Here is a 143865-nt window from a genome sequence, read left to right as displayed (position 1 = left end):
CTCTTCAGCTTATTCAAGTCAGTGGTGACTTGAGTTAGATAACATAGAGTTTGATAAGAAATATATTGTTAATGGACCCCTCTCTACTTTCTATCTCTAAGTCGACTGTATGGATCAAGATTTTGGACCCTTGACCCACCAGTGTTTCTCAATTTCGCTACAGGGCTAGGAGGCTCCGTCAGGTACACCCAGAACATATACATTGTCATCACCACGGATCACGAAGGTTCTGGATGAAGAGTCAGCTTCTTTGCCTTGTATTCAAGGAACTTCCAAAATCTGGCCCCTACTTACCACTCCAGTGTACTACTTCTTTGTCTGAACTCTTGCTTTGATCAAAATGGCACTCCTTGTTTCGTGTAATCTGATATTCTTACTCCTCTAAATCACTCTCAGTCTCCTTTTAGGGCATCTCTTCCTCTATAAATATCAGTTTCTCAAAGGTTTTGAAGTTGGTGTTTTTCTGCCCTTATCAATGTATGCATGTTCTCATTTACCTGATGGGTTCAACTATAACCACTAAGTCTGCATGTCTGTCTTTGTCCAGGATCTGCTCATGAGTTGAAGTTGGTCAGTCATGTCTGACTCTTTACTACCCCATGGGCTGTAGCCTACCAGGTTTCTCTGTCCATGGGGTTTTCCAGGCAAGAGTACTGGAGTGGGTTGCCATTTCCTTCTCCAGGGGATCTTCCCAACCCAGGGATCGAACCAGAGTCTCCTGCATTGCTTTACCCTCAGCTGATGCTTTACCCTCTGAGCCACCAGGGAGGCCCTTCATAAATTCTAGACCCCTATAATCTCATTAGGGCTTCCCTGGTAGCTCAGACAGTAAAGCGTCTGCCTACAATGCAGGAGACCCGGGTTCAATCCTTGGGTCGGGAAGATCCCCTGGAGAAGGAAATGGCAACCCACTCCAGTATTCTTGCCTGGAAAATCCCATGGACTGAGGATCCTGGTAGGCTACAGTCCATGGGGTCACAAAGAGTCGGACACAACTGAGCGACTTCACTTCACTTCACTTCTTCATAATCTCATTAGATAGCTTGGCTATCTCAATGAACACCTCAAACTCAACATATCCAAAACCTAATTAACATTTCTCCACAAGCTTGATTCACCTTCTGTATTTCCTGCCTAAGAGAATAATTCCCTAGCTAAGATCAGCAATTCCCTCTCCATCTTCCCTAGCCTTACTTTTCACCCAAAATTGAAACTTTTATTGCTTCCCCCAACAAATGCCTTTTCCATCTCAGGAAACTGTATCATCATACATCCAATTGCTCAAGACCAGAACTCTTGAGACCTTCTTGGTAGTTCTCTTTCCATCATACTCACATTTAATTGATCAGTGAGCCTTATAAATCCTATCTCCAAAATAGTCCCAAACTATTGCTTCTTGTTGAATGAATCCAAAAGGAAGTCACTAGGTTCTCCAGATTTGACACTTTAACAGCATCATGGGCTAGTTCTTCCCTTCTTCCTCTTCATCACTCTCTCTTCTCTTTAGTTTAGGCACTGTTTATCCTTGTCTATCACAATCACCTCCTTACTAATCTGCCTATCTCCAGTCTGACATCCTTTATAGATAGAGCTGATCATTCCTGCAACATTTATGGAGTGACCAATGTGCTTGGGAAGCAGCTGTGGACAAGGTGAGTATGATGCATGCCCTATGGGGTTTACATTCTGGTGAGAAAGATGAACATCAAGCCCACACGTGTAGGTATATCAAGTGGTGGGAGACACTCCCAGGGGCTGAGAGTGTCAAACATGCACACCTAACTTAGCTTTAGGAGGCAGGCAAGTCTTTTCAGTGAAAAACAGTTTCAACTGAAAACTAAGGAGTGATGAGGCAGCAACCAGGTGAAGAGGAAGAAAGAAAGAGCAAGGGAAGTGTATCCATGAGAAAAACATCAGATGACAAATGTGTGATGAATTTCTTCCACATTGTTACCAGCTTGATCTCTTCTTCCTCAAAATGTTTTTTCTGATAAAAAGTTGTACACATTGATTATGAGATATTTGGAAAATACTGAAAGATTTAGAAAAGAAAATAATGTTTATTCACAATCTCACCATCCAAAGATGAGCAGTGATTACACTGCAGTGCATTTCCTTTCAGCTGTGTCTTTGCACATATGCATTTTCAGAATGATCTTACACTAAAAATCTCATCATATTATTTCCTGTCTTAGGAACAATCAGTGGCTCCTCACTGTCTAGAAGCTCAAGGGCCTAGCCCAATGCTTATAATAAATATTTGCTGAGTGGATGACTAAATGCATGAGTCAGTGAGTAAATAAAAATATGCCTATTCACGTCCACATTCTCTTCCTCTTTTTCATTACCTGTTTGATGAAGTCTTGTCTTGGGGTTTGAATCTATCCAAAACCTTCTTCAAAGGTCAAGCCTTATCTTTTTAAAAAAAATTTATCATTTTTATTGAGTTGTCGTTGATTACCTCTGTATTATATTAGAATATTATATTAGTTTCTAAAGTATTGGCTATATTCTCTGCATTGTATAATAATCCTTGTAGATTATTTATTTCATACATAGCAGTTTGTATCTGTTAATGACAAAGCTTGCCTGTAAGCACAGATGGTGTTGCTTCTCAGGTCCTTGTTGTTGTGTTGTTCACTTGTCGCTAAGCAGTGTCTGACTCTTTGTGACCCCATGGACTGAAACACACCAGGCCTCCCTGTCTCTCACTGTCTCCCAGAGTTTGCCCAAGTTCACATCCATTGAGTTGGTGATGCTATCCAACCATCTCATCCTCTGCCACCCTCTTCTCCTTTTGCCTTCAGTGTTTCCCAGCATCAGGGTCTTTTCCAATGAGTCGGCTGTTTGCATCAGGTGGCCAAAGTATTGGAGTATCTTAGGTCCTTAGCACAAGTTAACTGCTTTGATTTACCTTAGAAGCCTTCCATGGCAAAGTTGTTGGCAGCTCAGCATCATTCCACCCCTTCTATACTCCACCCTTATCTTAGGGGTTGGAAGCCCGAGAACCACACTCCCCAGCGTCCTTTACTTCCTCTGTTTCCTTTGGATTTCACCAAGGAGAGGCATTCCTCTGAGATCTGGCATGAGAAAGAGAGGCAGATGTGTTTTTAATTGCTTCTCTGACTGTGGAAGCACCTTTTTGCTTCCTATGTGAAAGCAGTGATGATTCCCCTGAAAATTTCCCAGTGGCTGAGTAGTACCCTTCCTGAAATTTTTCTCCCTTGGTACTGGAGGCCACTGGGATCATCAGTGGTGGTTTCCCAAGGTCCTATAAGCTCCTGATTTTCTAAAGGATGGAAGCAAAGGTGAGAGCTGGCCTTTACTCTTTTGCCCCTTCCCCTCACCTTCTGTGCTTGGGCTTCTGTTTTTCTGACCAAAGCCTCACTGAACTCCCCTGTGAGTCACAGTACAGTGTCCCTTTTTATTCTCCTAACCTGCTCACTGTGGGACCTGGCTTAGTTCCTCAATACATGCTGGCTACCACTGAGAATGACAGTAACACCCAATCCTTCATCATTGGATGCAAAACATCTTATCTAGTGGACACAGTTGCATTTGTTTAATGATTTAACTTTCTCCTTTATAGCAACTAATTGAGGGTGTGTGCACTTAAACATTGGAGAAGGAAATGGCAACCCACTCCAGTACTCTTGCCTGGGAAATTCCAAGGACAGAAGAGCCTGGTGGGCTGCAGTCCCTCGAGTCACAAAGAGTCAGACACGAGTGATTGGCCTGAGAAGCAGGGTTTTCAGCCCAGCTTTTTTTTTTTAAATTAATTAATTTTAATTGGAGGCTGATTACTTTACATTATTGTAGTGGTTTTTGCCATACATTGACATGAATCAGCCATGGGTGTACATGTGTTCCCTATCCTGAACCCCCCTCCCACCTCCCTCCCCATTCAGCACAGCTTTATGTCTTGGCAGGGCTAAGAATATTAAAGCCAGGGATACATTTCTTCCAGATTTCAGAAAAACATGCCAGCACGTACAGTATGGCCTTGGTGCCTGCGAGGGATGTCTTATCACTGAAGGAGAAGCAGCATCAGGAAGAGGGGCATTTAATCTGGATTTTTAGCAGACATTCTTTATTCCTGGTCAATGTGCCCTTTTCTTTAGTAATTAAGGCAGATGTATGTTTCATAGGCCACAAACAGGCTGTTTTAGTTAGTGTAAACTTCAAGTTAACTCATGTGTAAGCCAGAATGACTTCCCTATATCTCGGTATGTGACATTTTCTTTGATTAATGGGCATTACTGAAAAGAAATGAGGCCTGTCACTCACTATTCCCACCCCCACTCCTTGTGACCTTGGCATGAATGTCATCAAGCTCACCAGCCCTACTAACCCCAGCACAGCACTCGAGTTTCTTGGAGATGCGGCTGCAAACCGGCTCTGTCCAGAGTTCTGCCAGTGAGCCAGCATCTCTATGGTCAGGTTTGGTTTGGTCCTTCCGGGATTGCTTGCTTCTTGTTTAGTATTTCATTCATTGTGGAAAGCTAGCTTGAAAGCCAGTGGCATTCAACCCTAAATACTAGAAGAAAAGGCAAGGAGAGTAGTAATATAGTTGCTACCAGGCAGGGTTGGATAAACTTTAACAAGTGAACTAGAGTTGTGTTCTGTGCCACGCCACAGGGTGGAACAGAGGCGATAGGGTAACACTTAGACACCATATTTTGAGATTTTTATGAAAAAAGAAAAAAAAACAAACAAACCCACTAAGCAACTGAATGGCAGTGCAAAGGTGGCTGTCCCCTTGGCTTAGCTAGTGTTTATTGAGTGTTTACTGTATGCTAGGCACTATTCCCAATAAGTTACATCAATGATTCATTTACCCCACCCCTCCCACCCTCATTGTGAGAAGGTGCTAGGGATTTTCCAGGTGGTGCTAATGGTAAAAAACCCACCTGTCAATTCAGGTTAGACATAATAGATGCAGGTTTGATCCTGGGTTGGGAAGATCCCCTGGAGGAGGGCACCACAACCCACTCCAGTATTCTTGCCTGGAGAATCCCATGAACAGAGGAGCCTGGCGGGCTGCAGTTCATGGGGTTGCACAGAGTCGGACACCACCGAAGCGACTTACTAGGTAAGCGTGATGAAGTGCTACTGTGATTCCCATCTGAGAAGTCAAACAGCTGGGGCAGGAGAGAGGAAGTGCTTTGCCCAGGACCATTTAAGCAAGTGGAGTGTGAACCTGGGTAGTTTGATTAAAATAAGGGGACACAGCAAGCCCTCATCCTTTGGGATTTCTCCTGGTTTCATCTGAGTTAGCATGAATCTGGATGCCCAGAGAGAAGTGTTATTTTTAAAAATTACTTACTTATTTATTTTATTTTGGGTCGCACTGGGTCTTCATTGCTTCACCCGCTTTCTCTAGTTGCGGCGAGCTGGGGCTATTCTTGGTCGTGGTGCACAAGCTTCTCATTCTTGTGGCTTCTCTTGTTGGGGAGCACAGGTTCAAGGGTGTGGGCCTCAGTAGCTGTGGCAAATAGGCTTAGTTGCTCCGAGGCTTGTGGAATCTTCCTGGATCAGGGATCAGACCTGTGTCCTCTGCATTGACAGGCGGGTTCCTATCCACTGTACCCCCAGGGAAGTCTGAGAAGTGGTATTTTTAAAAGGAAGCTGGAAAGGGGGCTGTGTTTCCCATGACTGTCAGGATCTGAGAAGATGAACACTCAGGCCCCAACAGTCACATTTGTTCCTTGGACCTAGACTTTTGTCTTAAAATGTGAATGTGCCATCCGATCGATAATCAGCCATCAGCATCTCAGTGTGAATCTCCACACGACTTCACTTTATTTTTAAGATGCAAAGCTCAGAACAGATAGGTTGTACTGAAGGAAGAAGAGTGAGAAGGGGCTAGAGAAAGAGGGGGCAGGAGAGGGATTTATCAAGCTTGTGTTACAGGATGTTGGGTAGCAAAACTCCTTCATAAAAATGTTCAGTGTATCCTTGCAATTGGAGAAGCAACACCTTGAAGATCAAAATCAACACAAGGACGCCAGCTTTCAGTGCTTCTGTTCAGTGATATAAAAAATTATAAGGGCAGGAAAGAAGGACGTTAAATGATCATTATTTATTAATACATGATATGAATATTTACATAAAACCTGTAAAATCTATGGAAAAACTACTGGAATTAAGAGAGAATAAAAAAATATGAAGTACCTTAGAGTGAATCTAATAAAAGATCTATAAGATCACTATGGAGAAAATTGTAAAACTTTCTTAAGGAAGATCCAGATAAATGGTGAGAGGGCTTATCTCTGTAGACAGGAAAACTCAGGGTTGTGATTCTTTCAAAATTCCCTGTATTAGTTTGTTAAGGTTACTATAACAATACCATAGACTGGGTGGCTTAAACAACAGAAATTTTTTTTTTTTTATAGTTCTGGAGACTAGAACAGATCAAGTTGTCAACAGGCCTGGTTTCTTCTGAGACCTCTCTCCTGGGCTAGCAGACGGTCATTTTTTCTCTGTGTCTTCATATGGTCATGATGTCTGTGTCATAATCTCCTCTTCTTAGAAGGATACCAGTCACACTGGGTTAGGGTCTACCTATGACCTACCTATATTTAACTTTACCTCTTTAAAGAATCTATCTCCAAATACACATTGGAGGTACTGTGTGTAAACAATTGAACATATAAAATTTAAAAGGAAAATTTTCAGCTTATAACTTTCTTTAAATCAGTCTACAAATTGAAGACTACCCCAATCAAATCCCAGCAAGCCTTTTCATGGAACTTGACCTTCTGAATCTAAGTTTATATGAAACAACAAAGGCCTTATATAGACTTTTTTTTTTTTGAAGAGAAGAATGAGATGGTAGGGAATGCCTGATTGGATATTAAAACATAAAATTATAATAATTAAGGCAGAGAATATTGGTATAGGAATAAACAAATAAATCAAGGAAACAGAACAGAGAACTGAGAGGCAAACCCACAGATATAAGAGACCTTGATAAATTAGAGTTGACATAGCATATTAGAAGGGCTAATGTGGCCTATTAAATAAATGATTTTAAAACAACTAGGTATCTACATATAAAAAGAAAATAAAATTGGATTTTTTCTTTTACCCTGGGAAAAAAATAAATTCTGGGTATACTACTGATGTAAATCTAAATGTGTTAAGCAAAACTTTGATACCTTTATAGGAACATATAGGTGCCTATCTATTTACCTCAAGATAGGGAAATAGTTCTTAAATAAGTCATTAAACAACAAATCATAAAGGGAAAGGCTGATAAATTTGAATAAATTAAAATGAAAACCTTCTGCACATAAAAATACCAGGAAAAATAGTTAAAAGAGAAGCACAAATAAGAAGAAAATAGCATTAGTGCAATAATGCCAAGAATTAAGATCTAGGATAAATAAAGGACCACAAATCAATAAGAAAATACACAAAATCCAGGACAGTTCCCAGAAGCAGAAACAAACAACAACTGGAAAAAAAAAACACAGAAAAAAATACTCAACCTTAGTATTGATTAGGAAAATAATAAATAGATCCAGCAGACACTATTTCACTCATGCCAGGTTGCCCATAATGTAAAAAATTAAAGTAATTCTATTTCAAGAGTAGGAGAGTCATATACTCCTGGGTAGAATAGAAATAGGTATAACTATTCTAGAGAATAATTTAGCCATATTTACTAAAGTTGAAGACATGTGCTTCAGGGTCTAAAACTTTTTCCCATGTACAGAAGAGACCTGTAAAGATTATTAAGCATAGCATTATTTATAACTGCAAGTAATTGGAATTACCCTAATCATCTAATCATTAACAGCAAAATGGGTAGATTTTTGTTGTGTATTCATATAATGCAGGCAACAACAGAAATAAGTGGACCAGAGTAACATGTATCAACATTGTGGCAGATAGATCCTAGGCAGACTAGGTCCCAATAATCCCCAAGTACTGGTGTCCACATCTTTGTGTAGCCCCCTCCCCTGGAAGGCAGGCAGAACCTGTACCTTGATTCCAATCAAAGCACTATGGCAAAATCAACAAGAGAAATCTTATACATTATATGATTCCATTTTAGCAGACTAGAGCGAGAGATTTGCTGACCTTGTAAAGAAGCCAGCTGCTATAAGGTGACCTGCCTAGGGAGAGGGCCACATGGCAGGGAAGTGGATTCCTCTAAAAAATCCAGGGCTCTCAACCACATGAACTCAAGGAAAAGAATTATGCCAAAAACAGAATGAGCTTAGAAGCAGATTCTTCCCCAGTCAGGCCTTCAAATGAGAATGCAGCATAGTCAACACCTTAACTGCAACCTCATGAAACCCTGTTAACCCAGTTAAGCTATGTCTGGACTCTGAGTCCATAGAAACTATGAGATAATGAGTGCTGTTTTAAGCTATTACATTTGGGGTAGTTTGTTACACAGCAATAGAGAAATAATACAGAGAGTTCCCTGATGGTCCAGTGGTTAGGATTCAGTGCTTTCATTGCCATGGCCCAGGTTCAATCCCTGGTTGGGGAACTGAGATCCTACAAGATGTGTGGCACAGGAAAAATAAAAAATTAATACAAACATGGATAAAATCATAATAGATATAAAGCAAGTTTCAGAAAGAGACATACAATAGATATGATACCATTTGCATAAAGCTTAAAAGAACACAAACCAATTTTGTATACTGTTTTTAGGCTTACATATAGACATGTATAGTGAACGTATAAAGACAGGCACTGGAATAATTGTCTCAATTTCAGGAAGGTGTTTCTCTCTTGGAGATAGGGCAATATGATCAGAGAGGCACATGCAGACACTTTAACAGTGTTTATATAGCTTTATTTCATAAGCTGGGTAGAAGTTTAAGAGTGCTTACAATACTCTTCTGGAGAAAGGAATGGCAACCCACTTGCCTGGAAAATTCCATGGACAGAGGAACATAGCGGGCTACAGTCCATGGGGTTGCAAAGAGTCAGACACTACTGAGTGACTAACACACATAATACTCTATACCTTTCTGTATATCTGAAATATCCCATAATTCAAAACAAATTATCTTCAACTTTAGGCTCCAGTGGGGATGACTTATGTTGACAATGAATTTGGCCCACTTTCCCAAACCTGTAATTGGAAAGAGAGTGGGAGAAAGAAGAGCCTTATAGAGCCTGGCTGGGGATGGATATGGGACAACAGAGATGGAAGGAGATGGGAGGAGAGGTGGCCAGAGGGATAAGTCTACAGAGGTACCCTCAGTCACCAGGGAGCCACGCATAGACTCATCTCCCAGAGACCACAGATGGGCTCAAATGGGTGACCTCAGCAGTTCCACAGTAAGACCTTATCATTAGCTGTGGCTTTGCCCTTGCTTGCAATGGAATAGCTACCACACAGCAGCCTTGCTGTAAACCTACACTCTGAGAGAACAGCAATTAAAAAAAAAAATAAATGAAAATGCTGGCAATTAGACTATTAGGGAGAATCAAAGTTGTGTTAAAAATAAAAACAAAAACCATAAAACGAAAGTCTGAACAGCCTGGCCTTAGAAGGAAATTTTGACATAGGAGGCTATGACTCAGTTTGTAGAGCAACTGATTGAATTTTCCTATCATATTTCAGCAGTTAGTCATCTTCAGGGAGGGACAGTGGGGTCTTTCTCTTCTTTGATTTATAGTCATGAAGTTTGGGAGATATTACGATACCTTGCTTGTATAAAGGAATCTCCAAGCCCCTGGAGGACCAAGAGAGGAATTTCCAGTGGTGTGCTGGTAGCATTGAACACTTGATTCTCCAGAAAGAGAAAGGTCCTTGCTGATTTCCAGGCTATAAATATTCAGTGATTTTTAAGCTACCGATGTGACATCCCTGAGTGTGGATTTGGGAAGAGTTAGGAAGCTCTCAAATCCCGTATGTGCTGGTTTCAATATACAACTGAAATTTCCTTCCTATTAGGGTGGCGAGCATCCCTGGCTGGAGGAGGACTACTATCAAGGAGGAGTCTCCATATGTATAGCTTCTCCTGTCGCCTTCCCAATCCTAAGATGTTGAGATTTCATTATTCCACTTAGAATGTAAAAGCACTCCCTTTGTTGTTGTTTGGTTTCTCCTTCATGTCCGACTCTTTTGCATCCCCATGAACTATAGCCTGTTAGCATCCTCTGTCCATGGGATTTTCCCGAACCAGGGATTGAACACACGTCTCCTGCATTGGCAGGCAGGTTCTTTACCACAGAGCTACCAGGGAAGCCCACTTCTTTATAACCAACAGTTTTAGAGGCTAAGGATATATTAAATACATTAATACCAAAATTCTATTCCTTTTTCAGTAAAGCAGTAGAGATGAGCTGCCCTCCCTGAGGAAGCCAGGGACTCAGTGCTGGGATGAAGTTTAGCCTTTGTACATAATTTTTCCGTCATTGTTAGCCTAGAGAGTAGGTCTCCTTGTAGATCTCAAGGAAGCTCATATGAGGCTGAGTTTGGGAACTCCCCTTGGAGAATGTCAAGTCCCTGGGTCACTGTGCTCAGTTTTATAGTCCCCTTAAAGTTTTGCAGTTTAAGGGCATTTTCTGTAAAAAGTCATGAGGTCTGTGTTGGTTAGAATGATCTGAATACAAGTAACAAAGCACCCTGACCCAATTGCTTAAAACAATGAAGAAATATATTGTCTCAGATCAAGAGAAGTCCCAAGGTAGGAAAGCTCCCAGGTGGGCTCAGGGGCTCGAGAAATGTCATTAAAGACTCAGATTCCTCTCACAGTTCTGCTCTGTCATACTTTGTCCTGTTTAGCTCCCTCATAGTTATAAGATGGCTACCACATTCCAGGCAAGCAGGGCCACAGCTGCGGGAAGGAGAAGGACCCATTCTCTTCATACGCGAAAATTTTTTCAGAAGCCCCATTTGACAGAAGTGGATCAAATATTTTTTCCTAAGTCAACCTATTTCGTAGAGACTGAAAATCACTATGATTATCTTAGGATAAATCAGGATTTAACCATGAGTCACACAGGAGAGAGGAACAGACAAAATCATAGTCCCACTTTATAGGCAACTATCATCCCAAAGATTCTTTCACTGCTCCAAATGTAAGACTGTTGACTTTTACAGGTTAGTTTGGTCCTTCTGGCTGATTGGAGAGAGCCGCTTGAATCAGACCAATCAACTTGATCAGAAACAAATTATGCTATGTTTATGCAATTGATTAACCTTAAGTTTATCAAAAAGTATTTGTTAAGGACCCAGTGGGAACTGGCACTTGAAAGTCACAACTATTGAGCACTGGGCCCAGTGATGTGTGGATGTGGACAATTGGACTAAGAGCTTCTGATCAACTGACAGAATATATTAATTTCTTCCAGGTGAGCAGAGGTAAAACTAAAAAAATACATGACTATCATTTTTTAATACGGGTACCAAGATAATTTATTCAGGGAAAACCATCTTTCTAATAAATGGTGTCAAGACAACTAGATATCCACATGCAAAAGAATAAAGTTGGACCCTTACCTCCCAGCATATACTGAAGTTAACTCAAAATGGATCATTGACTTAGATATAAGAGCCTAAACTATAAAAAAAACTTAGATGAAAACTTGTAAATCTCATGATCTGAGATTAGTCAATGCTTTCTTATATATGATACCTAAAGCATCAGCAATGAAAGAAAAAAAGAATAAATTGACTTCATCAAAATTAAAAATTTTTGTGCTTCAAAGTACACTATCAAGAAAGTGAAAAGACAATCCAAAGAATAGAAGAAAATATTTGCAAATAATATATTTATTGAGGATCTAATGCTCAGAATATATAATGAACCCTTCCAATGCAACAATAAAAAAATGAATAATTCAATTTAAAGATGGGTGAAGGATTTGAATAGACATTTCTCCAAAGAAGATATACAAGTGGCCAATAAGCAGATTAAAAAATGCTCCACAGTATTAATTATTGATAAAATACAAATCAAAACCTCAAGATATTACTTCACCCACACTGAAAGTGAAAGTTGCTCAGTCATGTTTGACTCTGCAACCCCATTGATTATATAGTCCATGAAATTCTCCAGGCCAGAATACTGGAGTGGGTGGCCATTCCATTCTCCAGGTGATCTTCCCAGCCCAGGGATCAAACCCTGGTCTCCCACATTGCAGGCGGATTCTTTATCAGCTGAGCTACCAGGGAAGCCCAAGAATACTGGAGTGGGTAGCCTATCCCTTCTCCAGTGGATCTTCCCAACCCAGGAATAGAACCAGGGTCTCCTGCATTGCAGGTGGATTCTTTACCAGCTTAGCTACCAGGGAAGCCCCAAAGGGGACGCTGTGGCTTCATGGACTGGAAATTGAATCTGGGCCTCCCATGTGGCAGGTGAGAATTCTACCACTGAACCACTCATGCACCAGTCATCACACACACTAGGATGACTATAATTAAGAAAGATAAACAACAAACAAGTGTTGGACAGGATACGGAGAAATTGGAACTCATACACAGTAAAATGGTATAGGCACTTTGGAAATCATTTGACAGTTTCTCAAAAAGTTAAACATAATAAAGTTACCATATGGCCCAGAAATCAATTTCATACCTAGGTAAATACCAAGAGAAATGAAAACATATATCTTCATAAAAACTGGTGCACAAATGTTCATAGTAGTAATATTCATTATAGGCAAAATGTGGACATGACCCAAGTTTCCATCAATGGATGAATGGATAAACAAATTTGGTATATCCATGTGATGGAATATTATTTGGCCAGGAAAAGGAATGAAGTACTGATACATGCTATATCATAGATAAACTTTAAAAACACTATGGTAAGTGAAAGAAATCCATCACAAAGTTCATATATTGTATGATTTCATTTATTTTAAATGTCTATAACAGATGAAATCAGTGAGACTGCAGGTAGATTAGTGGTTGTCACAGGCTTGGGGAAGGAGAAATGAGAAGTGACTATTGGGGGTTTGTTTTTAGGTTGAAGAAAATGTTCTCAAGGTAAATACTGGTAATGATTACACAGTCTGATGAATATGTTAAGAACCACTGAATTGTATACTTTAAAAGAACAAATTCTATAGTATTTGAGTTACGTTAGAATAAGAATATTTATAGGACTACCTCAGGCCTTGGGGGGAGGGGCGTGAAATCAGACCAAAACATCAGTGGGCTAATAAATGTTTATTTTGAAAAATTTCTAAAATTCTTTTATTATTCTGAAATATATACATTCCATTTTATCTCCTTCTGCCTCTTTGGTCTAAATGAATTCTTGTGTAAACCAGTGGTTCTCAACCTTGGCTGCATATTTTGGAGTCACCATTGGAACTTTCAGAAAATATAATTCATTGGCCCAACCCATGGCCAATTAAATCAGAGTCTCTGGTTTCCCTCCCCAACACCCCTTGCATTTTATTTTATTAAAAACTCCCTGGTTATTCCCATGTGCTGTCAAGACAATTTAAACAGTAGACAAAGATCTGGGCAGAGCTGCTTCATATTTTGAGGTGGTTCTCTAGCTAATTCTTTCCCCTTCCTTGGGTTTATTGAGATACAATTAATATACATTAAAATGGATCCTTTTAAAGAATATGATTCAATGAATATTGACATTTTCATTACTGCCCCCCATGTCTTTGTTTCCCTTTGTAATCAGTCCTCTCCCCCATGTATTAGATGTATATATTAGAATACTATGCAGCATAGAAAGCAGGTCCTTGAAAGTACATTAAAAAATTGGGAAAAAATTGAATGTATAAAATTGAGCAAAAAGTATATAATGTAATCTTGTTTAATCTTTTTTATCCATGGGTGTAGATATGGACATTTCTTCATATATATATATATACATCTGAAGTGACTTAGCAGTAGCAGTAGAAAAAAAATCAGTTGTTATCTCTGGTTGTGAAAATTACAGTAATTAAATTACAGTTAATTTTCTTCTTTACATTTTTATGCATGTTCTAGTTAGTCTATAATTATGTTATGTTTAAAGTGAAAATAGTAATTATATCTACAAAACAGTGATCTATGGGCAAGGGATGCATGAAGAGCCTCATAAAGACCAAACTGCCATCCCCTTCAAGGTTCCAGGTTCCTTGCTAAGAGTCATACATGACTGAAGCGACTCAGCAGCAGCAGCAGCTACAAGTCTAGCCTTCTGACCCCACACATTTCAGGTCATCGGCTCATTACAAATGATATAGTGAAAAGAAATTAATAAGAAGATATTGACTTCTACTGAGATAGATATCACAGAATATTGACCCAAAGAAGAAAATATTGATGAAAGAAGAATCAAGGTCTCCTATTGCCTTGAAGGGAGTAATAAACCCTCCTGTTTGCTGAATGCCAGATTCTGTTTATTTTGCAAGCACATGTGCATTTAAAAATTAAAGATGCCATATCCCCATAAACACTATTAGAATTTGAAATCAGAGTCTACCACGAAGGGAATGGGTCCCTGTGGGTATAGAATAGATAAAAACTTAGAGCAGAGACACAGTGAGCAAGTGAGCTGAGACAAGATCTTGACAGTGGAGGTCTGTTCAGTTTGTGTTTTAATTCCTTTAGATTCAGCAGAATCTTAATTAAAGATACTAAGACATATCTTCCAACCAGCTCAAACCAGACCCAGATCAGCTAAAACCAGCTCCAGGTCTCCAAACTAGACACAAGTGATTTGGGTTCCACCAGAGCCAGCACATTGGTGTTCTGGGTTTTGGGTGATTTCTTAGGACAAATAAAATTGGATATGACTGCAGTTGGAATGCTTTTTCCTACATCTTTCTTAAATAAAAGAAGATGATATAATAACATGTTGGTTGAACATTTGAACAAGCAACGTTTTTTTTTTCCAGGTTGTTCTGGGATGGGTTACACTTATTTGGACAGAATAATGGGTTGAAATTAGTTTCAAGTTAAACTATTCCCCTAGTTTGGGTGTAGGCTCCATATGATTTTTCCATTGTTGCATAGCAAACCTCGCCAAAATACAGTGACTTAAAATAATGACTTATTTGCTCATAATTCTGTGGGTTGGAGCAGACTGGGAGATAATTCAGTTTGGAGTAGACTGGGGCCAGGATGGCTCACGTAGTATTGGCTGGGCTCATTCAAAGGTCTGCGGCTTCAGCGAGGCTGGCGAGGCCTCTTTTTCCTGTGTTCCTTCATCATTAGAAGGCATTTGTTTTCCAAAATGGTGAGAGTAGAAGCTTCACGGCCACTGGAGGCTCAAGCTCAGGTTCATAGTGACACTTAGCCTCAATCTTTCAGGCAAAGGAAATCACAAATGTAAGCCAGGCTCGGGTAGGGGGGACATCAATTCAGTCCTGTGCAGGGAGGAGTTGCAGAGAATCTATGGCCATGTAGGGACTTCCCTGGTGGTCCAGTGGCTAAGACTTTGCCTTTCAATGCAGGGGGTTTGGGTTTGATCCCTGGCCAGAGAACTAAGATCCCATATGCGTTGGGCCCCAAAATCAAAACATAAAATGGAAGCAATACTGTAACAACATCAATAAATATTCAGTTCAGTTCAGTCGCTCAGTCATGTCTGAGTGTGCCAACTCTTTGCGACCCCATGGACTACAACACGCCAGGCCTCCCAGTCTATCACCGACGCCCGGAGCTTACTCAAACTCATGTCCATTGAGCCAGGGATGCCATCCAACCATCTCATCCTCTGTTGTCCCCTTCTCCTCCTGCCTTCAATCTTCCCAGCATCAGGGTCTTTTCCAATGAGTCAGTTCTTCACATCTGGTGGCCAAAGTATTGGAGTTTCAGCTTCAACATCAGTCCTTCCAATGAATATTTAGGACTGATTTCCTTTAGGATTGATTGGTTTGATCTCCTTGAAATCCAAGGTACTCTCTAGAGTCTTCTCCAACACCACAGTTCAAAAGCATCAATTCCTTGGCGCTCAACTTGCTTTATAGTCCAACTCTCACATCCATACATGACTACTGGAAAAACTATAGCTTTGACTGGACAGACTTTTGTTGGCAAAGTAATGTCTCTGCTTTTTAATATGCTGTCTAGGTTGGTCATAGCTTTTCTTCCAAGGAGCAAGCACCTTTTAATTTCATGGCTGCAGTCACCATCTTCAGTGATTTTGGAGTCCAAAAAAAAAAAAAAATAAAGTCTCTCACTGTTTCCATTATTTCCCCATCTATTTGCCATGAAGTGATGGGACCAGTTGCCGTGATCTTAGTTTTCTGAATGTTGAACTTTAAGTCAACTTTTTCACTCTCCTCTTTCACTTTCATCAAGAGGCTCTTCAGCTCTTTCTTGCTTTCTGCCACAAAGGTGGTGTCATCTGCATATCTGAGGTTATTGATATTTCTCCCGGCAATCTTGATTCCAGCTTGTGCTTTATCCAGCCCAGCATTTCTCATGATGTACTCTGCATGTAAGTTAAATAAGCAGGGTGATGATATATATAACCTTGACATACTCCTTTCCCGATTTGGAACCTGTCTATTGTTCCATGTCCAGTTCTTTTTTTTTTTTAAATAAGCATTTTTTCTGCTTCGATTTTTATTTTATTTATTTATTTTTTTCATGTCCAGTTCTAATTGTTGCTTCTTGATCTGCATACAGATTTCTCAGGAAGCAGGTCAGGTGGTCTGGTATTCCCATCTCTTGAAGAATTTTCCATAGTTTGTTGTGATCCACAGAGTCAAAGGCTTTGGCCTAGTCAATAAAGCAGAAATGGATATTTTTCTGGAACTCTCGTGTTTTTTTGATGATCCAGCAGATGTTGGCAATTTGATCTATGGTTCCTCTGCCTTTCCTAAATCCAGCTTGAACACCTGGAAGTTCACGGTTCACGTACTGCTGAAGCCTGGCTTGGAGAATTTTTAGCACTACTTTGCTAGTGTGTGAGATGAGTGCACTTGTGCGGTAGTTTGAACATTCTTTGGTATTGCCCTTCTTTGGGAATGGAATGAAAACTGACCTTTTCCAGTCCTGTGTCGACTGCTGAGTTTTCCAAATTTGCTGGCACATTGAGTGCAGCACTTTCACAGCATCATCTCTTAGGATTTGAGAAACTCAACTGGAATTCTATCATCTCCACCAGCTTTGTTGAGAGTGATGTTTCCTAAGGCCCGCTTGACTTTGCATTCCAGGATGTCTGGCTCTAAGTGAGTGATCATACCATCGTGGCTATTGGGTCATGAAGATATTTTTTGTATAGTTCTTCTGTGTGTTCTTGACAAGTCTTCTTAATGTCTTCTGCTTCTGTTAGGTCCATACCATTTCTGTTCTTTATTGTGCCCATCTTTGCATGAAATATTTCCTTGGTATCTCTAATTTTCTTGAGAGATCTCTAGTCTTTCCCATTCTATTGTTTTCCTCTATTTCTTTGCAATGATCACTGAGGAAGGCTTTCTTATCTCTCTTTGCTATTCTTTGGAACTCTGCATTCAGATGGTATATATTTCCTTTTCTCCTTGCCTTTAGCATCTCTTCTTTTGTCAGCTATTTGTAAGGCCTCCTCAGACAATCATTTTGCCTTTTTGCATTTCTTTTTCTTGTGGATGGTCTTGATCACTGCCTCCTGTACAATGTCATGAACCTCTGTCCATAGTTCTTCAGGCACTCCGTCTATCAGATCTAGCCCACTGAATCTATTTGTCACTTCCTCTGTATAATCATAAGGAATTTGATTTAGGTCATACCTGAATGGTCTAGTGGTTTTCCCTACTTTCTTCAATTTAAGTCTGAATTTAGCAATAAGGAGTTCATGATCTGAGCCACAGTTCACTCCTGGTCTTGTATTTGCTGACTGTATAGAGCTTCTCCATCTTTGGCTGCAAAGAATATAATCAATCTGATTTTGGTATTGACTATCTGGTGATGTCCACGTATAGAGTCTTCTCTTGTGTTGTTGGAAGAGGGTGTTTGCTATGACCAGTGTGTTCTCTTGGCAAAACTCTATTAGCTTTTGCCCTGCTTCATTCTTTACTCCAAAGGCAAGTTTGCCTGTTACTCCAGGTGTCTCTTGACTTCCTACTTTTGCATTCTAGTCCTCTATAATGAAAAGGACATCGTTTTTGGGTGTTCATTCTAGAAGGTCTTGTAGGTCTTCATAGAAATGTTGTGTCAGCTTCTTCAGCATTACTGGTCAGGGCATAACTTGGATTACTGTGATATTGAATGGTTTGCCTTGGAAATGAACAGAGATCATTCTGTCATGTTTTGAGATTGCATCCAAATATGCATATCAGACTCTTTTGTTGACTGTGATGGTTACTTCATTTATTCTAAGGGATTCTTGCCCACAGTAGTAAATACAATGGTCATCTGAGTTAAATTCACCGATTCCAGTCCATTTTAGTTCACTGATTCTTAAAATGTCGATGTTCACTCTTGCCATTTTCTGTTTGACCACTTCCAGTTTGCCTTGATTCATGGACCTAACCTTCCAGGTTCTTATGCAATATTGTTCTTTATAGCATCAGAATTTTCTTCCATCACCAATCACATCCACAACTGGGTGTTGTTTTTGCTTTGAGTCTGTCTATTCTTTCTGGAGTTAGTTCTTCACTGATCTCCAGTAGCATACTGGGTACCTACTGACCTGGGGAGTTCATCCTTCAGTGTCCTATCTTTTTGCCATTTCATACAGTTCATGGGGTTCTCAAGGCAAGAATACTGAAATGATTTGCCATTCTCTTCTCCAGTGGACCACAGTTTGTCAGAACTCTCCACCATGACCTGTCTGTCTTGGGAGGCCCTACAAGGAATGGTTCATAATTTCATTGAGTTAGACAAGGCTGTGGTCCATAAATTTAAATATATGGTGTGAAGTGAAAGTCACTCAGTCACTTCTGACTCTTTGCGACTCCATGGTCTATACAGTCCATGGAATTTTCCAAGCCAAGGAGTGGGTAGCCTTTCCCTTCTCCAAGGGGTCTTCCCAACCCAGTGATTGAACATTGTAGGCGGATTCTTTACCAGCTGAACCAAAGCGAAGTCCCAATAGAGATTTTAAGATATTAAAAAAAAAAAAGAATTTAAAATCTGCAATGGAGTCCCAGTCTGAAGACCATGCAGTGCTGCTCAAGGAACAGAAAGCTTTGGAAACTGACTTATCTGTCTCTAAGTTATGAACTGTCCCTGGCTGTGATGATTTCTTCCTAGGGTTTTCTATACCTCTCTCTTTATGTTCTTAGTGGGATGTCAAGAAATCACTTTTCTGTCAAGAAATTAACAAAGCAATGTAGAATCCTGTGGAATGCTCTCAGTTCTAAGAAGTAAAATCCTGACTCAAGAAAGTGCTGAAATAGAAAACTTGCATGCTAAGTTGCATCTGGCTCTTTCCGACCCCACGGACTATAGCCTCCAGGCTCCTCTGTCCATGGGATTTTCCAGGCAAGAATACTGGAGTGGGTTGCCATTTCCTTCTCAGGGGATCTTCCAGACTCAGGGACTGAACCAGTGTCTCTTGCATCTCTTGCATTGACAGGTGGGTTCTTTACACACTGAACCACCCGGGAAGCCTAAAGAAAAACTTGAGGGGCAATTAATTCAGCAGCTTAGTAATGTCATTAAAAAACCCAGATTCCTGCCATCTTTCTGTTTGGCCATCCCTGATAGATTTTCTTTGTCTTTGTCTGAGACTCCTTACATTTGGTTGCAAGGTGTCTGACACAGTCTCAGGCTTTATATAAAGATGTGACAATGTGTGTCTCCTCTCTGGGTCATTTATTTATTTATTTTTAGTTAGGACCTTTCCTTGAAGTCCCATCAGTAGCCTCTCCTTACAACTCACTGATCCCTAAAGCATTGCGTGTTCTTGTCTGAATCAGTCAGTAGTAAGGACTGTGGGATTACCCTGGTTAGTTTAGATAAATCAGAACCCACCTCCTGGAGCATGGAATGGGCCTATACACCCCTGAGGCCCAAGATCAGGAGAAGGCTAGTGGCTGTTTAAGTAAAATTGGGATTCTCATGGGCAAGAGGAAGGGCAAGGCTGTTGGGGAGGCAGACAAAACAGTTCCTTCCACCACTCATTAGGCCTGAATAGGTTTGGGGAGTTTGCCTTGTCCTTGGGCATCTTGAGGAATATATCTGTCATGCTGGAAAATTTAAAGTAATGCATTATATACTTGGCAATACCATAGGTAGTGAGGGGAAAAGAAGAAAACTAAGTCTTTATTCTCCAGGAGCTTGTATTGAAATTAAGGAGCCTCCGCATAAACACATAGAGAAGTCAACCAGCATTATGGATCTTGACATGAGGGCTACTGAGAAGAAATCCTATAACTTGAGTGTGAACTAAAGTCACCTTTCTTAGAGAGTTAAATGAAATCAGCTCCAACCTCCATCTGACAACCTGTGGGAAACCCCACCCCTGTTCTCATGACTGATTCTGTCTATCCTATCATGGACAGGGTGAAAGTGCTTCTGGCTTGTGGTTAGGGTCTTAGACCTGGTTCTGGATCCTTGTTTCCTCTAAACTCCATTTCTCTATGTCTTACATCTTATGACAGTTTCCTTCTCTTTGTGCAGCGTTGATCCCATGTGGGACCTGACTCCTCTCCTTTGATTGTTTTTCCTCACTCTTCAGGCTAGTCAAAACTACACACACACACACACACACACACACACACACACACAGATATGCATATTGTTTTTTAGGTTCTTTTCCATTATAGGTTATTACAAGATTTTGAATACAGTTCCTGTGCTATGTAGTAGGTCCTTGTTATTTATCTATTTTATAAATAGTTGCATGTATCTGTTAATCACAAATTCCTAATTTATCCCTTCCCCCTCTCCCCTGAAGCTAACAGTTATTGAACTATCATTGTGTCCCTGGGATTAGTCAAAATTCTTTACATGTATCAACTCATTTAATCTTCACCATAATCACATTATTCTTTTTCAGAGATAAATAAGCAGAGGCAGGAAGAGGTTAAGTCAAAGTTCATCTGCCAGTAGCAGACGCAAGCTTCAGATACACTCAATCTGCCTCTGGACGCACCTTCACACTTCTGGGAGCAGCTCCTTGATCCCACATCTCTTCTGTCCTCTTCCTTCTCCTGCTGTCTCTCCAACAACATTTGATGACTACAGAGCTGAACTAAAACTTGTGGGCTCGTTCCATTGTGTTGTAGATCTGTGCTCCAGAATCCACCTCAAGCAGGGCAGGAGAGGGGTGGAGGGGAGGGCTGTGACCTACTGGAACAGCTGGTTCATAGAAAGGGTAAAGGCCTGGCCATCCGATGGCAAAAGGGGAAGGGTAGATGAAAGGGCACCCCTGTGCCTGCCTGGTGACAGGGGTCTTCTGTGCTGGTGAGTGGGAGGCCTCTGGGAAGGGCTAGGGCTCAGAATGGGCTGTGAAATGGACCCTCTGGGTCTGCTATTGCTCTCAGGCGTCCTCAGAAGCCCACCACTCCCAGCTGTGAGCTGATGGAGGGAGACACAGAGGCTCTGTCCCTGAGGTCTCCGCTCGCTGCTTTCTATGCTTGAGGTCTTTTCCCTGTTTTAAAAATGGTAGGCAATAAATCCCAGAGTGCCTGAAACAGCCAAAAAAGAGAGACTTGCTGAACACACTTTCAAACCCTGAGACCCCGCTCTTGGCCAGGAGACATGCAAACTCTTTTAATAACCTTATTCTGGACATACTTAAATGGAAACAGCCTCCAGTATTTTTAGCTGCTGTGTAACTGAAGTAAAAACAAAGGGGGGAAATTTCGAATATATTTTTTCCTTTCCTACTTAGAATAAGAAAGAGTTGTTCATTATCTCTTAACTGATTTTTTGCTGGAAGAGAGGGGAACACCCAAGAGTCCCTTCTGGCTCCTCCCCTGGCCTGGATGGGATTTAAACCCAGAGAGGACAGCTGAGGGAATTAGAGAACGAGGGATAGACAAGCACCAAGGTCTGCAGCCCCAGAGACCAGGCTTCCAGGTAGCAGAAGTATTGGAAGTGGTACCCAACAGCCTCCAAGGTAAGAGCACCAATCTCTGAAGATTCTACCTGTGGGGGGAGGATGGTTGGCCAGGTGCGAATGAACTCACGGGCTTCACTTCCCGATCCCAAATATCCAGGCAGAGTAATTAGTCTCCTGTTAACTCCATGAAGTGATATTTATTTCCAATTAGGAAATACTATTTCCTAATAATATTTCCCAGGACCTGAGTAACATGTCCCTAACCAATAGTATACTTGATTCCCCAACTGAGCTAAGCACAATCTTCTTACCTGGCCAGATGCAGTCTGTTGTAGGGAAATTTCCACGTGGAATAATAGATTTTTATATTAAATGTTTCTTTTAAGTCTAGCATGTTCTCATCTCTATTTTTTTGCTGGCTTTACAATGGCAAAGACTTCTCTGTTTTTGTTGTTTATCTGCTATATCTCACTTCAAAAAATTCTAAAATGGAGCTTTCATTTTAGTTGTGATCAGGAAACTATTATAACTTTTTTCTTTTCTGGATTTTGTATATTCCAATAAAGATGATGTTTGCGAATAAACTTGAAGAGCTTTGAAGTTTATTCAAATATTTAATTTGATCTGTTTTGATTCTTATTGTAAGAGGACAATGTCTTTTCTCAAAAGCTTCATGCTATTACCCTCATAATGCCACAAAGGAAACATTTTGAAACCATTCAAGGAATAATATGGTGGGTTAGTTTTTGGAGATGTTTTCATTTATGTATCTATTTATCTATTTTTATATTTGGGAGAGAGCTAGGAGAAGGAGAGAAAGAATGAGTGAGAACAATCACTCAAAAGCACAAAACTGAGTAGCCTATATAAGCATTAAGAAAAGAACAAGTCCTAACATAAAAATGAGAAACTGCCCAAATCTGGACATAGGTTAACCGCAGTGCCCAAAGTCCACTGGTTCTTGGAGAAGCTGAAATATTACTAAGGTATCGGGTGACACCTGCTCAGCCAAGACTATAGACTGGCGGCTGGCTGAGCACAGAGTCTACATGGAAAAAATCAGTGATTTTTGGCATTTGGGCATTTGTTGGAGACTCAGAATCAAGGTGAGAGTGTTGGGAGAAGGAACTTAGGAAGGAATGAAGAGTACTAGCATCAGTATTATTTTCCCAGGGAGGAGGGGAAAAACCACCTGACATTCTTTTATGCAATTCTGAATCCTACAATGTCCCCAAGTCTGTGGGCTGCAGTTGACTCCTGGAAGAGAGAAAATAGGACAGCATGACTTGAAATCATCTTGTGGCTTCTGGTTTCCATCCCAGTCCTCATCTGTGGTTTGAAATGAAGGGTAGACTGAGGTCTGTTCCCAAGACGATGCCAGAGGAAATCGTGCCCAGACCCAGTGGAAACTCGTGTCCACCCAGTGCTCATTCCAGAGCCTTGGCTCCTATAAGCTCTGGATACAGACATGAGATCATGGTTGAGGTTCTGTAGCAGTATCTGGAGCGGCCAGAATGCAAGCTGATGAAGCTGAGATCTCAGAGCTGAGATCTCAGGGGCTTTGCTGGGTTTCAGCACAGTAGACTCACTGTTAATGTCAACCAGCCACCATCTGAATATGTGCTGTTGGTCTCAAAGAGATCCAGTGAGTGTGGATGGAGCAGTGCAAGTCCTTGGGAATTAACAAGGAAAAGCCTCTCCTCTTTGATAGAAGCCTGGAGCTTTCAAGTTATTTCACTATGTGGAAAACCACATGCTAAACTAAAGAAAGGAATTGTAACTTTTTTATGATGTGCCTCTTTTCATTGTCATTCAGCTGCAAGTATAGTTTCTCATCAGACGCCCCTCAGGACCACAGGGAATAAGGTTAATTTTGTATAAGGTAATATTTAGTCATTCTGGAGCCTGGGTGTTTGGTTTGATGTGGTTTGAGGTCTCTGGATTTTTGCCCTTGTGCCCATTTTGTCTTCTCCTCATGCATGAGCCTGTGCATTCCCTTGAAAGCAAAATGAAGGACTTTTGTGTGTGTGTGTGTGTGTGTGTGACCTTCCTGGGGGATAAATAAATATCTTTGCTAGAGCTTCTAAACATTCTTAGTATAGAGGCTGGCACATAATCAGTGCTTAGAAAATGGTAGCCACTTTCTCATTACCCATGTGAGCCTTTGCAAGGTGGATTAAGATTCAGCTGATAGAGACTTCCCTGGTGGTCCAGAGTTTAAGAATCTGCCTTGTAACACACAGGACATAGGTTCAATCCCTGGTCAGGGAACTGAGATTCCACATGCCTTGGGGCAACTAAGTCTGTGTGCCACAACTACTGAGCCTATGCACCGCAGTGAAAGATTTATGATGCAATGGATATCTTGAGTTCCCTAAGACCTGATGCAATCAAATAAAAAAAATGTTAAAGAGAGATTCAGTTGATAGAACAAAACAATCACACGAGCAATCCAAGAAAAAGTGATTTAGTGCTGAGGCTGGGTCAGGAATGCCATCTTTTATCTTTTCCAGCCTATGGCACATGGGCAGACTTGATAGAGTTCTTTGTGAGAAGGGGTATTGCATGGCAGTGTGAGGTCTTCACAAGGATTTCTTGGCCACTCACTAGGTGTATTCCACTGAGCTAGCAGAGTGGTTGAACTGGGGGAACTGAGGTCTGAAATGTGACCATATTAAGCCTCACATAAAATCAATTTTTCATCCTCACTCACAACTTGTTGACTCATGTCCTATAGAGAATGCTTGTGCAGAGTTCAATGTCACAAAGACTAGAAATGAAAGTGCCCATATATACTTGGTTTGTCTAAAGAGTGACCCAGACAGAAACAGTATGACCTCGTGCATCATTTGTTGTTGTTGTTTAGTCACTAAGTCGTGTCTGACTCTTCCGCGACCCCATGGATCACAGCCCACCAGGCTCCTCTGTCCATGGGATTTCCCAGGCAAGAATATGTCTTGTCATTTCCTTCTCTAGGGGATCTTCCTGACCCAGGGAGTGAACCCACGTCTCCTGCTTTGGCAGGAGAATTCTTTATGATTGAGCCACCAGGGAAGGCCTTGTGTATCTTAGGTGTTTGCAACCTGCAGGAGAAAAAGATACAGAGGTGAAACTCCTTACGTAAGATTACCAGGCCAGGGTGAGTTGAGCCATGGCAAGTACTCAGTTGCATGAGAACTTGCTCTCCTAGACTGTGTTTGAGTTAAAAGACCCTGGAGTCACTCAGTGCAGACTGTAGATCACTGGTGAATATGCCAGGGGGAGTTTGGGGGAGGAGTAAATTTTCCAGGGAACATTTGTGACATGACCATATCCCTAGCTACCCACCTCCTTCACTTTCCTTCCTAGCTCAGTGATGTTCACCCTTTCATTTGGGGACAGAATATCTTTTAAAGTGATTCCACCCTGAAACCCAAGATAATACAGTTTTTCTAAAACCCAAAGCAGTGCTCTTATTTGCTGTGGTTAACTGTAAGGGCAAGATGAGGTAATAAGGGAACCAGAGAAAGCCCTAAATTTAAATAGATCCTTAATGGTAGCTAAGAAATTGGCTGTTACTCTCTTTGATGTAAGTAGTATATTTTATTCCTGCCCTTCTTTGGAGAAAATGAAGTGACATAAAGACCACCAGCCCTAGGACTGGAGAGGACCATCTGGGATCAGAGTCCATCCTTCTCCTCTGGCCAAAGACTTGGTTGGTAATTACCCCTACAGACAGATGTCTTGGTCTGCTCTGTGTTTCCTAGGAAGAGAGCTTTCCAGCCTCTCAAGATAACTGACCAGAATTTAACCTCTTTATGGGACAAACAATAATTTATCTTTCCAGGGGTTTATCCTTGGTACTGCTCAGAAAAAGTTTGTGTTTAACTGAGCACTCAGTATGCCTTGGGCTTCCTTTATTTTGGAGAATCCCTCTCTTAAACATTTCAGGAAGGCGGACATTTGGTCTCTTTTTCACATGTCGTAATCTTATTGGATTTTTTTTCCATTTGATGCAATAATTATAGCAGAGAAATGAAGAACATGGATATGGGGAGTGGACAGACCTGGTCTTGATTCCAGCTTGGGTTATATTCCATAGCTCAGATGGTAAAGAATCCACCTACAATGCAGAAGACCTGGGTTCAATTCCTGGGTTGGGAAGATCCCCTGGAGAAGGAAATGGCAACCCACTTCAGTCTTCTTGCCTGGGAAATCCCATGGACAGAGGAGCCTGGTGGGCTACAGTCCATGGCGTCGCTAAAGAGTCAGACATGACTGAGCAACTGTTACACTTGCTTCTTATTAGCTGTGTGTCCTTAGGCAACTTACTTAACCTCTCTGAGCACCTGTAACAAAGAATGACATCAATTGACTACCAGGATTTTGAGGATTAAATGAGGATGCTGTCTCATTATTAAGCGTGTGGCACAGTACCCATCATCTAATAAACACACAAGCAAAAACACACCAACAAAAACCAGTGGCTGTTCTTATTTACACAAAATATTACTTTGGCCAGGACTGTGCTGTAAGGCTGTGAGTACGGAGAGGTTTAACACAGTCATGGCCACTGTCATCCCTGAGCTTGCAGGGATGTCTGGGCTAGGAACTCACGTACAGATTGGGGAGCTCTCAGTGTTCAGTTGGAAATTAAAGCCACAGGGGTAGATGTGCCTGCCAAAAGAGAATGAAATAAAGCATAAATGTAGAGTCCAGTGACATCAGCTCAGCCTCAGGGCCGAACTAGGGGGACATCCATCCAGTTCATGGTCAGCAGGATACACCTCAAAGAGCCTTTCTCAGAACAGCAATAGGAGGCAGCATTTGTGCTGAGTTTTAATGCACACTGCTCCTATTTCTCCCCATCACCCACTGCCCCTCCTGAAGTAAGAATTAAATAAAGGTTCAGTCAATGAGGGGCTTCCCAGGTGGCACTAGTGGTAACAAACCTGCCCGCCAATGCAGGAGATGCAAGAGACTTGGGTTCGATCCTTGGGTTGGGAAAAATTTCCCCCGGAGCCACTCACTCCAGTATTCTTGCCTGGAGAATCCCCGTGGACAGAGGAGCCTGGTGGGCTACAGTCCATAGATTTGCAAAGAGTTGGACATGACTGAAGCGACTTAGCATGCGCTGCACGCACGTCAATCAATGAAACTGATTTTCCAGGACGCCTGGTTTCCTGTGCGTGTTTTCCCGGTGCTCCTATACCCTTTGCCAATATATTCCTATGGCAGTTACTCTTCTCTCCATGGAAAACTGTTCCTCAACAGGATAATCATCCCCATTCAGAAACTTGCCCTGCATTTTTCTGGGTGACGTGTACTGCCCTCCCTGTCTCCTCCCCATCCTCACAGAGCTCTGTCTGTGGTCACCGTTCATAAAAGAGTGGGTGAAGTCATCCCTTTCTTCCCCTAAGCCTCCTGCCACGTGTGGGAGAGAGAGCCAGAAGGCATCTCCTCCCACCCATTACCCTTGACAGAAGAGCTAGGTTGAGGACTCCCCTATTCTCATCATCTTTCAAGAAATACCCCTGCTAGGAAAATCTGACCTCAATGTGTGGCATCCAAGAGGCTGTAATTAGCAAGGACATCTTGCTACAACTCAGAGGGATGGGTGACAGTGAACACTCCTACAAGGGCTTCTGGGGTTTCTCCTATTCCAGGCTTCAAAGACAAACACCGTGAGACTGGCCTATGCCCAGTCCCGCTGTGGTTTATGACGAGTCCATGGATTGCTTTGCATTTGTTCAGAACTTCAGAAAACCATCTGCGCTCCATTTACATTTTGGAGAATAGCAAGCCATGGGCCGGGGGTGGGGGCGGGGCGTTGGATAACAGCAGTGGGCAGAGAGGTCTGAAGCCTGCCTTTTTAGCTCTGTTGTTGCCCGCGAAGCGGAGATTTGACAGTGGAAACTTGTGTGCAGCCCATACCTAGAAAGTGCTTTTTCAGATCCATCTGTGTGGTTAACTGGTGATGGCACAGTGCCCAGGAGTTAGTGGCTCAGTTAGTGGACACTGCACCTGGGTTCCAATCTATGATCTTGCAGTCTCCTTGCACAGTCAGGGGCACATTGCTTGTTGCCTGTGAGCCTCATCCTAGGGAAGTAAGCAGAGAATGTGTGTGTGACTGATCTATCATGCAACTGAACTTTGGAAGACAGTAACGGTGAAATATGGTCATTTTTATCCTACACTTACCTTCCAAGTCAGTCTACCGGTGCTCCTCACCTTCTCCATCTTCTGACAAAGCTCTCCAGCAGATTCCAGGGCTCTGCTGCTCACTTTGGGGGTTGGAAGAGAGCCCCTTTTGTCAAAGGCAGGTCCATTCCCATGTCAGAGTCTCGGTCTCCCACCCAGGCTGCATCTTTTCTTTTCACTAAGTTTAGGGTGATGTTGGAATCCAAAGATGAGTGAAAGGGTCGGGGCGGGGGGGATGGTTGGCCTGGTAAGTTGCTTTCCTTCTTGCATCTCCCCCTCTCCAGCTGGCACATTGCTCACTGAGGCAGGGTGGGGGGTCAGAAGAGAAGGGAAAAGGCATTTCGTTAAGCAAGGGCTGTTATAGTTCCCTCTGGTTATCAGACGCCTTGTTAAGGCAGCTTCTCCCAGAGCTGGTTCCATCTGCCCCCTCTTTTCTTTAGACCATCCCCATTCTACCCTCTGAGCACCTCCTCTGGTAGTTCGCCCCCTGGAGTGAGCTGGGGCAGGGTGCATCTCAACTCTGGCCCCCGCTGCATCCTTTTTTGTGGCATGAACTTCACCTATGGAAGGACTTACATACCTTATCTCTCCAAACTCTGGGGTGCAAGCCCTCCAACTGTGGCTTCCCTCCAGTGTCTGCTATGCAGCATGTTCCAGGCAAACTCCCATCTCTGAATTCCCCAGGCAAGGGGCAGGCACTGTATTCACCTCTTATTCACCCCAAATTCCCCATCCCCAGAAACCCTCCAGAACAGCTTTCTCTAAAATGTGTGGGGACTTATTAACCAACTGTCTAAATCAGTTGATGACAAGAATTGTCTTACTGACCATTCCATTACCTCTGCAAGCTGTTGGGTCCAGTTCCTGGAATGTAGTAAGTGCTCAGAAGAGGTGTGCTATTACTATTATTAATAATACATGCTTTGGATAATATTAATAGAAAGCCAAGATGGAGTGAGTGTAGCAAAGTGTTAACATGTGAGAGCTTATGGTGAATGATGTTGGATTCATGATCTCTGAAGAAGATTTAGCTTCGGGACCAGGGACCAGGTTTGCTCACTCAAGAGCTTTTGTATAGCAGAGTTTTATTAAAGTATAAAAGGGGCGGAGAAAGCTGACATAGACCTCAGAAGGGGGATGGAGAGTGCCCCACTTGCGAGTCTTAGCAAGTGAGCTATATACTTTTTAATTGGTTATTACAATAAATCAAAAGCATGTCTCAAGGTTGTAAAGGTCTTACTAGACCCACTCCCACAATAGACATTTTAAGATGACAGGATTTGCCAGAAGGTTCTCAAGAAGGAGACACATGTCCTCAAGTAGGATACATTGTTATATACAGAATTTAAGGAAAAACATATCCTTGGGCAAGATGAGTTGTTTTGTTGTGCAATCATCAGTTCTGCGCTTAAAGAAAAACAGTTTGTCCTTTTCTCCTCTTTGAGAACTCCAGACGCCTTTCTCCTCCTTGGGGACCCCCGGACTTCTTATCAGCCTGCCTAGGAATTGGCTGTCTCAGTAGGGTCACGAAGAGTCAGACACAGCTGACGTGACTGAGCTTGCACACATGTGCCTGGCATGGTGCTGAGTGCCTTCCACACATAACGCAGTCAAACAGCCACTGCTATTCCCACTTGACAACTGAGGAGGCTAAAGCTCAGTTGGTGATGGACAGGGAAGCCTGGCATGCTGCAGTCCATAGGGTCGCAAAGAGTCAGATGTGACTGAGCGACTGAACTGAACTGAACTCGCAGGGATAGACACCTAGGACCTGCCCCATTTGTCTTTTCAGTACATAGGAGCTGCCTCACACAGAGAGGGAGACCCTGAGCTTGCCTGGGACACAGCCAGGGAAAGGACTAGGCTTCCTGACTTCTCCAGTCTCTAGTACAAATGCCTGTGAGTCTCGAGTTGGTCACAAGAGCCCATTGTCAGGAGGCAGCTCTGCAGACTGGTTTCTGGATGACAACTTGACTGAGAGATATACTGGTTGGTGACAGTACCTGCAAGTCAACGTGAGGTGCAAACCAGGTCCCTGGCATCCGCCCTAACTCAGCTTGTTAGTGATCAAGAATGTGCTATCCCAGATGGGGGCCAGGGGCCCCAGGAGAGATGGGGTCCTCCTGAGCACAGATGGTGCCAGAAGTCTGCACCGTCTGTGGGCGGCAGAGGTGGTGGAACATAACAGCTAGCTCTGGTCCAGGTGGCCTGACTTACTAACCACCTGAGCACCAGAGGAGTTGGAGGCTGACTGAAACCCTCAGCATGCGGGGCTCTGTGCTCCTGTCTTGGGGGTGGTCCCCGAGAGGACTTGGCTTTGGGTCCTGACCTTAAAAGGCTTATGGTCTTGTGTGGACACAAGTTGCATCCAAGAGTAATTACAAGACAAGAATCACTGCTAAGAGATGCTCAGAGGGACCCATATACTGCTCTGAATGCTCAGCAGAAGGAGAGCTAATTTCCAGCTGAGGTGAGAGAGGGGGTGTGAGAGAAGACTTTGTGGAGAAGTTATTTTTGATTAGAAATTCTGCTCTTTTGCTCGTTTGTGGGCAGAGATGGTGAGTGGGACACTGGCCTGGGGGGCTGAGAACAGGTTCTGCCCTTTCTGGCAGTGGTACCCAGGTCAACACACTCTATCCCATGAGCCTCTGCCTCCTCATCTTCATGAGGCAGCATGATGTCATGGTATCAGAACAGACCCTGGTGTCAGATTTCTCGGGTTCACATTCTGCCACTCTCAGCCATGTGTGCCTGTGGGCAAGTCATTTGAGGTAGATATGCCTCAGTTTCCCTATCTCTAAAATGGGGATAACCACATATTCCATGAAGAGTTGTTGTGATGATTGAATCATAGTAAATGTAGAATGTTTAGAACAGTGCCTGGCACACAACTTGTGCTCCATGTACAGCTACAATTGTTAGTATTGTCAGGATGGATTAGGGCGAGCAAAGCTTGGCACAAAGTATGCCCTGACTACAAGAAGTCGTTCTTGCTATTATTAAAGTGCAGGTGAAATACAGAATTAGAAATGAAGAGGAGGGCCTCCCAGGGAGTAGGAACAGTGTCAGCAAAGCAGGATACAGGAATGTGCAATGTGTGAAGAAGGAACAACAGCAACAAAAAATCTAGTTTGAGCCCTCAGGAGATAGAGGAGGAAATCTTTCTGCGGGTTTCTCAGCTTCCTGTGAACCCTTAGAAACCATTAAAAAAAAGCCAATTTCCATCAGCAGATATCCCTGGCTTTCTTTTGCATGTTCTTCTGAATGCAGGCTTCCAGGAGCATCGGTTCCCCGTCTCCCCAAGGATGGGTCTCCAGGGGAGGTTCTGCTTCCCCCTGGGGCTCCTGTTGGGCTCTGCGCTCTTGGTGGCCTCGGCCCCAGCCACTCTCGAGTCTTCTGGATGCAGCGAGAAGGAGCAACAGGTCACTGTCAGCCACACCTACAAGATCGATGTGCCCAAGTCCGCCTTGGTCCAGGTGGAGGCTGACCCCCAGCCCCTTCGTGGTGATGGGACCTCGCTCCTGGCCCCAGAGGATATCGAAGAACAGAATATTGTCTTCAGGCACAACATTCGCCTGCAGACGCCACAGAAGGACTGTGAGCTGGCAGGCAGCGTGCGGGACCTCCTGGCCCGGGTGAAGAAGTTGGAGGAGGAGATGGAAGAGGTCAAGGAGCGGTGCAGCGCCCAGCGCTGCTGCCTGGGAGCAGCTGGTGAGCACACTACCTGGTATCCATTCAACAAACACTGAGTGAGCACCTTCAGGTGTTCTACCAGGCCCGTGAGCACCCTGCCTCTCACTCTGGGTTTTCTCTAAGGGGGATGTCATCACTGGTACTAGCTCTAGGGGTTATCTTCAAGCCTGAGCAGGGAGGGACCAGCAACTCTTAAAGTGAGCCTGGACTCTTGGGTCAGTGCTTTCAGAAGAGAATGCTTCTGGGCGCAGTTTTATCTGCGGATCCAATCTCTCCTTCGCTTTATAAGAGAAAGCGACAGGTTGGAGAGGAAAGAAGGTCGGTGGCTTGGAGCTAGACAGGATTGGGTACAAATATCAGTTCTGCCATTCTTTAGTGTGTGACTTTGGGCAAATTTCTTAGGTTTCCTCACTGTCCATTGAGGATAACTCTATCAGCTAATCTAAGTTCTGAGAACTAGAGATGATGTACAGAAGATTTTTGGCCCATTATTCAGCAGACTGTTAATTCTTTTGTTAGTAATGAAGTACTACGATTTGACTTTACAAATAGTGAGCACCTCCATCACCACATTTTTTTTTCCACATAAACTGCCCATTATTATTATCCAAAGAATAATAACCGGTGATACTTTGGCATACATTTTAATGCTAGAAGAAATTGCTACCATTAAGAGCGCCTCCTATAGGCCAGACGCAGAACTAGACACGGAGGACGCTGCGAGGGAATAAAATGGCAATTAAAGAGCATGAAACTGCCCCCGAGCAGCCTGAACGTCAAACATTTTTAGGAAGGAAAGAGGGTATTCTGCGAATCAGGAGCTGGGGCTGGTGAGCAGACCAGGAGGACTGGCCCGTCCTCCAACTGCCTCTTGCTGTCTGGGATTAGAGAAGGGAGCCTGGTTAACCCTTCTCCCATCTGTTATCCCCAAAATGAGACTGGGCTGTTTTATAGCTTCTGCAGGTCCACCTTTCAGGCTTCAACTTCAGCTCATTTCCTAAGGACTCAGACTTGCTAGGTCGAGCTCCTCCAATCAAGACAAATTCCCACCCAGCCTAACTCTCTCCTCCCACCCCAGGAGCTCTGCCCCTTAGTATAAGCTGGCCCACTGATACCCAGGTTGGAGCATTTAAGGCGCTTTCATAGAAAGGTACTAAATAATTAGCATCATTTACGGGGAGGTGGTGGGGGAACCAAGTGAAGTCACAGGAGCGCTTGGGATGGAAAGGGAAAGGTTAGGGTGGTCCCTGTGACTTTTCAGGCATGAAGTATAGATTTCGCAGGTTCGAGTCTGGCCCACGGTGGAAAGGGCAGGCTCCTAGTCTTCCCTATAGACCTACCCTCCTCTACAGAAGGAGTCTTGCAGAATCCTGAAATCGTCAGCTCTCAGGGTCCTCAGGGATGGAGAGTCCCCATTCACAAGCCCTCCAGCCTCCGCTGACTGTTCCCCTCCCTCTCGGGCAGGTCTGAGCCGCCACTGCAGCGGCCACGGGACCTTCTCCCTGGACACATGCAGCTGCCACTGCGAGCATGGCTGGGAGGGCGCCGACTGCGAGCGGCTCGCCTGCCCCGGCGCCTGCAGCGGCCACGGGCGCTGCGTGGACGGCAGCTGCGTGTGCGAGCCGCCCTACGTGGGCGCCGACTGCGCCTACCCCGCCTGCCCCGAGAACTGCAGCGGGCACGGCACATGCGTGCGCGGCGTCTGCCAGTGCCACGAGGACTTCATGTCGGAGGACTGCAGCGAGCGGCGCTGCCCCGGCGACTGCAGCGGCCACGGCTTCTGCGACACGGGCGAGTGTTACTGCGAGGAGGGCTTCACCGGCCTCGACTGCGCCCAGGGTGAGAGCGGAGATGCGCCTGGGCCCGCCTATCTCTGACCCAGCCCCCGTGGTCCAGGCACCCTTTAACCATCCGTGTACATTTTGTCCTAAGTAGGGCACCCCACCTTTATTTAGCCTACACCAGAATCCCCTGGAGAGCATGTGAAAATACAGATTCCTGGGTCCCTCTCAGAGGTTCTGATTCAGCAGGTCTGAGGTAGGGCCCTAAGAACTTGCATTTCTAACAAGTTCCAAGGTGATGCTGATACCACTGGTTTGAGGACCAATAGTCTTAGGTGATCTTGTGTGTGTGTGTGTGTGTGTGTGTGTGTGTAGGTGCTAGGGAATGAAGTCTTGTAGACCCTGCTCAGGCCCTGGCCCCGCTGAGGCTCTGTGCCTGGCTGGGGGAGGGTTGTGGTTCTAGCTGCCAATAACAAAAAGCTGAGATCCCTACAGCACAAGCTTTATTCAGTGGTGGAAGAAGTGCACAGATCAACTGGCCCAGCTAGCAAGAGAGATTTAATTTTAAAGAGTAAAAACAAAGGAAAGAGGAATAAGGTTAATGCTGGGGAGGTGTGTGCATTAGACTATTTGAGAAGGAGCAGTGCTTTTTCAAAGGAGTGGGGTGCCACTCTCTTTTCATCATTTTTTGACTCCTAATGTCCCAGTCAATGCTGCTGGTAGGCATGTCATTTAATATGCCACTATAGAAAATCAGGGTAGAATGAGACTCAGGGTCTGTTGGAGGTCAGATTCACCATCTTGGTCCCAGCTGGTTCTCTCTCTCTCTTTTTTTGTAGCTTGCTTTCTCATCTCTGGACCATGTAAAGATTAATGTTAACTTCTGTTAAAGGCATAGGTTGGACGGTTTTGAAGTGAGACTTGGAGCATCACTGGAGACACAGGGGTGGGGGGTCAATATTAACTCCTAACCAGATAATAACTTCTGGTGGGGGGGGGGTCCACCGTGGTGCCTTACACAGGCTGTATATCCTCCCCACCCACCATCATAGCATTAAGCAGTGGATTGGCCAAAAAGTTCACTCGGGTTTTTCCATCCACTGTGATTTGGCCAACCCAATACAAAGTAGGTGCTCAAGGAATACGTTTTGGCTCTGGATCCCCACCCCTGTTCCCTCACTGTCCCCACCCCCGTTCCTGTCCTCTGTGCAGTGGTTGCCCCCCAGGGACTGCAGCTGCTCAAGAGCACAGAGGATTCCCTGCTGGTCAGCTGGGAGCCCACCAGCCGGGTGGACCACTACCTCCTCAGCTACTACCCACTGGGGAAGGAGCTCTCCGTGAAGCAGGTCAGAGTGCCCAAGGAGCAGCACAGCTACGAGATCCTTGGTTTGCTGCCTGGAACCAAGTACATCGTGACCCTGCGCAACGTGAAGAAAGAGATTTCCAGTAGCCCACAGCATCTACTGGCCACCACAGGTGAGAAAGGAGCCAGGTTTCCCCAGAGAGGTCCTGCTCTATACATCTTCTTCCACTGTACCCACAAGTACCCTTCTAATCAGGCCATTGCTCTGGTTTGGGGTTTGAAAAACACAGCTGCTGCAATCCTAGGTTCTGAAGAAGTCTCCATTCTTATTCCCCTCTCTCTGCTCCTTGATTATTGGGTCCTCCAAGCCAGTGATGGAGCCTGCTGGATTGGGAATTACAGGGTCTTCTCTATTTCCTGAAATTGTTATTCATCAGTTGCTCAGTTGAGTCTGACTCTTTGTAGCCCCATGGACTGCAGCACACCAGGCTTCCCTGTCCTTCACCATCTCCCAGAGTTTGCTCAAATTCATGTCCATTGCATCAGTATGCCATCCAACTGTCTCATCCTCTGTCTTCCTCTTCTCCTGCCCTCAATCTTTCCCAGTGTCAGGGTCTTTTCCAGTGAGTCAGCTTTTCCTATCAGGTGGCCAGAGTATTGGAGCTTCAGTTTCAGCATCAGCCCTTCCAACAAATATTCAGGGTTGATTTGCTTTAGAATTGACTGACTTGATCTCCTTGCTGTCCAAGGGACTCTCAAGAGTCTTTTCTGGTTGCCCTGGCACCCATGTACAAGCAGCCATGGAGAGGACACCTGCATCCTCACGCCCTCACTGAGCCTCTGAACAAGGTCAAATTGGTATGACTGGGGGTCTGCTGAAGCCACCTGTATCAATTAGATTCATCTCAGCAGGAAAGAGAGGGAACAAACGGGGTAGCTTAGAAAGTTTAGTGAAGAGGTTATTTATAAAGGTATAGATAGGATTTGGATGATGAAATACTCAGGACTAGTGTCAGTGGGGATCCACCCCAGTCTGAAGGGGCAGGGGATGGAAGTTGGTACTGGGACCCTGAAAGAGCTTTAGGAGATGGCTGCCTGATGAAGTGCCTTTGGTAGAGGAATGCAGGCAGTCACTGTGTTCTCATCAGGAGGCAGTGAAGGAGAACAGTTGCCCAAACATTCTCTCCTGCCCTCTGGTCTTCTAGTCTCACTGGCTGCACATGACCAGAAATCAGAGGGACAGGGAACCCAGCTAATACATTTCATAGAGGTCATAATCTGGGATACAGAACAGGAAGACAGATGGATCTGGAGGGACAGAGTCTCTACGGCACCACAAATGCTACCAAGATGTTTGGAAGGACAAACATCACTGCTTATTCTTTAGAAATTATTCATTCCTATGAAAGTACCTGAGACAGCCTAGATCTTCAAGGGTTCAGAGAAAACTAGCTGTCTGAGTGATTCAAATTCATTCCTTTTCTCAACATACTTTATTGAACATTTATTTGAACATTGCCAGGCACTGTCCTGGGATTCCTTTGTGGGTCAACTGGTAAAGAATCTGCCTGCAATGTGGGAGACCTGGGTTTGATCCCTGGTTTGGGAAGATCCCCTGGAGAAGGGAAAGACTACCCACTCCAGTATTCTGGCCTGGAGAATTCCATGGAGTCTGGAGTCCACAGTCCATGGGGTTGCAAAGAGTCGGACATGACTGAGTGACTTTAAAAAAACAAAAAGTCACTATTCTAGGTGTGATAAAAATGAGCTGCCTCCATTTCCCCCTAAATTCTCAAGGAAAGGCCAGGGAGATCCAGGTAGATGGGCCTTGGGAATGCAGTGTCTTTGCAGAAATATCTGGCTGCCTGTTCATTTTAGTAGTAAGAATAGAAAAGGGTAGGAGTAGCTCAGTGCTTGAAAGAACGTGAAGGACTTATCCTCTTTGGGAGGACAGTTTGCCATTGTCAATGCCCTCTAGCCAAAGACCTCTCAAAGCACCCCTGTAGTTGAACAAGTTGGGTTTATTGATTGTTGCCTCTTGGGAGCTCACACAATGGGGGACCATGGGTGTCTCAGGAAGACAGTGTTTGAGGGGTCTGGTGTAGGATTTGGACTTATGTTAGGTGATCTGAGAGAAGGGTTAGGGAAGCAGGGATTTACTTTATTGCATACTGTCATGAACTGGGGATAATCCTGTGATTGTTATTTTAGTGAATCTTATCTAGAAAGAGGGCAGACTAGAGGGAGGCTAAAGCTGTCATTGGTTTAAAAAAAGGGAGGGGGAATAGTCTCTCATATTAGTCAGGAGGGAGGATGTTTAGTCATTTTTGTGATTTGGATGATGTTCGGTTCATGTTTTGCCTGTGTGTAGACATGATCTTGGAATGGTCTTGTTTCATCTTGATTTTTCTGCTGCTGCTGTCCTGTGAGATTGTATTTATTTATTTAGGCTGTTCCCGGTCTTGGTTGTGGCACTGAGGATCTTCGTTGTGGCATGCATGTGGGATCTAGTTTCCTGACAAGGGATGGAACCTAGGCCCCTGCATTGGGAGCACAGAGTCTTACCCACTGAGCCACAGGGAAGTCCCTGTGAAATTGTGTATGTTCAACGGGAGAACATCTCTCTCCTGTGAGAGTCAGGCTCTGCCTGCCACCCCCCACCCCCCAGTCCTGCTCCTTTTTCTCTTTTTGTTTTTGTCTGACTGCCCCTGTCTTCAGTCAGGACAGTGCCCACAGTCTCTCAATGAAGAGCAGAGACATCTGTTCTGAAAGTCTTAGCAACCACTCCTGGCTTCTTGCCCTGGGGACTTGTAAAATCCTGCAAAGAGGACTGCAAAGACTGCAAAGTCGTCTAATCCAATTCAAGTGAAACCCTTTCTGGTTTGTTCCTCCAGGAGACCTCAGCCTGAGAGACACTTATCCCCATGCTCACCTTGCACTTTTTCATGAAGTTCCTGCTTTTTCACTTGTGAGCCATGTGGTGCCCCTTCTGTAACCCTCGAGTCATTTTCATTATTCACCTCTTGACTTGTTCCCTCAAGGAATTGCCATCTTTGAGGGAGGAACCTGGAGGCTCGCAGGTGAAAGGCAGAGCTTGGGAGGGAGCGCCTCAGGGAAAAGGCTCTGTGAAACTCTATATCCATAACAGAGAGATTCAGAAACATTCAGAGCCACAGGCCTTGAGAATTTGCCCCTTGACTGATGCACAAATTCTCTGTTCTGTGTCCTTGACAAAGGGCCAGTCAGCCTGGTGGGAACACCTTCAGAACCAAGGCGTGGGAGGTGAGGAAGAGGGCGAGGCTGAGAGTCTGGGGCTTGTCTTTCCTGTTCCAAACTTCAGGCCAGGCGACACTGGCCTGGGAGGCGGCCATTGGAATTCAAGCACTCCCAGAGACCCCAGACCCCTCTCTAACACCAGCACCCAGAAGTCCTTCCCACAGAGCCACACCAGCAATCCGTTCCTTGGTAACAGGCATCATATTTTCATTTTCTTCTGAGTGGATGGGTGAACATTTAGCCATTAATACTTCGTGTGGCAGTGGTATGGTTTAGTTGCTCAGTCAGGTCCAACTCTTGCAACCCCATGGACTGTAACTTGCTTAGCTCCTCTGTCCATGGAACTTCCCAGGCGAGAATACTGGAGTGGCTGTCCAGTTCCTTCTCCAGGGGGTCTTCCCGACTCAGGGATTGAACTCCAGTCTCCTGTGTTGCATTGGAGAAGGAAATGGCCATCCACTCCAGTACTCTTGCCTGGAAAATCCCATGGACAGAGGAGCTTGATGGGCTACAGTCCATGGGGTTTCAAAGAGTTGGACACAACTTAATGACTGAACTCCTGAATTGCAGGCAGATTCTTTACCGACTCAGCCAATAGAGCATGAAGAAGTATGCACAGTAACTTTCTTCCTTCACAGGATCAAGAGTTAGAGCAGCTGAGGATATCAGGTATCAGGTATCTGAGGATATCAGGTATCAGGTAAAATTTGGTAGAAAGTGCAGGAAGAATCCTTCAAAGAACCAAGTTAAAATTCTGCTACTTTACACTTTTGCCTAGGGGTAAATCTTATAAGAGAATTTGACAGAAGAGGAAGCAACTGTAATTTGGGAGACTGAGGAAGGAGCAGGTTGTATCACCAGTGTTGCATTTCAGAAAATTTGAAATATATTTCCCAAACTCTCAATGGAGGGGCCTTGAGAGTCTTGTGACGGGGCTGCGTCTCTGAAGAGCTAAAGGGTGAATGTTCGGTTCAGAGCAGTGTGACTTGCCCCCAAAGCCCCCCTCGTCTTCACCACTTTCTCTTGCCCTCCCTGACCCCTGCACTAGATCTTGCTGTGCCTGGCACTGCCTGGGTGACGGATGAGACGGAGAACTCCCTTGACGTGGAGTGGGAGAACCCCCCGACTGAGGTAGACTTCTACAAGCTGCAGTATGGCCCCCTGGCAGGGCACGAGGTGGCCGAGGTCACCGTGCCCAAGAGCGGTGACCCCAAGAGCCACTACGACATCACAGGTGAGAGCCAGCACTGGGGATGCGAGATGCTCGGTGTGGATGCTGAGGTGGGGACTCTGTGAGCCGTGGGGACCAGCAGCCGCAGCTCTCAGCTGTGCGCAGAGGCTTCTGAGGCCTTGAGAATCACCTGAACCCTGACTCTGAGCTCACAGAGGTCAGCCCACTCTGAGGGGCCTGAAGACTCTGCTCCAGCATCCCAGGGCTGACTCCAGGATCTCGAAGCACCTGGGTAGCAGATTATACCTCTGAAATGTTCTTCCAAGTCAGCTAACCTTCTGGAAGCCTCTGCGTCTCAGAGGGGATTTGATGGCAGACAGGCTTTCTTTTTGGAAGAACTGAGTGTGTGTATATGTGTGTGTGTGTATGTGACATGGGAGAGAGAGAGGCATTGAGGAATTGGTTGAAGTTGGTTTGTTCAAGGCCATAATGTGGATGTGGAAGGAGTTGAGCTAGGTGGCCAGGAGTGGGGCATTCCTCATCCCAGGTGACTGAGCAAACACTGGAAGACTGGAAATCAGATGACTGCAAACACAATGGGGCCATGCAGGGCTGGGTAGTGTTTTGTGGCACCTGATGCTTGCACAGTTTTCAGGACCTCTTTAAGAAAAGTAACACATAAGCATCAATGCCCAAGCACATGGCCTTGGAAGGGGCTGGTGCAAGTGAGGGGCCCTGAGGCTTACCAGCTCCTTGGTACGTCCTCCTCTGGGGCTTTGTCCTGCCCTCCACCCTCTGATTTCTGTCTTTAGTGGTCATCTTGGGGTTCTCAATGTTTTGTGGAGTGTGCCTCATACATGCTACCATTTGCCTGCATTTTGTCACCAAAGTCTGAAGTTTTGTGCCACGAGGAACAAGCATTCAGGTGGCTGCTACAGAGAAACCACAAAAGTTAAGAACAAAAAAGAAACAGAAAAGGCCAAGTAAAGTGAAGGCGAAAAAGAAAATAAAGAGGAACAAGTTAAGTGAATTATTACAATGGGAAGGAAAGAAACGTTTGAGGGAAAATGATTGTCGGAGCAGAAAAACTTTGGGGCTATAAATACAATTGGGAAATATGTGCTTAATGGCCCAAGGAAGAAACCAGAGCCTCATCAGATTCATCTCGTCCATTCTGGCCCGTAAGCTCCTCAGTGATGCCTCATGTTCCACGGGTCCTGCAGCTCTTCAGCTGTCTTAGGTAGAATGTAGTCTTGAGGGGAGACCCACAGCCCCGCCCCTCGCCCTTCCGAATCCCCAGAAGAGCAGTGCTGGGGCTCCAGGGTCCAGAGCCCCTACGCAACCCAGCATTGACTACTTGTTTCCAGGTCTGCAGCCGGGGACGGAATATAAGATCACAGTCATCCCCATGAGGGGAGACCTCGAGGGCAAGCCTATTCTTCTGAATGGCAGGACAGGTAAGAACCACTGGAGGCATAGTGAATGCATCCCTTGCTTGCATTCTGCTATATTCTTGGCTGATTCCTCTTTGGATAAAAGCTCTATACTGCTGTGCATAGAGACAGCCAGTCTCTCTGTGTACTGACAACTCTGGGGGAGGGGTGCGGGGCAGGAGAGGTGAAGCAAACTTCTATCTCACATTTTTCTTGCTGTTGAAAATCTCCAACCTGGATCTTGGAGTCAAGGGGATAGGCTGTTTCCAACACCTTTCTGCTTATTTTAATAACTTCAATCACTGGGTTCTTTCCAAGGCATTTATTATCTTGGACTTAGGCACACAGCTCGACAGTACCCAAGACAGGTGATTGATAACTTTTTTCTTGTCATTTCGGTGTTTTTTCATGACAAACACACTCAGGGAGTTTGCTTTAAAATGTCAAGAGATATTAAAGACTTTCACAGGGGAGTAGTACTAGATTTAGCATCTGTGGATTAAGAAAATATATGACAAATGTTGCTATGAATCAGTAATATTTGACAGTAAGTTTGTAATTTATTAATCAGAAAAGAATTTGAAATCATGGTAGTTTTATATGCAAGATGTCCTATGTAATTCTTAGTTTTTAGACATTGCTTGAGCCCGTATTGAATTGTGAGCCACTCTGTGCTCCTGCCAAGTCACGTTGGGAGGCTGTGAGCTTGATGCCGCTGAGTAAAGGCTAATCCTTGGAGCCAGCAAAGAAGGGATATTTGAATTTGGAGACTTTCTTGAAGAGTTTTATAGTTCTTTTCAATTCAGTCCTGGCAGCAGCTGGTTGGGGTGGTGAGAATAAGGGTGAGATGATGCAAGAATTGAATTCACTGTTTCAGCTGCCTAACAGATTGCATAGCTGGAATGTGAAAGAATTATATAGTTGGGCAATCATAAAGGATAAAATATACATTAGTGTTTTAACCATACAGTGTATACTGTGCAACCTGCATGAACAGTGGATTAGTGAATCACCGTCAGTGAGTTGGAAAATGGCAGGTCTTTGCTTGCTTTGAGAGGCGTTTTCTTTAGCTGTGAATTAATTGAGAGCTTACCATGCCCCAGGCATTGTACTTACTGCACTGCTCGTGAATTATCTCATTTAGTTCTGATCATAATTCTGTGTGGTAGGTCTTATTATTATTTCTAAGTCACATATGAGACAGCTGAGGCTTAGAAAAATTAAGCTCAAGATTTCCCAGCTTGGAAGTGACAGGGCTGGGACTGGAACCCAGCATGTCCACTTTGGTGGATGCAAAACTTAAAGGTTACCTACTTTTATTTCTCTGTTCATTGTGAAATTGAAAGTTTCTGTCATTCAGTTGTATCTTTTGTGATCCCATTGACTTTAGCCCACAAGGTTCCTCTCTCCATGGAGTTCTCCAGACAGGAATACTGGAGTGGGTTGTCTTTCCCTTCTCCAAGGGATCATCGTGACCCAGAGATCAAACCTGGGTCTCCGGCACTGCAGGCAGATTCTTTACCGTCAGAGCCACCAGGGAATTTCTGGTTAATTTTCATACTCTTTACTCCCTGACTAAAAAAATTCTGTGACTTCTCGTTGTCTTGGGTAAGATAGAGTCCTTTTATCTTGGCTTCTGTGGGCCCATCCAACCTGGGCCATTGTCATGCTCAGAATTTCCCACCAGGAAGCCTTCCTGCAACTGGAGTCTTCTGGGGTTCCCTAACACAGAAGGCTTCTCTATACCTCGTGGGTTTGTTCGTGTTGTTACCCCTGCCTGGAAAATTCTCCGCTGTTATCTCTAGCTGTCAATTAAGTCAGTTCAACAAGCATTAATTGCCAAGTATCACGGGTCCTAGAGACATGTTTCCTTTAGATACATAGATTATGAGCCCTGGTCCCCGCCCTTCAAGGGCTCACAGCAGTAACATCACACATCCCTCCAGGGTCAGCCCCTACACTGCTGACCACTGAGGCCTTCTCGGACCATGTTAAATGGCAACCATCTTTGCCCCTGCATTTCTAGAGCATTTAATTACAAATGGCCTTGAATTGCCAGTTAAACTTTCAAGTGTATTAGCCTAGCTAGAACATGAGCATTCAAGAGATATTTTTATTGCTTATTTTATTCTAAAAGCAGGATGGGATATTTTATTGGATTGCAAATACATTTGTATTATGTGCCTTATTAACATGACAAAAAAAAGACACAATAATCTCTAAGGTCTGGAAACACTCTCACACCTGGCTAGACTGTTAGTTAATGTAAGAGGGAGGGGAAGAATCTCTTTTCTCCAGATGTTGTGCATTCCATGAGATGGAAAAGCACACTGGAATATAAGAACAGCATATGCATGTGCAGGGTGGAACTGGCACAGTTTAAATGTTTTCCATTTAACGAATCACTCAGTGGAACTCATACCATGGAAGAGAAAGTGTCGACTGAAAATCTTACCCTGTTAACATGCTCAAAGTGCCCTGAAAAACACCTCTAAAAACCTCAGGACAGGGTCAGCCAGTGTCAGCCAGGCCAGTGTCTCCAGGGAGAAGTGTTCCCAAACTCCTCCATCAGACCCTCGCAGCTGCATCACTTCAGATGACCAGAGAGGCAGGCCCCTCACTGAGAGGTGGCGCTCCATCTGTAACATGGGAAGTTGGACTACATGAGTTTCAAATTCCTTCTCTTACTTTTTTATGTTTATGATTGTGTAATAACATCTGTAATTCATGCCTTTCCATAGTGAGTCTGAAACAGGATCACTTGCTTTTTCATAATCTCACGTGTTCCCAGGCACATTAGAACATACGGTGTAGCATATTCACTTGTTAGCAATTTTCTCAGAACTTTTCTCCTGAGACTATGCTATGAAATAAGTTTTGGCAACTGTTACTATCCCTTTCATTTGTTATTGCTTCCCAAACACAGTGCTTCATTTGAAATGGCCCAGCCCCTAGAACTTTCCTTCTTTAGCTCCTTTTTGTTTCAAGATGAGCTCCTGTATCATTCAGAACTCCTGTCTCTCACAGCCACCCCACACCTACACCCTGTAGCTGGAAAATAATGAGAATCTCTAGGCTTTGAGGCCCCACTGTGTTCTAGGTACTGAGGGGCTTCATGAACATTATCTTTGGTCCTTCTACTAACATTGCAAGCATTGTTATTCCCATTTTACAGATGAGAATGTTGAGGCCTACAAAGTTTAGGAGATTCAGAGTAAACTAGTGAATGACATTTGAGTTTAGGGTCGCTTTCCTGAAGCAAAGCTAGAGGAGGACAGCAGGAAGATGGATCGATCTCTGTGAACACATTCTCTACGTATGATATCTTTTGAATAATTTTATTGCCACAATGAACAGCAGTAGAGGAGACTTAAGAAAACATAGCTACTATAGTTCTATACTGAAGAGGTACTATACAGACCTCTTCAGTGAACTCACCTTCAGAACAGTAGCATAGGCCCTGTCCCCTGTCCCTGCCCTCAAGCCCATGTCCCCATAGATTTTAGGCCCTGACTGTGCCATTTTCCACTATGCCAGCTAGGTGACTCACACATGGCTGTTGTGAATGGAGAAGGCTGTCCCTAATCCCGCGCCCATGGGTTGGAATGTGGACCCGTGCTGTTGAGCGTGTCAGCATAGACCCAGGACAGCCGTAACCCTACCCAACTCTGTGGGGTAATCTTGTAATAAAGCAAAATAACCTGTCCTCACATGCCTAGACCTCCTTGTTAGCCTTTTCTGTTTCCCCAGTTTTGTAGATCTCTCTGAAATGGGGCTCACCTTTATTTGAGTGTGTGTGTGCTAAGTTGCTGCAGTCATGTCCGACTCTTTGCGACCCTGTGGACCATAGCCTTCCAAGCTCCTCTGTCCATGGGATTCTCCAGGCAAGAATACTGGAATGGGTTGCCATGCCCTCCTCCAGGGGATCTTCTCGACCTAAGAATCGAACCTGCATCTTTTATGTTTCTTGCACTGGCAGGCAGGTTCTTTACCATTGGCGCCACCTAATACATGCACTCAAAAGTGAATCTCTCCTATCAAGCCTCATAACTCTTGTCTTAGATGTCCCTCACCTCCCATGGCCCTGAGAAAGGTCCAACCAGGGCTGCTAGTGTCCAGCAAGTGGGAGATTGCAACCTGAGGAGGAAGCTGGGGCCAGGGCAGCAGGGCCCATCTCCCAGTTGAGCCGGGGCTGTGACTCATCTCGGATTTGGTCAGCTGTAGCAGGCTACTAAAAGGCTTTGTTCCATGGAAAAGACTGTTTATGATCCCCATACTCCTTCTTGGCAGAGAGGGAGGTCTTGGTGCTGTTAATCTGGCTCCCTCCAGTGATGTCATGCATTGTGGGGGGTCCTAGCACTGAGGCTTTCCTCCTACATCTGTATCTTGGCATCCAATTCCCATCCTGAAATTTATCAAGGAGAGGAGCAGCTCTTTAAGGAGCCTCTTAAACACTTAAGTTGTTGTTGCTGTTGTTAGGGAGTTGAGAGAAAGGGGAAGGGGAGTCCCAAGTTCCAGGCTGGCCTGGCCTCTCACTGACTTTATGAGTTTGGAGAAGTCACATGTCCTCTCTGAGTGAGGTCTCTGTAACCCTGAAATGCTATGATTCTATTTTGCCTCCTACCCTCTCACTCTTCATAACCGAGATGGCTTTTTTCTGGTTCATCTCTGTTCCTGGGGGTTCTGGGACTGTTGGGGGTGGAGGAGGAGTGTGTGTCAAAATCAGGCCTTGTGCCAGAAATCTGTGCTTCCCTGGATCGATTCCCATAATCGTTGGTGGTAGCTTAGCCCTGTTCACCCAAGTGGGACAGATGCAGTCTAACACATCTCTTTAGAACTGTCCTTAATCCACAGGCAGTGATGGAAAGACAATATTCAGTTTCATTTTCTTTCTTTTTTTAGAAGAAGACTTCCTTCATCTTTCTTTCCTGTTTTTTTTTGGACTTATCATAATTTTATTATCTGTAAAGGCAAGCCTGCCCTCATTACTGTTTATGTTAAAAAAAATTTTATCAGAGTATAGTTGCTTTACAATATTGTATTAGTTTCTGCTGTGTAGTAAAGTGAATCAGTTATACATATGCAAAATGGTACAGATGAACCTATTTGCAAAGCAGAAATAGAGACACAATTGTTGAGAACAAGTGTATGGACACCAAGCGGGGAAAGAGGAGGTGGGGTGAATTGGGAGATTGGGATTGACATATATAATGTACATACTATGTATAAAATAGTAAACTAGTGAGAACCTCCTTGATGCTCTGTGGTGATCTAGATAGGAAGGAAATCCAAAAATGATGGGATATATGTAAACATTCAGTTTCTTGTTTAAGGGTCATTCTCTTAATCTTTCTGACCTCTGCTTCCCAGATATTAGAGTACTGTAGTGGCTGCCACAGAGCTAAATTGTTGTGTAATCCCAGAGGTAGCCCCTTGTCTCATGCTCATTCCTTATGTGCTTTCTTTCTCTAAGAGGTGTGTTACATAAGCTCACTTTTTGCAAATAACCTGTAAAACTATAATATATTGAAAAAACGAGGCACCATTGCTTGACCACATACTATATGCCCGGTGCTTTTCATACATTACTCTATCAAACCTGGGTATGATAACATACAGCTTCCTCCATCCAGCCCTGTGGATATGATGGATCTTGACAGGGCTGCATATGCAGGCAGTTATCGCCCTACAAAGCCATGGGCCTCGGCTGAGGGTCCTGTAGCCATGGTGACAAGCACTGATCTGGGGCAGGAAGAGGTGGTGAGAGGCCTGGGGGTTGCACAGATGTGGGAGAGGATGGGGGCCAGGGACTTCAAGAGGCAGGAGTCTCTGGGTGTTCCCCATCCTCACTTTGCCAGTCAATGTGTCCCCACTCCCAGCTGAGCACTGATTTCCCCAAAGTGACATATCGCCATTGGAGGCTCTCTTCATTCCCTCCCTGGCATGTGCAGAATCATGATTTGCACAGAAAGGGGCAATGGGGTGAGGAGGGAGCCCTCTCCCTCGGGGTACACACTTTCTCCTGAGCATCCTTGTAGAGCCTGCTCGAGGTCTGGAGGCCCAGGATGAGGCCCTTCTGGTGTCTGAGTCCTGAATGCACTGCCCTGTCGTCCTAAGAGGCCCACTCTGCCAGTGGGTGTGAGGTACACCCAGCCCCTGTCTCCCAGAGGTGACAGTCTGGGACCATGTCCTCTTTCTAGTTGCCCCTCCAAGTTCCAGTCCACCAATGCTGCTGGATTTCAGGCCACAAGAAATTTTCAGATCATACTTTATTTTCTTTGCAACTGATTTTTATCATTTTAGTAGTGGGCTTCCCCGGTGGCTCAGATGGTAAAGAATCTGCCTGCAGTGTGGGAGACCCGGGTTCAATCCCTGGGTTGGAAAGATCTCCTGAAGAAGGGAATGGCAACTCCAGTATTTTTGCCTAGAGAATCCCATGGACAGAGGAGCCTGGTGGGCTATGGTCCATGGGGTTGTAAAGAGTTGGACACAACTGAACGACCAACAGTTTCACTTTTTTCGCATTCTTAGTAGTAGTCATAGTTCCATAAGAAGAAGCTGATGGGAGCCTTTATCTGGTGGTCCAGCCGTTAAGAATTGGTCTTGCAATGCCAGGGACATGGGTTCAATCCCTGGTGGGGGAGCTAAGACTTCACTTGCTGCGGAGCAGCTAAGCCTGCGTGTGCAACTACTGAGCCACAACTAGAGAGTCTGCCTGAAATTCCGCATAACATCGCGAAGGTCCTGTGTGCTACAACTAAGGCTGGATGCAGCTAAACAAGTAAATACTAAAAGAAGAAGAAGAAGAAGAGGCCAATGGTAGTGATATAAGGTGGAAATTTGTAGTCTTAGGTAGATGGGACTGGGTTCAAATCTTGACTCTGCCAGTTACCAGTTAATAAGTCCAAAAGCAAACCCTTGGTCCCATTCCTCTCCCTGGCCTCTTCTGGAGACTCTACCCTCCCTCATATCTCCCCATCTCTTGTGTTTCCTGCCTAGAGAAGTTCCTTTAGTACTTGTTGTAATATCAGTACCAAAGATCTCCCCATCTCTGTAAATGATGCCACTTTCTGCAAATTGCTCAAGACCCAAACCGACAAGTCATTATAGTCCACATCAAATTCCCGAGTGGACACTGGCAGCTCTGTCTTTGCAGTCTCCCCAGCCCTCTTTCATCTGCCACAGTTGTCCATGTTCCTGTCATCTCACACACAAACTGTTGTAGCGGCCTCCTAGGGGACTTCCGCTCTTGACCTGTGACAGTCTGTACTCTCTCCAGCAGCCAGAGGGGTCCTTTTATAACATGTCAGAGCATACCATTCTGTGAACCACACCCCTCTCTGCCAACCCCAGAAGCTTCTCATCTTATTCTGTGCAAAAGCCAAGTTGTTTCAATGACTTTCAAAGGCATCCCCTTGCCTCCTTGCCTCACTGGCCTCACCTTCAGCCACTCAACCCCCTCACCTACTCTGTCCTGATGCCCTGGCCTACTGCTGTTTCCCGAATACATGGAGCAGGGCCTTTGAACTTGCTGCTACCTTTGCCTGGAGTGAGGTCCCCCGGATTGTCCATGGCAAAATTCATCTCACTTTGCTCTTTGCTCAGATGTTACCTTCTCACTGGCCTTCCTTCTAAAATCCCAAGTATCTTTTTTCTCTCACTTTCTATTTCTTTTACCTTGCCCTGTTGGGCTTCCTAACACTATCCCTACTTGTTTATTGTCTGGCTCTTCCAAGAGAATGTAAGCTCCCTAGTAGAGGGTCTTTATTCTCTTCATTGCTTATATTAGTTTCCCAGGGATGCTATAACCAAGTATCAAAAATTGGGTGACTTAAAGCAGAAATTGAGTGTGGAAGTTGGCTGTGGAGGCTCTCAAGGTTGTGGAGGCTGGAAGTCTGAAATCGAGGTGTCAGCAGGGCCACATTCTCGCTGACAGCTCAAGGGGAGGATCCTTTCTTGTCCCTTCCAGCCTCTGGGGTTTGTTGGTAATCCTTGTGTTTTGTTTTGTTTTTTAACTTTTTTGTTTGTATTGGAGTATAGTCTATCAACAACATTGTGATAGTTTCAGGGGGACAGCAGAGGGACTGAGCCGTACACATCCATGTATCCATTCTCCCCCAAACTCTCCTCCCGTTCCGGCTGCCACATGACATTGAGCAGAGTTCCTTGTACTATACAGTAGGTCCTTGTTGGTTATCCATTTTAAATATAGCAGTTGTGTCCATGTCCATCCCAAACTCCCTAACTATCCATTCCCCCCAACCACCCCTCTGGCAACCATAAGTTTGCTTTCTAAGTCTGGGAATCTGTTTTTGTTTTGTAAATAAGTTCATCTGTATTGTAACTTTTAAAGATTCCATTATATAAGGAATATCATATGCTATTTCTCTTTCTCTGACTTGCTGAGAAGTCATTCTCTAGGTTCATCCATGTTGCTGCAAATGGCATTATTTTATTCTTTTTAATGGCTGAGTCGTGTTCCGTTGTGTGTGTGTATGTGGATACATATTAATATATATCTTCTTTACCCGTTCCTCTGTTGACGGACCTTTAGGCTGCTTCCATGTCTTGGCTGTCGTGAGCAGTGCTGCGATGAACACTGGGGTGCACGTTCACATGCCTGTCTCCTCCTTGAGTGTCTTCATCTTGTCTTCCATCTGTATGTGTCTGTGTCCAAATTTCCCCCTTTTATAAGGGTCGGTTCCACCACCCTAATGACCTCATTTTAACCCTATATCTCTAGCCCTCTAAATAAGGTCACATTTTGAGGTGCTGGGGTTTAGATTTATCTTTTTGGTCAGGTGACACAATTTAACTCATAACACTGCTGAGTCTCTGGCTCCAAGTAGACACTCAGTGATTGTTTATAGGAGTCAGGGTCTACCATTTACTCTCTATGTAGTTTGGGCAATTTATCTAATCTTTCTGAGTCTTGCATGTAATTAGTGATCTCAAAATGGTAACCATTATTAATTTTGCAAACTAGTACACGGAGAACCTGGTAAATGCCTTATGTTGTTACTATGAGGTCTGATAAAATCATGAATTAAAAGCACCTGGCACTTAATATGTGGTCAATAAATGGCAGCTGATTTATTACATAAAATATTCACTGTCTCTGGTGATAGAACATATTTCATTTCCTTGCACACAAAACACAGCCACTATGCTCAAGAAAAGTGCATTGTAGCTGATGTCAAAGAACAGAGCTATGTAAAGTTGTAAATTCTCTGCTGGAAAATCCTTGGCCAAGAGAATTAGAGCAGGATGAGGAAGAAGAAAAATGCTTAGATATCCTTTCTGTGTGTCTTCACCCAGAAGGATACCAATCTATATGTAAGGCAGGGTCTTGGGGCAAGCATCTTTATCAGTGACCTTGATGGGTGCACTCAGATGAATCACTTATTAAGTTTGCAAATGGTAAAAACCTCAAAAGGAAAGTAGGCATCTTGGATGAAAGACTAAATTACAAATGGAATCTGTAAGATGAAATATAATGGGGATAAATGGTGAGTCCAGGACATGTACGATATGAAAAAATTGGAAGATGTGGTTTAATGTGGAGGTCCTCAATGTTTGATGTACATCAGAATCACCTGTGCAGTTTTGCGTATCTGTGTTTTAAATAGAGATGTCAGAGTGTATCTCAGACCTTCTGAAGTAGACCCTCTGGTGGTGGTACTTAGTAGGTGTCCTTGGTTGACAAAGGTTGAAAACCCCTGGGGTAACTGGGACAAGTATGAAAAAAAAAACAGGAATTTTCTGAGGCTCTGGGCTGAGGCTGTTATTGAGGGTAAAGTGTGTGACATTTCATTCTGGGTTAGTCCTTCTAGAATATGAAGTCTACATGAAGAGGGATTTTTGACTGTCCTGTTAATTGGTGATTCCTGAGAGCCGTTACATTCCATGGTATGGAATGGATGCTCAGTGAATTGTTGAATGAATGAACTGAGTTCTGGGAATTTTTCTATGAAAAGGGAAAGACAAGAACATGTCTAGATGTAAATGCCAAGTCTAGAAACTAAGTGGGAAGTTGGTAATATAAGTTTATAATATGATATAATAGCTTTTAATTTACAAGTGCGTAAATTAGAGAGGTGAAACTGTTTTGATTAGGGGAGAAGTAGGAAGAGACCTGGAGAAGGCAATGGCACCCCACTCCAGTACTCTTGCCTGGAAAATCCCATGGACGGAGGAGCTTGGTAGGCTGCGATCCATGGGGTGGCTAAGAGTCGGACACGACTGAGCGACTTCACTTTCACTTTTCACTTTCCTGCATTGGAGAAGGAAATGGCAACCCACTCCAGTGTTCTTGCCTGGAGAATCCCAGGGACGGGGGAGCCTGGTGGGCTGCCGTCTGTGGGGTCGCACAGAGTTGGACATGACTGAAGTGACTTAGCAGCAGCAGCAGCAGCAGAAAGAAACCCGGCCTCCTTGGTGACTCAGATGGTAAAGAATCCACCTGAAATGCTAGAGACCCTGAGTTGGGAAGGTCCCCTGGAGGAGAGCGTGGCAACCCACTCCAGTATTCTTGCCTGGAGAATCCCCATGGACAGAGGAGCCTGGCAGGCTACAGTCTATGGGGTCTGCTGAATGGTCTCTGGGAAGAGGAATTAGATGTATTCTACATACCTACCAAGGATAGACATACTTGAAGGAATAGCCACTTCAGGTGGCCACACTTGGAAGAACTTTCTCTAATGTGTTCAGTGGTCTGAAAGTGGACGTCCATCAGGAAGACTTTTTTCAGCTTAGGGTTCAAGCAGAGGTCAGCTGTCCCCTGTCATAGATGATGGAGAGTCTTACACCCAGAAGAATGCAATCTTGAAACATTTGTGACCTTGACCAGCTAGAGGTCTTCTCTAATTTTTCTTTCTTGTGTTATGTTTTTGAAGAAATCGATAGTCCAACCAATGTGGTCACTGGCCGAGTGACAGAAGACACAGTGGCGGTCTCCTGGGACCCAGTCCGGGCGGTCATTGATGAGTACATGGTGCGCTACATCTCCGCTGACGGGGAGATGAAGGACACGGCGGTGCCCGGGGAGCAGAACAGCACTGTCCTGACAGGTCTGAAGCCAGGGGAGGCCTATGAAGTCTACGTGTGGGCTGAGAGGGGCAGCCAGGAGAGCAAGAAGGCGGACACCACGGCCCTCACAGGTAACAGGAGGGGGAGTCGTCTCTCATTCTTATTCTCTGCCATCTCTAAACAAGCAGACTTCCTCATGGCAGGGAGAAGATTGATTCTTGAATTAGGAGACCGAATCCCACCTAGCACCAGCTCTTTTGTTTGCAGGTGTGGGGCAGGGGGTTGCCAAAGCAATTTTAAATTGCATAATTATGAATTTCCCCCCACCTTTTAACCTCAAACAGAAGAGACCACCCTTTTAATTTGAATCAGAGGGTCATACTTACATGGGTTGAAATTCCACATGCAACTACCTTAGAGCAGAGGAATACTTTCTAATTTTCATTTTTTTTTGGATGTGAAAACTCAAAACATTTGGCTGACAGTGAATTTGAATGCTTATCGCAGCTTGCAGTGACTGCACGGGCACTGTGACTGTAATCTGGAGCTCTCTTTCAGACCATGAAAATGGTTTGCCTCCTGAGTCAACATTTACCAAATGTACCAGTTCTAGCTTTATGCTTTCAGAAACTGTAAGGGCTCCCTTACTCCATCTCGTCATTCGGCTCGGTTGGGGCCTTCAGGTGTCCTGAGGCTGCGTAGGAATGTATATCCCAGACATTCCTTCTGCTTAAACCCTCCTCTGGCTCTGACTTTGAATTCAGAGAAGCCTAATCCTGGAGTCCACTGTCGTCCCACACAGGTGACAGGAATCCTAGAAAAGTATTCACCTATTGATAAACTTCTGTTTTGGACAGTCTCTTAGTGTCAAGATGCTCAGAGAAGCTGATAATCAGTTAGGAATATGGTTTCAGAAGCTTGACCGTCCAAGTTTTAATCTCAGCTCTACCATTTATTAGCTGAGTGATTTGGGGCAAGTTATTTCACTTCCGTTCCTCAGATTCTTGTCTATTAAATGGGGCATGTGACCGTCTACATCACTGGGTTAGTGTGAGGATTACATGAATTAATCCATGTAAGTACCTGACATAGAGGTGGTGGTGGTTTAGTTGCTAAGTTGTGTCTGACTCTTTGGGACTGCACCAACTGTAGCCCTCCAGGCTCCTCTGTTCATGGTATTCTCCAGGCAAGAATAATGGAGTGGGTTGTCATTTCCTTCTCTAGGGGATCTTCCTGACCCAGGAATTGAACCCAGGTCTCCTGCATTGCAGGCAGATTCTTTACCAACTGAGCTACAGGGAAGCCCCTACCTGACATAGAGAATGCTACATAAATCATAGTCATGCTTATTTCTTGAAATGTGTCTTAGTCTGTTCAGGCTGCTATAGCAAAACACCATGGGCTGGTTGGCTTAAACAATAGAACCTTATTTCCTGTGGTTCTGGAGCCTGGAAATTCCCATGATCTGGGTGCCAGTTGATTCATTTATTGGTGAGGGCCCTCTTCTCAACTTACAGATGCTTCCTTCTTCTTTACATGCTGGAGACGGGAGATTCTGGTCTCTTTTTCTCAGAAAGACATTAATCCCACCGTGGGAGCCCCATCCTTATGATCTTGTCTAAAGCTCATTCCCTCCCAAGGGTCCCTCCTCCAAATACCATCAAATGAGGGGTTAGATCTTCGACATACACATTTTGAGAAGACAGAAACATTCAGTGCCCAGAAATGTTAGTCCGCATTTGACCTGGAAGCATTTCATGGTCCATAGCTTCCTGAGGCCATGTGGTTTTTGTCTCCTCCAGGGGAAGAAGCAGTTGGCAGTAAGGGTGGTGAGATCTAGATTTGTTTAAAGTTAGGGTCAGAAAACCTTCTGCAGAAGGCCAGATAGTAAATATTTTCAGCTTTGAGGACCACACAGTCTCTGGTGCAGCTACTCAACTCTGTCACTGAAATGAGAAAACAGCCATAGATAGTGTGAAAATGAACTGGCATGACTGTGTTCTAATAACACTTGATTTATGTAATTAGGCAGTGGGTCAGATTTTGCCACTGGACTGACTGTAATTACCAGATCCTGGGTTATATTACACCTGGCCTTCCATTTACCAGGATTTTGGGTGTTGTGAATAGAACATGTGGTTCAACCTTTTAAGAAAACATTTATTTATTGTTTATTTTTGACAGTGCTGGGTCTTCCTTGCTGTGCATGGGTTTTCTCTAGTTGTGGCGAGTGGGGCCAGTGGGGCTACTCTAGTTGTGATGCATGGGCTTCTCATTGAGGTGACCTCTCTGGTTGAGGAGCACAGGCTCTAGGCTCATGGGCTCAAGGAGTTGTGGTGCACAGGCTTCATTTCCTTGTAGCATGTGGGATCTTCCCAGAGCAAGGATTGAACCCATGTCCCCTGCATTGGCAGGTGGCTTAACCACTGGACCACCAGGCAAGTCCCTAGGTCAACCTTTTTAAGACAGTGAAAGTTGTAATAGAGAAGAGGTTTCCCTGCTCACAGGTGAGGGTGGTGTGAATAAGCACCACAGATTAGAGGCAACCACTGGTGTGGTACTGCTGGGGGTGTCAGGCACAGAGCCGGGCTCCGGGGGTACAAAGGTAAAAGACGTGGTTTGCGCTCATACGTTGTTCACAGTCCTCTGGGTAGAGAAGACAAGTGAAAAAGATAAAGTGCAGTGACTTATGTTGTGTTAACCCTGAAACTATGGGAATCTGAAAAAAGGTAGGGGTGGGAGGGGTCATGGCGGCCCTCAGGAGGATGTGCCGCCTGAAGAGTCTAGAAGGATGGGCGGCTGTTAGCAGTGGGAGCAGCTCATGCAGAGGAGGACAGGGAAGCCTGGAGTGCTGCAGTCCATGGGGTTGCAAAGAGCCAGACACGACTGAGCGACTGAGCAATATAGGCGTGGGAATATCTTAAAGGCTGGTTTTCTGTCTTAACATCAGCTTATCTTGGTAATGTTATCTTTAGTGGTGTTTATGGTGGGTAGGTCTGTGAGAGGGGTGGAGTGTGAAAAGATAAGGCTGGGACAGAGAAGCCAGCTCAGAATCCCGGGATAAATTGTCTGTCCTTTCATGTCAGCTGCTGGTACATTCTGAGCTTCTGTGCTCCTTCTGACATGTTCTCCCTTGTCTGCGTATCCCACCGAGCTGGCCTGGCCACACTGGCAAGTCATGGTGTGCAGGTCTGAAAGAAAGCTGTTGTCACAGAAAGCTCAGCCTTTCAAGGAGGTGGTTTTTGAAACAGGAGAGTAAGGGCATGCTAATCATTACACCCGATTCCTTAGATTTTTGACTTTTTAAGGGTTTATGTTTTGAGGAGAAAGTGATATTTCATACCTTAAGTGAAATTCGTAATAGCAAAGAGCTCATATTTAAGATTTACTATGCAATATCTCATTTACCATTCATCATAACACAGAGGTAGGTACTGATATTTCCTTCTTTGTAGAGATAAGGAGACCAAGACTTAAGTTGTACAGTTTGTTCTAAGTTGGCAACCAGGAAATAGTGGAACCCAGGTTTCAACTCAGTTTAACTGCATAGAAACTCAGACAAGTAGGACTATTTTTATCCACCTAGACATCAAATACATTCACTTTAAAAGTCTCCCAGTTCTCTGGCCTCAGACATAATGTTTTATATGGAAAGAACTGACAGCTTCTACTTATTAGATATTTTTCTTCCAAAAGAAAATATTAGATCTGATGCAAAGATTTATTGAAGTATAACTGCTTTGCAGTATAAGGAGTCAGGAACTAAAAGATAAATCCAGGGTAATGGAGAAATGTATATATGAAGACGAATTCTTTTTCTCCAAAGGCAACTTGTAGAGAAAAGTTTATAGATTTGAGGCTCAATATAGGCTTTGTCTGTAAACCTTACTTTTCATTAAATGCAAATGGCTCATTCTTGGAAATTTCAGACCATTTGCTTAATTAAACCCTTAAGTTATCCCAACTATTGGCATTTAACACACTCTAAAATTTGTTGAAGTCATCATTTTGGTTGTTTGTGTGCTGGCCTTTCACAAATTAGCAAGTTGGCAAATGGTACACTTTTTCATCTCTTAAAGAAATTGACAGCCCCCAGAACCTGGTGACTAATCAGGTGACGGAGAACACGGCCACTGTCTCCTGGGACCCGGTGCAGGCCGTCATCGACAGGTACCTGGTGCGCTACACCTCTGCTGACGGAGACACCGGGGAGGTTCCGGTGGGGAAGGAGCAGAGCAGCACCGTCCTGACGGGCCTGAGGCCAGGCGTGGAGTACACGGTCCACGTGTGGGCTGAGAAGGGGAACCGGGAGAGCAGGAAGGCTGACACCAAGGCCCCGACAGGTAATAAGAGAAAGATGGTCAATGGGGATTGAAGTTTGAGGGTGTGGATTTGGAAGTGCATGGTAGCAAAAGATGTGTCTCGAGTTGAGAGACTTTGCAAAGAAGAGACTGAAGGCTCAAAGAAGACAGTGAGTTCTAGTGGTGATCTCATCGTGCTGCCCTTCCTGACAGTGACAGCTACTCATGGAGCCACTCAACCGACTAGGAGACAGAAGGAAAGTTGTACAGTGGCTGTGTTTTTAGCAGACTCAGTCAAGATCCTCATAGGATCTGGTCATTGCAATGATTATGATAGCACTGCTAGAATGATTGCTTGGGAAGTAGTCCTTGATAAAATGGTAAATTAGATACCCGAAATCATGCCAGATACTTAATGGATTGTTTTGATTTGCCATGATGTTGCTAAGAAGACATTGTTCCTCCCACATTTTAGGGAGTTGGAAGCTAAGGAAGTATGTCAGGTTTATAATGAACAGTCCTTTGATGTGGAGAACCAGGGGTTACTTTCTCCCTTGACTCCCACCAGGGAATCCGGGATGGGAAAGCTATCGTCTTGTGCTAAGAGGGTTCTAGGAGATAAAAATCTCTGTGAAGGGGTGATGGGTATATCTTATGTTGCTTCAAGGCTTAGTCTTTCGCAAATGTTTTCTTAAAGAAATTGACAGCCCCCAGAACCTGGTGACGGAGCAGGTGACGGAGAACACGGCCACCGTCTCCTGGGACCCGGTGCAGGCCGTCATCGACAGGTACCTGGTGCGCTACACCTCTGCTGACGGAGACACCGGGGAGGTTCCGGTGGGGAAGGAGCAGAGCAGCACCGTCCTGACGGGCCTGAGGCCAGGCGTGGAGTACACGGTCCATGTGTGGGCCCAGAAGGGGGACCGGGAGAGCAGGAAGGCCGACACCAAGGCCCCTACAGGTAATGGAGCATGTGTCGTCACTGTCTCTGCTAAGCTCATGGTCTGTCTAGGTTGGTTTTCTTCTCTCACCTTAACAGAAAGAGAGGCTTAAGGATGAGCAGGCTGGTATCCTCGCATAGGGAATTGTGTACCCCTTTCTTCCATGGCGTGGCTTCTCTTAGAATGTGTAGCTTGTCCTGCTTGGTTAAAGACCAAAGTTTAGGCTTTCAACATTGACATTCCTGCTCATGATCCTTTGTTCTCTGTCTGTGAGCCTGCTTTGTTGTTAACAAAGCCTTGACATTGGTTTGTTGTTAACAAACCCAAAGCCTTCCCCTTCATAAGGAATAAATATAAAGAAAGCATAAGTAATGATCATGCTGAGGGATGGATTCATCCAAAACCAAATTTCTTCCTTCCTCGCCAGTTTAAAGCCTTTCCGTGGTGCTTATTTTTGTTTCTGCCCTTTGGATGAGCATTTTTGGCAGAAATGATGGTGTTTTATTAGTTCAAAATAAACAAATGTCTAGATCACTTTAAGCCCCCAATATGTTTCATTTTAGTAATTAAGATGTCTACATCCAAGTAATTGTACATACTTTATTGAAAGTTAAACCCATCAGCTTGGGCCATTTGTGGGCGGACTGCCTGCCACAGAAAGGGGCGTGCTTGGCTTCTCTTATATTTCTCCTCTATTCTTCAAGCACTGTTCTTCCAGAGTGCTAGCTAGACTTTCTGACCCATTAATGTTTAGTGTGTGGGAGTTAAGGGGTCAGCAGGGGGAGAGGTGAGAGATCTCACTTGACAGTAACAGTCACAGCTGGCTTGAGTCTGCCATGGTGCCCAACAAGGATTAAAACCAACTTTTCCTTCATGGAACACTTCCTTGGGCTCTTCAGAGACAGCTCGTCTGTCCTCTTCCCTCGGCTCTTTCCCTGGAGTGATCTGTGGGCACCTGTACCGCTCTTACTGGTCTCCCACTCCTCTTCCTCTGCCCATACATCTGGGGGTGCCCACCACTGCCCTTCTGATGGGGACTCTTCACGCCTCTGGGTGATTCCCTTTGATAGCTTCTATAGTAACCCTGGGTGGGCTATCCTTGCCTTGGTCCACATCTGGTCCATGTGGAACACACATGCACCCTTTGCCCACACAACCAGATATATGTTGTTGTTGTTTTTCTTTTTTTTCCCAATGCTGCAGTGTCTCCTTTCTCTGCAGCAAGGCAACCAGCCATTTTTTCACATCTCAGATATTCTATGCACAGGTCAGATACCAGCCCATGATGTTCCCCAAGCTTTGGTCATGTTTTCTCAACCTGGGCACTGTTGATAATTTTTTGTTGCAGGGGTCTGTCTTGTGCACTGTAGCATGTTTAGCAACATCACTGACCTCCACCCATTTGGGGCCAGGAGCCTCCCTATCCCATACTGAACTGAGACATTGCTGATCACCCCTGGTTGAGAACTTTTGCTCTAGAGTATACCTGTGCAGGTCAGTAAGGGATCCTACTGCAACTGCTTACTCGAGGCTTGGCCCTCACCCATGGGACTGTCCGTGTAACTCTTTTCGAAGAGATCCACTCTCTAAGTCCCACCTCTTTGTGCTCTCCAACCTCATTCATAGTCTGTAGTTGGTTGATCAATCAAAGGCCACAAAACTGTTGCACCCACCTTGGCTTTGGGCCCTCAGGTTGGAATGTAGATACTGATTTTCTTGGGGTCAAGCCTAAGCTGAGATAAGAGTGGTCCCACTTGAACATATGATTGTCAGTCTATGACAAGACCTTAGGGTAATGGCTTTTGCAATCAACTATTGGCATATCTCTAAAATATTGTGTTTGTTTCCACATTACTGCAATAAAGTGAACATCAGAATAAAGAAAGTCACATGAATTTTTTGCTTCCCAGTGCATATAAAAGTTACATTTATACTGCACTGTAATCTGTGAAATGTACAATAGCATAATGCCTCAAAAATATATATACTTTAATTAAAAATACTTTTTTGCTAAAAATGCTCATCATATGTGAGCCTTCAGCAAATTGTAGTGCCATTGAAGATCACTCATCACAGATCACCAAAACCAGTATAATAAGAATGAAAAAGTTTGAAATATTATGAGAATTACCAAAATGTGGCACAGAGACATAGAGTCAGCAAATGCTGTTGGCAAATGCAAAATGGTGCCAATAAACTTGCTATGTGCAGGATTGCCACAGACTTTCGATTTGTGAAAAGTGTAATATCTATGATGCACAATAAAGAGAAGCACAATAAAACTAGGTTTGCCTGTATTTGGAACAGAGAAGTGGTGTTGTTCTCTTGGTGAATACATTTTTGAATACATTATCTATGTGTAGTATGGAGGAATATAATCTTGTACATTCATAAAATATCAACAAACTGCTATCATTTAAAATAGCTTGTGGTAGAAATCTCTTGCATTCCTATACACTAACAATGAGAAAACAGAAAGAGAAATTAAGGAAACAATACCATTCACCATTGCAACAAAAAGAATAAAATATTTAGGAGTATATCTACCTAAAGAAACAAAAGACCTATACATAGAAAACTATAAAACACTGATGAAAGAAATCAAAGAGGACACAAACAAATGGAGAAATATACCGTGTTCATGGATTGGAAGAATCAATATTGTCAAAATGGCTATACTACCCAAAGCAATCTATAGATTCAATGCAATCCCCATCAAACTACCAACGGTATTTTTCACAGAACTAGAACAAATAGTTTCACAGTTTGTATGGAAATACAAAAAACCTCGAATAGCCAAAGTAACCTTAAGAAAGAAAAATGGAACTGGAGGAATCAATCTGCCTGACTTCAGACTATACTACAAAGCCACAGTCATCAAGACAGCATGGTACTGGCACAAAGACAGAAATATAGATCAATGGAACAGAATAGAAAGCCCAGAGATAAATCCATGAACCTATGGTCACCTTATCTTCAACAAAGGAGGCAAGGATATACAATGGAAAAAAGACAACCTCTTTAACAAGTGGTGCTGGGAAAACTGGTCAACCACCTGTAAAAGAATGAAACTGGAACACTTTCTAACACCATACACAAAAATAAACTCAAAATGGATTAAAGATTTAAATGTAAGACCAGAAACTATAAAACTCCTAGAGGAGAACATAGGCAAAACACTCTCCGACATAAATCACAGCAGGATCCTCTATGACCCACATCCCAGAATTTTAGAAACAAAAGCAAAAATAAACAAATGGGACCTAATGAAACTTAAAAGCTTTTGCACAACAAAGGAAACTATAAGCAAGGTGAAAAGACAGCCCTCAGATTGGGAGAAAATAATAGCAAACGAAGCAACAGACAAAGGATTAATCTCAAAAATATACAAGCAACTCCTCCAGCTCAACTCCAGAAAAATAAATGACCCAATCAAAAAATGGGCCAAAGAACTAAACAGACATTTCTCCAAGGAAGACATACAGATGGCAAAAAAACACATGAAAAGATGCTCAACATCACTCATTATCAGAGAAATGCAAATCAAAACTACAATGAGGTACCATTACACGCCAGTCAGGATGGCTGCTATCCAAAAGTCTACAAGCAATAAATGCTGGAGAGGGTGTGGAGAAAAGGGAACCCTCTTACACTGTTGGTGGGAATGCAAACTAGTACAGCCACTATGGAAAACAGTGTGTAGATTTCTTAAAAAGCTGGAAATAGAACTGCCATATGACCCAGCAATCCCACTTCTGGGCATACACACCAAGGAAACCAGATCTGAAAGAGACATGTGTACCCCAATGTTCATCGCAGCACTGTTTATAATAGCCAGGACATGGAAGCAACCCAGATGCCCATCAGCAGACGAATGGATGAGGAAGCTGTGGTACATATACACCATGGAATATTACTCAGCCATTAAAAAGAATTCATTTGAATCAGTTCTAATGAGATGGGTGAAACTGGAGCCCATTATACAGAGCGAAGTAAGCCAGAAAGATAAAGACCATTACAGTATACTAACACATATATATGGAATTTAGAAAGATGGTAACGATAACCTTATATGCAAAAACAGAAAAAGAGACTCAGATGTATAGAACAGACTTGTGGACTCTGTGGGAGAAGGCGAGGGTGGGATGTTTCAAGAGAACAGCATCGAAACATGTATATTATCTAGGGTGAAACAGATCACCAGCCCAGGTTGGATACATGCTCAGGCCTGGTGCACTGGGAAGACCCAGAGGGATTGGGTGGAGAGGGAGGTGGGAGGGGGGACCGGGATGGGGAATACATGTAAATCCATGGCTAATTCATTTCAATGTATGACAATAACCACTGCAATGTTGTAAAGTAATTAGCCTCCAACTAATAAAAATAAATGGAAAAAAAAATAAATAAATAAAATAACTTGTGGTCACTGGACATGCACTCTGTGCCAGAAACTGTTATAAAGGGCATGTTATTAGGTCCTATGATACCCAGCTCTACAGAATATGTACTCATGTTATCTCCCTGTGCCTTTTTTTCCCTGTAAACACTGATAACCATAATATATTCAAGGCCCCTTTCTACGTGACATTTGTTGGTCTTGGTTTTCAGAGCTACCCTGGAGAGATGTACAATAACTATTGAACACTCCCATGTTACAGATGCAGAGAAGTGAAGTGACTTGCCAAGGGTCACAAAGCAAGTTAATAATTTATGAGATTATATGCATGCATGGGCCAGTAGGGCTCAAAGGAACCTGAGTCCATCCTGAAGGCAAGATTTACAGATCAAGAAACTGAGGCCCAGCCAGAGACAGCTGGGTTGTCCAGGGCCAGAGCTCTCCTGACTTTGGGTCTACTGCTCATTCTGCCGTTCTGTGCTTCCTCCTTGAAAATCCTCAAGTCTGGATGTATGAAGAGATCTATGTCTGTGAAACAACTGAAAACTGTTATGAGATAGGAAAATTATGAGAATGGGAAACTATCCCACCCCAAGCAACTTGGCCCCAAGATCTCACTCTGTGAATGGTGTTTATTGATCAGCATCTTCCTTTCAGACATTGACAGCCCCAAAAACCTGGTGACCGAGCAGGTGACAGAGAACACGGCCACCGTCTCCTGGGACCCGGTGCAGGCCGTCATCGACAGGTACCTGGTGCGCTACACCTCTGCTGACGGAGACACCGGGGAGGTTCCGGTGGGAAAGGAGCAGAGCAGCACCGTCCTGACGGGCCTGAGGCCAGGCGTGGAGTACACGGTCCACGTGTGGGCCCAGAAGGGGGACCAGGAGAGCAGGAAGGCTGACACCAAGGCCCCGACAGGTAAGGGAGCATTCCTCTTAAGAAATGTAAGCCCTGAGATGCTAAAGTCAATGGCTGGTCAAGTTTTGTATCCCTAAACTGACAGTGGCAGAATTGATGTTTTCTGGAAGAGCAGGAGAGTAGACTTCTGCCAAACCACACACCATCCCTCACTTCCTTTTTACACATTACATCAAAATAAGGGGCTCACATTTGGCCTCATACTCTGATCTTGCAAAGATAAATGGTGATTGGTTTTATACATCCACTGTCCCTCCAACTGTGTATTTACTTTGTGATCAATCATTAAATATTCCTTCTTGAAAGGAAAGAAATAAGCCACATGTTAGGCTCTGTGAGGTAAATACTTTAGGAAAAAGACCAGTGCTGCAATCTCTTCAGGACAAGGAAGTCTTATTGCTTTCTTAGTGGATCAATTCTCTTTTGATTGCTGTGTACTCCATTCTGAGGATCCTAAGGTTGCACTTTTAAACAGTAACAGTTCATAATTTTTAAAGCTCTTTCACATCTCTGTTTCTCATTTTTTAAGTACAGACTTATTGAGTTATAATTTACATACTATAAAATCCACCTTTTTATAGTGTGTGTGATTCAGTGGTTTTTAGTATATGCAGAATTGTGCAGCCATCACCACTGTCTAATTCAGAATATTTTCATCACTCCTAAAACAAACCCCAGACATTAGCAGTTATTCCCCAGCACTGCTTCCTCCAGCCTTAGGCAACTATATACTTTCTGTCTGTAGAAATTTCCTTATTCTGTACATTTCATATAAATAGATTCATAGAATATGTGGCCTTTTCTGGCTGACTTCATTCACTAAGCATAATATTTTCAAGGTTCATCCATGTTATAGCTTGTGTCCATACATTTTATTGCCAAATAATATTTCATTATATGGATCTAATTCATTTTGTTTATCCATTTGTCAGCTGATGAGCATTTGGGTTGTTTCCACTTTGGGGCTATGGTGAATAATGATGCTGTGAGCATTTATGAATGAATTTTTGTGTGGGCATGTGTTGTCAATTCATTTGGCTGTATACCTGGGAGTGGAATTCCTGGGTCATATGGTAACTCTATGTTTAACTGTTTGAGGAGCTGCCAAATTGTTTCCAGAGCAGTGGCATTATTTTACATTCCTACCAGCAATGAGTGAGAATTATATTCTTCATTTCATTGGTACTCAGAGGAATTCATTGAGATGGGTAGAGCAGGAATCAATATCCCATTTTACAGTTGAGAAACCTCAAATACAGAGACATAAATGATTTTGACAAGTCACAAAGTTAGCTGATGATTCATGGAATATTCATGGAATATTATGGTACCTTAAAATCTATTTGGCAAGGCCCACATTTTACAAATGAGGGATGGAGACCCAGCCAGGGGTGGCAGAGTTGTGCAGGGCTGCTGCTGGCTGATGACTGAGCTGGACCTAGAGCTCAGGTCTGCTGGCTCCAGCCCATGGCCGCTCCTCATGGTCCTCTGCTCTGCCTCTTGGGCTGGGATTGGAATGGAGCTCTTCTGACTCTGGATCCAGTGCCCATTCTGCTATCCTGTGCCACCTCCTTGAGGATCCAAGAGTGGTGAGAAGACCTATGTCCATGAAACAACTAAAAATCCGCCCAGGAGACAGGAAAACCATAACAATGGAGACTGCCTCACCCCAAGGAACATGGTCTCACTCTCTGGTGCTTGCTAATAGTGTACTTTACCTTTTAGACATCGACAGCCCCCAAAACCTAGTGACCGAGCAGGTGACAGAGAACACGGCCACCATCTCCTGGGACCCGGTGCAGGCCGTCATCGACAGGTACCTGGTGCGCTACACCTCTGCTGATGGAGACACCAGAGAGGTTCCGGTGGGAAAGGAGCAGAGCAGCACTGTCCTGACGGGCCTGAGGCCAGGCGTGGAGTACACGGTCCATGTGTGGGCCCAGAAGGGTGACCGGGAGAGCAGGAAGGCCGACACCAAGGCCCCTACAGGTAACAGAGCACTGTTCTTTGGGAATGTAAGGCCTGTTATGCTAAGGCTATGCCTCATCTAGTTTTGGTTTCCTGAACTGAAAACTGGCAGAGCTGATGATTTATGGAAGAGCAGGGTGGTGTTCCATCATAATGTACTGCATATTCCATCTCTCATTTCCCTTTAACTGGTTTCTTTACAAGTCAGGGCCACTTGGCAGCCTCCAAGCTACAAGTCTGCCATGACTGATGGTCAGGTCCTGCTGGTGCTCCTTCTGAGTGTGTGAGTCTTCTGTTCAGTATTGAGGCTCTCCTGTTGAGTTTGTGATTGGAAACAGAAAATGAAAATCAAATGCCATGAATATTAACTGTAATGTGTTCAAAACTCAACTTCAAAAAGTAGACTTTACATCTACCAAAGTGAGTAGTTGTATGTGGTTTGCTTTACTATAATGACTCATTTGAGGATAAGGATAATTTCTATGTTATGCTCCGGCTTCCCTGTTGACTCAGTGGTAAAGAACCCACCTGCAATGCAGGAGCCACAGTTTCGACCCTTGGGTTGGGAAGACCCCCTGGAGAATGGCAAGGCAACCCACTCCAGTATTCTTGCCTGGAGGATCCCATGGACAGAGGAGCCTCGTGGGCTATTGTCCATGGGGTCGCAGAGTCAGATATGGCTGAAGTGACTTAGCACATGTACACATGTGCATGGGTTTATAGCTGGACTTTCTATAGTTGATTTACAATATTGTGTTATTTTCAGGTATAACTTCTAGGTTATATTCTCACCTTATTGTGAAAGACATGTATGATTATATTTCTGTACCGTGATTTAGCCAGCAAATCAGCATTACAAGTGAATCTATGATGTGCTAAAGCATATTAAAACTGGATTTTAATTTTGCCGATTCATTTAACAACATATATTGAGCATTTTCCATGGGTCCTGTTCCCTCTAGGCAGTGGGAACCCCATGGGGAGTAGAATATAGCCCGCTTCCTCTGGGGGCTTATATTTGCATCGAGCTGGTAGAATCATCTTATATGAACTAAGAGGTCTTTGTTGACATGATGCTAGAAACAAAATTTTTAGTTGCTTGTGAGCAGAGACCATGTCTTCTTCAACTGAACCCTGCAAACTGTCTAGTCCCAAGCCTTGTATATAGTGGGCATTTGACATATGCTTATTGAATGAATAAAGAAATTTGTCTTGCTAAACTCTTGGTAGAGGTAGCAGTATAGATGCTCAGGTTTCGGTCTACTGTGCTTTCTCCTTGGGGAGTCGAAGTCTTTATGGGGAGAGAAGATGTATATCCATGATGCAGTTAGAGCATGCAAGCTGGAAACCCCACAAAACATGAAAGGGTGTCACCCCAAGCAAGGTGGCTGTGATTTTCTGCGCTCTGTGACCTATTAATTATGCATATTGATTGTTATTTTCTTTTCAGACATTGACAGCCCCAAAAACCTGGTGACCGAGCAGGTGACGGAGAACACGGCCACCATCTCCTGGGACCCGGTGCAGGCTGTCATTGACAGGTACCTGGTGCGCTACACCTCTGCTGATGGAGACACCAGCGAGGTTCCAGTGGGGAAGGAGCAGAGCAGCACCGTCCTGACGGGCCTGAGGCCAGGCGTGGAGTACACGGTGCACGTGTGGGCCCAGAAGGGTGACCGGGAGAGCAGGAAGGCCGACACCAAGGCCCCGACAGGTAACGGGAGGGACAAGAAAAGCAAACTAGGGTTTTTCACTGTGGGCCGATCTACTGCTGCTGAATTAGGGCACTGCTGCTTTTGTGGCCCATGTCCTCAGGGACTGTAGATTATTTTAGGAGTTTACAGTTAAAAAAAAAAAGAAAAGAAGAAAAAAACAACAACAAACTCCATTCACCTAAAGAAAGAACAAAGCATAATAATGGGCAATTATTACTGAGCAATCCCATGAATGTCTTAAACTGTTTTCCAAAGCCTGTGTTTTTAATGACGATGCTTCTCAGCTATAGGAAATTATAGGGAATAATATAGAGCCAATATAAAATTCTTAAAACTACTGCATTAAAGTACTGTTTTGTAGCAAGCTATTTGATTTTATTTTTTACTTCATAGGTGATGTTTAGATTAAAGGAACTTTTGGCAGTTGAAGTTCAGTGTTCATTTCAACATGCAGCTAAATTTTAATGAACATTTTCTAAGTGCCAGGCCTGGGATATAACAGTGAACAAAATATATATGATTCCTACTGTCTTGAAGTTCAGTGGGAAAGACAGATAGTCAACAAGCAAATGCATTTATAACTATAAATTATAAGTTTTATGAAGGGGATGAACATGGTATAGGTGTAGAGAATAACAGCAGGGATGAAATGGGGGAGTAGTAGATAACACAGGAAGCTCAACCTGGTCCTCTGTGGCAACCTAGAGGGGTGGGATGGGATGGGCAGAGGAAGGGAGGTTCAAGAGGGAGGGAACATATGTATACCTATGGCTGATTCATGTTGATGTCCTGCAGAAACCAATGCAACATTGTGAAGCAATTATCGTCCAATTAAAAAATTTTAAAAAAGATGCCCATTGACAGAAACACCCAGGTAACAGTGACTTAAAGAAGAAAGAAGCTTATTTCTCTCTTGTGGAACAGTCAGAGTGCAAGGTGCCAAGGCTGATATGATAGCTCCATGGTTCAGGAAACCCAGGCTCCTTCCATATTGTTGCTCAGCCATTCCTAGGGAGTTTTCCCAGAAAAACCCAAATGAACTTCTTGGCCAACCCAATACATGGTCATTACCCATCCTCACTCCAGCCAGTGGAAAGGGGCATGGGAAAGGGAAGAGATGCCTGCACTGCACATGTTACTCCTCACATTCCCCCGGCTAGACCGAAGATACAGTGTCCCTCACCACAAGGGGAGCTGGGAAATGGAGTCTTTAGCTTGATGGCCATGTGTCCAGCTTACAGTTCTGTTATACTGTCCCATCCAGTACAGTGGCCACTAGCAACATGTGGCTATTTAATTTAATTAATTAACAGTAATTTAAAAATTACTTTCTCCTTGAAAGAAAAGCTATGACCAACCTAGACAGCATATTAAAAAGCAGAGACATTATTCCGCTGACAAAGGTCCATCTAGTCAAAGCTATGGTTTTTCCAGTAGTCATGTATGGATATGAGAGTTGGATCATAAAGAAAGCTGAGCACTGAAGAATTGATGCTTTTGAACTGTGGTGTTGGAGAAGACTCTTGAGAGTCCCCTGGACTGTGAAGAGATCAAACCAATCAATCCTAAAGGAAGTCAGTCCTGAATATTCATTGGAAGGACTGATGTTGAAGCTGAAACTTCAATACTTTGGCCACCTGATGTGAAGAATTGACTCATTGGAAAAGACCCTGATGCTGGGAAAGATTGAAGGCAGGAGGAAAAGGGGACGACAGAGGATGAGATGGTTGGATGGCATCACTGACTCGATGGACATGAGTTTGAGCAGGCTCTGGGAGTTGGTGATGGACAGGGAAGTCTGGTGTGCTGCAGTCCATGGGGTCACAAAGAGTTGGACACAACTGAGCAATTGAACTGAACTGAACTGAATTTAAAAATGATTTCCTCAGTTGCACTATCCACATTTCCAATAGTCAGTAGCCACATGTGACTAATGTATAGATTCTAGACTATTCCCATCATTGCAGAGAGATCTCTTGGGCAACGTGTTTGTAGAGGAAGGGCAGAAGCGGGGTTGGGGAAAACTAGCCATCTTGGGCAGAGGGAAGAACAAGTGTGTGGCCCTGATTTGGAATAGCATGAGATGGTTGAAGAACTTGAAAGGAAGCTGGTGTTGCTGGAGCATAGAGGTGGGGAGAGAAAGTGGCATGAGATGATGGGGGCAGGGGGAAAGGTCAGGTCATACAGGAACACACAGTACCTAAAAGAGGGGGCATGCTATTCTATCAGGAGAAGAATGGCATGAGGCAATATTCATTTTTAAAAGGTTATTCAGGCCACAGTCAGGAGAATAAATGGGAGAGATGACAGGAGTAGAAGGGAGAAGATTAGTCAAGTTGATAGGGAGAGATGGACAAGTATGATGGCAATAGGGATGAGAAAAGAGGGCATCAGGGCACATATTTTGGAGGCATCAGTGACAGTTTTTGTTGATGGATGAGTAGTGGAGCAGGAAGAAAGTGAGGAATCAAGTATGACATCTGTTTCTGACTTGGGTCATCTTCTGAGCGATAAACAGATCTGAGAAGGAACATTAAGACTTCTAAATGCTTACGCTTGAGGTACTCATGGGATTTCTTGCTTAACTAAGAGACTTATTTATTGATTCCACAAGTATTTATTGAGTGTTTAATACATGCTAGGTGCTGTGGTGGATATGCTCTTGTAGATACAAGTCAGGGACTCAGGATTGCTAGAAACACAGGGGCTCAGAATTGATAGGCACTGGGGATCTGTGAGCATCTGGCTGGTGTTTAAAGCTGTGGAGGGACTTCCCTGGTGGTCCAGGGTTGAGAATCCATCTTCCAATGCAGGGGATGCAGGTTCGATCCCCAGTCAGAGAATTGAGATTTCACATGCTGGGGGGCAGCTACTGAGCGCCTCAACTAGAAAGCCCACGTGCCACAACAAAGGGTCCTGCATGCTTCAATGAAGATCCCACAAGCTGTGGCTAAGACCTGACACAGCCCTAAGTAAATGATTAGAATATTAATAAAGCTGTGGACATGGCTGAGATCACCTGTAGACAGAGAGGAAGAGAGGGCCCCTCAGGTTCCCCTACGTTTTCAGGTTGCTGATGGAAATCAAAGAGGAGGAGGCAGTTAAGAGAAACCCAGTGGAGTGTATAGTCATGAAAGCCAAGGGCTGAGAGTGTCTTGAGACAGGGGCAGTGGCTCAGCTCTACCAAATGCCGCTCAAAGGTCAAGCAAGGTGAGGATGACAGGTGTCCCTTGAATTTGGCAAGATGAGGTTGTTGGTGACCTAGACCAGCAGTTATAGTGATGTGCTGTAGAAATGTGAAACTTCACTGAGCTGAGGAGTGAACAGGAGGTGGGATATACAGGCGGGTTTTCCCGAGAAGTCTGTCAGTTAAGGGGAGCAGAGGGATGGGAGAGCCTAGAGCTTGTTTGTCTGGTAAGGACGGGAGGCGGGGAGAGACTGAAGGTATAGGTGAGAAAGGGCAGATGAAAGGGAGCAAAGTCCTTGAGAAGGTGAAAGGGCTCACAATTCAGGAGGAAGAGGGTCTAGGTTTTTCGTCTAGTTTTTTTTTTGTTTGTTTGTTTCTTTGTTTGTTTATCTTTAGGCCATGCCACACAGCATGTGGGATCCCAGCTCCCTGACCAGGGATCGAACCCATGCCCCCTGAATTGGCAATACGGAGTCTCAACCACCAGGGGAGTCCCCAGAGTCCAAGTTTTAATGCAAGAAAACAGCAGGATCTTGGCCAAGTCTTTTCATTTCTCTAGATCTCCCTTCTCCTCTCCTTTTATGAAAGGGAAGAAGTTTCAAAGGTGTAACTTCTCAGCTCTAAAATTCTGTGAAATGAAATAGCTATATACCACGGAGACAGCAAAAGAGGTCCCTTCATCTGCCATTTGGGTCGCTTGTCTTATTGCTCAGGAGATTTTTATTTTTATTTTTATGGGAACTAGAAGGACAAAAAGTTTCCATGTCGATGCCCTTGGAGAAGATCAAATTCCTTTCAGTTTTAATATAACATTTTCCTAGTGGTTTGTTTCCCCTGGAAAAATGTTTTCAATGGAATTGTATTGTTAATAAAAGTATCATGAATGGTGATATGTTCCTTTGGCCCTAAAATTCAGCATTTCCTTTTTAAAAAGAAATTGACAGCCCCAAAAACCTGGTGACCGAGCAGGTGACGGAGAACACGGCCACCGTCTCCTGGGACCCGGTGCAGGCCGTCATCGACAGGTACCTGGTGCGCTACACCTCTGCTGACGGAGACACCGGGGAGGTTCCGGTGGGGAAGGAGCAGAGCAGCACCGTCCTGACGGGCCTGAGGCCAGGCATGGAGTATACGGTCCACGTGTGGGCCCAGAAGGGGGACCGGGAGAGCAGGAAGGCCGACACCAAGGCCCTGACAGGTACTGTGAGGGGTGGGGGACGTGGAGCCCTTCACACCTAACAGGAGATTGCCTTCCTCCACGTCTAGTCTGAGGAGAGGGGCAGGGAACGCAGTGTTGTCCCTGAGGGCATTCTTCAGAGTGCTTCCCTTTTCACCTTTCTGAGGTGACACGTTGACAGACAGGACGTGTCAGGAAGGACATGGTGTGAAGGAAGACCGTGTGACTCTTCAAGGTGGCTGTGTGGAAGGGAGCCTCCCTCACACCCCCTTCACCCAGCCCAGCTCCCAGGCTGTCCGTCCTGACCTGAGGACCTGGCTGGGCCTTAGCTCCAGTTTGGGGAAGAGGGAGGCAAGGAGCCTTTTCTGCTTACATCTCGACATTGGGGGCAGTGGTGGAGCATCTTCCTTCTCCCCCTGTCCCTCTTCAGTTGGCCAGTAAAGGGGCCTGGACTGCCTGTATTTTATGTGCGTGATGAGACCCCTGGTCTCACTGAGCATTGTGGAGATGAGGCCTCACAGGGACCTGACAGGATCACGCAGCCCACCCTGACGTCCTCGGGCCTTTTTAGACAGTCTGGGCAGAGCCTGGCCATCCCCTGTGTGGCCACAGTATTACCGTGTATGGCCACTGAAATGAGAGGTGCCTTGAATGTATTCATTGTTTTTATCAGTTACAGTTAATGGACATTTTTAATAAAAAAGTAATACATGCTTATAGTGAAAATTTTCAAACTAAACAAAGGTGTGTAGAAAGAAAAATTCTTTTCCACACCCAAGGCTCCCTGATACCCAGGACTTCTGTCTTGGGGTAGTCAGCATCTTCCTCCTTCCTTCTTCCCCTCCCTCCCTTCCTCCACCCCCCGTCTACCCCCCACCTCCAGTCTCCTTCCCTCTTCTTCTTTCCTCCATTCCTCTCTCTCTCTCTTTCTTCTTTATCTTCTCTTTGTTTCACTTTCCCCATTAAAAAAAAATTTTTTTTTTTGGCTGCGCTGTGCAGTGTGTGAGATCTTAGTTCCCTGACCAGGGATCGAACCTGCACCCCCTGTAGTGGAAGCTCAGAGTCTTAGCCACCGAATCACCAGAGAAGCCCCCTCCCCATTTTTAAAGACAAAAATATTTCATCTTTCTATTTCGTAGAAATGTAGAAATAACTAAGACAGACATCTCAGGTTCATAACCTGGGGATGGGTGGGCAGTCAAAGGGGTGGCAGAAGCCAGCTCAAGATATTTACATAGTTAAGGTTTTCCTTTGATTGTGAAACCAGGAAAATCAGTTTTTCTGCGTGATGGATGGAATAAAATCCAGACCAGATGTTATGCTTTAGAAAGCCACACCACACTGATATTACAGAAACTCAAAATTTGTCAAAACATCCTAATTCGAAACAACAGCTGCCTGATTTCTATTAAAATACTGCATTTCAGTTCTCTGCTGAAATGCTACTGGGTAGAAAATAACCTAGAGACATCTTTTTTGGAAACTTCTAAATTAAAGTCACCCTCTATGATGATTTTTCAAAATGGAAATTTCCATTCACATTTTGTTTGCTTTAAAAAAAAGTGAGCTGTCTGACCAATTACTGTGGTGTTGACTAGAATTTCTGCTGAGATGTAGTCTTCCTGGTCTACAGTGCATACACGCACCCACGCTTTCCCTCTGGTGTTTGAGTGGAGAAGCGCGTGGGAATGAGAAGACATCTCTGCTTTTCCTCCATCTCTTTTACCTTGTCTCCCTTTCTCTCCTCTTTTGTACAAGCATGTCCCCTGCTTCCCCATTTTGTACAGGGTATGCATCTAAGGCTGCACACGTAGTTACCTAAGACACAGAACTTTATATTTCAGTACCAACTTAATTTCTATTATAAGTTCCCGTTCTGTTTGTTAGTTGGATATCTCAGTAAATTTAGAGTCATGCTTCTTCCTCAGGGCTGTGTATAAAGTCTCAGGTGATTTTCCAAGGCCAGGCATGGTCTTGTATTTTGGTCATCCTTCTGGGCAGGTGTTTACTGAGTGTCCCTGGTTTCTGTATGCAGGGGCCTTTCAGATCTGTTTGCCTCTGCTACTCCCAAATTCAGAGTGCCATTTTTACCACATCATGTATATATATATGTACGCTGCATTGGGTCTTAGTCCTTCCTTGCCACTCTGGGAGCCCTGCCATCTCCAGGACTTTGCTGATCGAGGTTGCTCATACACACCACTCTCTGTGGCTTCCCTGGTAGCTCAGTCAGTAAAGAATCTGCCTGCAACGCAGGAGACCTGGGCTTGATCCCTGGGTCAGGAAGAGCCCCTGGAGAAGGAAATGGCAACCCACTCCAGTATTCTGGCCTGGAGAGTCCCATCCCATGGACGGAGGAGCCTGGCGGGCAACAGTTTATGGGGTCACAAGAGTCAGACGTGACTGAGTGACTAAACCACCACCACCTCTCTGCAGATCTGCTGGGGAAGTGGGAGCCCAGGCTCACTCCCTCTGAAACTCACCCCTTAACCCCCTTGTCCTCCGTGGGTTTAGACTTTTAGAAAAATATATCCTAAAGACCTTATGGCAAGGAAGAAGGGAGCCTGCTACTTACTTGATAGGAAGAAGAAAATGGGAATGTGTAGGGAGAGAATATAAGCGGAAATCTCAAAAATTACCTCTTCTCATTACCTTAGTAATAATTACTACTTGATGTTTTATATACAGACATTGACCCTCCCCAAAACCTTCGTCCTTCTGCTGTAACCCAGTCTGGTGGGGTATTGACCTGGACACCCCCCTCTGCCAACATCGATGGCTATATTCTGACCTACCAGTTCCCAGACGGCACCGTCAAGGTACTGGACATTCGTCTTTTCTCTTCTGCCCCAGCCTCCATGTACAGTAACTCCCTGGGGCCAGCCAGCTCAATAGCTGGTCCCATGGCAACCTGCTTATTAATGTGTTGATCCCTACTGATCACTTGCTGTATGCAAGGGAGAAAGCTAAACTTGGTCATTTGTGAGCAGTGTACATATGGTCTCATTTTATGGGACTAACTTTCGTGCCTGCTCCTTCCTAGCTGCCTGTCACGTATCCGCTGGCCACACATCTGTCCCGTGTTACATCCCCAATAAATGTCAGCTCCACAAGGACAGGGAATTTTTGTCTGCTTTGCCTCGCTTTGTGTGTAAAGTGCTTGGAACTTAGCACATGTTTGGTGTTCGATAAATATTTATTTAATGAATTTGATTAACCTTATTTCAAGAGTTATACCTCCTACCTGGAATTAGAAAGCCAGCATATCTTTGTTACTTGTCCCAGTGGAAAGTTGGTATTCTCTTTCCTTGAAAAGGAAGAAAAAAAGGGAGGAAGGAAAAAAGGAAGGACACCTTGATTTATTCATTATCTCAGTGGTAAAGCTGCCATTATAAGCATAGGGAGAAAGGTTATTGAAAACCCAGCTATCTCCCTGCCTCAGATATCAGTGGCCAGCTTCACTTTGCCCATTACTTTCTCAGCTTACTTTTGCTAGCCTGTTGCTGCCAATAGTGGCTGTTGTTGGTTGCCCAGCTTGTATCTGGAGGGCAGGAGACCTCATGCGTGCTCCCCTCGAGGGTGCTCCCCTGGTGGCAGTCGTAGGTGCTGGTGGTTCCCAGCTAGTGCTGGGAAGTGCTGAATCTCCATGGCACAGCCCTGAAGAGAAGCTGGAACCTACTGGCATTCTGGGTTACTACTGAGCCCTCAAAAAGACAAAACTCTACCCTCCCAAGGAGTTTCTGTCATTAGCACCAGGGAGTGCTGTTGACACCGAGGGTGCTGTGGGTGATAAGTGAATGTCTACTGTCTTCTTTGTTTGGTAGGAGGTGCAGCTTGGAAGAGGGGACCAGAGGTTTGAGTTGCAAGGCCTTGAGCAGGGTGTCACCCTCCCTATCTCCGTAGTTGCCTTTAAGGGTGACCGCCGGAGCAGGAGTGTATCTACCAACCTTTCCACAGGTAATGTGAGCTCATGCACTCTGAGCGAGAATGCAATGCAGGACAAGCATGGAAGAAACCAGAAAATGCGTCCAAGGAAAAGCGAGTGGCGACAGGGCTCTGGATTTCTCTAGACAAGGGGAAATGGAAATGGGGTTATGAATTCAGAAGAAATGCATCCCATGGTAAAGAGATGAATGAAGGGAGTGAAGTGGAGTATAGTCTGGTGGAGGGGAAGAGGGGGGTGTGGTCAGAGGAGGAAGTGATGTGAACTTGACCTTATCTGGTGGCACCAGTGGTAAATGCCAATGCAGGAGATGTAAGAGATGTGGGTTCAATCCCTGGGTTGGAAAGATCTCCTGGAGGAGGGCATGGCCAACCCACTCTAGTATTCTTGCCTGGGGAATCTCACAGACAGAGAAGCCTGGTGGCTTGTGGAGCATAGGGTCGCAAAGAGTTGAACACTGAAGCAATTCAGCGCACACTAGTACATTTGAGGGGGTTGATGTGAGCAAGCAGGGTGAGTGAGAAAAATAAGATGTGAGTGAAGAGTTGGAAGATGCACAGTAGTAGGAGTTTCCAAAATAATTTTCTAAACAAAGTGAAAGTGAAGTCGCTCAGTCGTGTCCATCTCTTTGAGACCCTGTGGACTATAGCCCACCAGGCTCCTCTGTCCATGTGATTCTCCAGGCAAGAATACTGGAGTGGGCTGCCATTTCCTTCTCCAGGGGCTCTTCCCGACCCAGGGATTGAACCCAGGTCTCCCGCAGCGCAGGCAGGCGCTTTAACCTCTGAGCCACCAGGGAAGCTGATCTTGAAATAGGGGACTAGCCCCACTCCCCTCCTCCCTTGCCTTTCTCCTAACAGTGCTGTCCTTCTGCTTGGTTCCCAGTTGGTGCGCGTTTCCCACACCCTTCGGACTGCAGTCAGGTTCAGCAGAACAGCAACGTCGCCAGTGGCCTCTACACCATCTACCTACACGGGGATGCCAGCCGGCCTCTGAGGGTGTACTGCGACATGGACACAGATGGAGGCGGCTGGACTGTGAGTCACACAGAGCCCTGGGCTCTGTCTTGCTTCTCAGCCCAGGGAGCTCTATTTCTTCTTCCTCCATGGGAGAGAGATGCTTTGGTGCCTTGCAGCTGTTTTCAGAGAGATCCCACCCCACTGTAAGAACAGAGCCCGAGGTACTTGATTCCTGGGATAGAGCAGGCTTGGTTAAATTCAGGCTGATGTTTGGGAAGGCTTGGGGGTTTATCACCATCTATTAACACTAATGGCCTCTTTACATGAGTTGCCTACATTTTTACTCTCTGCAAAGCACACTCATAAACATGACCTTCACATATAAGCTATAGAATGAGAGATTATTGCTCATACTTTATAAATGGGTAGATCGAAGCCCAGAAGGAGAAGTGCCCTGACCAAGTCACATGTCGTTCAGTTGGTCAGTCACGCCCAACTCTTTGTGACCCCATGGATTGCAGCATGCTAGGCTTCCCTGTCCTTCACCATCCTCTGGAGTTTGCTCAAACTCATGTCTACTGAGTCGGTCACATTAGTTAATAACAAAGTTGGGACCAGATTCTCAGACTGTAGCCTCCTGGGTCATTGGTTTTCCCAATAGGTCATCTCAGGTCATCCAAGATGGAAACACATGGCCTCTTTGGGGGCTCAGTCCTCTGAATTTTGGAGCCTGTTGTCCAAGCTCTGCATCCTGGCTCCACAGTACAGAAGCAGGGCTTTTGGAACTTTGATACGAAAGGCTAAACCCTGAAAGAGGGAAACTTGCAATGTTCTGATCATCTCACATCTGTGTGGAGGTTTTATTCTCTGTGGGCCATTAAACCGCATGGTACCTTCTTTGATTGCATCTGCAGATCCAATTATATGATGAGCTGCTTTTGAGACTTTCAATCTGATCTTCCCACCTCTCCTTACCCTCTTCTCCCTGTACCTGAACAGCGAGAGGCTCTCACTGCTCCAAACCAGCCTGCAGCCTTACCCGCTGTGCTTCCACCACTTGATGTGGGAAGGAGAAAGCATGATCTCATAGAGCTCAGACTGCATTCATTTACACATTCGCTCAGGGGCCTGAGGAACCAAAGACACTCGAGCAGCCACAGATGAAATGATATCATCTGATAAGCAGCAAAGAGGAAAAGTTATTATCCACACAGCTGCATCTGATGGCTGAAAGGCAGAAATGGATCAGATGGGGATATTCCTGATTGATTTGTAAAAATAATGGAACCGAGTGTCACATGGGAGGCCATCATCTGACCAGACTCTTGGGCTGCACCTGCGGCTTCTCGTCAGCACCACTGTACGTCTGTGCTTCTGTCCCTTTAGGCTTGAAGCCAGTTTCCTGCCTCTGTCCCTGTAGTTGCCCATTGGCAGGATGTCTGTACTGTCCTGTGTGGTTCTTTTTGTTGTTTGTTTGTTTTCGGGGGTGGATGGTGGCATGCTGCATGGCATATGGGATCTTAGTTCCCCAATAAGGGATGGAACCCATGCTTCTTGCTTTGGAAGTGCAGTATCTTGACCAATGGACCCCCAGGGAAGTCCCTGTTGGTGTGGCCTTTTTGAAAGCCAGCCTCACACAGGCAAAGAGATATGTGTGTAGGGCAATTTTTTGAAAGAGACCTGCTGCTAGTCTGTCTGCCTGGGAGTATCCATGATTCTTTTTCACTAATATTTATTGAGTGCCTACTATGTGTCAGGTAATGTTTTGTATACTTATGAACCAGCAGTGGGCCAAAGAGACAAAAATCCCTGACCTCAAGGAGCTTGCCTTTTATATCTTGCCCATGCAAGTGACCTTTGCCAGAACACAGAGGTCAGTTCCAGAAACAACTCTGGGTTCCCGCCAATGCCAGTGCCCCATCCCCTCCCAAATCTTGTTTTCTCACCCAGGTTCCTGAAGATACTACATGAACTGAGACCCTGTAGGGTTCTCCTTGAAGTCACTACACTCCAGAAAATACGTGGAGTCCTGCAAACTTCTCCACCAAATCTTTTACTAGTAATATCCATGTTTTGGGGGATTCAGAAGTCTTCTGTCACTGAAAGATGATTACCTTTATAAACTGAGCTTCTCAAATCCTTTAAAGGAAATTCTTTTCCACTCAGGCAGCAAGAACACAATTTGATTAACTTGGGTTAGCCAGAACTCTGCCCTGAGGTAACTGAGGCTACGGGTGGGAAGCTGGAATGGAGACTATTAAGGAACACTTAAGTGTCTCAAATATTTCCGTTTCTGTTTCCCATCTTGTAAGTCCTAAGAACTACATGAGGGGCTCTTTCCACAGGCATTTAAGTGAGACTTTAATTTTTTCCTCCTGATTTAGTCATTTAGGACCAAAAGTTCTAGAGTACAATGAAGCTCTGTTGTTAGAATCAGACAAAGATTTTTTTCTCCTTTGAGATTTATTTGGCAAGCAGTTTCTGTTATCCCAAATAGTTCATTATAAGGTATTTTCATCTCCTAGAAGGGCATGGACTAGATTCTCAGTGAGTCAATTAAGGCTGCCTGATCAAGATGTACAAATGATCCCCGTGGGTCAGTTCATTTGGAATCTGACATTATAAAATGCAAGCTAACACATTTACTGGGATATAATAATCACTTATTTTATCTGTATGAGCTGGGCTCTGGCCTTTATGATTTATCATGATTCATGACCATGCTGAAGCCTTGATTTAAGAGAATGACAAATAGGCTATTAACATCCTGATCTCATAGTTTAGAGAAGTGAGGCTAGTCAAGGTTAACTGACCTGCCCAAGGAGACAGCTAGTAAGTGTAGAACTGGGTCTAAATAGTGATGCAAAGAGCATCAGAACCTTTTTTTTTTTTTTCAATTTCCCTAGCCACACTGAAGCATTAGTAAAATAAACAAAGAAACAAACAAAAAAATGCTTTGGCACTACGTTCATTGATTGGCGATAGAGACCGAATGCTTTTGTAAATCCTCTGTCCTAGGAGGGTGGGATCAGATTTGAGCCTGACCTTACACGGGAACTAACTACATTGGTGGAAATAGAATTTGATGCAGTGTGTATGGAATCAAATGGTGATGCCCTAGGATTTCATTGCTCATGATCCAGGAGGAGTCTCAGGTGCCGTGATAGGAAACGAACAGACTCAGAATCTTAAGGCATGCTTTTTAAACAGTGGACTCCACATAACTGATGTTTTCAGGCTTCCTCAGGGAAAGATGAGGCAGTGTTTTATCTTTGCATCAGCCACCGAATAGTTGGCTGCGTGCCTCTTTGTTTTTTTACACTTTCTCATCTGTAAAATGGTATTGTATATTCTTGCCCTGGAGTCAGCCTTTAAAAGTGCTCAACGAGTCTACGGCCATACCACCCTGAACGCGCCCGATCTCGTCTAAAAGTGCTCAACGAGCACTTGTTACATAGATCAGTAAGTGAAAAAAGAAATCAAGGAAGCCAGGAAAGGAAGGTGATGTCTTTACAAGATGGACATGTAAGAAGAGGGGAAAGGGAACAACAGTGTTAGTGGGTGTTAGTGCCGTTGTTCACCGTGACCATCCCTAAGTTCTGCTCACAGTTCTCTACCCTTTCACACACCCTGTCTCACGAATCCTCCTAGCACCTCTAGGGGTAGACCCCTCCTTCCCGCTTCCAACCCTGTTGGACAACAAGTCGACTGATGCTCAGGAACAGAAATGACTGAGTCACCAACCCCTGCCAGGACCCCCACCCTTCATTCAGTGCCTCCCAGGCCAGCAGCCAGGGACTGATGCTTCAGGAGTTGGCGGTGAGCTCTGGGCACTGTTGTGGGCAACCCACTCTCTCCTCCCTCCCTGTCTCTTCCCAGAGGAAAATGTGTCAAGAATGCTCAAATATTAGGAGGTCTACCTCACCAAATTCCAGATGAAGTGGTTGACTTAAAGGCACGTGGTGTGAAGCACGGTGGAAAAGATGGGGATTGGATTTTGTGTTGGGGCGTCTGCTTTTGAAGGAGCACAAAGGACAGTAGGTGGAGAGGAAGATGCCACTCCATTCTTAGGGAGTTCCAGACTCATGTGTGGGGTTAGCTAGGATGGCGTCTAGCATGGCTGCCAAGGCCAGGAGGAATTAGAAGTGCAAAAGCATACATAGGTGTGTTTAGCCTTTAGCTGCTTTTTAGGTTTTCTTCATAGAAAAGAGGAGAAGGCAATGGCACCCCACTCCAGTACTCTTGCCTGGAAAATCCCATGGACGGAGGAGCCTGGTAGGCTGTAGTCCATGGGGTCGCGAAGAGTTGGACACGACTGAGTGACTTCACTTTCACTTTTCCCTTTCATGCATTGGAGAAGGAAATGGCAACCCACTCCAGTATTCTTGCCTGGAGAATCCCAGGGATGGGAGCCTGGTGGGCTGCGGTCTATGGGGTCACACAGAGTCGGACACGACTGAAGCGACTTAGCAACAGCAGCAGCATAGAAAAGAATCCAGTGATTCTGGCCAGAACTGCCTCCCTTCCTCAGATGGAGGGATTTTTGAAAAGAAAGCAGCCCATACTCTCATGAAACAGCCCCAAGCGTGTCTCCCTGTTGTCCCTTCTCAATCACTCTTGAGCTGGAACCAGTTGGTTTTCTGCCCTCATCACCCACTAGCACGGCCTTCGCTCAAGTCACCAGGGCTTCTGTGTCACCAGAGTCTGTGGGCAGTTTGGGCCTCACGTTCCCTGACTTCTCACCAGCACTTGACACCATCGGGCACACCTTTCTCTGGTGGCCTTTCTGATTCCACATTTTCCCAGTTGTCCTTCACATCACCAGCTGCTCCTCTTTCTCCTTCATGAACTCATCTTGCGGTGTGTGGCTCTTATATCTTGGGATCCACAAGGCTTGATTCTAGGCTGCTTGCTCCTTTCAGTTCCTGATTTGGTCTCATCCTTCCAATGGCTTCATCTCCCTCTCTGTGTCCTGATAGCTTTCCATGTTAGTTAGGATGGAATGGGCTAAGCTGTAGTAGCAAACTGACACCTAATTCCAATGATTTAACCCATAAAGGTTTTTTTCTCTCACGTGTGCAAAGTCACTACTAAGTGGTGACTCAGGGATTCAGACTGATTCCAGCTCGTGGTTCTGCTCTGTTGACATGTGGCCTTCACCATGGGACCTTGGTGGGAGAGAGTGGGGAGACCCCCACCCCACACCCTGTGCTCCCGCTTTCAGTCCTGTAGCCGGAACAAGTCACATGGTTCCAACTTAACTGCAAGAAAGGCTACAACAAAAAGTCTCTTTGTGTCCTGGAGAAGAGGAGAGTGAAATTGGACTTGGTGAGCGCCAGCACTATCTCAGACACAAGCTCACCTTCTAAGTCCAGCCAGGCCCCCTCCTGAGAGCTCTGGCCCTGACATTCAGCAGCTCCTGTGGCACCTTCATTCACCAGGATACCTCAGAAGCCACTCACACTCACCAGCTCCCCAAATGAGCGATGTTGCCCCCATGGAAACTGTCCTCTCTCAGAGCCCCTTTCTTAGCAATTGGCAGAGTGAATTGCCATTAGCACTGGGAGCCCAGAACTCGAAAGGCAGTCTTGATGTCCTCCTCTTTCCCAGTTCCACTTTGGTCCATCACCACCTCTGTCAGTTTCACCTTCTAGCCGCTTCTGTCCATCTTCAGGGCAGCCCCCAGCGTGCCATGCTGTTCTCTCTCATCAGCCATGTCTGACTACATGTGTCAGATAGAAATGCCCATCTCCCTCTTCAGGTCTTCCAGAGGCGGAACACTGGGCAACTGGATTTCTTCAAGCGCTGGCGGACCTACGTGGAAGGCTTCGGGGACCCCATGAAGGAGTTCTGGCTTGGTATGATCTTTGAGCATCCCTGAAGGCTGGGGTGTGGAGGGGAGATTTCTCCCTAAGAAGCTGATCAGGCAGCTTGAGGGAGCTCCTCGCATTCAGGAAGAGCTCCAGGTGATGGGGGCACTGAGGAAGCTGCCCACCAGGGTGTTGGTGGGGCTGGGTCACTGAGAAGGTTCTGGTGTGCGCTGGGTATGTGGGAGGGTGGGACTGTCGCACGTGGGCTTTATGCTGCATCTGAGCCCCACACAATCCACCTGCAGCATGAACTTCTCAGAAGCCACAGGAGGAGAACAGTTATTGATTGACTGGGATTCTGGGCTCTCATTGGGCGGTCACACAGGTTCCCTGGAATTCTGTGAGGAATGCCAGTCACTGTGGCATTGTTTTCTCCCTTTCCCTTCTGCTCTCTTCTGGAGCAGATGTTCGTGGAGAATGAAATAGCCAGAAGCATCAGTTGGGAAATGAAGAATTAGAAACTCATCACGTGGATATGCAGTATCTGATAGAGTTGATAAGTTTTGTGGTTTGCTTGGTTCAAAAATCCCATCAGTGACCTTGGAGTCAGTGGTTGATCTCCTCTCCCACTTGGTGAGATAAGTGGATAATAAATAGGACTGCTCCTGCTTGAGAGAGAAGGAATCAGTGGGGGCAGATTCATCCCATGATTACCCACCCCCACTCCCACTCCCTCCCAGAGGGCATGGTTTCCATGCTCAGAAGCATGACTGTGCCAAAGACATAATGGGTTGAGAAAACAAGCCTGCCATAAGAGATGGTATAGGGAAGACCCCCGCCCCCCACCCCATTATCACAGGAGGAAAAGGCCAAGACACATTTGGGGGACTGAAAGTCTCAGATGCAAACAGTGGGTGCTCACACACACAGGGTGATTGGTTACCAGAATTCCATTCCTTGTTCTTAGGACTTGACAAGCTACACAACCTCACCATGGGCACGCCCACCCGCTATGAGGTAAGAGTGGACTTACAGACTGCCAACGAATCTGCCTATGCCGTGTACGACTCCTTCCAGGTGGCCTCCAGCAAGGAGCGGTACAGGCTCACAGTCGGGAAATACAGAGGCACGGCAGGTAAGACAAAATGTGTCTTTCCTGCTGGGGTCTCCTGCCTGGTGCATCTTGAGGATGGGTCGGCCACCTGCCGTGGACCTGGGGGATGGAATATTGTTTCAGGAAGGTGAATTGTCCTCATTGAACAGTTGAGGCCCCGCTCCCTGTAGGGGGTAAAACAGAATCGTCAAAGCAATCTTAGACCATCATAAAATCAGAACTTCTGTATGTTACACACTGATCCCCCACCAGTAAAAACCTTCCTCTTCTACTGCCCCAGTTCAGGCTGTTGTACATTAGCTGATGAACCTACATTCCGAGAGATTTCACGGTGTCTGCTCACCTCTTATTCGGCTTCAGTAGTGTGGCTGCCACTCTTACACAGCGGTGCCTGTGTGTGTGTGTGTGTTATTTAAATTTATTGTGGTACTTGGCCATAAATAAGACAGAAGAATGGAAGTGCTGATTCATACAATAAGAAGAATCGGTCTCATTAACTCCACACAACTATGGCAACACAGAAATTAATAGTTCAGCTGAAAGGAGGGGAACGGTAGCCTCAATTAGCGTCTTACTGGATTTAAGCCAGTTGGTGGTGTGTTAAGTCTTGAAAGGAAAAGAACAAAATTAAGCAGCTGATGAAATACTGGAATTATGACACTGAGCATTTTCTTTAAGATGCAAGGCGTGGTTTTTGTTTTAATATTATACTTTAAACCTAAATTTATCATCTTTAAACCCTAGCAAGTCAGTCTAGTGTTTGACTTAGCGTGTTTTTGACTTTGTTGGGGCTATGTAGGAATGTGTTTGTGTGTGATAGTCGCTCAGTCGCTTCCAACTCTTTGGGACCCCAGTGACTGCATCACACCAGGCTTCCCTGTCCTTTACTACCTCCCAGAGTTTGCTCAAACTCATGTCTATTGAGTTGATGATGCCATCCAACCATCTCATCCTCTGTCGTCCCCTTCTCCTCCTGCCCTCAGTCTTTCCCAGCATCAGGGTCTTTTCCAATGAGTCGGCTGTTTGCATCAAGTGGCCAAAGCTTCAGCTTCAGCATCAGTCCTTCCAGTGAATATTCAGGGTTGATATAAAAAACGTGGAAGTCAGGCATAGAAAAAAGCCAGTTAAAATACAATTGGGAAACACAGATGGACATTTAGTGGTTTCTAAGGATATTAATCGAATGAGAGGGATTTCAAGACGCCCTTTTGTAGGAGTAAGTGCACTGGCTCCCACCCTCTTTCACCAACTGTAGCTGATCAGATTGCATTACAGCCAGAGGTGGAAAGGGTGTGCACACTGCAGTCTCTCTTAGACCTGTCAGTGAAAAACAAGAAAGACATGGAAGTTTTATTCCAGCCAACCCGAGGATTATAACCCGGGTGGCAGTCTTTCAGAAAATTCAGAGGACTGTCTCTCCTGTTAGAGGTCAGAGCACAGTTAGATAAGTGTTTGAGATAGAGGGTTATAAGTCCATCAAATGATGTATCATTGACAGTTTACACAGTCCAGATCGACACCACATACAAGGTATTGGATCACAGGTCATGATTCATGATGGCTCCTTGAGGGTATTAAGAGGGAGTATCATTTCCTAAAGAGGTCTGGTTAATACAGATGCATGGTACACACTAAAGGAGAAGGACAAGGTGCAAATGGGCCCTGTATCTTGCCAGAAAATATGAACTTTATTTCATCAGACCCCTTGGGCCTCCACCTGTTCTGTCTCAGCCCACATAGTTAAATATCTGGCCATCCCTTTTCTTCCCAATACCCTGTTCAGTCCTGACCACAGTGATCAGTCAGCCTTCCTTTCTCAGGCTGAAAAAGCCCAGTCTTCAGAGACTCCACTCATGGCACCTTCTACAGGTAAGATATGGGATTAGGCTGGTTCCCTCTGGTACTTGTGCCCACATCTCTCCCTGAAACCCACTGCCCTCGTGGGCCTTCTGCTGGGGACCTCACTCAAACCTGCCCTCCCAGGCTACCTAGTCCCCCTCCCTCTAGTATTCAAATGTCCCTTCTCTGAGGTCTATCCTAATCCAGTAAATGACCTGAAGCTAATGGGAAAATGAGTGAAAAGGGGTCAACATCTTTGTGAATTACTGTGATTCTCCTCCCGGGGACTGTATTTGCATTTTAACTGTGATTAGGGGCTAATTCCCATTCTAAGGTTGTGCAGGCCAACAAGTGCTGGTCAGTGGAGGATGTATTTTTTAATAGGAAGCCTTGGGAGACTTGGAATTCATGCAGCATTTAGGCAGCGGTCTAATCTTCCCCTGTGTACTATCATTCTTACTCTTAAATTCTGAATTATACTGGTGGGGTTAGTGGAGTTTGAGCTTTCCTTATATGTGCTGATTGGTCCCCAAGGAGGATTTTGAAATTTAGCAAGCTTCTGGCTGCTTATGTCCTAGATGATGAAGTACTGTTTAGAGGACATGGTATTCAGATAGAAAGCGAACATTTTGATATCTCCAGGCATGGGCCTGCTCTCTCCAGCTTTTAACCCTGTTGTCACTCTTTTTGGAACTAGAGATGTACAGCTCTGGTGGATAAGGGAGGTTTTAGACTCTTTTCCTACTCAGACTGTCCAGGCGGACCCTCAACTTTTGCTTCTACTGAAGTCAAATCAAGAAGCTGCAAAATAGAGACAGAGACACAGATGTGGAGAACAGATATATGGACACCAAAGCAGGGGGAAGATTGGACTGGGATGAACTGGGAGATTGGAATCCACATATTCACACTATTGATACTATGTATAAAATAGATAACTAAGGAGAGCCTGCTGTGGAGCTCAGGGAACCCTACTCAGATATATGTGTGTGCGGAGCCTATTCACTTTGCTATACAGGAGAAATTAACAACCTTATAAAGCAGCCGTGTGCTAAATCGGGCTTCCCAGGAGGCGCTAGTGGTAAAGAGCCTGCCTGCCAGTGCAGGAGACATAAGAGACACGGGTTTGATCCCTGGGTTGGGAAGATCCCCTGGAGAAGGAAATGGCAGCCCATTCCAGTATTCTTGCCTGGAGAATCCCATGGACAGAGGAGCCTGGCGGGCTACAGCCTACAGGGTCTCAAAGAGTTGACTTGACTGAAGCATATGTGTTGCTGATTCATTTTGCTGTGCAGTTGAAGCTAAAACAACATTGTAAAGCAGCTATACCCCAATAAAAATTAATTTAAAAAAAAGCCAGCACATTATTCCTCCTTAAAGGAAATTCCAGCAAGGTAATGCCAGGTCAATTGACTTTCTGATTCTTGGAGTGAGACAGGTAGGACATTGTGTGAGCTCTACCTTCAGGATGCTGCTGTTCATTAATTTGGAGATTATATTGAAAACATAAATAGGCAGATATTCAGGGTGGTGCAGAAGGATTTCTGTGGGCTAACTAGCCACTTGCAGCTGATTTCAGAGACTTAGAACTGCTCAAGAAGGGATGGTTCACCCCCTACAGACACTTAGAAATGTGACAAGCAACTCAACCAGCATTCAGTTGGCTGGGGCCAGGGCTGCCAAATACCCACAGTGAAAAATTGTTCCATCCCAAAGGCCAGTGCCTTCCTAGCTTTGAAGTGAATTTTTAAGTACTGGCACTTAAAGAAGGAAAAGATCATTGAACACATGAACAAAAGGGAAAGCTGGAGGTGACACAAATCACACTTTCATGGGCCCATTCTTGGTCTCAGAGTGGAAGAGGTTCAAGGTCCAGACACGTGATCCTGTGCCTCTGTGTTATTCATAGGGGATGTGATGTTAACAGCTTCTTCTGGCCTGAAATGGCTTAGCTGCCTGGCTCATCTTTCCTATCTCAGGAGGTACGAGAGGAGAAGAGCTGGTCCCAGAGTGATTTATATATATATATATATATATATATTTATATTTTAAATATTTTATTTTTATTTATTTTTGGCTGTACTGGATCTTCATTGCTGTGCATGGGCTTTCTCTAGTTGTAGCGTCTGGGGGCTACCCTTTAGTTGTGGTACACAGGCTTCTCACTGCGGTGGCTTCCCTCATTGTGGAGCACGGGCTCTCGGGCTTCAGGAGTTGCAGAGCATAGGTTCTGGATCATGGGCTCAGTAGTTGTGGCACACAGGCTTAGTTGCCCTGCAGCATGTGGGGGCTTTCCGGACCAAGGATCAAACCTGTGTCCCTTGCAATGGCAGGTGGATTCTTAACCACTCGACCCACTAGGGACCCCCTTCCCTCCCCCCAGGAGATATTTTGATGAGATGGATGCTGACCAGTTAGCAGCCCCACCTGGGCTTGGGTTCAGACCTCTTACAGGCTTGCCACTGACTCTCCCACCCAAGGCCGTTACACTAGAAGTGGGGCACTTGTCTCTCATCAATGTTTTCTCCTAAAACTTCCAGAGAGGGAGAGAGAGTATAACCACCATTGACTTTTCTGCCCTATTTTCCTTGAGGAGATAAGCTTAATACATCAGAACACTGTCTTGGCCAGGGCCGGATGACCAAAGAGAAGTTAGTTTTTGATTTATGAGAGCACTCGCTATCTACACTTGGAGCATTAGTGTGCCTTTGGTCTCTGAAGCCAGAAGGTAGATAATCCATCATGGATTGGAGGTGGGGGGAAGTCTCACACTCAGGCCACAACCTGCCTCACCTTTCTTTATCCCAGTGCCCAAGGTGAGATAGCCACAAGGAGATCTTTAAGAAACAGCCTCTGCACAGGTGCTTAGAAAACAGCTCTTGGAACTTACTTGCAAGTTAGGTAAACTGTGCTCATTAAAAGTGTTACTAAGGGAGCCATTATGTGGTATTTTGAACTGTAGGGAACTATCTGCAGAAAATCTAAGGAGATGAAGAAATGTCTGTGAATGAAGTGACAGTTTGCTCTTCTTTCATTGGAGAAAATTAATGGGGGAAGAGGTTTTGCTGTGTCTCGGAAAAGACTGTGATGAGGGGAAAGATTGACGGGAGGAAGAGAAGGGGACAATAGGATGAGATGGTTGGATGGCGTCACCGACTCAATGGACATGAGTTTGAGCAAGCTCCGGGAGATGGTGAAGGACAGGGAAGCCTGATGTGCTGCAGTCCATGTGGTCACAAAGTGATGGACATGACTGAGTGACTGGACAACAACAAAGGTGGACATGAGGGCTCCCCGGGTGGCCCACTGAATCCACCTACCAGAGCAAGAGACATGGGTTTGATCCCTGGGTTGGGAGGATCTCCTGGGAAAGGAAATGGCAGCCCATTCCAATACTCTTGCCTGGACAGAGGAGCCTGGCAGGCTACATATTGTCCATGGGGTTGCAAAAGAGTTGGACATGACTTAGCGACTAAAAAACAACAACAACAACAAGGTGGACATGAAAGGGCCACCATCTGAGCTCCCAAATGAGAAAGACAAACTGAGACCTTCCCTTTCCACCATGTTTTGTCAACTCTTTATGTATCTATCCCCAGCCACCCACAACTAAGGGCAAGGACCACTGTTTGCATTCCCAGAGCCTGGGCCATGGCAGGTATACCTGATGTTTCCTGAATGAATGAATGAGGTTGCAGGACAAAAGTTCTCAAGCTTCAGCTGGCATCTGAAGGGCTTGTCAAAGCACAGACTGCAGGGTACCACCCTGGAGTTTCTGGTTCTGTAGGACTGGGGTGGGCCTGAGAACATGCGTTTCTAACAAGTTCCCAGGTGATGCAGATGCTGCTGGCCCAGGGACCGAACTCTGAGAACCACTGTTGTAGATAGTCAGAGATAGCTCATTCTTGTTGGCATAATCAAAGCCTGCTGTTGAAATAAGCAAACCCCAGGTGAATTGGTGGCTCAGAAAAAACACCGGGCTTGGGGTCTGAGGTTGGAGCTTTGAGTCCTGGCTCTGCTGCCAGTGGACTGAGAGACTGTGGCAAGTCCCTAGAACAAACTCTGTGAGTTTCCTTCCTCATGGGACTAAGAGCTGCCTGACCCACCCCGCAGGCTTGTCAGGGGCATCAGATGAGAATGCACATGTGGAGGTGATCCGTAACTCGGAGATCAGATTACATGGAAGTATTGTTATCATAGGAACAGACTTGATTAATCTTGGGATTTATATGAGCCCTTATTGCCGTTTATGAGCTGAATTAAAAAAATAAACTTGTAAAAGGATGACAAATGAGATGGGGAAATAGTAGAACACAAGTCAAGTAATTAAGGCAGGTTTCTAGACAGTTTGTAATGAGCACTTAATTGTTCCTGTGTGCCCAGAAGGGCTCTAGAAGTTCAGGTGTGTGTGTTAAGAGGGCACATGGGAGGATTAAGAAGGAGACTCTTCCTCAGGAGTGAGATTGAGCTGGGCTTCGAGGAGTGGTGAGGACTTGGACTGATGAAGGGTAGAGAGAAGCAGGTAAGCAGAGGCATGGATGATGGACTCACCCCCCCTACACATTCAGCGCCTTTGGGGACAGACAGCAGGCTATGAGGTTGTACAGAAGATACAGACAAGGTGCAACCTGCAAAGCCAGGAGGAGTAATTCACTCCACTTGGGAGGAAGTAGATCTGAGATGATGAAAAAGGATACTTATTAAGCTTTGGAAGAACTGGGAAGCCTGTTGTGTTGACACAGGCCTGGAGAGGTGAGAAGAGCCCAGGGTGGCAGACGTGGGGGACAGGGGTGTATTGGAGTGATCTGCAGAAGGAAGGGCTGGATCATGGTGGGGGGGTGGGGGCAACAGGATTTTCAAAGGTGGCTCAGGAGTGCCCAGTCTGGACCAATGGGGGGATGCTGAAGCAGAGACAGTGGCGTGGGATGGGGGTCAGTTGTGTGAGGTTGGTCTAGTACTATGAGGAATGTTGAGGAGTTCAGTTTTGCATGTTTGGATGTTTTACTGTGAAGCCGCTAAGTGGAATGCTATTCAAGCTATTGGAAAAAGAGGCCTGAAGTTTGGGTGACAAGTGAGGAAAGAGAACCTCTTCATTCGTATTGTGTGCTCATCTTGGCGATTTTAAGAAAGGCGTTGACTCCTTGTGGCATAACCAACTGCACCCCTGGCATTTCCGTGCCCGGAGGTTTTCCTGCCGAGTCCACTCTCAGGCCAGAGGAGGATCCCACCCACCTCTGTCACCTCTGCCCACAGGGGACGCACTCACTTACCACAATGGATGGAAGTTTACAACCTTTGACCGAGACAACGACATCGCCCTCAGCAACTGTGCCCTGACGCATCACGGCGGCTGGTGGTACAAGAACTGCCACTTGGCCAACCCCAACGGCAGATACGGGGAGACCAAGCATAGTGAGGTGGGTGACAGGTGAACATCTTTTTTGTCCCAGTGAAAGTGTCAGTCGCTTAGTCTTGTCCGACTGTTTGCGACCCCCGGGGACTGTAGCCCACCAGGCTCCTCTGTCCATGAAATTCTCCAGGTAAGAACACTGGAGTGGGTTGCTATTTCCTTCTCCAGGGGATCTTCCTAACCCAGGGATCAAACCCACATCTCTTTTGTCTCCTGCATTGGCAGGCAGGTTCCTTACCACTAGCTCCACCCATATTCTGTTCCCGGAGTGACACCTTCCAGCTGGTGTGGCTGCCTCTCTCCTTCTGAGGCCAACAGTCAGGGCAGTAGGGCTCCTTCTCCAGGCTCCGTGGCCTTGAGGTCTAGGTCCTCTCTGCCCATCTGCGGCAGCCCGCCCCTCTCTGCATTCCCACCAGTGCTGCGGCCTTCCTCAGTGTAGGGAGGACTCAGGCCACCCACTGCTTAACAGGGATGGTATGCGTCACACATCATCCTACTTTACAAATTCACATGTGGACACTCTCTTTGTCAGCTTGAACTGCTGTAAGAGAATAATAGAGACAGGGTGGTTTAAACAGCAGGCATTCATTTCTCATGGTTCTAGGGGATGGAAAGTCCAGGTTCCCAGCAGATTCAGTTTCTGATGGGAGGTCTTTCTGGCTTGTGGATGGCCGCCTTTTCACCGTGTCCTCACTCAGTAGAGGCAGAACTCGCTCGCCCGCTCACTTGCAAGCTCTGGTCTGATCCTACCATGTGTGATGTCATCTAACCCTAATTACCTCCCGAAGCCTCCACTTGTGAATACCATCACATTGGTGGTTAGGGCTTCAATGTATACATTTTTTGGGTGTTGGGAGGGGACACAAACATTTTATCCATAACAGACACATCAGAATTCTATCCAGTTGTTCTTCCAGTTAAAAGTGAAAATTCTAAGTGTTAGTTGCTCGGTCATGTCTGACTCTTTGCGATCCCGGCTCCTCTGTCCATGGAATTCTCTGTGCAAGAATACTAGAGTGGGTAGCCATTCCCTTCGCCCAGGGGATCTTCCCGACCCAGGAGTCAAACTTGGATCTCCTGCATTGCAGGTGGATTCTTTACCATCTGAGTCACCAGGGAAGTCCTTCTTCCAGTTACACCAGAGCTGTTTTTCTCTGTCCTTTGATCACGGGGAACAGTTTTCTGCTTTAGGTAAGACCCATAGGGTCGCATAGAGTCAGAAATGACTGAAGTGACTTAGCATACACACACACCCTTGGATCCACTTCATCCTAGAGCCACCCATAGTCTGCTCAGAGCATTGTGCTAAACCAGTTTCTCCACTTCAGGAGTGTGAACACAGGCTCCTCACCCCTCCCTTGCTCTAAAACTTTCCTACCAGTGATTTCTTGAACTCTCATGCCCTGAGAACATCATCTTGACTCCTCGCCAGCTACTAGGCATCTCCTGCTTGCTCCCTCACAGCTTCTTGAATATTGCATCTTTGTTCCTATCTATGAATTTTTAATTCATTAATTCATCCCACTCTATGAAATTTCCCCTCCTTGGGTTTCTAATTTACTACCCTGGGTCTTGATCCCAGCCTTCAGGAAGCCACCTCTCCCCAGAACTCACCTTATATCAATATGACTGTAAATATTAATACATCTAAAGTCCAGGTATATTCTGATTCTGTTGGTCCTAACCAGGCAGTAGGGACTCCCCATCCTTACATGATTTTTCAAAGGGAAGAAGAAATTTGCACTCAGGGGAGCCAAGGAGGGTGGGCCCATGAATCCTGGAGGCTGCATGTGGACTGACTCAGGGAAGCTGTGATCAGACATCAGATATTTGAAATGAGCAGCCAACGTGCCCTAAACCATCCCCATATTTGCTAATAAAAGACATTCATCTGGTTAATGTGCTTTTCACAGTCTGCACAGCATTTAGCTTCTTGTTTATTATTTACCTCAGAAATTAAAATACATAAAATTGGTCACTTGGGCTCTTTATTGGCCAGGTTGCAAGGTTATTAAGTGAATTAAATATTATTGTGCTCACCAGTCAAAAGTCATAAAGCGAAATTTAGTTTTCAGCAGGCTATTCGTTACCCCAGAGCTAATATCTGTACAGTGTAAATTGAAAATGATTTTACACAATTGGCCAATTAATGTGTTTATTTTTGTCTTTAATTTTTTGTAAAGGAAAAGAGTGAGGCAGATCTCTGGGAATTTAATCACTGCTGACCAGGCTGACCCTGTGTTGTCTTTGCAGCTGCTCGGCTTCACCGCCGGCTGGGCTCACACCCCCATCCTCCAGCCCCAGGGGGCTTCCCAGTCCTCAGCCTGTCTAACCTCAGCTGCCCAACAGAAGGCACACTCCCAGATTCCGCTCTCGCTCCCTTTATAAGTACCCCAGTCTCCTTTTCTGTCCCTTGTGCCCAGAGATGTGGGCTTCACAGGGGGCACAGCGGTGAAGAACCCACCTGCCAATGCAGGAGGCTTGGGTTCGATCCCTGGGTCGGGAAGATCCCCTGGAGATGGAGATGGCAACCCACTCCAGTATCCTCGCCTGGAAACCCTGTGGACAGAGGAGCCTGGTGGACTGCAGTCCATGGGGTTGTGAAAGAGTTGGACACGACCGAGCGACTAAACAACTGCAAAGGAGGGAGGGAGTGGTTTCTCTGGTAGAGAAGCACTCTGTGGTGCCGTAGCCCACTCCACTCTCCCGAGGGCCTCTTCTTGATGTTGGCTTGCTTGTTTATTGGCTTATTTCTTTATTTAACATAGGGGGTGAACTGGGAGCCATGGAAGGGACATGAATTCTCCATTCCTTTTGTGGAGTTGAAGATCCGACCTCACGGCTACAGCGGGGAGCATGTTCTGGGCAGAAAGAAGCGAATGCTGGGAGAAAATTCGAGAACGTTCTGATGGCCCATTTGTGCACATATGGCACAAGAGGAGACCAGCCCAGGGTTGGGGCTGTGTAAGCGTGGGGTGGGGTGGGTAGTGATGACTGACTAATGGAGGTTTGAAGAAGGCTCATGGCCCCTGGCTTCTGAGATGGCTGGATAACCTGCAGGACAAAGCATGTCAGCCAGTTCTCAGCCATGCAGCTTACTTCCCTGTCACCTGCATTTTGCCCACGTATATCAGGGGCCTGAAAATCCGTACAGAAGTAGCTGCACAATGTGTATGGGAGAGACAGGACTGAAGCTGCAAGGTCTTCTGTTCTAGCTTCAGTAACAAATATATGGGGTTGGGGGAAAAAAAAGTGAAGAATCATCTAGTACTTCACTAATTGGAAATCTCAAAATTGGTGTGCGTGTATATATATATATACATATATATGTATACACACATAGTTCTACTAATACAAATCTTCTGTCTAAAAAGAAGTACCAAAGAAGGGTTTCTCTTTGATGACAAGGGGCTGATAGTAGCCTGAAACTTACCTTCCATTACCACTGGATTTTGGGGGGAAAAGGCATAAATCTTCCCCTTTTTAAAAAAAATTTTTGATGTTATTCAAGGGAACTAGAAGAGACAGAGAGAGTCGAATTTTGCTAAGTTCTGACCGGTATCTGGCATGCTGGAAACCCCAGCTTCCATATTACTGCTATTTTGAAGTGCTCCCTACCAGCCATCTGCATAATCACTTTTGTAGATCTGCATATGTTGTGAATAAATTCTCACTTATTTCAACCTTGAATAGTTTGACTCTCTTGGTAATTGGGTCCTCCCAAAGACTCTTCTTTGTCACTCCTTCATAACATCAAGTCCTCAGCCTCCTACCCTCTCCCCTACCGCCTATTCTGTTGGACCCCTGGGTTTTCTGAAAGTGCTCAGTACCAGATGCTTATTGTCTGAATGGACACTTAGCAAGGTCAGATACTTTTGTCTTATTTTCCTACCACTTTGGAAGGTTTTTCTGTAGCAAAGTCAGTAACCATTGAAAAAAGTCAAATTCCTATTCAAGAAAAAATAAATAAATAAACCACTGATTAAAAAAAATCTGCTGTGTGTTATTTTCCCCACATAAGTGCACTTGAATTCTAAATTTAACCTAAGTGCAAGCAAAGGTACAATTTGAGCGTTATAATGGAATTTGGTTGGCTGTGACCTCTTACTGTTGTGATGGTAAATAATGGTATTTGGAAGCAGGAGAAGTGAGTGAGTGAGGAGGAAGACAAATGCCCTACAAGCTGCAATCCTCCTTCAGGATTGGGAGTCCTTTATTACCTCGGGTTCTCCAGGTTTTAACCTCTGGCCAAACGCCAAGCCATCCTTTTGGAATAGTGTTTGTCAACCTTTAAAATTTTCAGCATCCCCTTGGCTCCGTTTACACATGCAGTGAGCAATAACCTGGTAACTGCTCAGTCTGATAAAGGGCAGTCTGGATGAAGTACCGTGTAGGTGTTGGGGCTGAGGGTTTAAAAACAAGCTTGCACCTTGTTCATTGATTCAAGGAGACTTTAAGGCTCTGCCTGCTTACCAGGCAGTGTGAGGTGAGCTCACAGAGGTGAGCGAGCCAGTTCTTGCCCTACTGGAGTGTGTGTGCTGTCATGCATTCATTCCTTCATTCATTCAACAAATACTGATTAAGCCCTACTACATGCTGGTCTACTGTAAGTCCTGCTACTCCAGAAGTGAACCAAATGCAAGATTCCTGTCCTTGTGCTGATATTCTGTTGGTGGAGGCTGATAATTAATAAACAACAGATATCCATACAATTCCCAGAAGTGATAAGTGCCATGAAAGAAAATTAAGGTAGGATCAAGAGATGGAGGTGGAGATTGGTGGCAGTACTGGGGGACTCCACAAGCCTCTGTGAGGAGCAGATATTTGTAGAAACTGACTAGATGTCTTTAGTCTTGATCCAGCTTCCTTAGGGCCAGTTCAGTTCAGTTGCTCAGTCCTGTCCGACTCTTTGCGACCCCATGAACCGTAGCATGCCAGGCCTCCCTGTCCATCACCAACTCCTGGAGTCCACCCAAACCCATGTCCTTTGAGTCAGTGATGCCATCCAACCATCTCATCCTCTGTCATCCGCTTCTCCTCCTGCTCTCAATCTTTCCCAGCATCAGGGTCTTTTCCAATGAGTCAGCTCTTTGCATCAGGTGGCCAAAGTAGTGGAGTTTCAGCTTCAAAATCAGTCCTTCCAATAAACACCCAGGACTGATCTCCTTTAGGATGGACTGCTTGGATCTCCTTGCAGTCCAAGGGACTCTCAAGAGTCTTCTCCAACATCATACCTTAGGGCCAGAGCAGGAGCTAATTTCCTTGTCAGTTTTAAAGGTCCCTTTGCACAGCCTATAAATTCCAAGGCCTCTCATCTCCTGTTTGCAGGTAGAGTCTCCACCTTGGTGACTCAGGACCCCTGTGCTCACCACAGTGGATGCAGCATTTTTGGAAAAGGAAAGACACCTCTGCAAATTGGATCAAACCCCAGGATGATTCAGAATGGGGGTGGAGTGCCTGGTGGGTGGTCTTCCCACATTGAATCAGGCTTCTCAGATGCTCCTGGGGAAGAGGACTGCTGGGCCCCTGCCCCTCTGACTTGGCAGCTCTGGGCTGGGGCTGCTGATGGAAGGGTGACTGTAGCTCTGGCAAAGGAGGCCACTCGCTGCTGGGCTATTTGCTCAGGAGGCGTCTGACATGGTAGCCAGAGAACTTGTGGGAAACTGGAGCTGTTTCTTGCATTCTTTCACCTGTAGGGTTCTTGCTGCCCTGAAAGGACAGGGCAGAGAAAACCTCAGTTGACTCCTCAAGGATTCCACTGGGGCAGAGAAGGAAGTTGGTGGGGGTAGGGGCAGGGAGCTCATTTTCAAAGATGTTTGTCTGATTGAGGAGAGCATTCCAGACCTAAACCTCTGTGCCTAACCTCATTTTAATGTGACTAACTCTGGGAGCTCCTGCTCTGGTAGCTGAATATAGGATAAGCCCCAGAATAGATTTCTGGGTAGATCTGCATTTTCGAGGGTCAGACACTTAGAGTCAGATTATGAGCCATCAGCGTTTTGAAGCTTCAGGGACGATTCTTACTGGTTAGGACAAATCAAATAATCCTAAAGAGAACCAACCCTAAATATTCATTGGAAGGACTGATGCTGATGCTGAAACTGTAATAGTTTGGCCACTTGATGCAAAGAGCTGACTCATTGGAAAAGACCCTGATGCTGGGCAAGATGGAAAGCAGGAGAAGGGGGTGACAGAGGATGAGATGGTTGGATGGCATCATCGACTCAGGGGACGTGAGTTTGAGCAAACTCCGGGAGATAGTGCAGGACAGGGAGCCTGGCATGCTGCAGTCCATGGGGTCACAAAGAGTAGGACACGACTGAGCAACTGAAGAACAGCAACAAACAAAAGCTGTCATAGAAGGGACAGGGGCATAGCCAGGCACCAGGGTAAAAGTGAGGACGGAGTATCACAAACAGTTGATAAAGTCTCTGAGCGGTTTCCTGTTCCATGGGAGATGCTAGCAAAGCCCTGAGTGATCAGCAGAACACAGCCTCTGCCCGCAGGGTGGTGGGGACGCATAGTGGGCACTGCAATGGAGAGAGTGCTGTGAGCAGAGCGGGGTGCCCCAGAAAGTGTTGCGGGTGTGGTGTCAGCATCGCGTCTGGAAGAACAAATCTGGATTCGCCAGGGACAGGTGAAAGGCTGGGGGCAGGCAGGGCACCTCAGGACGAGGTTACCTGATGGCAAAAATGAGATCGGACGGAATGTGGTGTGTTTCAGGGAGGAAGATGGTTTCTTGGTGGGGTGGGGAGCCATACTGGAGAGACGGGCAGGAACTCCTCTCAGCCATGTGAGCACGGTGGTCTCAGCTGGCACCGTGGTCCCAGCTGTCACTGATCATCAGAATCAGCTGGAGCTGTCACGTAAGCAGACCCTACTTCACCCCCAGAGATGCCGCTTCAATGGGTCTCAGCTGAGTCCTGCGCAGCTGTGCTTTCTAAACCTTCAGAGGCTTCTAACATGCAACTGGGGCTGAGAACCACAGCTAAGATGAAAAAGTTTGGGAGGGGCAGTGGAGAGCACTGAGGGTGCTTAAACCTTGGAGGGACACTTGTAGTGAGACTTGTATTTTGGAAGCATCAGTCTGGTGACAGCATAGAGAATGGAAGGAGGCGTGGAAGGAAGTAGAGATTCACAGACAGTGAAGGGTTATTGCAATAGGCGATGGGTATGGGCTTCCCAGGGGGCTCAGTGGTAAAAATCTGCCTGCAATGCAGGAGACATAAGAGATGCAGTTTCAATCCCTGGGTTGAGAAGATCCCCTGGAAAAGGGCATGGCAACCCACTCCAGTATTCTTGCCTGGAGAATCCCCATGGACAGAGGAGGCTGGTGGGTTATAGTTCATGGAGTCTCAAAGAGTTGGACATGACTGAAGCGACTAAGCGCGCAGGCACTGACTTCCTTGGCCTGAGGCAGAAATGGTGGGAAACAGAAGAGCACAGATCAGTAATATTAATAGAAGGAAGGATTAACAGGATCTGAGAGGAATGGGTGGTAAATGAGGGGAGGGCTCCTTTCATGGCAGAGTTTAAAACTGGTTGTTCTTGACAGTAGCTTCCTCTGGGAAAAGGGTTCCAACGTTTATGTTTGTCACATGAAGGCCAGAGTTCTGCTTTGGGGAATTCCCTGGCTGTCCAGTGGTTAGGGGTCTGTGCTTCATTGCTGAGGACCTGGGTTCAATCCTTGGTTGATTCCACAAGCTGTGTGACCGAAAATTTAAAAAAAAAAATCTGCGTTTTAACTTGGAATTCTCAGGGATTCAAGGGTCATTAAAGCCAGAAAACGCTGAAGGAACTACGGAGAAAAAATAAAAGACCCAAAGTATTATGATCAAAGGGATGCCCTGCAGGAAAAGACCAGGTGTGCTGTGTGAAGAGGGAGGTTGTGGGCAGGTGGAGTGTCCCGGGTGGGGGTACAGCATGGCAGTGGAAAAGCAAGTATAAATAATGAAATGCTCTCGGCTAGCCATTTACAGGAGAAAGTCTTCCGCTAAAAATATTTCCAGGTCATACTCTTAAGCCCTTCACCCGGGCAGCGGAGAGGATCGGGAGGTTTCTGTCAATAAAGGGTGCGGATCAATCAATACGTTTGGAGCCCGCGGCCCGGCTCAGGGGAGCGCTGTTCCCAGCCAGGCCAGCAGATGGCAGTGTGGTCCTACCGGGAGCCTCTAGCCTCAACGCTCCTTTCCTCTCCTACAGCGAGGGAAGTTCTGGGGGTTTCTTCCTTCCCGGGTAAATTCATCTGGAGAGTCAGCCTGTGGGGTACGACTCACCATCCAGCATCGCTTGGTGGTTGCGCAGCCAGTGTTACCGCACAAAACAGGTAACTGAGAAACTGTAATCCACTGCCACCCCCTTTTTCATCTTAGCGGCGGTTCTCAGCCCCAGTTGCATGTTAGAAGCCCCCTGGAGCCCTTTTGAAGAGATTGCCTGGTGAGCTCGGGACTGTCTCCCCCAATCTGGTTTGCTGGGCTGTCATCCGGCAAGAGGATGGGGGGCGCCCCTGGAAGGGGTTTTAGGCAGTTCCTAAAGCGCAGCTGAATCCACTTCCCAGTAGGCCTTGTGTTAGTTTCTACGGGGGAAATGGGAAATGGGTTGAGATCTGATTCCAATGGTATACAAAGGGTTCTCAGGTTAGCCCAGAAAAGCCTGTTCATTCTATAATACAGATTGCAGTGCTCTTTAAATGACCGAAGTAGAAAACAAAGGTATTGTAGTATTGCAATTTAAATTTGAAAAGGAAAAAAAAAATGGAATGAAACAATTACTTATTTTGGCAACTGAAGAAAATTAGTTTTGATGAGAGAAGGATAAGGAGGCCAGTGAGGCTGGCTGTGTGTTCTGTGCTGGTCTCAACCTATCAATAACCACTGTTTTGGTTGGACTGGCTTTTGTGATTCTTATCTTAAGACACCCTTCAGCAGTAACTATTAGGAAACTTTGAAAAAATAAAGGTTTATTTCTTACACGACCTGGCAATTACACTTCATGCCTGGGGCTGCATAGTGAGGTTGTGGGGGAGAGAGAAAACAGCTCAAGAGAGAGAGTGAGCTTAGGGTTCTGCTTTTATTGGGGTCCATGGTGGGGGCCTAGGATTTTGAGGGATCAGTCGTTCCTGGTGAATTTAAAGTGCAGGAAAAGAAAAAAAAAATCAAGTGGCCCAAGTAGTTGATTACTGAAATCACCCAGGATCTCTAAAACAAAGGTGCCACAGTGAGGGGAGGCGGCCCAGGTCTTCATCTAGTGTGTGTTTGCAGTGTGTTTATCCTGCATAGTGGTCTTTGAAGTGGGTGCTTCTGCAATCCAAGGTTAAGTCAGGCACTTGGATGACAAAAAAAAAAAAAAAAAAAGACACAGAACTCCCAGGGTTCACACTGCACGGTGGACCACCTGAAGGAGACATTAGTGAAAGTGAAATCGCTCAGTCGTGTCCGACTCTTTGCGACCCCATGGCCTGTAGCCCATCAGGCTCCTCTGTCTGTGGGGTTCTCCAGGCAAGAATACTGGTGCTGCGGCTGCTAAGTCGCTTCAGTCGTGTCCGACTCTGTGCGACCCCAGAGACAGCAGCCCAACAGGCTCCTCTGTCCCTGGGATTCTCCAGGCAAGAACACTGGAGTGGGTTGCCATTTCCTTCTCCAAGGCAACAATACTAGAGAGTGTTATAAAAACTTGTGGGCAGAGCCCTTCCTTGGAGTCGTTATTGGAGTTTTTGACCTCTAGGGGGTGCTGTTGTTAGTTAAGTCTCTGAGGAGCCAGATCAGTGGACTGGTTCTCATTGCCCTGTGTGCCCCAGGGGCCCTAGGACAGGAGTCTGAGGGTTTTGGTTTCCAATCCAGGTTTGGGCAAGTTGCTCACTTTCTCTGGGTCTCACTTTCATCTTTTATAAAATGGGGATGATGTACTCACAATGTCAGTTGCTGCAAAAGTCAGATGAGGTAATGGAAGTGCCTTTATGAGGTAGAAAGCACTCTGGTAGGATAGAGGCCTTGCATCTTCTGTCTCCATAATGTCACTCAAAGTTTGGGATTTTTTTTTCCTGATAAAGGTGTGTGCCAAGTTGCTTCAGTCATGTCTGACTATTTGCAACCCCATGAACTGAGTGTGTCAGGCTCCTCTGTCCATGGGATTCTCCAGGCAAGATGCTGGAGTGGTTTGCCATTTCCTCATCCAGAGGATCTTTCTGACCCAGGATCAAACTCGCATCTCTTTTGTCTTCTGCATTGGCAGGCGGGTTCTTTTATAAAGTTGTATCTCTAGCCAATGCTAAGGTATATTTGCTATGAATAGGCACCAATAGGATTATTATGGCTTGCTCACAGATGGAAGAAAGAGAAAGGGCAGAGTGAGAAAGAAAGGTTAAGTAAAAGGAAAGGAGAATCTGTCTACATTTCACAAAAGGTTTCCTTGGGGATGATATGAATTGAGGTGTTAGCAGTAGAAGACCAGCGGATGAAGCATGGGGGTGTGCACACCCTCAGAGCAGTGTTTCCCAAATGGTGTTCCTTGGAACCCTTGCTCCTCCAGATGTGCTAAAAGATGAGGTCAAATAAGCTTGAGAAAACTCTGAGTTCAGCAGAGTCACACCCATTTCTTTATCCTAGTACCCATTAGAGCTTTTAATATGATACTTGCAGATTCCAAGAAAGAGTGGGAAAGACATGGTATGTAGCACTTTGAAAACTTGTTTGACTATAAAATACTTTTGGTTTCTGAATATCCAGATAATATTTCTCAAGGTATGGTTCAGAGACCACCATCATCTACCTAGTGTGCTTGTTAGAAGAGCAGGTTGTCTGATCTGGTCCAAGATATAATAAATCCAGCAGAAGGGCAAAGAGGAAGTGGGGATCTGCACTTGTGAAAAAAAAAAGAAAAAAAAAACCAAGTGATTCTTTTTTTTTTTTTTTCCCTTAATCAGTGCATTTATGTAGCATCTAGTATGCACTAAGGATCCACTCTAGATATTGGAGATACATGGTGACTAAGTTACAATTCTGGCCTCATAAAGACTAACTCTATTATAGGTGAGAATGGAATGGAGAGCTGGGGAGGTAGGAAGAGTGTAGTCTGATCTTGTGATGGGGAAGACTTGAGTGGTTAGGGGAGCTTTCCTAGGCAGTGATGTAAAGTCTGCAAGACTTCACAGAAATGAGTTTGTAACAGCAATTAAGATTGTGAAAATCCCTTATCTAGAAAATGAGCGTGGCATTGTGATTGTCCCATGAAACCCAGTGAATCTTTAGCACATTTCATCTGAGGATCAGCAACATAGTTGGATTGATCTTCTAAGAGAAGCACTGTTGTAAGGTGAAAAACACGTTGACGCAAACTCCTGATCTGGCCACCAGGGGCGCTGTCACCCTAGGGTGGCTTAGTTATGGGCAGAGGGGCTTAACGCCAGGAAGGTTAGGTACTTAAGGAGTTCACCGGTCACATCCTATAAATTGGGAGCCCTTAATTCAAGGAGTATTGATAATACTGTAAGCAGTGCAGTATGTGGTGAAATAAGGGAACTTATTACACCAACAGGAACAGAAAATGTCCATTATTTTCAATTCCTATCTCCTTTGACCTGTCTGCACCATTTGACTCCACGGACTCTGGCTTTCTTCTTGAATGTCTCTTTCCTTTGACTTCTAGGACACAAGTCTCTCATGATATTCCTTCTGTCCTTAATAATAAGGAACATTTACTGAGCACTTACAATAAGCCAGGCTCCGTGCTAAACGGTTTGTATGCATTTTCTCATTTAATCCTCTCATCCCTCTGATATAGATACTGACTGGCATTAATTCTACTCGGAGATTAAGTCTTGCGTGTATATTACACAACTGTGGGAGCTGGAGTTAACCCAGTCCTTGCCTCCCACACTTACAGTGATCCTCACCAGGCTAAACCTTTAGGTTTTAGGTGATATGAACAGTGCCCTTTTTTTCCTGTTTCCTCCTCTGCAGTTAGCTCACTTCCGGGTGAAAGCTTCTGAGTGACCCCTGCCCCCAACCTGACTTGACATGAGCTTTGAAATTTCCCTCTTTGAAAGCAGTGACCAACTGTACCAGAATGGTCTCTTTGCTTGTCTGTTCCCACAGCCAGGCTGTGAGCCCCTCCAAATGCCTTCATATTGTGGCCACCTGCTGTGCTTGGCACATCCTAGAGTCAAAAATGTAAATGGAACAGATAGCCTCCAGAGGGAGTTATTAATAGATACCTGCATACATGGCCATTCCTGAATGAAATGTCACAGGTATTTCAAAACATCCCTTTGAACCTCTGGCAGAGACTGCAAGTGGTGATAAAGGCATTCTTCTTTTCAGTCTTGTAATCCTGTGACTTTGAGTTTAGGAACTGTACTAAAGGCAGAGGGCAAGGGGCCAGTGAAGAGTGTTCTGGTGAGTTGAGAATGCTCACAGAGCTGTGCACATGTCCATTCATACCCCAAACGTCAGGGCTGAGCCTGGACAGGTGGAGCTGATGGTATTGAGCTCTGGCATTCACCCAGGGGTGTAGCAGCGCCCCCCCGCCCCACCCCCCCGCTCCCCCAGATGTGGTCTGGGCAACATTCCCTCCATGATGGTGGAAAGTTTTCAAAGTCCTGGAGGAAAGAAGAGAGAGCTGAGTGAAGGATCTCTGTCCTCAGTTGGTCGTAGAATATGTGTGATGGGGAATGAAACCCAAGAATAGACTGCAACTAGAGGAATATCTCCCCTGGTGGCTCAGATGGTAAAGATTCTGCCATCTGAGATTCAGGCACATTGATGCCTGCAATGTGGGAGACCTGGGTTTGATCCCTGGGTCGGGAAGATCCCCTGGAGAAGGGAATGGCTCCCCACTGCAGTATTCTTGCCTGTAAAATCCATGATTTTAAAATCGCAAAGAGTTGGACACAACTGAGCGACTGAACAATGACAACAAAGTCCCATGGACAGAGGAGCCTGGCAGGCTATAGTCCATGGGGCCACAGAGAGTTGGATATGACTGAGTGACTTACACATTCACTTTTCATAGGGATATCAGCCTGCCTTGGGGAAGATGAAGGCAGGCCTGCCCTGGCCCTTGAAGTGCAGTTAGCATGGTGTTTTGCTGGTGTTTCTGACTGCTCCCCCTACAAGCTTTTAGGCCCACGTTCTCCAGGATGTTGGCCACCAGCTGTGGGCAGCTGTTGAGCAACTGAAATGTGGCTGATGTAAGTCAGCTACTGGACCTTTAGCTTTATTTAATTTTAATTAATTTAAATAGCTGTATACCGCTAATGGTACTATATTGGGCAGGGAGTGGACATTTCCATTATTCCTAGTTCTGTTGGATAGTGCTGCCCTAGATGGTTTTTGTGCTAATGATGGCTTAGCATCATCAAGGGAGGAATCAGGAGCATTTAACTCATTACATTTTTTAAAATGTTAATCACATCTTATGTGTTAATTTTTTGTTGCACTGGGTCTTCGTAGCTGCACATCAGCTTTCTCTAGTTACGGAGAGTAAGGGCTGCTCTCTAGTTGCAGTGCACAGTCCTCTCATTGTAGTGGCTCCTCTTTTTGTGGAGCACGGGCTCTAGGCCTGTGGGCTTCAGTAGTTGTAGTACATGGGCTCAGTAGTAGGGGCATGCAGACTTCAATAGTTGTGGCGCATAGCCTTAGTTGCTCCTTGGCATGTGGAATCTTCCTGGACCGGGGATAAAACCTGTGTCCCCTGCATTAGCAAGTGGATTCTTATCCACTGTACCACCAGGGAAGTCCTCATTGCATTTCTTAACCAATGCAAGGCTATGGCCAACTCAAAAAAAAGATACACATTTATTCATTCATACACATGTCTCTTTATGTATAAAGTCTACCTACTATGATCTATTTATCTACCTATCTATAGATACCTACCTATCTATCTCCCTTGTTGCTACTGTAGAAACTTTTGATCTCTCCTCTTCCCAGCACCAGATTTAACTCAGGACTCTATTTTTACTTAGTTTTTGCTATTTTCCCCCTTTACCTTTAAGAGGACATTGATTGACCTCATCGATGGGAATGTTCTCTAAGTGTTGCCAAGGAGCATGAGTGTGTTTTTCTGCATCTGGCATCTCTGAGGGTGCCTAGTTTCCGAGGTGTCTGCCCTGCAGGCAGTGGGGTGTGAATTCACCCCTGGTCCTCGGACCTCTGACTCTGCTGGTAGGGGGAAGATAGTGCCTGGGGATGGCTGAGCCTTTGGCGTCCCAGAAGGAGTCACCCCATCCATCATTCTGGTTGAACTCTGGGAGAGGGTAGTCTCTAATGTCAAGAAAATAACTAACTGATTTCCATAAGTAAAGAGGTTACACATGGCTTTTTAGTTTCAAAGTATTTTATTTAAATAAAATCTTCTCTTGGTGCATTTAAATTTTCCAGGAAAAAAAAAAAACACTGACAAATGCTATACAACATGGACCATTTATATTCTTCTTGAAAAGGTGACTGTCCTTTCTCTATATCTTCCCCTCCTCCCGCCGCCCCCCAAGAAACCCAAAGCGAATCCCTTGAGCAGTTGGGAGAAAGACCTCTTCTGATTGTTCAGAAGTCCTGAGCATGGGGGCTCCTCCTCCAGGCCTGGGCTGGTTTAGGAGGCCTCTCTTTGCCATCCCTTTTGCCCTCTGTTAGCCTATCCCCACCCCCACAAGGTGGCTCCAGTCCTAAGGAAACCCTGGCTGCCAGTGGTAGTTCTGGGACAGAGGGTGGGAAGGAGCAGTGAAGATAGAGAGGGATGGAGCCAGGGTGGTGCCTCGAGACAGAGAGGGGAATGGGAGAAGAAAACAGGGGAGAGGAGGATGACAATGAAGTGGGAAGGAAAGGCAGTGGACTCCAATAATTGCTTTTTGCTTCTTTGACACACACACTTATTCAGCAAAGTCTGAGGGCCTCTCACTCACTGGGCACTGTTCTGGGTACTCCAGTGAAGGTTGTTGAGGAGGCTGGATGGGAAAGAAGAGATGCCCCTTTCAAGCATTTGGCTTTCCAAACCTGGGTTATGGAAGCAACCGAGAAGTGTGTTTCTGGGTGTTCACACCTGGAGGTGGAGCAGATACATTCAGATAGGAGATGGTGGGCACTGCACCTGGAGATAGAGGCCTTGTCGTGGGTGATGACGACGGACTGCTGTCTTAATTCAGACTAGCAGCTGGTTGCCATGACAACTATGGCACTTGTATGGTTCCGTGATCCCAGAGATCGGCTCTCCTAGATTGTATCTGACACCAGTTTCAGCCGTCAGCCTCTCCGTCCCCCCCAAGTCCTCCATTTGAGGGGCTGCTGAGAGTTGGAGACAATAAGCAACTCAGCCTGCTGGGCAGTGGGAGGTGTGGGGAGATGGCAAGTCATTCTGGGAGGTGTAGGGGAGGGCCAGATGTTCCAGGACAAGGGGACAGAGCGTCAGAGGGTGCTTCTTTCTCTGGTCAAACAGGTTTATGCCTGAGGGGCCTGAGTGCCTGGGGTATTTAGGCCCATTTAGGGCAAGAAGGGGGAACAGGGCGGGTTTTAAAATAAAAGCAGGCCTGCAATATGTTTAACAGGGTATTCCATTAGAAGGTCTTGGTGCAGCAGTTGCCAGCAGGCACCTTACCTCCACAGGACTAGACCTGGAGTTTGCCTGAAAGGCGGGTGACTACCAGCTGCCCCAAGTGAGCAGAGGATATTTTCCAGGAAACAATGTTAGAGAATTTAGCTTTTGCTTCTATAAATATCATAGCTTAGCTATATTATTAATGAAATTGCAATTTCACCATCATTTAGAACAGCTTCAGTCGGAAAATATTTCAAGAGAGCTACCCTGCAGAGGTGCAAATGAACTTTGAGAGCACAACCTGCTCCCACGTGGGGAATTATCCATCTTTGTGCTATGGTCACAGACAATCAACATACCACACAGTTCACCCTGTGAGTGGATTAATTCAGCCTCCCAAACTCAACCCAGAATGTGGGGAGATGCTCTGCTCAGCTAACCATGGACCCAGCTTACATGTCCTTATGGATCTCAGGGCAAATTGTCAACCCAAACCTTGGCCCTGCATGCATTCTCCTTATTCAGAATTCAATATCCAACTTCCACCTGTTGTAGCAATTAATGGGCTCACTTGGAAGAGAAGGTCACTTGGGGACTTGGTGAGGTATTTCAAGTTTACCCTTAATAGCATCACATATCTGACAGCATCCACAGACAGTTGTGAGTACCGACTGTGTGCAGGGCACTAGCCTGAGCTTCAAGATAAATATTAATAAATCTCTCAATAGCTTCGTCCTACTTTCATTTAAACTCTGTAACTTCTGCACCACGTCTGCAACATGCCATGCCTCCACGATACCCTTATGTAATTGTTTCCAGTGTGCCTTCTGCGAGACTGTACCAGTGATTGTCTTAATTCCTTCCCTGCTGAAAGCCTCTGGGTTCATAGGAGAACCCTAGCTCAGGGGTAGCATCCCATTTCCATCTGTGAAACATACATTGCACAGGTGCACAATGGCAGTCCACTGAAGTGGACGGCATAAACCTGGCCATGAAGATGGCCAGAAGCCATTTGTTCTTGCTTGGAGAAGGAAGGCTTGCTGGGGGTAGCATCTCAAAGAGAAGTCTTGGATGCCATTAAACACCCATCAGTGGTGATGGGTTGTAAGATGATAGCTTTTGATTTTTCAACTTTTCCTCCCAGGTGAGAGGCCAGAAGCACAGGAACTTGGCATGTCTGTATCAATATATGGGAATGGGGGTATACCAGATGGCTGAAATGTCCAGATATGAAGATTTCCAGTAAAAGGTTATGTAGGGACAGGAACAGAAGAGCATTCATCTCTAACCTGAGTGGTGTATGGCATTGACAGCACATAGGCTTCTCTTGTTATATAATTGTGCATGTGGGCCTGGATCTGCCAGGCCTTCCTATGAGATGTTTTTCCAAGAGCAGACAATGAACTGCCTCATTTAGGGACTTGTGCAAAGTAGACATTCAGTGACCAGTTGATGAACAGAATATACTTGCCTGGGTACCTGTGGTGTTGTGCATGTGTGCATTTGGGAGATCTGTCAAGAAGTATGAATAAATGTTCCTTGTGCTTTTGCATACGGAATGTGCCAGAGATGGGTGGAAGGCATGCCTGAGTCTGCAGTAAAGAGCATTGCTATTGGACACACAGATGCTGAGAAAGCACCCAAGACTTGTCCACGTGCTCCCTGGGAAGGCCTGCCCCGAGGGACACTCAGTCTGAGGGTTGCTCCTTAGTTGGGTAGTTCTTCTGTGAACATGAGCACATCACTGCAGGGATTTCTGCTCCCCACATTGGGTGTGGTTAGAAGGCAGTTGAGCTCCCAAGGAAGGACACCGCTGCCCTCTGCCTAGCTAGACAGGCAGGGATGGCCTCTTTTCCATCTGGAGAAGCTTGGGCTGGGCAGAGATCCAGAGGTCTTCTTCAGCTGCCTTCTTCTTTTTCTTCTTCTTCCCCTTGGTTTGCTCTGGCTGTTGGCCATGTTCAGCTGGCCGGTTCCAGCAGCAGTGACAGCAGATGAAGAGGAAGGTGATGATCACCAGGAGGGGCAGACCCAGGAGGATACCTAGGCAGATGCTGTTGAAGAGGCCCTCCTGGTGTTTGGTGGAGATGATGTCCCAGATGGCGCTGAAGAACATGCTGATTTTCTCCATGATGCCTGGCTAGACTGGGCCAGAGAAGCCCCTTAGCTCACCCACAAGGGCAGGATGTGAGAAGATGCAGGCTTGTCCACTTCGAACTTAGTTCTCTTCCAGCTCTGGGTTTGGATAGACCACAGATAGCACCTAAAGAGAGAACAGCAGATCATTTAAGAGAGATGAGGAGGGGACGGTCTATAATTTTTAATAACATCATTGATTTTAGGCTCAGGAAATGGAAGGAAATCAAAGAGTTCCAGAGTTCACTGAAATTGTATTGAGACTCAATAAACAAGATAAATGCATGCATTTAGTCAGTTATATATTAACTAATTCTCACTATGTACACACTATATGGGGCTTAGGATATGACAGTTAATAAGATGTCAGACCTGGCACATAGGTAGTCCTCCATGATGGTTAGATAAATCAGTGTGTGCATCCCACAGTGTTCTGGTTAGGGGGTTGGCTCTCCGGACCCTCTACAGGAGTAGTTCTCCACCTTTCTTCATTTCAGCCTACCTGATAAATGATGAACACACACTCCTCACAGGACAGCTCCATATCTGACCTTTCATGAACACAACTTGTCATTTTTAACACTAATGAAAGCTTAAGCACAAGATAGAATGTCCAAGTCTTGCTAGCTGTCATGGGGGCCCTGGACCTCCCCAGGCTAAGAGGTCATCAGTCCTCATCCTGTTTCACTCCTGCTTTTCTTTCATGCTTTCTTCCTGGCCCCGTGACTCCTCCCTCCTTACATTCCACTTTCAGACCTGGCAAGGACTTATCGTGCTGTGGGTGAGAAACCAGGTCTTTCTGTTTCTACCTTTCTCTCCCTCATTACCCTTGTCTCTTCTCCCTGTCCCCCAACCAAGTATTCCCGTCTCCTCCCTGGCCTGTTCCCTCTCTTTGCGGTGAAAAGAGTTTTGCAGGCTGATCAGTGATGGTGCCTGGAAACTGGGAGGGGGTCCCTGGCTGCCTCTCTCCTCTTATCCTGAGCCCAAGTTTGCAGCTGAACAGTTCTGCTTGCTTGTCCAGAGTGATCCCTCTTCCTATAGTACCTTCTCCAACTCACCACATGTATCTCAGGCCTCAGCTCCCAAGTGTAAGATCTTAGAGGAGCCTTCAGTTCTGGAATCCACAGGTTCTTGGGTCTAAACAAGACTCAGAGGACAGGCATGAGTCAAAGGAATTTAAGAGACCTCTTGGCATTAAACATTGTTCAGGAGCCAAAGATTGAAAAGTCATTGATTTTCAGGCTGGAGAGCTTAGAAATCATCCTGACCAGCTGTCTCATTTAAAGATGCAGAATCTGAGGCCTAGAGTGGTGAGGTGACCTGTCTGTGAGGTGACACAGAATCACATGTGTGTTTCTTATCACACACAAAGCTGTGATGAACACCCAGACCTCTGAACAATGGGTCCAGCACTCTCCCAAGGCTGCCGGGCAAGCAGAAAAACTAAGGATAGTAACGTTACTTTATATTTTACTAAGCCGCCTTCATGTGAATTATATCTTTTAAGTGAGGAACAGGATGGTGCATCGTGAGTGGAGGGATGCACTGGGGGGGCCTAGGTCCAGAGTCATTCTGAAATTCAGGCTTCATTGGGTTGTCCTGCACTGGAGCATAAGTGTGTGTGTTACACATCTGGGTGGTATGTTACACACGCTGTCCCAGCAGTTGTGCTTGGAGGTCTAATTCCTTGGATAACATGTACTCTTGGTGTCCCAGATACCCAGTGCCCACGTGTCCATCCAAGCCCCACCCAGGATCTCCATCCTGGTCTGCAGGCATGTGGCCCCACCCCTTCATAACATCATTTATACAGTTTATGTAGTCATATAAATTGGCACCTGCCTCTGTGCCATTGGGCCCAAGGAGCCTGACATCATGCTATAAGGTGGCACTCTTGGGACTCCCCTGGTGGTCCAGTGGTTAAGAATCCATCTTGCAATGCAGGGGACATGACTTTAATCCCTGGTCTGGGAACCTTAAGATACCATATGCTGCAGGGCAACAAAATCCATGCACTCCAGAGTCCACACACTCTGGAGTCCACGCACCACAACGAAAGATCCCATATGGTGCAATAAGACCTGATACAGCCGAGTAAATAAATACATATTAAATAATTATTTTTTAAAAGATGGCACTTATTACATGCTGGGCACTGTTCTAAGTACCTTGCACCTGTCGACTCATTTGGACTTTATCACAAGCTTATGCAATAGGTACAGTTATTCTTCCCATCCTACAGCCAAAGAGATGCAGGCACAGGTCACACAGTGTGTGAGTAGCAGAGCTGGCCCTGAGGATTCTGGGAAGCTTGGCTCCAGATCCCCAAGGGCTGAGCCATTCATAGTGTTGCTCTGGGCCTCCGATTTCTTCATGTGGAATTAACCCATTTTTGGCAAGTAGCCCAGGGTTTATAGAATCCTCTGCCATCCCCCAGATCGACTGAAACATTTATCCCAGTCTGCTGTAGAAAGAGACTACAAAGAGATTTATTTCCCATTGTCAGATACCTCACAGATGCATGAAGATACACACGATAAAAATCCAGTCCTGCCCAAGGGGAGGTTTATAGAAAGCATACTGGCATCTGAACTTAAACTCAACGTGAGACAAAGATGAGCACCCTGAGAAGTTATGTGTCCTCGCTGCAGGCTTTGCCTGAGCCCCTCCAGCATCTGAAACATCACATGCCGTGGATTTGCCCACACGCCAACAACTGCCCAGGTTCTTTAGAGAGGAAAACCACGCTCGGCCTCCCCAGGCCCCTCAGCGGGGCCAGCCCCCCACCTATTCCTCCTCACACCCCTCTGGATTCTCCTCCTTTTGCCATAATCTTTGCTTTGACCTCAGCCGTGTATGGCCCTGTTTTTTTGGCCCAGAGGGATTTTTCTCTTCTGTCGTAGGAAGACTTTGGGTGCCTTTCTCTAAGCTGATCCTTCCTGCACATACGGTTTTGAGAACCAAAGGCTCCTTGCACTGTGTTTCTGTGATTCAAATTAGACGGTAGCAGACCACACTTACTGACAAGCTCTCCTGTGCTGATCTCTGTGGGGAGCCTCTGTGAATCAGGGCGCACTCTGGGTTCGGTTGGAGAGAGAAGGTCTTGGAGCTCCTGGAGGATAGTAGGACAGTATTCGTGAAAGTTGAGCTACTTGCCCTTGAGAGACAAGTAGGCTCTTGACAGACGTGAGAAAAAGATGTCAAGATCCCAGGCAGAGAAACTTCTGGAACATCAGTAGGAGACTAGGGGACCTTCTGATGAGCTTGGAACTCAGGGTGGGAGAGTGAAGGACTGTAGGCTGTGGCCAGGTTAGAGAGGACCTTCACAGGGTGTGTTTCTTTGCGGGGAGGGGCTCTATAATGGGCTTCCCAGGTGACGCCAGTGGTAAAGAACCCTCCTGCCAATTTTAGGAGATGCAAGAGATACCAGTTCGATCTCTGGGTTGGGAAGAACCCCTGGAGAAGGAAATGGCAACCCACTCCAGTATTCTTGCCTGGAGAATCCCACGGTCAGAGCCCTGGCGGGCTTCAGCCAGAATCCCAGCCCTGGTGGGCTACGGCTCTTGCAGTCACAAAGAGTCAGACGTCACTGAGCACACAATAGGAAGATGTTGTGATCACAGCTGCCCTTCAGGGAAATATAGGAGGGTCTGGAAAGCTCGGGAAGATGTTTTAAGAGCGCACTTCAGCCATTTAGCAAACATTTATTGAGCACCTGATAGGTACCACAAACTGTTTGGTATTGAGGATTCAGGAGTGAATGACAAAGAGATAGTTTTTGATATCATGGAGCCTCATACATTTCACGGGACTCACTGTCATCAAGGGATCATGTCAATAGACAAGAAGCAGCAGCAGATTCCAGTTTAGGTTGCTTAGTTGGATGAAATAAAAGCATGCCTTTGAATTATGTCTTTATTTCAACATTCCAGGCCCTCCCACCCCTCCCAACTGTGGCTCAAACTCATCCATCCCATGGAACCTGAAATAGCCATGTGAATAAACAGATTTCTTTTCAAGCAAAAGCAAAGTCAATAATTAGCTTCTGGATTCCTAAAGGTACTTATTTGAGTCTACTCTCCATATGGCCAAAGAGAATATTCATTAACACTTGGGAACCCTGTCTGAGGAACATTCGATTAAAAGGTATTCTTTATATTTTTTAACCTAAGAATTCTCTTCTAGGCAACCCCCGCCCCCCAGGTTACTTGCTGAACTCTGCTAATCTATAGCATTTCATTAGTATTTATGAGCTTTGCATTATTAGCATTTCCAGGAAACAATCAAATATCTCCTTGGTGGTATGAATTAAAAAGTCAGAGCTTCTGTGGAATGTTTTTGCAAAAGGAGCCACACTTCGGCCTAGAAATGCCCTCTGGGAGACCCCATCCTTTTGTCAGCTCTCAAGTGTTGCTGACACTGAAAAATAATTCATCTCTTCTTGTAAAACCGACAATAAGTGCTAACCAAACTTGATTGTGGTTGTGGGGGTGGGTGTGAGGAGAGAGAAGAGGGGAGAAGTTCCTTTCAGTTTTCCTGAAACCAAGTAGTATTCATCTCTATATCCTCCTTAGTATTTAGCTGGGAGAGAGTCATTCATTCATTCTTCCCACAAGCTTCTGTCTGCCTTCATGTGAGGTATTGATGGAGAACAGAGATCCTGGAGCCAGAAGACCTGGGGGTTTGAGTCCTGGGTTAACTCTTGTGACCTTGGCCAGTTACCAAACACTAGCTACAAAATGCAGTTAATAAGCTTCCCTTGTAATGAGGTTGTGAAGATTAAGAGCTCAATGTGTTTAATGCATTTTGTAAACTGTACAACACTATGAAACATAATCTACAAAGTAGTGAGTGAACTCCAGATAACAATGGACTAATTCTAGCCTTGAGATTTTTCTTCCCCGTCTCTCACCTCTAGCCCAATCTTCATGGCCAAAGAACCATGGACCCCTACTCCATTCAAATGAAAACGGCGTCACAGCGACCTCCCTGCTTAGGGCTGATCAGCAGTTCCGTGGCTGTAATTCTAGACTCTGGCTTTCAGCAACAGGAATGGAGAATGGTCATTGGGGAACATCTGGTAGTGTCTGGAGGACTGTTGAGCTCATAAAATGAGGCCCGGGGAGAGCACCTAGTCCCCTGCAGGCCCCAGCCCCTCCTCAGACTTTGGAACCCCTGGAAATGTACAGGGATGGCTCCTGCCACAGGGATGACTGGTCCATCCCTGCCATCCAAGAGCTGCTCCAGAGTCATGTCCAAGGCTGGCCCACAGACTTCTGTTTCTTCTGGAACTCTCCAAGAAAGGGGCAGGGCATTCTCCTTTGCACCAGCCTCTTGTTATTTCTGTTAGGTGAAATAATACTTGTAAAGCTGGAGAATAGGGTCTGTTGGGTAGCAAATGCTTTCTAGAAATGTTAATGATAAGGATCATAACAGCATCCAACTAAAATCCCTGAGACCTTCTCCAGAGTGCTTTCCATTGGCCTTCTTATAACAGGTAGGGTAAAGCAGGAGGGTCAGGTCTGTCTCAGAACCTTAAAAGATTCCGCTGCTGCAGCTGCAGACTCCTGAGTATGTGTGTGAGCCATCTCATCATTGTAACTTGGGGGCACAGGGGCAGAGACCTTGCCTTGGGCCTTTCCTCGCATGTTCCATTGAACCCATACTTTGTGTTGCAGTGATCATTGTGTTTGCGTTATGTCCTAACCCATGGATCTCAGGAGACAGCAGGATCTCAGGAGGGCAGCCCTAGTCTCCTCTCCAGTCTCTGACTCTGGCCATGATGGCTGGCTGAGAATCATCAAGGGAGTTAAAGATGCAACTGCCCGAATTACACTCCTGGAGACTCTGATTCAGTAAGTAGGTCTAGGAAACGCCCAGAAATTTGTTTATAACAAACAACCCAAGTGTTTCTGGACAGTTATCAGGTTCAAAAACTGCTGAATGAGCAGGCTGAGCTGATGACCCTTTTCTATACTCTCAGGAGCTATATGCTGAATGAGAGAATGGATGGATCATGGGCAAGGAGAGGTGGGGAAGAGGTTCATCCTCATATGCAGCAGACCTGAGGCCTGCTGTGGGCAGCCTCTTTGGGTGTCACTTCTTGCTCTTGTGTAGTCAGGGCATCTGGGCCAGAGCTGCTTTCCTAGAGGTCGTTATTGTTGTTCATTCACCAAGTCACGTCCGACTCTTTGCAACCCCATGGACTGCAGCAAGCCAGGCTTCCGTGTCCTTCACTCTCTCCCTGAGTTTGCTCATGTCCATTGAGTCAGTGATGCCATCCAACCATCTTATCCTCTGTCGCTGCCTTCTCCTCTTGCCCTCAATCTTTCCCAGCATCAGGGTCTTTTCCAGTGAATCAGCCCTTCCCATCAGGTGGCCAAAGTATTGGAGTTTCAGCTTCAGCATCAGTCCTTCCAATGAACATTCAGGGTTGATATCCTTGAGGATGGACTGGTTGGATCTCCTTGCTGTCCAAGGGACTCTCAAGAGTCTTCAACACCACAGTTCAAAAATATCAATTCTTCGGCACTCAGTTTTCTTTATAGTCCAACTCTCACATCCATACATGACCACTGGAAAAACCATAGCTTTGACTAGACAGACCTTTGTTGGTAAAGTGATGTCTGCTTTTGAATATGCTGTCTAGGTTGGTCATAGCTTTTCTTCCAAGGAGCAAGCATCTTTTAATTTTCTGGCTGTAGTCACTGTCCTTAGTGATTTTTGAGGTCATAGTTCAATGTAATAGACATTCACGGAACACCCACTGTGTCTGACCCTGTGCACTCAGACCCTGAGCTCCTTCCTGTCTTGTAAGGAGGAGAAACAGAAATAGCAGAAGCATACTGTGATGAGCCCTGTGGTCAAGCTCTGTGTCAAGGCATGAGAGAAGTGCTGGGGAAGGAGTAAGCCTGCTGGCCTGGATGGGATTGAGGGAAAGAGATGCAAAGGAAATGACAGTCAGGACGGCATCTACCCCTCCCTTCTGTGACTACTTAGGCAGCGCCTGCTACATGCCAGGAACTGGGTTGAGTCCTGGGTATCCAGGAAATAGGCAGGATCAGTCCTTGTCCCTCTCATGCTCAAAGTCCAATGCGGGAAGCAAAGAAGCCCGAAGACTGGTGTGCAAGTGTAACATAGAAAGTGCTGCAAAGGAGAAGTCTGGGATGCTGAGAAAATGAGTGATGCCCATCAGGGAGGCTGGGGCAGGCGCTGAGCAAGGATGGCTTTGCTAAGGTCTAAGTGACAAGAAAACCACAACAATCATGTGGTCAAGGTGTCTGAGAAGTCTCAAAACTTACACTAAACTTATCTAAAGCACTTTCAAGTAATATGTGTGGTGTGTGTATCTTCAACTCTCCAATACCTTTTCAGATGAAGTGCCTCTAAATTTCAAGCAATGAGTTCAATTGTTAACACTCGATAGTGTTCCCCCTTCCCCAGAGTCTGGAAACACAGGAAATAATGTGTTCACTGTGCTTTGTTTTTGCAGATGAACAATTGGACCCGTTGCTTTTCCTGAAAATGACCTGAAAGGACAGTGTGGCTGGATGTAGCAGCAGTGTGTGCGGAGGGTGATGGGGGGTGGATGGGAAGCCCTTGAGCCAGGTGGCCCTGCACCTGTTGGGCTGGCTAAGCCGCGTCAGTGGCTGGTGTGTGCGAAAGGGCCATGGAGTTTCAAGCAAGGAGGGAATAGGCTAGACCCATGTTTTAGAAAGAACACTGTCAATGGGGTGAGAGAACAGATTGCCGAGAATGGGAGCAGGAGGAGAGGATTATAACTGATCAGGGGAAATGACACCCGGACGAGGCTGAGGGTGGTGATGGCGGGCGGGACACGTGGCCTGACTTGGGCGTTCTTCAGCTGACGCAGTAGCGGAACTGTCAGGCCGAGGAACATGAGGACTGTCTCTGGGCTGTGCTCTGCTCCTCATCTTCTAACCCTAGTCTCCTCTCTGGTATCCAACTCTGCTATATATGTATATTTTTTTCTAAAATAGGAATCCCATCCAACAGGCTCTAAGACTCTCACCATCTCTCCTGGGGGTGTAAAGCATCTTATTCAGCCCCAGGGCTCTGCACCCTGCCTGCCCAAACCTTGCCCAGCTCTCACATCCACCCTGCAGTCCTTGTAGAATCCCTTTGGTTATGACAACATCACACACTTCAAAAACCAAGGCTCTCTGGTAGCGAGGGCACGGCTAGAATCTCAGTCAGCAGTTATTAGCTCTGCCGCTCTGGGTATATATTTTCTTCACGGTTCTCACCTTGCTAACCTGGCATGCTCAGATGCCCTCTAATAGATGTAAGTACTGTTTTGTACAAAATGTGTCAGATCCCAGAAAATAATCTGCTAGTGGAATGTGACTTTATGACTTAAACCTGGCTCAAGGCATGATGAAATAGAGATCTGTATTTCCCCCTATTTAATTAATTGCTTTAAGTAACTAGTCCAGGTTGGAGCCTCTTCCTCCACCCTGCAGAGTATGCATATATGGTGTGGAAATGGATATTGAGTATTAGAGGAAAATTGATAGTATTTTCATTCAGAATCAATGTTATGGTCGCAATTTTGAACAAAAGCACAAATAGGTCATCAATACAGAAATGATTAAGGCACTATGGTTATTAAAAATAATGAAGTGATGCTTTGTCAGATAGACATCCTGAGTTGGAAGAATCCAGAGATGGGTCATGTGGTTGAGTTCCTTCACTTTAGTGATGAGGAATCTGGGCTAGAAGAGGCTGTGTCTTGCTGGAGGTCAGACAGTTGACAATTGGTAAGGTCAGGACCAGAACCAATGTCTTCTGACTCCCAGGATGACCCCCCCCACACCAGTCAGGTATCCCGTATAGAGGTCCTTACAGGTAAGACTGAGACAGCAGTTGACAAGACGGACATCATGTCCTCATCCTGGGCTCAGGACAGCCTATGCCTCTCAGCCCCCTGACACCTCTGGGGATGTGTGACTGAGTTCTGGACAGGAGAGTGTGGACCTGGGTCCTGAAATCTCTCTTGAGGTGCTTCACAGTATCTCTCCGCTTGCTCACTGGCTGGCCAACGCACAGGGCCCAGGGAAGGACTCCAGGGCCCCTGGGACAGCAGAGGCAGGAGATGTTCCTGAATGCTCCTAGCAGGGCACCTTGCTGACTACAGCGAACAGTGGAAGAGAAAGAAACCTGTGTGCGGGGAAGCCACCGAGATTTAAGAATTATTTGCTATAGCAATGAACCCATCCTGACTCATACGGGTGACAGAAAGCTAACATTGGTAATGATTATAACAAATATGTGATCCATTTAACAGTTCTCTTGTAGTGCAGCTTCCACCCAAGAGGGGTTTAGCTAAGTGCTCCAGAGTGCAGGTTATGGGACCAAGTAGCCTCAGTTGGAATCCTGACTGCTACTCACTGTCTATCCCATTGGGCAGGTTCCTCAGCTTCTCTCTGGGGCTCACTTTCTTCATAGTAAAATGAAGCTGATAATAATAGGCTGTTGTGAAAACAAGTGAGTCAGTAAATGTAAAACCTCTTGGTACCACGCCTGGCAACAGACATGAGTGCCCTTATTATCTGACCCCGAATGAATAGGCCAGCCAAAGAAACACCCCTGACTCCTCAGCTGATGCTCATTTTGTTTGTCTTTTTAGAGTGTGGAGTGGTTCTGGAGCCATGACTTTGATTCTTTGTTGCTATTGTTGTTGTTTAGTCACTAAGTTGTGTTTGACTCCTTTGCAACGCCAGTGACTGTAGCCCACCAGGATTCTCTGTCCCTGGGATTCTCCAGGCAAGAATACAGGAGTGGGTTGCCATTTCCTTCTCTAGGGGATCTTCCTGACCCAGAGATGAAATCCACATCTCCTGCATTGGCTGGTAGATTCTCTACCACCAAGCCACCAGGGAAGTCCTGTTATGTCCTCTGACTGTGTTATTATTTGAAAGCTCCCCTTTCATGGGGGAGTGTGTGAGCCCCATACCCAATCTCTACTTGCCTGGGTGCCACCCTTCTTGAGCTCTCCTTTAAAAGGCATTTTCTCCTTCTTCCTCTAGATTTCCTGTAGTAAGGGGGCTCTTAACTCCATTCCATTCATCATTCTTTTTCAAAGCAATCAATGCAGAATTAAAATACAGAATATGAGGATGGGGATACCATCTCTGGGGACCTCATATCCCTGGGCAGAGTGTGACATGAGCCTCTGTCCTCCCCCCAAACCAGACTGTCTTTCTGTTGCCCCCACCTTCTTCCTTCTGCATTCCTGGTACGTGTCAATGCTGCCCTAGGCACTGCACGCGGATGTAGTTAGGAGTGATGCAGATATGGTAAAGCGACTTGTTTTCCACAGGGAGAAGGTGGACAGTAAACAGGTACACAAACACGGATGCTATAAAGGACACAGTCAGCATGGCCTCTGAGGAGGTGACTTTGAGCTGAGGTCTGAGGGATGACGGGGGTCTACCTGTGCACAGGTGGGAAGAGCAGGGTGAAGGCCCGGACATGGGGAAGAGCTTGGCACAGTCTAGGAGGGAGTTGGCACAGTCTAGCCTGGGAGCACCAAAAGTGACCAGGGAGTTCTGGCGGCATGAGCATAGAAGGCAGAGGGTGGAGGAGCAGAGGAAGGATCCGGAGGAGCAGAGGCGCCCTCCTCTTCACCCGCCTTGTCATTGCATTTGTCTGAGCCCTCAGACCAGTCTCTAGTTTTTCCTTTCTTCAGTTCATCTCCTAAAATCAGAATGGGGTCATGCCCCCCTGCTCAGTCCGCCTTTGGCTCTTCGTCACTTGTACCATCATCCTGACTCCTTAGCAAGGGGAATGAAGCGCTTGTGAGCTGGTGGTTCCTGCTCCCATCCCAGCCTCGTCTCCCCCACCACCCCCATTGCCACATGCCCTCAGGTTCTCCCAAGCATCCTGCTGTCTCGCGCTGCCACATGCTCTGATCCACCTGCCTGGCATGGCTTCTCACCTCTCCCCTCGGTACATTCACAGGGGAACTCCTTGTCCTTCCAGACTCCACTACCTACTACTCCAATAATCTACCATCACAGCCCTTGTCTGACTATATTGTAATTACTTGTCTTCTTTGAAAAATTAAAAGACAGAACAGCACAAAAAATTATACACACACACATACATATATAGTATATGCCTATGTTGAAGACCTAACCACTATTTCAAAATATGACCTTAACTGGACACAGCATTTTTGGAGATATATCAATAAATTAGTTAAGATGAATCATACTGGCATAAATCGGGTCTATAATCCAATATGACTGGTTTCCTTATGAAAAGGGGAAATTTGGACACAGAGGTCAACTTGCACAGAGGGAAGACAGCATGAAGGAACACTGAGAGAAGATGGCCATTGACAAGCCAAGGAGAGGGGCCTGGAACAGATCCTCTCTTCATGGCTTTCAGAAGGACCCAGCCCTCCCAATACCTTGATCTCAGATTTCTAGCCCCCAGAACTGTGAGGCAACTCACTTGGGTTGTTTAAAGTGCCCAGCCTGTGGTGCTTCATCACAGTAGGCCCAGGAGACTCATGTACGCCCCCTGACTTAACAGCATTCCCACCCCTCAGCACTCCCATGGCCTCTCTCTCTAAAATATATCCCATATGTGTCCACGTCTCACCACATCGTGGCTAGGTCACCATCACCCCTCACCGGGATTACTGCTCAGCTTCCTAACTATTCTCTCTGGTTCTACTCTTCCCTGTTTATGGCCTCTTCTCCCCACATGAGCCAGATCACGTTGCCCCCACCCACCACGGCTTCCCAATGCCTGTGGAGTCAAATCAAAACTCCTTGCCGTACCCCAGACATGCCTCCATCAGCTGGCCTTGCCTCCGTCTCTAATCTTGTCCTGTACTCCCCTCCTCACTCACCATGCCCTGGACACACCTACTTCAGAGTTGTCCACCCTGCCGGAACTTGTTAATCCCTTCAGTACATCTTCTCTGAGATCTTAGCGTGCTCGACCACTTCATAACATGCAGAAGCTCCACACAAAGGCATTTCTACTTACTGTAACCTCAGATGTTAGCTCAACAGGAAGCCTTGCTTAACCAAGTCATCTGAGAAGCCAAGCCCCCGGTGAATCTCTACCACACCATCCTGTCTTACAGCCCTAGTAGTTCTTCCTACTCTGAAATTTCTCGTTCACAGGCATTGCTCTTGTCACTGTGGCGTATGCATTTATAGACTGCCTGCCTGCTCTGCTAAATAAGTCAGTGAGAACTGGGTCCTTGCCTGTTTTATTCTGTTTAGATGCCCAGAGTTGAACATGTCTTTGAATGAATGAATGAATAAATGAAATGCTGATTAACTCAAGAGATCTTTAAAAAAAATGTAAATTAGTCAATCCAGGTTTTGGGGGAGAGAGCCAGGGTAATGAAAGGCATAGAAAAGAGGCCATCAGTCACATCTGTGGTCAGACTCTGATGACAGTTACCCACCATTTAGCCCACTGTCCAGACAGATCCCTAGCCAAGAAACTCTTTCAAGGAGGAAATAATGATCAAGAAACTCCCATATCACTGAAAGCAGTAGGGAGTGGGGAGTATGCTTTATCAGGTCCCAAATAATCATCTACCTTCCTTTTGCTCGGTTACAAATTGCTCATCGTGGCTGTGACTTTCTGATAACAAGGGATCCTTCCCTAATTACTATATGCTCTATTTCAGGTTCAGCAGAAAAGAAAATTAAAAAGCTCCATTTCACTCCAGGTTCAAATGAGTCGATCTTTCAATCAATCAAGTATTAATTAAGCCATGCTAGGAAATACAGCAGAGGAAAAAGACACCTTTTCTCTACTCAAAGATGATGCGAGGAAAATAGTTAGATAGTAATTTAAGGACAATGAAAAGAGTTTAAAAGCGTTTTCATCTGGGCTTTCTTTGACTTTCTGTTATGGATGGCCTAAAATCTCTAGCCACTTTATTCTCCTTTACTCTTTCTCCCTCTCTCTTCCTTTCCTTTCTCTGTTCCCTTCCTTAATTACATTGTCTCCCAAGGATGCATGTCATAGACTCTGACAATAATTAGTCATTTTCAGTCACTCTTAGGAACAAACACTAAAAATCGTGTCTCTCTGATACTCTGAAAATTCCAATAGTGCTAAATATGATTGTATATAATATCCCCAGCCTGTTAGCAAGTTATAAACTTCCTCATATTTATGTCCCTAGATCATCAAAGAAACTTGAGTTTTCTTCTCCTCAACCAAAAAACAATGCAGTCAGGACTTTTGCCTCCTTCACTAACACCGGCTTGGAGTCTGGGCAACATCCACTTAAGCACTTTGAGTTTAGTTTTCTCTTCTGTAAACACAGACATTAGCTATTAGCACATTTCTCAGAAGGTGAGGTGTTTTTTCCACTGTACTATATTTTTTTATTCCTTATACCCCACAGAGTGCCTGGCAGAAAGTGGGCTGGCAGTATTTGTTGAATGGATGAATGAATGAATGAGTGAGTGAATGAATGATATGTATAAAGACAATGTGTGTAGAGCATGTTGCCCAAGTACACTTCACATAGTGGATGTCTTAAACTTGCCTTGAAAACCATATAGCCATCTATTTATTATACTACTCATTGTGTGAAAGGTAAAAACAGCCATTCATTACAGAATTCATAGGTTTTGCAGGGTTTGATCACTTTTACTGTGAACTGGTTTAAGAAGTGAGTTAGCCAATCCTAGGAATCATGGCAGACTCATTTGCCTTTCCCCTGCTCTCTCATTAATTTTATTTCCATTCATTCTCAGCTGCCACCCCTTTCTCAGCCCTCCTGACATCCAGGATCTAGTTTCTTCGGGCTACCTTGTCTTGTCCATCATGATCAACTTTCTCCTCTTCATTTCAGCTAGAATGCTCACTTGTTTTCCTTTGACTATCCTCTTTTAACACAGAGACCTCAGAGGCCAAAGCCTCAAAAACAGAGGGTTGGCATAATGTCTTATCACCTTTCACAGGAACAGGGAATGATCTGTTGAATCCAAAACCACCATTGGTTGTGTTCTTACTAAATGTCCAACTCTGTGTGTAATCAAGGCTCAACAGACATGACCTCATTCAAGAATGCAGGAGGTGAGTCTTTTAAATCCCCATTATACAGATAAGGAAACTGAGGCTATCAGAGACTAATTTGCCCAAGGCCATGGAGCTACTTTTCACTGTATTCATGGGGTTCTTGAGGCAATAATACTGAAGTGGTTTGTCACACCCTTCTCCAATGGAGCACGTTTTGTCAGGCCCTGACTAGCAGGGACATACCCTCCAACCGCTCCATGTTAGCCAGACGACATGTAGTTATGTATGGATGTGAGAGCTGGACCATAAAAAGGCTGATCACTGAAGAACTGATGCTTTTGAACTGTGTTGCTGGAGAAGACTCTTGAGAGTCCTTTGGACTTCAAGGAGATCAAACCAGTCAACCCTAAAGGTAATCAACCCTGAATATTCATTGGAAGGACTGATGCTGAAGCTGATGTTCCAGTACTTTGGCCACCTGATGAGAAGAGCTGACTCACTGGAAAAGATCCTGATGCTGGGAAAAACTGAGGGTGAGAGGGAAAGGGGGCAACAGAGGATGAGATCATTGGATGGCATCACGGACTCAATGGACGTGATTTTGAGCAAACTCCAGGAGATGGTGAAGGACAGGGAAGTCTGGTGTGCAGTTTGATCACTTTTCCTGTGAATGGATAAAACTTGTAGTTCATGGGGTCACAAAGAGCTGGACATGACTGAGCAACTGAACAATAATGGAGCTACTAAAGTGCAGAAGACCCTGCTGTAAATGTTATGCTCTAGAACTGCCATTCTCCAGATGCTGAGGACTTCAGTCTCTGGACCCTCTCTTCTAGGATGAAGGGGTATTCACCAATCATTCACCTGTCAAGCATTTGAAAGCCTGGCATGTGTGCCACACTCTGTGGACACACCCTTGATGAACTAAGACACCTCCTGTGACCCTAAGAGGCTCACATTTTAGTAGGACCAGAAATATAAGAGAAGTGCAATGCGTCACACATGACCTTCAGTGCTGGGGACCTAAAGGCATAAAATTCCTTAGAGTGCTCACTGACAGTCCAGGAGCTGTATCCAACCCTTAGGCACTTCTATTTTACTTTATTTTTTCCTCCTCTGATTTCATATACAATTCTCATTCTTTAGTGAGTCCTAAAATTGGGCTACACTAACCTCCCATATCTGTTGGAGCATTAGAAGGACCGATGTTCCCCTAACCTGTACCCCAGTCCCACTCTGCTGGCTTCACCCCGGTCCTGACACCTACCTGGTCCCTGGAGGCATATTAAACTTTGTAACCCCAATACCACACACTCCCTCTGGAATAGGGACTACAGTGCCTATTCTTTGTGCTGTCATCTGTGTAGCCGGAAGCCAGGCAGGGGGCTTGAAAAAGAGATGAGGACAAAAGGCAAGACTTACTTTCCAGCTGTCACCTCCAGTTTGATGGATTGATCTTGGTTTCTGGCTAATTAAACAAATGATAAGGATGAGGGATGTTTGCAAGAGGAATGAATACATATCCAAATGTCCCAAGCAGAATATAAAGGCTGGCAGACGGGTGCGGTGGAAAGAATATTAAGAGGAACCAGTTCTAGTTCTGGGTTCACTTGTCCTCTAAGCTTCTGACTTTGGGCAAATCAGTTAAGCTTTCTGAGCCCCCTTTTCATCTGAGATCTGCAGCTATTAGCCATCTCAGATATCTGTCAAGACTTGTGAACAAACGACAAGGTACGTCAAAGAACATAGAGAAAACTGCAGTCTACATGCAAGGTAGGGGCATGTTAAGAGGATTGTATTCAAAAACTGAATTACAGCTAACATTAGAAGTAATTCTAGTTACTGACTCCCTTCTTGATGCAGCCCTCCAACCTGAACCTTCTCCTCCCTCAACCCCCTCACCCTCCCTCCATCCTCACCCCTGCCTGCCCCAGGTCCTTTATGAATCACAGTCATTAAAGGCCACATTTCCAATTTGGAGAATTTACGGGCACACACTCTGACACCACTCAGGCTTGTGTTTGCCGTCTGTATATATCCAATCTGACCACATCCTGGTATTAGTGCTAATAAAACCTGTAGCCATGGTTACAGTGACATACCTGGGTTATACTGCTCTTATTTTCACTCTTCCAAACTATTTGGTAAAAAATTCTGGAGCCAATCTTGCTGGGTGTGGTAAAGTGGCGAAGTACAGTTTTATTTTTGGAAAGTGTGAGCTGAGGCTCTGAGGTCATCTTGGAGTTAGAAGCAGTTGGGGAGGGGCAGTGCCTTCTCTGGTCCCCAAATAAAGGGGACACAGTCTGTGGCTGACTCCAATAACTGATGTTTAACGTCATATCTGCTTAGAGGGAAGGTATGTTTTTAGAAAAAGCAAGAAGACAGCAAAGCACTTGTGTGATTCAGGGTCTCCCACAGGTGGCAATTAAAAAATAGACTCTGAATTTAAAGTTGCATCACTCTCTTTAATATTAGAGAACTCAGAGTCTGGCAAACTTTGTAGCAATAGCTGAATGACTGACTTATTTATTTTCCTCAGTGGTGGCGGGGGAGAGGTTTAGAGGCTGAAATAGTTGAAAACTAATGGGGTGGCAAAAATATACAATTATGCAACTCAGAAGCAATACAGATACAATTTTATTTTCCTTTCCATTTCCTCCCTTCATTTAATGTTAACAAAAGTTCAGGGCAATTAAAAGCTGAAAGCTACCTTACTGTAATATTAAGGCTTAAAATGTAAAGGCCAAGTCATAGAGGGAGTGAGCAGAAATATTCTCATTCCAGTCATAACTCACCCCTGTGGAATGCACAGTGTGGAAACAGTTCAGGTTCGTCAGACTTTGGGCCACAGAGGGCATGTAGTGCGGAGGAGTCGATGTTACTGCTGGATGAATCTTCACTTCCTGTCTGTATGCATTTATATCTGTACCCCCAACATCGAGTGTGGATATAGATGTATTTTTACCGTTTTGATAAGTAACTGTTGGTGAACGTAGAAGACATATATGAATGTGCTAAAACATTGATGGAGCACCCACCCAGGTAAGTAACACCCCCTTTTTTGCCTCAGTACCCTCTTTCTTTGATATAGGTGGCATTTGCTCAGTCTTATCAAATGAAGTTTTAGGTGCCTCTGTGCATATGGATTGCTACCCCTAAGTCCTGTTCTAGGGGAATTCTGGAACTGCCACTGACTTTGCTTCATCCCTGATAGCCTCAGTTCTCTTGCTTTTGCCCTCCATATGAGTGTTTTTCTTCTTCACTCTTGAAATGACCTTCCCAAAGGAGGCTGCAGGCATTGCCCGTGAGTGATTTGGGAGTAGGGATGGAAGAAACTGCTTAAGCTGGGGATTGTGGGGGTGGGGGAGTTCCTCATAGATACTAAAGAGTACACACACACACACACACACACACACACACACACACACTCCTCCCTCAGCCCTATCCTGTCCTCCCTAGCCACCACCTCTGCCCCATCCTTGCCTGGAAACCTCCAAGTATTATGGAAGACACTCTGGAAAGCATATGAGGTCAATGGGAGGTGGGGGAGATGGTGGGAGAGGCCAGGGAACTCTGACTCTGACCTGGCTCTACACCAGCCTTAAGCTTTATCTTTCCTTAGCAGCCTACATATGTATGTATGTATGTATATTTTATCAGCCCAATGTATGTATGTATTTATTTTATTAGACCAGTATCTTGAAGAAATAGGACATTGGGTGGGAGCATTTTGATAGGGCGAAGTGGTCAGGATGTGTAATCCTGCCCCTGCTAGCTGGAAGGCAGGAGAGGCTCCCAGAGATGGGAGTTGGCTTGGAGCAGCCAGAGAAGGGCCTGGGAAGTGAGTGCCCTGAGAGGGGTAGGCAGCTCTGCTCCTCAGTGGACAGGCTACGAGGCCCCAGATCCCCAGGCCTGGCTTTGAATAATATATGGTTTTATTTGTTTATACTCTTGTAGATTTTCATACAAGCTGAATTCTTGGCTAAAAGATAGCTTGGGAACATAGGAGAAGTTCATGGTGGTATGAGAAGCCAGTTCAAATTCTTACCTGTGACTTAATGTGCGTCCTCAGGAAGCTCATTCAGTCACTTGGGGCCTCAATTTCTTTATCTCCCAAATGGGGGAAATCTGGGAAGAGACACAAGAAAGTGATAGCATGGTTCACCTCTGCAGAAGGGCAGCGGGCACGGGGCTGGGAAGGAGGCAGGCTGCTGATACAGTTCTGAAGGTCTGACTGTACACAGGCACTTTCCAAAGTCAACCACCGACTGGAAGTGGGCACCTGCCTGGGTCCTTGTGTCAGAGCAGCAGGGTGTGTGAATGTGCACCTCGGCTGTCAGGAACTGCACAAGTTCTTAAGAGTCACAACTGGCGTTACAGGCCAATGTGGGGACAGGGCAGCAGCCATCACCCCTCAGTGCTGCCAGGTCATCACAATGGCCTGAAGTTCTTGGAAAACTGGCTGCCATGCTGGGAGGTCTTCCTGCCTCCAGCCCCGAATGGATGGATGGGTGGACCCCATCCTGACCCTACCCCAACCAGTGAAGCTCCTCTTTCCACTTGCAGTGCCACGGTGCTAGGCAGCCTGGATCCTCCATGTGCCCAAATGACCCCAGATTTCCAAGGGCTGGTCAAGCATGTCCACCCTGCCAGGCAGGTTCTGATAAGCACATTCCATCCTTCGCAGGAATCAAGAGTCGGTGGGGCCAGGCTGCTTGGTGTGAGCAGAAGGAGCAGAAACTGCAGGGGTGGCTGCCCTCTGACTGACCACAGGGGGCGGGGGTGGGGGTAGGGAGGTTTGTATAGAACATGTGAGAGCCTCCCCGAAGTTGTTTACTGGGTCACTAAAATAAAAATAATTCTGTAAGCATCATGTTCTTTATCCATGAGGAGGCTAATAGTACTAATAGTGATGATTTGCATCAATGAAATATGCCATTCCAATTATTTTTCTGGTAGTTGCATATGGATTTCATTCTAAGAAATGTTAGTTAGGGATCTGCTGTGTGATCAACATGGTGCTGAGGGGGAAAAGAGAAGTGTATGATCTGGTTCCCAGCCTTTCTTTTTAAAAAAAAAAAAACTTTTTGTTTTGTATTGGGGTATAGCCAATTAACAGTTGTGATCATTTCAGGTGAATAGCACAGCAACTCAGACATATATACACATGTCTTTATTCTCTCCCAAACTCCCCTCCCATCCAGGCTGCCACATAACAATGAGCAAGAGTTAGGAGAGTTTCTTCATGTGACTTAGAACACGGTAAGTCCTGCCAGGCGACAGTACAGGTCCCTGAATCCCAAGCCTCAGGTTCCCCATCTCTCAGATGGGAAGATAATAACTCCACTGACTCCACTCACCATCCAGTGTTGTTGTGAAAGTCAAGTTAAATATGCATGAGAGTCTTTATAAACTGATAATGTGCTTTACAGTTTAATTTTCAAAAATAATACAAGCTATTAAAGGCTAAGATAAATATCAGGAAGTGCCAAAATGCATGCACAGTTAGAAAGGGGAGTGATGGCTGTTGGCTTAGGTTTTAAGGGAGAGGCAACCTGGAGGAGATGGAGGTTGTGCGGGGCTCCTATACTGGGTGTGATCACATCGAGGGTTGGACTTCAGGTGAGAGAAGGGAAGCTACGCTGAGCTGAATAGGATGGAAAAGCAAGAGCTGGGGTACAGAGGCCAGCACAGACAGAGTTTGGGACTGGTAAGGCAGTGAAGAAACCTCCTGAGGAAGGTGGGTGAGATTTCAGAGGGCTTGGAAGGCTCAGCATAGGTTTGGTGTAATAGGAAAGTCCTGAATGTTGGTGAGCAGGAGAGACGCAGCAGTGTCAATATTTCATTCTCTTACCTGATCCCTCTGGTAATTCAAAGTATGCCTTGGCCAGAGCAGGATTAAGGGCCACCCTGGGCTCATGGACTGCTGCTGCTGCTAAGTCACTTCCATCGTGTCCGACTCTGTGTGACCCCATAGATGGCAGCCCACCAGGTTCTGCTGTCCCTGGGATTTTCCAGGCAAGAACACTGGAGTGGGTTGCCATTTCCTTCTCCAATGCATGAAAGTGAAAAGTGAAAGTGAAGTTGCTCAGTCGTGTCTGACTCTTAGCGACCCCATGGACTGCAGTCTACCAGGCTCCTCCATCCATGGAATTTTCCAGGCAGGGGTACTGGAGTGGGATGCCATTGCCTTCTCCAGAGCTCATGGGCAGTCTGCCCTAACCAGTCAGGCTTGGTAATCACAAATATTACAATTAAAAAAAAACACAAAACACTTTTATTAATAGCGTACTTTCTCCCTTAGACAAAATCCGATTATGAGCTGAAATGAAATATCACCAAACCAATCAGAAAGAAAATGTGATTTATTTCCTGATCCCTTGGGAAGGGAGGCAGAGGGGAGGGGTGGGGGAACCACAGTGCAATCACTTTTCCAGTCTTAAAACTGATGCCTGAATGGGTTTGAATTTATTTATGACTGGGGAAAGTCCTAGCAAAGACCCTGCACTTATAACTCATTTTAATTTTTTAACAGCTTCTCTTCTGCAAACATTTCTTCATTAAATCCACTGTAATGTGAGAAGGGAAGGGATTTCTTGCCCTATTTCACAGATGAATAAACTAAAGGACAGAAATGGGTGTTCAAAATTTGTTTAAAATTGCAAAGCTGGTCAGTGGCCAAGGGCAGACCAGGTTCTAGTTTTTCCATTTCCCAGCGTGATACTCTCCTTATTGTATTAACTCCCAAAAAGCTACAGGAGAGGAACCAACAATGGCAACCAGTGACTCTTCCAGTTTATAAAACCTTCCATTTCTCAGACTCCCTGAGATATGTGGTCCTTCCTGCTTTGGGGCCTCAAGAGAGCTTCTTTATCTCAAATCCCCCCCACTCTCCCCCAATCCCACCTCAACCAGTACTCTGCAATCTCCTGGTCTCCATGAATTTAGTCTCAGCTGAAATAGCACCCCCTTGGGAAACCTTCCACGACCTCATTAGAGCCACTGTCCTGTACCCCGACACTGTCTCTAGATCGTCACCACAGCCTACGACCCACTTTAGAGTCACTGTTTATTTAATCATCTTGCTTCCTTTCTAGACAGAATGTACTCCCACCTGTTCTGTTCTTGGAAAAATATTTGATGGGACATATTTGTTCTTGGAAAATATTTGCACCTGTTTTGTTCTTGGAAAATACTTGTTGAATTAGTGAATGACCATATTTATAGATGAGGAAACTGAGGTTCACTGAAATTCAATGAGTTGCCCAAGGTCTCACAGCCAATCATGGCAGACACGGCAGCTCTTCTGCCCCTAAATATCCAGGGCTCATTCCACTCTGCCACACTGGTTTATGGGTTCGTACCCAGCATTGTGGCCACACAGAAGATACTCAGGAAAAGAAAAAAAAAATCTACCAATTGGAATTTCAGTATTCTGGGTTTGGAGAACTCATTCAGCCTGGGCTCAGAATGTGCTCAGATGCCAGATAGCCGGGGGGCATTCCAGACTGCAGGCACACTCTGCAGGCCTCTTTCGGTGACTGGCTACTTTTGGATCTCCAATGAGGCTGTCAGTGCCAAGAAACAGAAATGACAGCAGTGAGACCTGACTTCCAAAGATCATTGGCCTCAAATGGATATGGGCCTCTGCCTCACGGGGTGCCATATTGAATATTATAATTATATCACACGAGAGTGAGGCTATTGCCATGCTTTTGGAAAGCCCCGGTTGGCTGTGTTCCTGACACATTTTGCTGTCATGAATTGCTAACATTCCATTTGGTAATTCTCAGACGCCAAGTCAATTGAGTAGCGAGAGTGTGTGTTGCATTCAGTGTCTTGGTACCTCACTGGTATTACTGCAAAAAGTTCTTGTTTTTTTTCCTCAGAAAGAGGAACTCCTTTGGCTGACTTTTTTCTTCCTTCCCTGAGCCTGGGTTGTTGACACAATTGAGTCCAAGGAGGCCAAGGAACTGCCCTTTCCCCTCTCTAGAGCACACAGTTCAATACAATGCACTTCCGTTGAGAACCTACTGTGCGCACAGGAGCTTCTTTTTTCTAAGGCTCTCCCAGCCAATGCTGCCTAACAAGATGTGAAACTTGCTGCCAACCACCTGGGTAAGGGATTCCAAACTAAAGACACAGACTGTGAATCAAGGGATTTATTTTTTGCTTGGGAAATGGATGAGCACAGGGGAACAGTGAAGCATGACTAGTTACATGTCCCAAGGGAAATGCAAGCAAATGGTTATGGGAGCAGCATGAAGGAAGCTGTTCATTCCAATGAAGGAATCTAGGCAAGGCTTCGAGGAGGGTGGGATTTGAAATGGCACCTTCCAGGAGAATGGGATGATTAAATGCAGTGAGGATGAGAATGAAGGGATTCCAGGCTGTTCAAGAAAGCACAGCTGGCTCAGAGAAAGAAGCCAATCAAGGTGGCCCAGGCACCGAGCCCAGATCTGGAGAGTTTGAATCTGCCATTGTTACCATGGCAACAAACAGCTCACTCTCCTAGCCAGCTGCTCTAATCCATGGTATTCCAGGCAACAGCTTGGCCCAAGGTGAGGGTTCCTAAGGCTGTGGCCTGAGAAGAGATGCTACTGGGAGACTTGCTCTTCCTCCTCACCTCCTTCCTTATTCTGACTTGAATGTCCAAGGACAGAGCAGGGGTAACAAGATGATGCACTGGGCCAAGGACCTACCCAGGGGTTGTTTTTCGTGTTTAACCATGAAAGCAGATTATTGCGTGAGAAAATCTGAGTGGCTAGTCAGTTTTCTGCCTCCTTCCCTCTCAACTCCAAACACGCTTTATTCCTTTGTATATTCTTAAATGTGCTGATAATCCCAAATTCCAATCTGAGGCCATGAGGGTAACCAAAGCCAGTTCCAATTGGCCCAAGATCAAAGAGATTGATCCAAATGACAACCCACTCCAGTATTCTTGCTGGGAAATCCCATGGACAGAAGAGCCTGTTGGGCTACAGCCCATGGGGTTGAAGAGTCGGACACAACTGAGCAATTAAACAACACTTTCACACACACACACTCAGTTAGCCTACCTAACAGTACTATTAACATTTAGCCCAAGGTTGGTGGAAACCAAATGAGTTTTTTGTGTAAGAAGAGCACCCCAAAATCACAGGCTGCAAGCTGGAAGCCTGTAAAGTAGATATGATCAGTGAAGAGAGGTTGGCTGAGACACAGCTTCCAGCGAGTCCTGTAGGGATCCCCACACTACCTGTGTTACTCTCTCAAGTGGACCAGCTTGGGTCAAAGTCTGCTTGCCCTCCTCCATTCACTAGCTGTCCAACCTAGGATAGTCTCTCTACCCCTCTGTCCCTCAGCTATAAAATAATAATCAGAATAGACCCTCTGCCATTGAATTGTTATGGAAATCAGATGAGTTGAATCATCTTTGTCATGTGGTTAAAGCAGCACCTGGCCCACATTCCATCCATGTTAGTTTTATCTGTCAGGCCCCATGGGTGTTGAGCTTGTGACCCCTGCTGTAATCCAGCAGTGGGGAGTTCAAGGATGCAGTCGGGACCACAGTGATTGATGACTCCCGTGTGTAGTATGGCAAGATGCCTTTGGGTGTCCCAGGCAGAGCCCACGAGGAAGGCTCTGGCCTATGTGTACTGAACAGCCCTCAGCAGACAGGGCAAGAGAAAGGAGAATTTAGTGACCTGGGGACTTTTTCTGGAATCACGGTTACATAGAGATCATCACAATTGAACATTTCTGTCCACCTCTCCTACCTACCTCCCTGACAATGCATGTAAGATGCTGTGGGATACTTATGTAGTCTTCCTATTGTATACTTGTGGTACAGATGCTGTTCGTATCTGCTTTTCCACTTGATTGTAGACTATTTGAGAGCTTTCTCCTCTAGGAATCCCCCATGCCTAGTTCAGTGTTGGCAAATAGTAGATGCTTAATAAATGCTTGTCCATTGGTTAGTGAACCGACTGAGTGGTTATGGGATGGGAGAGTTGAGAGTGTCTGTGAGGGGCTATGTGTTACCTCCTCCAGGTCAGAGTGCCCACAGTCATCCCTGGGAACCTGAGCCCTTATATCTCCACGAGCTTTGCAGTGGCCTCTGCATGGCCAGGGCCCAGGTGCTATAACAGGGTAGGGCTACAGCAGTGGAGGGGATCAGGACTGGGGCCTGTGCAGAACAAGAAGGCCTTGCTTTCACAGTTGGGGTTAGGTACCCAGAGTAGCAGCTTATGACTTAGGTAAGTTGGTCAGAGCCTGGAGAACCAGCCAAGCAGGGTGAAGCAGATGTTGGGGATGCCACGAGTGGCACAGTCCAGAGCCTGGGTGGTGGGCAAAGAAACGGTGGCACCTGCAAGCAGAGATCCCAGGACAGGCTCTAATTCCAGTGGCGGGGGTCGGGGGAAGGGCTGTTTCTTCCACCTCTAGATGAGGGGGCATGACTGCGGCTGGGCTGGGCAGCTTCCTAGGGATAGGCAGTAGGCCTCTGCAGGTGGGACCATGCCTGGTTTTGGTTTTTAAATTCCCCCACGGCCTCCAGGATAGTGTCCGGCAGACACAAAGACACTTAAGAAATGTGTATGAGAAAAAAATGAAGCCAGAGGGACTTCCTGGTGGTCCAGTGGTTAAGAAATCTGCCTGCCAGTGCAGGGGACATAGGATCGATCCCTAGTCTGGGAAGATCTGGTCCAGGGCAACTAAGCCCATGCATCACAACTACTGAGCCTATGCCCTAGATCCTATGAGCTGCAACTACTGAAGCCTGTGCACTTGGAGCCCAGGCTCCACAACAAAAGCCACAGCAATGAGAAGTTTGCACACTGCAACGAAGAACAGCCTCTTCTCGCCACCACAAGAGAAAGCCCGTACACCAACGAAGACCCAGCGTGGCCCAGCATAAATAAGGTGCAGCCAGAGCCAGGCTGGGACAGCTTCTGCCTTCTAAAGCAAGGCCAGCAGGGCTCTCTTTTTGTAGAGAGGAGCTGAATGTGAACCAGGGAAGGTAAGTGAGGGCCAAATCTCACCGAAAACCCCTGGGAAAGAGGAGCGAGAATTATCCAGTGGGGAGAGTCGAGATCTTTCCACCAGGCTGCTGCTGCTTGTCCCTGCAGGCCGAGGTGAACTGCCTCGGATCTGGGACAGCCATGAGCTTGGAAGTCTTGATGCAACAACTCAACCCTGAGATGAAGTGGAGAACTTAAGAGTTTCGGAAAGTGGTTTAGCAGTTCATTCCTTGTCTGCTCCAGGACCCCAGGCACTTCTACAGGCTCCTCACCTGGGCAAGGGGAGGTTTCTTCACAGCCTCACCCCTCTCCCCACCCTGCTCCCCGCCTTCTCTTGTCTCCTCCTGTTTTCAGACTGAGAGAACAAAGAAAGTTGTTCTAGGCCTTTCCTCATTTCCTTTCCCTCCTACCTGGGCCACAGCTGCTTATTTATTTATTTACTTTTGGCTGTGCTGGGTCTTTGTTGCTGCTCAGCCTGTTCTCTAGCTGTGGCCAGTGGGGGACCGCTCTCTGGTTGCGGTGTGTGGGCTTCTTGTGTCGTGGAGCACAGGCTAAGGAGTTGTGGTGCACAAGCTTAGTTGCTCTGCAGAATGTGGAATCCTTCCACACTGGGGATGGAAGCCGTGTCTTCTGCATGGGCAGGTGGATTCTTTACCACTGAGCCACCAGGGAAGCCCCACAGCTGTTTCAAGAAAGCAAAGGAGTTGAGTCTCAGGCATTGCAGTCCTGTAGCAGTGTGACAGGGCCTGGAAGTTCCATCTGCAGAAGCACATGTGTTTATTCAGTTCAGTTCAGTTCAGTCGCTCAGTCGTGTCTGACTCTGTGACCCCATGAATTGCAGCACGCCAGGCCTCCCTGTTCATCACCAACTCCCGGAGTTTACTCAAACTCATGCCCATTGAGTTGGTGATGCCATCCAGCCATCTCATCCTCTGTCGTCCCCTTCTCCTTCTGCCCCCAATCCCTCCCAGCATCAGGGTCTTTTCCAATGAGTCAACTCTTCACATCAGGTGGCCAAAGTATTAGAGTTTCAGCTTCAGGATCAGTTCGTCCAATGAATACCCAGGACTGATCTCCTTTAGGATGGACATGTGTTTATTAACCTGTGTTTAATGAGCAGCTACTGTGTGCCCAACACTGGGCACAAGGAATGATGACCTGGTGGTGCCAGAGGAGGATGGGGGAGGGTCCAGCCTCACCAAGTGGCACAAAAGCTCATTTACTTATAAATGAAATAATAACAGGAACTTAGATTTTGTCTCCTCTGGTAAGTCTGTCACCTAAGAGCTGGGCTAAGTGTACTTCTTCACTATTGTCACACCTATCAAAGCACTGGTCACACTGTATTATAACTGTGTCTTTATCCATCTGCCAAAGTGGACTGTAACAGAACAGCTTCTGATTCATCATTGGTGGCAGTTGCAGTTTCTTTGTAGGAGAGGCTTATCAATAACACTCTGAAGCCAGAGGAAGAGAACTTAACTCTTGGTAGAGACCTCAGTTTTCCTCCTATGTCAGATAGGTATCATAGTTGAACTATGAGGGTTAAATGAGAGCAAGGGTATGACTTTCTTAATGCAATGCGTGGCACATAAACAGTCCTCCAGAAATACTGCTGGTGTTACCCATTGCCTACTACTTAACCGCACCAAGAAGCATTTGTAGTTTACCCAAATATTTTCTTTATTTATAATTTATTTATTTTTTGACTGTGCTGGGTTTTCACTGCTGCGCGTGGGCTTTCTCTAGTTGCAGAGAGTGGGGGCTACCCTCTAACTGTGGTGCACAGGCTTCTCATTGCAGCGGTTTCTCCTGTTGCAGAGCACAGGCTCTGGGCATATGGGCTTCAGTAGTTGTGGCACAGCGGCTCATTAGCTGTGGCTCATGGGCCCTAGAATGTACAGACCGCTGCAGCTGTGTGTGTGGGCTAAGCAGTTGCAGTGCGTGGGCCCTAGAGCACAGGCTCAGGAGTTGTGGTGCGAAGGCTTAGTTGCTCTGTGGCATGTGGGATCTTCCTGGACTTGGAATCGTACCTACGTCTCCTGCACTGGCAGGTGGATTCTTATTCACTGCACCACCAGGGAAGTCCCCCAAATATTTTCTATCTCAAGCATCCAAATAACTCCACATCTCTAGGACAACAAGAAGCAGAGTTTAATATCTTTCCTTAAAGGATAAGATCAAAGGCAACAAATAAGGGACCAGGCGTGGGAAAGCATGTTACTTCATATGCCTCTTATCCTCAAGAAAGGAAGTGAATTTACATCTGCTGATTAAAATGTTGGAGAATACAGTTTGATGGTTCCTCAAAAAGTGACACATGGAGTTACCCTATGATCTAAAAATTCTACTCCTAGGTATCTACCCAGGACAATTGAAAATAGGTACTCAAACAAATCCTTGTACTTACATGTTCATAACAGCACTATTCACAAGAGCCAAAAGGTAGAAACAACCCAAGTGTCTATCAACAGATGAACAGTTAAACAAATTATAGTAAATACACAGAATGAGTAATTATTCAGCCACAAAGAGCACGAAGCACCAGTAAAGGCTAAAACGTGAATGAACCTTGAAAACATTAAGCTAAGTGAAAGAAGCCAGACAGAAAAGGGCATACATTTATGGGAAATATCAGAATAGATAAATCCATAAATGCAGATTGCCAGGAGCTGGGAAGAGGGAGCAATAAGGGGTAACTGCTTAATGGATCTGGGGGTTTATTTTGCAATGATGAAAATATTTTGGAACTAGAGGTGGTGATGCTATTTATACAACATTGTAATGTACCATGGGCTTCCCTTGTGGCTCAGATGATAAAGAATCCTCCAGCAATGCAGGAGACCCAGGTTCAATCCCTGGGTCAGGAAGATCCCCTGGAGAAGGAAATGGCAACCTACTCCATATTCTTGCCAGGAAAATTCCATGGACAGTGGAGCCTGCTGGGCTACAGTCCATGGGATCACAAGAGTCCGACACGACTGAGCAACTAAAACTTTCAATCAATCCCTTTTGTGAATGTACTAAATGCCACTGAATTGTTCACATTAAAATGATTAATTTTCTGTAATGTGAATTTCACTTCCATAAAAAAAAATGGGAGGAGATAATACAAACTTTCTTGAAAGCTGATAGATAAATGGAAAACAATGGTACAGTTTCCATTATTAAGTTTTAAGAAGTATAACATTGTTGATTTGATTATCTCTTTAGTGTGTATTTATTCATTCCCTCCAGTACCAAATACTGAATGACCACATACCTCAGTGGTTGAAGTATTCCTTCTTGAAGGAATGATATTTATTTTTAAAATATCTGAAGACTTATTCCTGGAAAATGTCAGTCAGGAGCATCAGACCTTCTTCCCCATGTGTCACATGCCCTGTGACTGGGTCCCTTCCTCTTGTCCCAGACAGGGTGGGGGAAATGCAGTTATTTCTACCTGAACATCTCAGATATTCTTTCCACACCTCGCTGTGGAAACCTGTGCCATCTATCCACTGAAAACACAGTAAAAATCAGCTCCTTCTTTAGAGGGGTCAATAATATCTCCATGCAAAACTACACGAACACAGTATTTGGAAAGCAGTGAGTGTCCTAAGGCACCCGGCACATCATTGCTTTTCTCTTGAGCCAGAGAAGGCGCTGGGCAAAACATCCTGCAGGGAAGGGTCTGAGTTTCTCTTCTGGAAACCAGGAGCACTCTGAGCAACCAGGTCATGTCTGGGTGGTGTGCTGTGTCTGTGTGCTCCCCTCTCCCTGGGAGGCCTCATTATGGGATAGGGTGGGTCACCCACGTAATGAGTCTGGAGGTTTTCATCTAGGCCATGGCCGTCACTGCGCTGGCAACTGCCGCTGGGCAGACTGTAGGCCCTGGGCAGGAGATGTTTCAGGTCGGACTGGAAGGTGGAGTGAGGGAGGGGAGGGTGGGAGCCATCATTCAGGAATCTGAAAGGAGCCCGACAGATGGGGTGCGTCCGCAGGGCTGGCCCTGACACTGGCGTGTTCTCTTCCAGCCCCACTGCTTCTCCCCAGCAGAACAGAAACAACCACAATATGCTGGATGTGCTGGTAGAGCAGCCTGGTGGGGGTGGTGGGAGGGAGCAGCGGCTGTCACTTTTGTGTTCCTCAAAGTCTTACCACCATGATTCAACCAATAGCTATGGAGAGCCTAGCATGCACACTGCAGATCTAAGTCACTGTGACCCCAGCGTTAGCTCCTGGGGGATTTGGGGCCAGTGTGCCTGCGAGGCTCCTGGGGCCCTGAGCTGCTGTGGAGTCTACAGCAGAGGGGCTTTTGAAAGCTGATTCTTTGTCCCTTTGGTGGAGTTGCAGAGGGACCAGGATCAGAAATTTTGAAAAGACGCAGCCTCAGGATCTCAGAGGCTCCAGGCTCATGTGCAGCTTTGCTCTTTTCTTATTTAAGGTGGCCACAGTCACATCTCATTTAGGTTAAGACCCAGCATGTGCACTGCATACCATTCTGCTCCCATGACGCTAAAGCTAATTGAATGTCCCAGTTTCCCCTGCCTATTTCTCCGCCCCCAAACCCTTGCCTCCACACCCATCTCTAAACCTATGTACCCCCAACTTTTGTCCTGAAAAGGACAATAGAAGACTAAAAGTATGAATATTATTATGTACAACTATCCATGTTGCTGAGGGCTTCCCTGGTGTCTCAGCTGGTGAAAAATCTGCCTGCAATGTGGGAGACCTGAGTTTAATCCTTGGGTTGGGAAGATCCCCTGGAGAAGGGAAAGGCTCCCCACTCCAGTATTCTGGTCTGGAGAATGCTATGAACTGTATAGTCCATGGGGTCACAAAGAATTGGACATGACTGAGCGATTTTATATCCTTATTGCTATTACATTTTCCCCCTCTCTCCTGACAATTGTCTTTTCTACCTCGTCTGGAAAACTAAACGAAGTTGTGGATGGGCTTTCCTTAAGCTTATCCAGCTTGAAATCAGGGTCATATTTAAGAAGAATAAAAGTCTGCTGAAAAACATCCCAAGAGGAACGAGTTATAGACAGTTGAGAGCAAGGCTTGCTCTTTGTTAAAAAGAGAAAGACGGTTGACAGTCTTCAATGACTTACAAATCTTCAGGTCTGATCAAGAAACATGGCTGTGATTAGGTTTCCTTTCATTTCTTAGCAACAAATTCCATGGAGCAGTTTGCTTACAAGCGTGGGAGGAAGCCTCTTCCCAGGGCCAGGATTTGGGTCGGACACTGCCACAGTCCCTTGGGAGTTACCCTCAGAAAGGAATCCTGTGTTTGGGTGGAGTTTGTTTGGGAGCTCAGCTACATTCGCCTGGTCTCCCACGCATGTCCCCAGGTGGTGCTCTGTTCAGATGGCTCGGGCTGATGCGGGGGACATGTCAGAAACCTGAGCTGCTCGGTAGCCCTGGGCATTGTCTATCCAAAACTGTGCGACAGATTTTCCTCCCAGTGCTTAGAGAGGGAGAAAGTCTGTCTGCCACTGTTGTGTCTCTTCTGTGCCTGTGATGAGTCTCATGAGTTCCTGTGATTCACTTACAGCCTTTCCACTGAACAGTGAGTTGACTATCATTTTGATGTGTAATGATGACCCAAAAATGAAATACTCATGTGTATTTCCAGACCCACTGGTCTGGAAATAGTCTTCATGACAAGTTTCATGAAACACTAATAAATAGGTTTTAATAATTCAAAAAGACATATGTACCCCAATGTTTATTGCAGCACTATATATAATAGCCAGGACATGGAAGGAACCTAGATGTTCATCAACAGAGGAAGGGATAATGAAGCTGTGGTACATATATACAATGGAATATTACTCAGCCATAAAAAGGAGTGAATGTGAGTCAGTTGAATTGAGGTGGATGAACTTAGAGTCTGTTATACAGAGTGAAGTAAGTCAGAAAGAAAACAAATATCATCTATTAAGGCATGTATATGGAATGTAGAAAAATGGTACTGATGAGCCTATTTGCAGGGCAAGAATAGAGACACAGACTTGTGGACACAGTGGGGGAAGGAGAGGGTGGGATGCATTGAGAGTAACACTGACATATATACACTAGCATGTGTAAAACAGATACAGGAAACTGCTATGTAAGACAGGGAGCTCAACCTGGGACCTTGTGAGGGATGGGATGGGGGTGGGTGGGACAGAGGCTCCAGAAGGAGGGGATATACACTTAGGGCTGATTCGCATTGTTGTATGGCAGAACCCAGCACAACGTTGCAAAGCAGTTATCCTCTAATTTAAAAAAAAGGTTAAGGAAAAAAACCAAAAAAAAAAAAAAAAACAAACCCCCCAAAACCAGATTTTAGTTCATTAAGGCACCTTGTATTGTATCCCTTCTCAAGGGACTCTCTGGGAACTTTTAAGAACAGTTTGAGGCTTGACACTGATGAAGCAGAAGGCTTGGCTGCGGCAGAGAGACTGCCATAAAGGAAGTGTGTGTGTGTGTGTGTGTGCGTGCGCTAGGTCGCTTCAGTCAAGTCCAACTCTGAGACCCAGGCAAGAATGCTGGAGTGGGGTGCCATGCTCTCCTCCAGGGGGTCTTCCTGACCCAGGGATTGAACCCGCATCTCTTATGTCTAACCTGCATTGGCAGGTGGGTTCGTTACCACCAGCACCACCTGAGAAGTTCCATAAAGGAGGGGCTGCTCCTGGTTACCCCCTGGGTTACCCCCAGGGGCCACTGGGGGGAAGATGCAGCCTTTAAATACAATCTTTCCACTTCTCCCCTCTGCCAGCCTCTCAGAGCCTTCCTATGCCCTTCTGAGGCACAGAAGGTCCAGGTGGTAGAAACCCCAGGGAGTGTTCGCTGTTCTAGGACTTGGATCCTGTTTCCCCCATTAACCAGCTGTTGACCCCAGCACACACTTCCCTCTCTGAGCCTTAGTTTGCTCATCTGTGAAGTGAGGGGGAGGGGCTGGCTCATCTCTAAAGTGTTTTTCCATTTGAAGTCTCTGAGTCTGTGGTTACTTCCTTTTCTTCATTCAACAACCAGCCCCTATCAGAAGTCTGTTTATTTGAAAGTTCTAATGTTGGCCTAAAACTTGAGCTTCACTAGGTTGGAATATGTCAGGCTTTTCTGGCTAGGAGACAGGACAACCACAGACATCTAAGCCATTGAAAGATGCTCGGATTCAGGACTACTGCTGGTTCAACTAGCACGCTAATGAGGATTACAGAAAAAAAAAGTGTCCCCTTTGGGTGGCCTCAGCTGCAAATGGGGTTGGTCTGTGGCTTAGTAAGTGGAATCCTGGCTGCTTTATCCCTATGAGCTTCCAGGAGCTCTTGGTCAGTATACAACCTGCATTCACTTTAGGAGATCATTCACTTCTTTGATCTTTGATCACATTAAGTAAGGAGTAAAAAGCGAATCAGATACCCATCATTGCTCTGACGGAAGGAGACGTCTATAATTATGGCCTTCAAATATTATATGCAGTTAAAAAGCTGCACGTCTGGACCTATGATGCTGCCCAAATCCTACACCTACATAGCCCATCTGATTTGGTGACTTCAAGGGGAAAGATTAGTAATAATAATAAAACCCCCTTACATTTTTATAGAACTGTGCAATTTATATAGCACATTAAATGTACTTTCTTTTTCAATTTGATTCTGATTCTAACCATTGCCCTGGTGAGACATAATTATCCCCATTTTAAATGTAAAGGAAATGAAGCTGAGGGATTCAAAGACTTGTGCAAGGGCAGCTAATAAATGGTCAAGGCAAGAATTGAACCCATGTCTGTCTAGTTCCAAGTTCAAGGTGTTTTTTTCTTCCCTACCAGGTCACATAAAATCCTGATCTGGGCATTGGCAGCCAGACCTAAAGGACCACTCTACAGAGGTTTAGAATTCATCTGAGGAAGCTGTCCTTCTTGTTTTAATGAAGGTAGGACTCTCCCACACAGGTGCCATGCCTTGACTTGGGGTATGGGTTCTGGGGAGATCTCCTGCAGATCTTACAATTCAACTAAAGTATTCACTTCTCATGTCAGGGAGTGATTCCTGGGGATTTGCTTATTGGTTAAATGCATCCTCACCACCTGTGTGTCGTTAACCCAGGGTTCTCACCAACATTTTGGGTATCATCCTGCAAGACAGCTGGGGGAAACCATGGGCGTCTCGTGAGAGTCATATGGAAGTCAGTATGTGATATGAAAATAAGATCTGTAGGCCATTACTGACCAATCCAAGACCCTTCAGGGTCAAGTTATCTCACTGACAGTGTAATACAGCCCTCTTTAGTTTCCTTCAACACTGCTTTTCTGCACAGCATCTGAGATAGTCGCATCGGAGCAACCTCCACGTCTCCTTGGGTTCCAGACCTGTGTACCCACTGCTTCTCATATATCTCCACCCAGGCATCTCCTGAGTACATCCAACTTAAATGTGTCTGAGGTGTTCATCATTTTCTCCCAAACTCTGCTTCCCAAGTCCACTCCTCCTCCAGTTCATGTGGTTTTCATTACAAGCATCACAATGCATCTTCCCATCCCCAGCTCACCCCTTTATAATCCTCCATTCCATTCATTCCTCCTTAGCCACATTCACTTGGTCTCCAGGTACCTCTGACTCTACTTCCTAAATCACTAAAAGTCCAAGCCCCTTTTCTCAGTTCCCTCTGCTGTTCTCTTAGCTGAGGTCCTCCTTATCTCTGTTCCTTATCTCCCCAACCCGGCTTCCATCTGGCCATTAGTTCTCTCTCCAAACACAGATCTGACCATACTCTTTCTCTGCTTAAAAAACGAATTCCCACTGCCACAGGAAAGAGCTCATCATTCCTTGCATAGTAGTGTAATCTGCATTACCTGCAGTTCCCCAGTTAGTATTCAGGGGACAGGGTGGAAAACATCCTTTCTCTATTCCACAGGTTTGTTGTTGTTTAGTCTCTAAGTCATGTCCAACTCTTCTGCGACCCCATGGACTATAGCTTGCAGGCTCCTCTGTCCATGGGATTTCCCAGTTGAGAATACTGGGGTGGCTTGCTGTTTCCTTCTCTGGGGGATCTTCCTGACTCAGGGAGTGAACCCCTGTCTACCGCATTGGCAAGCTCATTCTTCACCACTGAGCTACCAGGGAGGGGCTTCCCGGGGGGCGCTAATGGTAAAGACCCCACCTAACAAGGAGACGTGAGAGATGCAGGTTCATATCTGGGTTAGGAAGACCCCCTGCAGTAGGAAATGGCAACCCACTCCAGGAGCCTGGTGGGCTACAGTCCACGGGGTTGTAAAGAGTCAAAGCAACTTAGCGCGTACATGCACACAGGCATGAGCCAGGGAAGCCCATTCCATGTGGTTAAATGTTAACAAAGTTTGAAGGCTGGAGAAACATTTGGTTTTCAATGCATTTCTTTCTTAAAATTATATCCAGACTGGGGATGGGGAGCCAGAATCTCAGATAAAATGAAAGACTTGATCAGATTTTTCAATACATCTGCCTCCCCAGCCCGGCACTGGGCAACAGGTAGACACATCAGGCCAGGAGGTTGACGGTGATATCCTTGCTGAATTCTCTAGGTGGAACTTGGAAACCATTTGTACCGAGGTTAGGAACAGCCTAGCATCAGTGCCATCTTCAAGTCCTGCTCCATATAAATCAAGGCTCTTCCCTTTCCCAGCGGGACTTCAGAATGAGGGTCCCTTCAGATGACCTTCAGGTTCTTATGCACTTGAGATGAGTGAATTAAATGCAATAGCTTTGGGAGAAAAGTGCTTCTCAGACGCTCAAGGATACCACCCTTCCTCATTCAACAGAATTCTTGCAGCAAGTGGACTGCCAGTGTTCTCTGAAAAATTAAAGCCATGCCTGTCTGCTTCGGTTTCCCTTTCGGTTGGGCAAGACTGGTGTTCCCACAGCTAATGTCTATAGTTTATTTAACTCTATTACATAATGTATTCCTGTGAAGCTCTTCAAAACACTAGGGAAACAGGTCTCATTGTGTCCTCCATTCTACCATCAAGTGGGGGGAGGGGAGTAGGAGTGAGACCCTTGAGAGAGGCAGAGAAGTTAGGCAGAAGTCAGGGTCACAGCAAATCCCCTGAGGCTCAGGAAATAGCAGAAAGGCTCCCATTCCAGCCCTGGCTCCAGGCCGTTTTTTCCTTGTGGCCAGTTTCTTAGACCCCTTTTGAAAATTCGGCTTGCCTAGAACAATTTAGAGACTTCTGAGCCTGGAATGCTTTTTGGAGGGTCTCAGGTCTTAACTTCTTCCTGTAGCAAACTGAATGTCCCTCTGTCCCTTTCAAGCCGCTCCTGCCGGCAGCTGTTGTCAACTAGAGTCTGAGAACTCCACCCCAGACGCGGCTAGGAACCCATGTGGACTCAGCCCAGAAGCAGATGTAAGGCTGCTGAGAATCCTTGCAAAGCGGGGGTAACCCTGGAAGTGAGGGGCATGAGGCTGTTTGGAAACGATCTTCAGATTTCACTGATCTCTGGGGTTGGACTCATCCTTCTAGAGGGAGTGGGAAGTCCCCTTGCCAACGGAAGGCACCTTAAAATGTATTTAAACACACACACACACACACACACACACACAACCACAAAACTCTTGAGACTCACCTTTGAGTCCCACCGGAGGTCTTCCTGCAGGCGCGGTCGCCCGGGGATCCGCCGGGTGCCGCCCCAGCGAAGGCGGCCGAGGTGCCGGGTGTCTCCTCGGAAGCTCCTGCCGGTCCCGCGCGGTCCTGGCCCGGAGGGGCGGGTCAGCGGGGGCCGCCCTGCGCCGCGCGTACCTGCCGCCGGTGGCGAGAAAGGCGCCCTCTATGTCCCCTGCCCTCCTGCGGGCACAGGCTTCGCATTTTTGAGGTTTCACTCCACTCCGTCGTCCTGCCCCTGATGTCAGAGGCTCCACTTCCTGAATCAGACTCGCTGCCCCTCGCGCGTCTTGGGCTCGGCCCACACCCTCCACCCCGGGCCCGGGCCGGCGGAGGACGGGTGCCCTTGCCTTGGGCGCACACGGGCCCGGACGCACCCTCCTGCCAGGGCTTCCCGCCGGCTACCCCGTCCCCGCCCCGCCCTTGCGTGTCGTGTCTGTGCCCCGCTGTCCCGGAACACGCCTCCTGCAGGACACAGCCGCTCCCCTGCCTGCCTGCGGAGCCAACCAGTCCCTCAGTGCTTTCAGGGACGCAGCAAAGTTTCCAGAGACCTGAGACCTATTTGGGAGGGAAAGTGGGCTTAAGTGAAAACAGCCCAGCCCTTCCTAATGGAGCAGCCTTCTCGGAGAGGCGGTGGGAGGTGTTGGAGAGGGAGCCCATGGGGCAGATTGGGTGAAGGTTCTCGTGCCTTCACTGGACACAGGGCAGTGCAGGGCTCACCTGATCAGCGCTGTGTGTTTGGTGGGGTGCACGCAACACCATGGAGAAGTCTTTGCACTGCTCGCTGAAGGTGATGAGAAACAGTGCGTGCTCCTGCAGGAGCTGTCAGAAGCAGAGATGGAGGGGGCCATGCCTTCACAGAGGTTTCAGAGTTGCTTCCCCTCTCCTCCTCAGTATTGCCCTCATCCACTCTTTATTTGGATCTAGTGGGTCAGGTGTCCAGGACCTGGGAAGCTAGAAAATGAAAGAGCTGCCCACCGCGTGGGAAGGACTCCAGACCCAAAGTTTCTGATGACTCAGGGCAGGGAGCTCAGTGTTTCCCAGGTGCTGTGTGTGTGGGAAGCCTGGCCCTGGAGTGTCCAAGGGTCCTTCCACGTCATGGACCTGAGCTGCTGCCTTCTTGACTCTCTCTGCCAGGTGCCCAAGTGCCAG

The 143865-nt window shown here is 45.8% G+C and overlaps 2 protein-coding genes and 1 non-coding gene across 12 annotated transcripts; 2 read left to right on the top strand and 1 right to left on the bottom strand.

The window, feature by feature from the left end:
* The first annotated feature begins 8434 nt into the window (after nucleotides 1-8434).
* On the top strand, nucleotides 8435-8506 carry TRNAE-UUC (transfer RNA glutamic acid (anticodon UUC)). Its single transcript has one exon. It is a non-coding gene; the product is annotated as a tRNA-Glu (tRNA).
* A 22854-nt stretch (nucleotides 8507-31360) lies between these two features.
* On the top strand, nucleotides 31361-92359 carry TNN (tenascin N). Its single transcript, XM_020902221.2, has 18 exons — nucleotides 31361-31766; nucleotides 33213-33587; nucleotides 34742-35005; nucleotides 39157-39342; nucleotides 40647-40736; nucleotides 51608-51871; nucleotides 56739-57002; nucleotides 62036-62299; nucleotides 64025-64288; nucleotides 65718-65981; nucleotides 70104-70367; nucleotides 73035-73165; nucleotides 74171-74303; nucleotides 75175-75326; nucleotides 81010-81106; nucleotides 82026-82193; nucleotides 89265-89428; nucleotides 92190-92359. The coding sequence occupies exons 1-18, from the start codon at nucleotides 31361-31363 to the stop codon at nucleotides 92328-92330; spliced, it is 3891 nt and encodes a 1296-aa protein (XP_020757880.2). The 3' UTR covers nucleotides 92331-92359.
* Nucleotides 92360-103737: 11378 nt separating this feature from the next.
* KIAA0040 (KIAA0040 ortholog) lies at nucleotides 103738-143133 on the bottom strand. 10 transcript variants are annotated; one of them, XR_011490295.1, is made up of 6 exons: nucleotides 142679-143133; nucleotides 125159-125238; nucleotides 110101-110191; nucleotides 108138-108216; nucleotides 107452-107581; nucleotides 107070-107206 (listed from the first exon to the last, which is right to left on the bottom strand). XR_011490295.1 is itself a non-coding variant. In XM_070474052.1 (5 exons), the coding sequence occupies exons 2-5, from the start codon at nucleotides 125189-125191 to the stop codon at nucleotides 107162-107164; spliced, it is 258 nt and encodes an 85-aa protein (XP_070330153.1). In that variant the 5' UTR covers nucleotides 125192-125238; nucleotides 142679-143127; the 3' UTR covers nucleotides 107070-107161. The 10 variants fall into 10 exon arrangements, 6 of the variants coding, with proteins under 6 accessions (XP_020757953.1, XP_020757956.1, XP_020757955.1 ...); XR_011490294.1 differs by lacking the exon at nucleotides 107452-107581 and having other exon boundaries at nucleotides 142679-143129; XM_070474052.1 differs by lacking the exon at nucleotides 107452-107581 and having other exon boundaries at nucleotides 108138-108226; nucleotides 142679-143127.
* Between the last annotated feature and the right edge of the window lie 732 nt (nucleotides 143134-143865).

This window comes from Odocoileus virginianus, chromosome 11, assembly GCF_023699985.2.
Source record: "Odocoileus virginianus isolate 20LAN1187 ecotype Illinois chromosome 11, Ovbor_1.2, whole genome shotgun sequence".
NCBI lineage: Eukaryota > Metazoa > Chordata > Mammalia > Artiodactyla > Cervidae > Odocoileus > Odocoileus virginianus.
This window is presented reverse-complemented; position numbering and strand designations above follow the sequence as displayed.

Excerpts from the sequence above, each read along its gene's own strand:
- KIAA0040 (XM_020902294.2), bottom strand. The coding sequence starts at position 107,074 with ATGGAGAAAATCAGCATGTTCTTCAGCGCCATCTGGGACATCATCTCC.
- TNN (XM_020902221.2), top strand. The coding sequence starts at position 31,361 with ATGGGTCTCCAGGGGAGGTTCTGCTTCCCCCTGGGGCTCCTGTTGGGC. Across the intron at positions 31,767-33,212 it reads CTGCTGCCTGGGAGCAGCTG|GTCTGAGCCGCCACTGCAGC; the intron begins GTGAGCACACTA and ends CCTCTCGGGCAG. Across the intron at positions 82,194-89,264 it reads GAAATACAGAGGCACGGCAG|GGGACGCACTCACTTACCAC; the intron begins GTAAGACAAAAT and ends CTCTGCCCACAG.